General features: G+C 38.2%; 11 protein-coding genes across 23 annotated transcripts; 6 read left to right on the forward strand and 5 right to left on the reverse strand.

Moving 5' to 3' along the window:
- Positions 1-5,386: 5,386 nt before the first annotated feature.
- Positions 5,387-32,829, forward strand: LOC105392587 (RYamide receptor). 2 transcript variants are annotated; one of them, XM_048623155.1, is made up of 7 exons: positions 5,387-5,699; positions 14,583-15,274; positions 15,375-15,573; positions 24,059-24,127; positions 24,701-24,859; positions 28,402-28,492; positions 31,621-32,829. In XM_048623155.1, exons 2-7 carry the CDS (start codon positions 14,655-14,657, stop codon positions 31,818-31,820), a joined length of 1,338 nt encoding a protein of 445 aa, XP_048479112.1. In that variant the 5' UTR covers positions 5,387-5,699; positions 14,583-14,654; the 3' UTR covers positions 31,821-32,829. The 2 variants fall into 2 exon arrangements, with proteins under 2 accessions (XP_048479112.1, XP_048479113.1); XM_048623156.1 differs by having other exon boundaries at positions 5,388-5,699; positions 31,624-32,829.
- Positions 32,830-36,592: 3,763 nt separating this feature from the next.
- On the reverse strand, positions 36,593-38,179 carry LOC105392581. The gene is made up of 4 exons (XM_048623097.1): positions 38,045-38,179; positions 37,707-37,963; positions 36,961-37,447; positions 36,593-36,624 (listed from the first exon to the last, which is right to left on the reverse strand). Exons 1-4 carry the CDS (start codon positions 38,157-38,159, stop codon positions 36,593-36,595), a joined length of 891 nt encoding a protein of 296 aa, XP_048479054.1. The 5' UTR covers positions 38,160-38,179.
- LOC105384789 lies at positions 38,028-44,897 on the forward strand. The gene is made up of 8 exons (XM_048623038.1): positions 38,028-38,419; positions 39,092-39,250; positions 39,752-39,848; positions 40,216-40,345; positions 41,391-41,475; positions 41,818-42,028; positions 42,715-42,900; positions 43,052-44,897. The coding sequence occupies exons 1-8, from the start codon at positions 38,315-38,317 to the stop codon at positions 44,881-44,883; spliced, it is 2,805 nt and encodes a 934-aa protein (XP_048478995.1). The 5' UTR covers positions 38,028-38,314; the 3' UTR covers positions 44,884-44,897.
- LOC105392586 lies at positions 44,886-56,957 on the reverse strand. 2 transcript variants are annotated; one of them, XM_048623039.1, is made up of 9 exons: positions 56,203-56,957; positions 55,593-55,745; positions 54,525-54,615; positions 50,788-50,920; positions 49,805-49,895; positions 48,570-48,732; positions 47,814-48,296; positions 45,302-45,772; positions 44,886-45,210 (listed from the first exon to the last, which is right to left on the reverse strand). In XM_048623039.1, the coding sequence occupies exons 2-9, from the start codon at positions 55,602-55,604 to the stop codon at positions 44,912-44,914; spliced, it is 1,743 nt and encodes a 580-aa protein (XP_048478996.1). In that variant the 5' UTR covers positions 55,605-55,745; positions 56,203-56,957; the 3' UTR covers positions 44,886-44,911. The 2 variants fall into 2 exon arrangements, with proteins under 2 accessions (XP_048478996.1, XP_037964532.2); XM_038108604.2 differs by having other exon boundaries at positions 56,192-56,957.
- On the forward strand, positions 56,951-58,431 carry LOC105392579 (ribulose-phosphate 3-epimerase). Its single transcript, XM_038122214.2, has 4 exons — positions 56,951-57,391; positions 57,523-57,630; positions 57,850-58,071; positions 58,188-58,431. The coding sequence occupies exons 1-4, from the start codon at positions 57,155-57,157 to the stop codon at positions 58,290-58,292; spliced, it is 672 nt and encodes a 223-aa protein (XP_037978142.2). The 5' UTR covers positions 56,951-57,154; the 3' UTR covers positions 58,293-58,431.
- Positions 58,422-59,998, reverse strand: LOC105392580 (putative methyltransferase C9orf114). Its single transcript, XM_011564231.3, has 3 exons — positions 59,292-59,998; positions 58,934-59,206; positions 58,422-58,834 (listed from the first exon to the last, which is right to left on the reverse strand). Exons 1-3 carry the CDS (start codon positions 59,843-59,845, stop codon positions 58,444-58,446), a joined length of 1,218 nt encoding a protein of 405 aa, XP_011562533.3. The 5' UTR covers positions 59,846-59,998; the 3' UTR covers positions 58,422-58,443.
- Positions 59,999-60,177: 179 nt separating this feature from the next.
- Positions 60,178-61,867, forward strand: LOC105392578 (bolA-like protein DDB_G0274169). The gene is made up of 3 exons (XM_038122227.2): positions 60,178-60,331; positions 60,433-60,632; positions 61,581-61,867. The coding sequence occupies exons 1-3, from the start codon at positions 60,295-60,297 to the stop codon at positions 61,728-61,730; spliced, it is 387 nt and encodes a 128-aa protein (XP_037978155.2). The 5' UTR covers positions 60,178-60,294; the 3' UTR covers positions 61,731-61,867.
- A 396-nt stretch (positions 61,868-62,263) lies between these two features.
- Positions 62,264-73,698, reverse strand: LOC105392585 (set1/Ash2 histone methyltransferase complex subunit ASH2). 3 transcript variants are annotated; one of them, XM_048623149.1, is made up of 11 exons: positions 73,400-73,698; positions 73,137-73,315; positions 72,876-73,023; positions 72,353-72,549; positions 69,005-69,216; positions 67,943-68,035; positions 67,398-67,575; positions 66,596-66,752; positions 63,567-63,693; positions 62,965-63,219; positions 62,264-62,675 (listed from the first exon to the last, which is right to left on the reverse strand). In XM_048623149.1, the coding sequence occupies exons 1-11, from the start codon at positions 73,549-73,551 to the stop codon at positions 62,571-62,573; spliced, it is 1,803 nt and encodes a 600-aa protein (XP_048479106.1). In that variant the 5' UTR covers positions 73,552-73,698; the 3' UTR covers positions 62,264-62,570. The 3 variants fall into 3 exon arrangements, with proteins under 3 accessions (XP_048479106.1, XP_037978109.2, XP_048479107.1); XM_038122181.2 differs by lacking the exon at positions 66,596-66,752 and adding an exon at positions 65,335-65,491 and having other exon boundaries at positions 73,400-73,697; XM_048623150.1 differs by lacking the exon at positions 67,943-68,035 and having other exon boundaries at positions 73,400-73,696.
- A 209-nt stretch (positions 73,699-73,907) lies between these two features.
- LOC105392576 lies at positions 73,908-75,829 on the forward strand. The gene is made up of 4 exons (XM_048623228.1): positions 73,908-74,179; positions 74,347-74,478; positions 74,630-74,831; positions 75,274-75,829. Exons 1-4 carry the CDS (start codon positions 73,960-73,962, stop codon positions 75,431-75,433), a joined length of 714 nt encoding a protein of 237 aa, XP_048479185.1. The 5' UTR covers positions 73,908-73,959; the 3' UTR covers positions 75,434-75,829.
- Positions 75,830-75,983: 154 nt separating this feature from the next.
- LOC105392577 (2-acylglycerol O-acyltransferase 2-A) lies at positions 75,984-81,940 on the forward strand. 2 transcript variants are annotated; one of them, XM_011564228.3, is made up of 5 exons: positions 75,984-76,711; positions 78,521-78,748; positions 79,211-79,663; positions 80,958-81,157; positions 81,734-81,940. In XM_011564228.3, the coding sequence occupies exons 1-5, from the start codon at positions 76,692-76,694 to the stop codon at positions 81,889-81,891; spliced, it is 1,059 nt and encodes a 352-aa protein (XP_011562530.1). In that variant the 5' UTR covers positions 75,984-76,691; the 3' UTR covers positions 81,892-81,940. The 2 variants fall into 2 exon arrangements, with proteins under 2 accessions (XP_011562530.1, XP_011562529.3); XM_011564227.3 differs by lacking the exon at positions 75,984-76,711 and adding an exon at positions 77,138-77,290.
- Positions 81,941-82,232: 292 nt separating this feature from the next.
- On the reverse strand, positions 82,233-102,188 carry LOC105392584. 8 transcript variants are annotated; one of them, XM_038107712.2, is made up of 28 exons: positions 101,993-102,188; positions 96,842-97,024; positions 95,949-96,089; positions 95,660-95,692; positions 94,205-94,387; positions 93,528-93,671; positions 93,156-93,338; positions 92,882-93,013; positions 92,292-92,606; positions 91,739-92,053; positions 91,324-91,638; positions 91,051-91,239; positions 90,784-90,924; positions 90,369-90,689; positions 90,093-90,275; positions 89,865-89,915; positions 88,764-89,663; positions 86,958-87,089; positions 86,530-86,853; positions 86,256-86,444; positions 86,032-86,169; positions 85,571-85,672; positions 84,843-85,157; positions 84,604-84,760; positions 84,360-84,526; positions 83,903-84,229; positions 83,630-83,809; positions 82,233-83,473 (listed from the first exon to the last, which is right to left on the reverse strand). In XM_038107712.2, exons 1-28 carry the CDS (start codon positions 102,153-102,155, stop codon positions 83,286-83,288), a joined length of 6,111 nt encoding a protein of 2,036 aa, XP_037963640.2. In that variant the 5' UTR covers positions 102,156-102,188; the 3' UTR covers positions 82,233-83,285. The 8 variants fall into 8 exon arrangements, with proteins under 8 accessions (XP_037963640.2, XP_037963645.2, XP_037963653.2 ...); XM_038107717.2 differs by lacking the exon at positions 95,660-95,692; XM_038107725.2 differs by lacking the exon at positions 85,571-85,672.
- Between the last annotated feature and the right edge of the window lie 3,512 nt (positions 102,189-105,700).

The following is a 105,700-nucleotide window of genomic DNA, read 5'->3' on the forward strand; positions in this document are numbered from 1 at the left end:
AACGGCGTATCAGAATTAACTTTCTTAGATTGGTAATCCAACTAAAACGTAAATAATTTAAATATATAATATACTAAATATTTAAAAAAATTGGCGTCATTTGGTGTCGACATTATAATGTTTTTAACACGGTATATAGAAAATAATCATATAATAAATAAAAAATAGTCATATTAACAGAATGATCCTACTTGTTTTTAAAACTCTAAATAGTTTTGTAATGATTAAAATTCCGTCAGACTCTAAAAATGGTATACTTATAAATTTAAAGTTGTGGTTTGATTGCAAATTATAAAAAACATGCCATTGTATGCTTTTATACTGTATTTTAATTTGTCACGTAAGTATTTATACTTTTTTAAGTCCAATAAAGTTTTCATAAATAAAATGTTGAGCACCCCTGGAATCTTGGATGGGGTAAATGCCACTACAAGAAATTAGGCTACGTAGGCGCCATAGCCCCAAAAATTTTTGATCAACTGATTCTCCTTAACTAAGCGACGTATTTAGTTTACAAGCTAATAATTAGCTACGTTAATAGTAATTCTATAAATTATATCTACTTAAACTTGTAAAAACCTCTTCCAAGCACACAAAACTAGTGTAAGAGGCATTAGCCCCACTAGGGGTTATTGCGCCTAAAAATGCCATTTTTTGTAGAAACGTCGTTTACACGTAGAAGATATTAAAAATTCTACAAAATTGCAACAAAATATGAAAGTAGATAAAATTTCCTAATATGTATCACAAGTTATAGCTTAATAGGGCGTATAATCTGTTTGTTATGATCAAATGAATATGAAAGTTAAAGTATTGTGGCGCAATGGCCCCGGTTGACCTTAGTTGTTATGATACATTTCAATCTGGTGGTTTCCAACTACACAACATAATCTGTATTATCCTACCTCACAATAATTTTTAACGGACTCTCTTCCATCCAAAGGTTGTCTGGTAGAAATTTTTGTATAAGCAAGCCTCTCTGTACTGTTTCATTTTTAAGTTTTTGTAATTTTTGTTCTTACTTACCTCTATTATCCCTAAAATCAAGTTTGTGAGTCTATGTCTGTTTTTTTACTCTGTCACGAAACCGATTTTGATATAATTCGATATGAAGGAAGCTGATAACCTGAATTAACACATATGCTGCTTTTTTATCTCGAAATTGCAACGGAAAACTTTTAAGGAAGCGGGACTTGCGGGATAAAGTTAGTCATAATACACAAAATGAGAGAACAAAACCAGTTTTTGAATCATATTTGAAGACAATTGGAACAGAGGTAGAATGGACAAAACGGCTTATTTTGATGCTGGAAACCACTCGTAAATTCCCGGAAAATCTAACTAAAAGTGGCCTGGATCGATTTCTAAATTTCGTTTACCATTGTGATACTGTGAATTTGTATTCCAATCAGCTCCAAAGTTTATGGCTGTAACAGTAAGTGAGTTAAAGAAGTCGGCATTAAAATTTGAAGTATACATTACAATTATTACAAATCCAGTAGAAGACTTTGGGAACATTTAATTGGCCCATAATGAAGACCGAATGGTGGAGTGGTTAGGGAACCTGACTGCTATGCCCAAGTTCCCGGGTACGATCCCGGCGGAGGCATCTGCACGGAAGTGATGTGTGTTAGATGTACCTACATATTTATAAATATCTATTTGTCATACAATGTAATAACAGTACGCACGACACAAACATTCGCCAACGCCGATATGTAACAAGCAGAGCTTCCGTAATTGTCAATCGCAGAGATTAATCAGCAGAACATAGGCAGGTTGTGCTCGTAATATCTGCGATTGACAACACAAAACAATCATCACGGAACAAATCGATTTCGCATGAAGATGACGAGAAAAAATAATATAATTAATAGGAATAGTTTCTAAGTTATAACTACTTACATAAACTTTGAAAACAAGTGACCACCAGACAAAGGCATATTTTTAACCAACCTCTATAATACGAAATTTGCATTTTAGACTAATTACTTAATATTTACGCAGTTTAGTAAATAATCTCACATAATAGTAGAACTTAGTATGCAAGTACCTACCACCTATGCGATTATGTTGGTCGCATCCACAGATCACCCCCAAGGGGGTGATCTGTGGTCGCATCAGAAGGACGGTCACCCATGAACAAAGGGTTGTATTCAAGAAACAGACTAAGTAAATAGCAGGTTTTTGTTCTATTTCTTTATATGTAGGATTAGTACCTATATAAAAAAACGATGCTTATAAAAAAACGGTGACTATTTTTTTTATAAAAAGTACCTAGCGAGCTGTACCTACCACATATAATAATATGGGACCTTTTATAAAAAACCGGCCAAGTGCGAGTCGGGCTCGCGCACAAAGGGTTCCGTAGCAGCAAATAGTTAAATCAACCTATCTCAAAAACTATAAGAGATACTTTGATCAAACCAAAAATCGTTGAAAGAGTTAATTAGCATGCATCACCTCTATTTTTTTTAGAATTTTATACCCCGTAGTTATAAAAATAGAGGGGGGGGGACATACTTTTTACGACTTTGAGAGCTGATATCTCAAAAACCGTTCACTTTAAGAAAAATGTTTTTTAGAAAACTTTATATCATTTTAAAAGACCTTTCCATTGATACCCCACACGGGTATGTACATCGAAAAAAAAAATTCATCCCTCAGTTACATGTATGGGGGGCCCCACCCCCAATTCTTTTTTTTACTATTTAGTGTCATATTTTTGTAGCGGTTCATACAACACATATTCCCATCAAATTTCATCACTGTAGTACTTATAGTTTCCGAGTAAATCGGCTGTGACAGACGGACAGACGGACAGACGGACAGACGGACATGACGAAACTATAAGGGTTCCGTTTTTGCCATTTTGGCTACGGAACCCTAAAAAACGGTGACTATTTTTTTTTTTAAGTACTTAGCGAGCTGTACCACATAGTACATCACTATAATTATGTAACTATAACAAAGAAATCAGTTTAAATTTCCTACTTTAGGTAGGTACCTACTAGAAATAATTACAGAGATAAGAACATGACGAGTTTGAGACTCGGCACCCAGTCTTAGACTGAATGTACAATGCGAGTCTCTGCTGATTGTATCGGGAAGCTGAGATGCACCGGTTACCCACAGATGGAGTGCTTTGGAGCATTGATGAAAGTGCTAGCCGTGCCATAGCGAATAGAGCGACGAACAACGACAGTAAAACTAAAAGCCTCGTATTCACTAGGCGACAAATTGTCGCAGAACCTGTCTAGGCACATGTCGTCTACGTGTCGCCGCGACGTCGCGCTCTGTTCTGCGACGTCGCACGCGACTATACAGCGACATCTACGTGTCGCAGAACAGGTTCCGTGTTTTGGCTCGCGAGACAGAACTTCCTGCGACATCAGTCTAGCGCACAGAGTAGGTACTTTGTGTCTAGCGACCGCTGTTGCAGAGTGTGGACGCGAGCGCAACTTCTAGCATCAACATGCCCGTAGAAAAAACTTATTGACTTCCTCGGGCGACATCTCGGCGGAGACTGCTGGTGTGGACTAGCAACATGTATCACGACATGTTACCAAAATGTTCTGAGAACACGCACCGTAGATGTTCTGTAACAGTCTCAGAACTTGTGCCCTAGTGAATTCGAGGCTAAATGTTCCGTCGGAACATATGGGCTGGCTGTTGCGTATCAACATCCACACTATCTATAGGTACTTCCACACTAATATTTTAAAGAGGAAGTTAAGTACCTACTTTTGTACTAATTTATCTCCTTCGAGGGAGTCTGGAGGAAATTACTCATAGTACGAGTATGTTGTGCATTTCCTGTTGTAACTTCTGTGTTTGTGTGCAATAAAGAATTATCTAATTCTATCTACTCGTATATGAAGTTGAAAAATCAATTTGTTTATAAATAATAGGTCGCCAATTTCCAAAATTCTTTCACCATCCCCATGTTACATTATCCCTGAGTGTTATTTCTATCGGTCCAAGTGCCGAACACCCTGTATACTAGGGACTTGAAACAAACCTTTCATTCGTAGGTAATGTGCTTACGTCACGCGGAAAAACGGAATTACTTTTAACGAAACGAACGCAATTTATGAAAATTCCTCAAGTGTACCAATTTTGGAAAAGAAGCCGTAGAATAATAATTATACAATTGTACAGACATTAGAAGTATACGATCCATCTATTTTTGTACAACATACCTAACTGTTTCAGCCAAAATGACAGACAGATGGATAAACAGACAGCAGACACTTTGTAATAGGTTCCGTTTGGTAGGTAGGTTACACCAACACCAACGTAAAAGTGAAATCGATATTTTTGGATCTACTATTCAACAGAGTCGCAGTGTTATGTAGCATCAACAATAAAATTACGATACACCCCAGCGCAGTATCATTTCAAGACTTATACCTAGATGGATCTAAGAGCTATGAATATCTTATAGATAAATTATATACAAATATACACACTACACACATGTCACCTATCGTTACCAGTAGGGAAGTAATATATACATCTCTTTGGCTGACTGTACACAATGTGTCCATTATGTTTTTTGTGTGCTACGTGGGTAACTAATTATGTGTATTTCTGTGTCCGCCGGCTCCGGGGAGCGCGTGCCAAGTAATATGCGTCCATTTGGAAGACACGTTTGTTGCCATGTTATTATTGACAACGGCTCTGCTAGGAGGTGTTAGATTAGTCGCATTTAAAAAAATTAAATACTAAATAGTTAGGAATTAAATTTACAAGCCTTCTTAGAACAAAATCGCATAATTACCACAGGACCAATAGCAATCTTGTAAAAATTATAATCCGGAAAAAAAATCCTTACTCCTATGTATATGAAACATAAGCTCTAAAGAGCGCATTTTTTATTGATATCATTAAAATAACTTCTCGGGGCTCCGGCTTTCAATGTACAAAACTTTCAAAACAATAAGAAAAACGAAAAGCACTTACACCCCAGCGGCGGCCACCGCAGTATAAACACGATTAAATAAACAAACTTCACAAATCGAAATTACGAGCTTCCGAACTTTTTCAATGTCTGTGAATTCAGTGATGTATGGGTACAGTCAGCCTCAGTACCTACTCTTATGAAAACGCAGTACCTATTATAACTGAAAAACTTAAAAAAAGTAAAACTTTAAATTAAGAACATTTGAATACTTAAGTACTTACCTACAATTTTGAAGTTAGTTTTAAAAACGGCTGTTTTTGGCTGAATTCCTTCGTCTACAATAGACATGATTATCTTGTTTTGTATTCAAACACTATTGAAGAAAAGTTATGATGATACTTATAATTTTTAGACCGCAGGGCAGACACAAAATATGGTTTTCCAAAGTACATGAGCAGATTTTTACTGCTCATGTACAGTCAGCGACAGGTAGCCGGGCACCGCTCGGCACACTGTGCTGCCTGTCCCGCCGCGACTCCGCCCCGGTGCAGACGTCTAGGGCGGCCCGCCCGCCCAAACATCGCGATCAACTCTCGCAACAATTAGTGCACGCGAGCTTACTTCCACTACCGACGGAAATTGGATTGGGTTCGAATGTTGTGCAAGTGACTCCGTGATCGGATGTGCTGTGCTTAGTTCGGCTTGTGTGGTTTGAACGGAACTAGGTACACAGTGGTTAAACTTGTTGCGAAAGATTAAAAGTGATTAAAAGTGCTACGTGGGATATGTAAGCGTAAGTTGTGTTATCAGTATTATTTTCTGGATATAAGTATACTTCACAGCTATTTATGAAGTGATTTTTTATAGAGTCATCAGGAGGGTCATAAAATTTGACATTCTGAACGAGTTTTGTAAAATTTATGACCTTTCGGAAAACTTGAAAAATAATTCAAGTTCATAATTACTAAATAGTGTCATGACCAATTTTATTTCTTATGGATAATCAGTTTTTAAATAGACACATTACACACACTACACAATATACACCTTCCTATATAACAACTTACGAGAAGTTCACAACGGTTGCTTCTGAATTATTTCGTCAAACGGTGAGCGAAAGTGTGTTTGTAAGATTGTATTGAAATCAAACAGCCTTTCAGTAATTATGTTATTAAGACAGCATACTTAGTAAAGCTACTAACAGATGAAGGAGTACCTATACGATGCTGGACAAAAATTAAGCTGCTTTTTGAAACACTTTTAATTTATGATGAATGATTGAACGAGTGCAATCAGTGCGGTGCAAGCGCTACTTTGTCTTTATCATTAGTCCTCAAACACCGTTCACGTCTTTTCACTTCGGTAGGGTTTCGTTATTACTTACAGTATTCATATACAGGGTGGCCCAAACAGTGACGTCCAAAGGAAAATATTTGATTCCTTAGGTCAAGGGGTAGCCAAATCACCCCCATATATGTTCAGCAATTTTTTGTAGTTTAGGAGTTATGATTTTTTTCCTGATTTTCTACGAAAATCGACCTCAGTGGATTTATTATGTTTTATTATTGTTTTGGATAACTTTTTTAAAGTATTTTTTATTTTTGTGTCATCCTCTTAAGTTGTTCTTTTAACCATAAAAGTTTCAGCTTCCTAGCTATAACGTAAGTTAGTTATATTTTTATCAAAAGTTCGATTTTACGATCGAGCTAGACTGTTCTGAATTTTCAACTTGAAATTGAAAATTGAAAAAGATATTCTCATGGTCCCTTATTAATTTGTTGTGTATTGCTATGGGAGGTCGCCATTTTGAAAATTTATTGTGAGTAAATGTGTAAAATAATTATTAAAAATAATAGTAAATACTTTAATTTTCCCTTTAATTTGATATATTTTCTAACTAAAATATATCAAATTAATTAGTCCTTAGTAATGACATTACAGGAATATTTCGACTTTCTGAAACAATTTACTAATTAGGTAATTTCCACCCAGGTACCTTTGAAGGCTTTTTTCTGCAAATAATACCCCATTAAGCAATAGTTTATTTTTTATGCAATTTTGGAACCTTGCGGAGTTTTTAAAATTAATAAGGGACCATGAGAATATTTTTTTCAATTTTTAATTTCAAGTTAAAAATTCAGAGCAGTCTAGCCCGATCGTAAAATTCGAACTTTCGATAAAAAAATAACTAACTTACATTACAGCTAGGAAGCTGAAACTTTTATGGTTAAAAGAACAACTTAAGAGGATGACACTATGTCTATTTATTTACGGAATCGTTAAGGGGGTTCCATAAATTATTTACTATCTATCATCGAGACTACGCAATAATTACTCTACATACATCACGCAACCAATATTTATGTATGAATTTCAATTTAGTTTATTGTTTATTCAATTTCATATCAATTACATTGAGTGAATTTTATCTAGGAATCGTCTATCAATAGTTTTGATCAATAATTTATAAAGTATATATTCTATTATCTTACTTTCATTACTTTTATCTGCAAAGTTAGCATCGAAATTATATAATTTCCGGAGAAAATAAAATGATGAGTATACTTACCATGAATATTTTGCTAGATTGACATTACAAGCCCAATTGCCTACCCTTCCATATTCCACGGTATATTCCCACATACAGGGTGGCTCAGTATATTTTACCCAGACCGCATTATTCTCGGCAAACAATTAACTATGCATAATAATATATATAAATTAATAAATTAACATTTATTAAGTAATAATTTCCTCGCTAAAAGTGAACTCATGAATAAATCTAGTTCTATGCTACTAGCGGTGGTAAAAATACACGAGTGGGAAAGATGAATATTTTGGCAATTACTTAAAATTTCAGCTGGCCCTTGTAATCTTGTGTTTGTATAATTTTTATGATAAATATTAATATTTTTGTATAAATGTTATCATAGTTAACAGTGGGTCCCAGTCAAGTTAGTTTTAATTGACAATACTATCAGACCATCAGGTACTCTATTGTTATTTTGCATACGTAACATTAGTTAGGTACCTACCAACAAAAATATATGTGTACGGTGGCCTGCGCCTAAAAGTATACAGACGGAGTTTTTAAAATAGCGATAACAAGCTCACAGGCTGCTCAAGCACATCCACATAAACACCACTGCTACACACATCACATCACACACAACACGTCCCTGGGTTTATAAAAGATGTAGCTGGTCCCTTCATCAACAGGAATCGCTATTTTAAAAACTCCGCCTGTATACTTTTAGGCGCAGGCTACCGTACCTAAGTACTTAAATTATTTTTAGTATTTTTTTCTGAAATAAAATTTAATAATGTCTGTGTCAAAGGACAAAGGACCGAATTTATCTGTGTTAACGTGGGTATGACCACGTATAACAGAGCAAAACCCATTTGGTTTTTTTGCACCTTTCCGGATTGTGCTCCTGTGTTTTTCAACCTAAATTAGATCCACACGCCACAGCCAAAATCTACACTGGAAAGCTTCATTTTTCTGTAGGTAGGTAGTTACTTTACGTTTTGTGTTAAATAATAAAGTTCTAATTTAACTTTCTATCAGTCTAAATATCATTAAGCCTTTATTCCATTACTTGATGTGTATTCTGTATGGGAGTTTAAGGGATGATTTATATTAGACCGTGCCGTGTCCAGGCCGGGACACTTTTGTATTCATGAAGTTGTACTCGTCCGTGCCTCGTCCGTGCCAAACTTCATACAAAAGTGCCCCGGCCTGGACACGGCCCGGTCTAATATAAATCATCCCTAAAACTCCCAAGATGCTACTAATTTGAATCAATTGGCTAACGTAAAATAGGCTAAGAAATTCAATTTATATGTGGTGTCGAAATAAGTAGGAGTTTTTGGGACATAAATGATTGTCCCACACTACAGTAGTGTGGGACGCCCTCCGGCTAGATGGGGTGACGACTTGCGAAAGGTGGCTGGTTATGATTGGATGCGGAAAGCTAAAGATCACATCCAGTGGCGTGCATTGGGAGAGGCCTACGTCCAGCAGTGGACTGCTATAGGCTGATGATGATAATGATGAAATAATTGTACCTTTTTTCAGGCAAATAATCCAGGTAGTATAGTTTTATTTACGGCATCAAGGTACCGCCGACCGTAGGCTTGAATATAAGTAGGTTTTAAAATTGAACTCGTTAGCATTACGTGATTCTGAGATAAAGGGTCAGGGTCTGGCTGGAGTAGTATTGTCAGACAGACGAACGGACAGTCTTCCGTTTTTACTATCCATACGAATGAGTTTGATTAAAATATGAATGAATTAAATTCCAAGTAGGTCAAATCAAATCAGATGGATTAATTATTGGGGAACATGTTATTTACTCCCTGTATATTGTACGATTCATCAAGTAAAGGGCCGTCCTTCATCATTAGGTGAGTGTAAGTAGGTGGTCCGAAACACCAAAAGACCTTTTCAATATTTGATCGTGCAGAGGAAAAAATATTTTCTGTATTTGTGATTCCTCATTACGTAATTAATTCTATAAGTACCTCATGCAAATTATATTAATGAGCATGTACTTTGGTACAGGTACTTTGTACATAAGTATAATACTTAAGAATACTTTAATTTGAGTAAAAGTGGAAGTATTGAAACTGAAGGGCTCTCTACGCGTCACAGACGACACCTGAAAATAATTCACTAATCAATGCAATTCTCGATCCACCATGCTGCCGCTGTGGTCGGTATATGTTTATTATTATGATCTGTTAAGTATATTCGTGTCATCGTAGAACCCTATAATTTTATCGTAAATACATTGAATAATTATAATATGCTATAACTTGTGAAATTGTAGAGCTCTATAATTTTATCCTCAATATTACATACTTTAACTTTAATATTATTTTATCACTTCTGATAATTTAATTCGGTTTGGAGTTTGGTCTATCCGTTTTGGACGTTGAATATATTGTTATGTTTATGTAGGTACGTAGGTATATCTTTCATAATATATTAGTTTTATACTTATTAAATGCTTTTTAATATAAATATACTTACGTAGAAAAGATTGTACAACATTGACAACAGTAAATACCTATAGATACAGTATGAACTATGAAGTCATGAACACAAGTAAACATGGCCAAGCCCGAAAATACCAATAACTCACAATTACTCGCTTGCGTCACAAGGAATTTAATACGTTCCTATGTACTGGGCCGACTGTCTTGGTACGACTGTAGTGTCAGTGTCTTAAATTTAGGCAGTGCCGGTGGTTTAAAGACTAGCGTATTTTATGGCGCGTATAAAAGCTCGTTTTTTGAAGCGCATGTAGGTACATAGTTTGTATATTTTGGTACAAACTACAAGCTCAACTCATACGAGCGTTGACGCGCTTCTGATAAGGTCGTATAAGCGCGATATAGTGTCACCTTTTTATGAAACGCGCTTGTATGTATAGATGGATCGCCATGTAAGGGCGGACTCTATCTCGATGTATTACGCTATCCCGATTGCACGACAGCTCTCGTCCGTTCGTTTTTCGTCAGTATACAGGGTGTTGCAAAAAGGGTATTCTAAGCCAAAAGGGGGTGACTCAGGGGGTCATTCTGAACAATTTTTGTTCTACGAGGTTTGGAAATTCGCGACAAAAAAATCGTTCTTAATAGCAAAAAGTCACGTAACCAACAAAGTTTCTATGGAAAAAGATTATTTATTTCTCCCTTTTGGCTTAGTATACCCTTTTTGCAACACCCTGTATACTGACGAAAAACGAACGGACGAGAGCTGTCGTGCAATCGGTAGAGTAACCCTCCTCGTACGCGTCGAAAAACACGCTAGTCTGAAACCGCTCGGTGTTACAAAACAAAATAATTCAAGAATTTTTCTTCGTTTTATTTTTAAATCGTAACCATTTTTTGTGGATATCCGCCTACATTGTTAGGCAAATATAAAATATTTTTGATATCGGAAACCAATTAAAAAAACCTTGAGGCTACAACTTGTGAACGTCGTTTTGTCCCCACCACAGATCCTCCACCCTCCTGACCTTTAAAATCAATAGAATAAAGTTACAAATGCTATATTACAGCATAATTTGGCTCTCTTTACTTAATAAATATAACTGAATGAGATAATTAACAGTCATCTCACGGTACTTGGGATGAAGTCACTGACACTTTATTAATATTCTATTTCCGAATACATCATTATCTTAATAATCAAGATCAAATTCCGTTTACAAAACCCATCTTATAAAGATAAAAGGGGCCTAACGAATCATCTTTCAATGTTAGTACCTAATAAAGAGGGATGTGAAAGACTCAAATATTTCATCGTTCTCTGGAGCCGTTATAATTTCTCTCGAGTTTTTTTAACATACTAAGTATAAGAACTAGGAATGAACTTGCACGATCTATGCACCTCTGCCTACCTAGCCAGGGATTACAGTCACTTATCTTATCTTATCATAAGTATGACATTAATTGAAACCTGTTAGTATGACAAGGTTCAAAAGTGTCTAGTGTTTGTCAAATGGTGGTAGAGTACCTAATATTATGAATTAAATATTTTTATGATACGTTGAATTTTACATTTCTAGTAGTTACATTACCAAACCATGTGAAAAAGTCAAGTAGGTAAAAATAATAAAACTCGCGCACTTTCAAGCACTAGTAATAAATCGAAAGGTATTATTATAGACAATCATAAAGTCTCAAATTCAGTATATATTTAGGTGTACTTTGGAAAGAAATTGCTTTTGATATTTTGAAATAAGCTGGTGCGGATGATGATCTACCACTACTGGATATAAATCTCTCGCAAGGACAACACTCTGTCCTCAGGCGCAGCCTTCCTCGTCCAGCCACTACCAGTCTCTACTCTAGTAGTCTCTACCTTTTTTGGCATAAGATTTATTTGCCTAATCTCGTATTGCATAGTAACGTTTGGTCAAAGTCTCGTTACGCCGAAAATCGTATGGCATAAATCTCGTTTAGTAAAAAGTTATTTCGCATAACATTGTTTAGCCTAATAATGGTATGGCCAAATCTTGAATAGCCTAATAATGCTATGGCATAGGTTTTTTAGGTTTATACAAAGTAATAATATTCGTTTGGCTTTAACTTTGACGGAGCGTCTCCCTACATAGCGCAAACTGGTGCCTTGTATTGTTTCCGCTGTTTGGAAAACGCTCCGCTCCGCTTCGCTGCGCTCCGCTTTGGTTTTGATGAACATGTGCACCTAACACGCTCCTCCTCGCTTTGCTCGTCGTCGCACCTATTTTTGGGTTTCGATCTCATGGGGTTTGTAATAATTATATTGGTCGTTAACTTTCGATTTTTTGATCATAAAATATCGTGATTTTCGGGATGTAGGAGAAAAATACCACAATTTGTACATTTACTACATACTTATTATATTATTTATTAAGATAACATAACGAGAAACAAGATTATACATAAGTATAGACAAACATAAATTTGAGCAAACGAAACTTGGGTGTTTAAAGATTGTGCCTAAAGAGTTTTAGACGAAACGAGCCTTATGCCACATAAGTCTTGGCAAAGTGATGGTTCGGCCAAAAAAGTTTAGACCATACGAGTTATGCGAAATGAGTTTTGGTCAATAAAGATTATGCGAGATGAGCGGAACCCCTCTACTATAGGCAATACAGCCGGATTACTAGCCGCAAGCTCGTATTTAGCCTGTTTTTTTGGTTTGGCGTAGGTTACCCGACAAAAAATACAAGATCGTATAAAATGCTTACACTGAGTTGGAGAAAGAAACGTTGTGCTAATACCTTAAATGTATAGCTGCCTTGCTGACAGTACATATACGTAGAGGAAGGGTCAGCGTTACTTATTATCAAGCCGCTTTATTTTCCTTTAATTGAAGAAACTACCCGCGTCACTACTTATTTACTGAGCTCTCGGACTCTGGACTTCATCGCCACACGAGTGTTTACTGTTGATACAATATTTGCGAAATCCATTAAATCCGTAAATTCTTTTGCGAAGTCTATTATGAAGGACAGTTTCTTATTTTATACTTTGAGTATGAACTTATTGTGGTTTGTTACTTGTTGTCAATGGATTTATAAAGTTGTAACAAGTAGGTAGTAGTAGTAAGGATTTATAAAGTTGTAGAGTTGTAAAAGATATTAAGTTGTAACTTTTGTTCTAAGACTTTTGGAAATTCGGATAAAGTATATATGGGGGCACGGCAGTCCCCACCAAGTCCAGCAAAACAGCACGGTGCCAATTTTGTTTACAACTTTGCTTATGTAATAAAAAAATCTTTTCTATGCAGGAAATTTTTTCACGCTTTCTATGGGTAAAAAAAAAGTCGTTCAAACCTCAATTTTTTCACGCTTTTGAATCCATATTTGTTATTATCGTATTTGTCCAGTTCCATTGTTTCCAATCGTCGTCGTGAAATGAATCTATTTTCATGTAAATATGCGGTAAAACTTAATTTGGTCACAATAGAACAATATCATATTTATTTTGTGCAAAATAATATTTTACACACAAAATATTGATTTACTTACTAGGAGTAATTTGATTATTGGTATAAATTTTATTTCAATTGGTGTTCCACTGTAAAAAAATATATTTAAAAGTACCCATAGCTGCTAATACAAAACAGCATTATTGGAAGTTCAATGGTGAAGTTGTCTTGTTTAATTCCGAGACGGGGTTAAATAAGTTCAAGGAAATGAGGTTAAATATTAAATATAAGTTATTAGCCTGAGGTAAACACTAACAATGTGCTATTAAAAGTAAGACTACAAGAAACGTAAAAATGTTGATAAACTAAGTAAGTAATTAGATCGGATAGTGTAGGCCAGATTTCCGCTAATGGTTATATAATATTTTATTTTTTTGTGCATTATTCACAGTAGTCTTTTATAAACTATATAAGAGATTTATATTATACGAGTAATATTACCACGAAAATATGTATGGCTATATTGCAGTTTTTTATTCTCCAAATCTCTGTCTTTACAAAAAATCCCCAATATAAAAAAAAAACTTTTATTTATTTTCATTTTATATCGCCTCTGCCTGTTTAATAAATTAATTAGGTAGTAATTTGTGGTACTTAAATTAGTTCAGTACAACTAGTAAAATGTAACAAAAAAGGTATAATGTAGGTAGTTTATTTAAAATAAAGAGCTAGGCCGTAATTATTCTGAACTATATATTATTATAATGAACGAAGAGTACAGTTATTTTTTACTGCCTAGTTGAAGCTAACTGATCCCTACCCATAAAGATGGCTTGTTTACCAGAACAGCAGATCTTCAGTATCTTTTCAAATGGATTTCGCACCTCGAACCTACACATTCTGAATTACAGACGTTACCGTTAACATAATGTTAACTATATTAGCTTTATAAAATAAACAGTATAAAGTAAACATGAAGGAACTGTACAAACAACTTTTAATCATATTTAGGTAACAGTGTAATAATAAAGTAGTAAGTACATATTACGCATAGGTCGATGCAGCGTGTTTACGTTTTAATTCCGTAGCCCCGCGGCTGTAACTACGCAGACCGGTGGTACCCACACTCTACATGGCTCAGTTTAGCCTTCATAAACTAACGTTTTAACTACCGCACGGGCGGGCGGGGCCTTTCATTATGACTCATTTACATTCTTCAACATACCTAATTATTCAATTTTGTTCCAGATGTGAACTATAATTTTCCCTTGAAGAGCTGCAGCTTCAGCCATGTGAGCGTTCAACACTTCATTCCACATTATGTTGGAGACTGATTATGGCGAATCATACAACGAGTTCGACAGATGGGGCAACTGGTCGCTGGGCAGCACCGAGGCGGCGGCGGCGGCGGCGGCGGCGGGGAACGACTCCGCGGACCGCGAGGCCACGTGCGGCGGCGGCGCGCTGCTGGCGCCCGCGCTGCAGGCCGCCGTGTACTTCCTCTACAGCTCCATCTTCGTGGTGGCGCTGCTCGGCAACGGGCTGGTGTGCCTCGTGGTGGCGGGCTCGCCGCGCATGAAGACCGTCACCAACTACTTCATCGTGAACCTGGCCGTGGGCGACATGCTGATGACGCTGCTGTGCGTGCCCTTCTCCTTCGTGTCCACGCTGCTGCTGCGGCACTGGCCGTTCGGCGGCGCGCTGTGCAAGGCGGTGAACTACTCGCAGGCGGTGTCGGTGCTGGTGAGCGCCTACACGCTGCTGGCCATCTCCGTGGACCGCTACATGGCCATCATGCGGCCGCTGCAGCCGCGCCTGGGCCGCGGCGCCGCCAAGCTGGTGGTGGCGGCGGTGTGGGGCGGCGCGCTCGCCACCGCCGCGCCCATCGCCGCCGTCTCCACGCTGCAGCGCCCCTCCGAGTGGCACCAGTACTGTGAATTGTGAGTACAATCTGTGACAGTAGTAGTCGTCAATACCCGAGAGATTACTTAGTTGGTTGATAGTCCAAGTCCACTAACTAATCATTCGACACATTTGCAGCGACATCTGCATGGAGCAGTGGTCCACGCCCGAGCAGAGCGCGCAGTACACGTGGGCGCTGCTGGGGCTGCAGTTCGCGCTGCCGCTGGGCGCGCTGGTGGGGACCTACTCCCGCATCGCGCTGGCCGTGTGGGACGGCCGGCCGCCGGGGGAGGCGCACTCCGCACGGGACTCCAGGATGCAGCGGTCTAAGAGAAAGGTTCGTGGATAAGCTATGCGGACTGAACCAGTTCGCTTCGTATAAGGGAGTATGCAGAGAAACGCTTTCTGGCGTGAGCTTGGGTGGCTTAATCGCTATTGTCACCCCATAGGTATTGCACGTGTTAGATTTTAAAATGCAATTGAGAAATACCTTTATGTTTTCTAAAAATCATTTAATTATGTATTAATAATATACATGTGCAAAATAGCAATAATCAGATTAATACTAAATTTATTTATAAAGATTGTGTAGTATCATGACATCCGCAGCAACAAGGTACCATGACAGTATAGTTACATCGACAACTGGTATCGTGACATCCGTAATAATAAGGTATCATGACGGTATCATGACATTACCATGACAATGTGTTTAAATTTAATTTATTAATTACAAATAATTGTTTTAAAATAAAGTTTAGAATATAATAATTAATTATAAGAATTATTATCAGGAATGTTAATCCATATCCTAATTTTAACTATAAACAGTAACTGTAGTGTCTCGATACTTCCCTTTTGAATAACTTGTTGTTGTGTAGTAGTGTCATTGCGGTGGGGAATCTGCCTTTAAATAGCTTCGCTGCAAAGCGAAGCGGGTTGATTTTGGAAATGAACTTTGGACGGATCAGATCTCCACTGCAGTGATACATATATTAGTGATGGTGTTGGTGAAAATAATTGTGAAACAATAAAAGATAAGTACTTGTGCCTTTATTTATTAAGTTAGCTTATGTAACCTTGCTCATACTGTTGTAGTGTTGAATAAATGTGAAATAAAATCAGTTATTGTTTTTATGAACTATGATTTCTTTTGTTGACCAAAAATACCTGTCCCTATAGATATTTAGGTGCCCTTATAAATTTAACAGTATATAGCTTCATATATAGAGAATATTTTTACATCAGAAGTGGGATAGCCATATGTCCACTTAGATATTATACTAATATTTAATTATACATTTTTAGGTCCTAACTATGGATGCCGACTTGCTCCAAAGTCTTCTGGGCGCTATAAGAGACGCTGTGACGCCGAAGCCACAATGTGATGATGTGGCGTTGCCTCTGTTTGATCCTGACAAGTCTCAGAATGGCGCTTCATCCTGGTGCAAAAGCGTCGATGATCTGTCTGCAGAATTCAAATGGAGCAGCCTACAGTTGGCTGCAAAAGCAGGTAAGGCCTTACGAGGTTCTGCTTTATCTTGGTTTGAGTCCTGGGAACCCGAAAACGGTCGTACTTGGGAAAATTTCAAGACTGATATCACTTCATTGTACCCGGAAAGGAAAAATTTATCGGAAAAATTAACCAAAGCAGTGCTGTTTACATCAGACTCAAGCGACAGTTATTGTGAATATGCTAGGGAAAAATTAAGATTGTTGAAGAGTACAAGAATTAATTTTACAGAAAATCAATTGATTGAACTTGTTTGCGGTAGCATTACAGATTTTAATGTTAAAACGGCTTCACTAAACGGTAATGCAACAACAACATCTGAATTAATTGCATCACTTTCGTCATGGTCCAAAAATCCTCGCAAGAGACAAATTGAGCAAAATAGGGCTGTTTTCAATAGTAACGACGTACCTGGTCCATCTGATATAAAACGTATAAAATCGGATCGGATTAATGATAACAGACACGGTGATAGAGAAAAACGTTGCCATAATTGCAATAAATTGGGGCATCTTCAAGCGCAGTGTTTCGCTAATAAAAACAAAAGTGCTGAAAACAAGAACATATCAAATGATCAAAGGGCTACTGCTTCTTTAAATACCCCCCATAGCTTGAATAAACCAGTTTGTGCGTACTGCAAGAAGTTAGGCCACCAGATTGAGAACTGTTGGCATAAGCAGTATTATGATACAAAAAAGAATGTAAATTGCATTAATAACGCAGATACATTCTTGACTAATGTATCTATTAATGATATTCCTGTGAAAGCCCTTCTGGATACCGGCGCGAATTGTAGCATCATTAAGAAATCTATCGCACGTCAACTTTCGTGTCACCTTACCACGTGTTCGACACTACTAGACGGGATAGGAAGTGGAAAACTACATGTCTCTTCAAAAATTTTGGTCCCCGTTAGGTTTGAAGATGTATGTCTTGAACTAGAAATGTACGTAGCCAGAGATTGCGATTTTCAATACGATTGCATTATTGGTAGAAATGCAGTACAGTTTCCAGACATTAAAATTGTAACGGATTCATCGGGGAGTAAATTGACCCGAATACCCACATCTGACCAAAACTGTCCCATTGTCTGTGCAGTGGATTTAACGACTACGGTCTCCAATATGTCAATACTTACAGACAAAATATGTCATTTAGATAAAGACCTTCAGAAACAAATTCATGATATTTTTCAAAAATATCCATCTGTCTTACCATCTCCTGACTCCATTAGCACAGTGAAAACTGGAGAATTGGTTATAAAATTAAAAGACAATCATATTGTATACTATAGACCATACCGTTTGGCACCAATTGAGAGAGAGAAGGTAAAAGAAATAATCCAAGAGTTGCTTGATTTAGAAATTATTCGTGAAAGTGATTCTACTTATGCTAGCCCAATACTCTTAGTAAAAAAGAAAGATGGAACGGATAGAATGTGTGTTGATTTTAGAGCCTTAAATAAAATAACAGAAAAAGAAAGATACCCACTCCCTCTCATTGATGACCAAATAGATAAATTAGGAAAAGCGAAGTGCTTTATCTCGATCGATATGAAAAACGGGTTTCACCAAATCCCATGTTCTGCTGATTCCATCAAATATACAGCCTTTATTACACCTGACGGCCATTACGAATTTTTAAAAATGCCCTTTGGTATATGTAATGGTCCCTCGGTATTCCAAAAAGCCATCAATAAAGCCGTTCAGCACTTAAAATTTCTGCTAGTGTACATTGATGACCTTCTGATCCCCTTTTCAACAATAACAGAAGGACTGGATTATCTTGATTCTACCCTCCATGCTTTAAGTAATGCTGGTTTTACGATCAACCTGAAAAAATGTACCTTTTTTGCAAAAAGCATCGAATATTTGGGTACTACTATCTCTGAAGACGGTATTCGACCCAGTGAAAGTAAGGTTTCGGCACTGGTCAATTCCCCAGTCCCTTCTACGGTTAAGCAAGTCCGTCAATTCATGGGCTTGGCCAGTTATTTTCGGAAATATATTCCTGAATTCGCCTCACGTACGGCTTGTATAACAAAACTTACCAAAAAAGACCAAAAATGGTCATGGGGTCAAGAACAAGAGGTAGCCCGGCAGTACGTAATTGACCACTTGGCTTCTAAACCTCTTCTAACTATATTCGATCCCGCATTAGAAACCGAATTGCACACAGATGCAAGTGCAACTGGTTATGGAGCTATATTGATGCAGAGAGTGAACGGTACGAATAGAGTGGTAGCATATTTTAGTCGAAGGACTACAATCCCTGAATCAAAATACCACTCTTATGAGTTAGAGTCCCTGGCCATATACAATGCCTTAAAACATTTTCGTGTGTATCTTTTAGGCATAAAATTCAAAATTATAACGGACTGTAACGCAATTAAATCCACGGTTAATAAGAAAGATCTAACGCCACGTGTAGCGAGATTATGGACTTACCTACAGGACTTTGATTTTGTCGTAGTCTACAAAAAAGGCAAATACGTTGCTCATGTGGATTTTCTTAGCCGTAATGCCGAGGAACCACGTAAAGTTCCTCAAAACACTGTCCCACCTTCAGTTAATGCTGTTAATTTGGTTTCGCAAACCGCATGGCTTGAGTCAGCACAACAAAAAGATTTAGAGACACAAAATTTAATTGATAAGGTTCAGTCCGGTGAAGTAGACTCTAATCAATATATTCTCAAGAATAATCTTTTATATTACAAAAATGGTACGGAGAAACCAAAGTTGTATGTTCCCAAAGGTAGCAGGCTGGGTATTGTTCGTATGTATCACGATGAGAATTGCCATATTGGATTTGAAAAAACAATGTCTAAAGTTTGTGAATCCTTTTGGTTCCCTGGTATGACTAATTTCATTAAAAAGTACATATCCCACTGTTTAGTCTGCATAGAAACTAAAACACACTCTGGTCCAAAACAAGGACTTCTACACCCAATTCCAAAAAATCCAATACCATTTCATACAATACACCTTGACTGTACAGGTCCTTTCTCTTCGTCTTCTGATGGATATAAATATATATTAATTGTGATCGACGGGTTTACTAAGTTCTGCATTTTGAAACCACTAAAAACTCTAAACGGTGCAGAAATGGCTGGTACACTTCGTGACACAATTAGTATGTTTGGAACCCCTACTCTGGTTATTACAGATCGCGGAACAAACTTTAACACAAACCAAATAAAGTCTTTGTTTAGTGAATGGCAAGTCAATCATCACATGATAGCTACAGGTACCCCAAGAAGCAATGGTCAGGTGGAAAGATACGTCCTTACCATCATTAATATGCTAAGTGCAGAATGTCGAAATAAATCAGACTGGCCGAGTGGTCTTTGGAAGGTACAACAATCTATTAATACCACAGTCCAAAAGTCAACAGGTTTTGCTCCCTTACGTCTCTTGATCGGTCGCAATGCAAACATTCCATGTGTACAAGCTCGGTTGAATGATGTTGTTGATGCAAATGATACCGTAGAAAACATTGATATTAGTGTCGACCGAAGCTTAGCTAAACAAAGACTAGATCAAGTTGCTGAAATGTGTAAAAAACGTTTTGATTCAACAAGGCGCGATAATATTGAATACAATATTGGTGATTTGGTGTATGTTAACCAAGATCATAGAAGACATGATAAATTAAGTCCAAAATTTAAAGGCCCATATGAAATAATAAACATATTGGACAATGATCGATATTCCTTGAAAGGTAAAGGAAATTTACGTGATATAATAATTGCTAAAGAAAAGCTAAGAAAATGGTCAGGCGAGTGGGTGGATCAAAACGTTTTAATTGAGAGTGAATTAGATAATAGTTAGAGATGAGAATAAGAGTTAAAACTGAATAATGGTTAATTGATAATGAATAATATAAAATATCATAATATATTAACAGTTAATATTAACGAATAATTGTTAACTGATAAAAACGCTGATTGGTTGTTTGTTATTTTTATTGACTTCAAATAATTAAACTCAGAGGTTATTTAAGGTTATGTATGATGTTATACCTACTGGGTTTTTTGTTTGGTTAATCGCTGTATACGGAAATGTGCATTAATTTTAAATGCGTTTTCAAGTTTGTAGTGGTTCCTTTATAAGAAAGAGTCTTTTTACAGAAATTACTCGTAGCAAGTTTAACACCATTGGCACTTTTCTCGAAATGGGTTTATTTACAGTTTACTGCAATCACTTATCACTAATCCAAGTTTATTTGTACAGTTTATTACTCTAATTTAACTAACTCAATCATTAAACTAACCCTACTTTATACCTATCTACAACTTCCGAAACCGAACTTAAGAAATATTTATTATTGCAATCTACTTTACTTCACGTCAACAACAATAATACTTACGCGACGTGAAAATTATTTTACTTTCGACTTCCGTGTTTAAATTATCATTCAGTGAATTATTAGTGAAAATAAAGTTATGGTTGATGGTTGATGATAAATATCGTTAACAGTAATCCAGCATTCAATGATAATTCGCATCTATTACTATACTCATAAATACCATAACCCTGTGCATTACATCGCTTAAACGTTAATGGAGCATTCAACGATAATTCGCATGTATTACTATACACATAAATACCATAATCCTGTGCATCACTTTGCTTAAACGATAATGAATAACCGTGTCCTTGAATTTGGCCGCCTCGCGCTTTGGCGACCAATTTGTTCTCATCGAAAATCATAGAGGGCGTTGCAAGTCAAATACGGACGGTCGGTAAATTGACGTACTTTTAAAATTATCAATATCAATTTAATGAAAATATGTCAATGTAGTCAATTAATAAATATAATTAATGTAATAAATTAATGAATTAAACCATTAACGATCACCCCTAATAATAGTGATTAATTTGATAGTTTGTGATTAAGCTTGTGATAACCGTGTTAGATATATTGTATATGGTATAATTGATTGTAATATTTTAAAATATGTAAAATATACATTGTTTTAGTGATGATTTAAGATATTATTATGACTTATTTTTACATTATACATTTATATATACACACAATGTATTGGTCACAAATGATTCTGATTTCACAAAGATGAAATTGGGAATCTTGATTTCTAGTTTTGCAAGATGAAACTGAGAATGGTACATCAAATTTATCTTATTCTGATTTCACAAAGATGAAATTGAGAATATTTCATTCTAGTTTCGCAAGATGAAACTGAGAATGGTATTTATTTAAGTAATATGTATATCATATCTATCCTATACCTATATATATTTATTATTTTTCTTATACGCTGATTTTGATTTCACAAAGATGAAACTGAGAATATTCTTTTTTGTTAACACTTTATTTTACTTACATTCTTTTTAAGTGTTTAGACTCACAAAGATGAATCTAAGAATATCATGTATAAATTGTTACTCCTCACGACAAAGAAAAAGATGATAACGAATTATTGTAACAGTTAGAATTAAACAAGTAATAATTATCGACTATTATGATGAATGTAGATCTATTGTTAATACTTCGAGAGCGAAGTAACTATCAGTATGGCCGTGTTAGATTTTAAAGTGCAATTGAGAAATACCTTTATGTTTTCTAAAAATCATTTAATTATGTATTAATAATATACATGTGCAAAATAGCAATAATCAGATTAATACTAAATTTATTTATAAAGATTGTGTAGTATCATGACATCCGCAGCAACAAGGTACCATGACAGTATAGTTACATCGACAACTGGTATCGTGACATCCGTAATAATAAGGTATCATGACGGTATCATGACATTACCATGACAATGTGTTTAAATTTAATTTATTAATTACAAATAATTGTTTTAAAATAAAGTTTAGAATATAATAATTAATTATAAGAATTATTATCAGGAATGTTAATCCATATCCTAATTTTAACTATAAACAGTAACTGTAGTGTCTCGATACTTCCCTTTTGAATAACTTGTTGTTGTGTAGTAGTGTCATTGCGGTGGGGAATCTGCCTTTAAATAGCTTCGCTGCAAAGCGAAGCGGGTTGATTTTGGAAATGAACTTTGGACGGATCAGATCTCCACTGCAGTGATACATATATTAGTGATGGTGTTGGTGAAAATAATTGTAAAACAATAAAAGATAAGTACTTGTGCCTTTATTTATTAAGTTAGCTTATGTAACCTTGCTCATACTGTTGTAGTGTTGAATAAATGTGAAATAAAATCAGTTATTGTTTTTATGAACTATGATTTCTTTTGTTGACCAAAAATACCTGTCCCTATAGATATTTAGGTGCCCTTATAAATTTAACAGTATATAGCTTCATATATAGAGAATATTTTTACACACGCATAATGGCCCACCTTAGAGGCTAAATGCGGAAAATCAGCTCGCCTTGATAGATAGATGCAGAGAAACGCAAAAAACACTCACTAAGCGCCGATCTGTCAGTATCACACTATTGCCTGGGCTTATGAGCGCGGGTGTTTTAATATGTATAGAACAAGCGATTGGCGCTGGTCTGGTAACCACAGCTTTGTTTCTATATGTAAACGGCTGCATCACAATCTAATCCCACTCAGTAGTTTCCCTTGTATTCAAGACCAAGACGGATACCGTGCACATTAGTTTGATGCTGAAACATGAATATTAATTGCCAATCGGAATAATCCATTGATGCGTTATTAATTAAAGTACACAAGGACAAACAGGACAAATAAGCAATAAGCAACATAACAAAAGCACAGTAAACCATTTTCCATTGCAGACATGAATTCAATATTTAAGAAGGTATACTTACTACTTATTTGTGGAAGCTTATTGGAATTCGGACCACGCTTGACAAGATGAGTTCTCGAACATTGAACTCTCAAGTTTCAGATACACGATACACAGGTTCTATAATCGTGATATGCAGTGGATTATGTATGAGTATCGGATATCTTTAGTTTAGTACTTTCAAATTGCTTGCAGTCTACCGAGGGGTAGCTAATACTAGAGTGGTGCAGCGAGTCGAACTAAGTAATGGGTTCTATTGCTTGCAAGTTTCTCTTTGATATAAAAGGGTTAACAATTTTATGACATTGGAGTAATAAAGAACTGAAGAAAGGTCATGCTGAATAAGTACATTCGGTGAATTATAATTTGTAACTCAATGGCTGAATAAACTTTAAATAATGTATTAAATTTGTGACAAATGTTGCCTTAGTTAAATTAAAACATTGACAATTAATGTGATTATACAGCACATCACATATATTTTGTAAAATTATATATATAGGTACGTAGGTATCTACTTTATTTTATACTAACCTTTTTTTTCTCAGATGATAAAAATGATGGTGACCGTCGTAGCAGTCTTCACAGTATGTTGGCTGCCGCTCAATATCTTCATTGTAAGTTCTGCCTTCGTACAGTCCTAAACTTTCAAAAACGACTAACCTTAAGTAATGTTATGTGTTAAGTACCTATTAATAAACTAATTAAGTAAGTACACACACCAGTTTAATAATCAGATATACATGGCTGTTATATTCTGAATAGTGATGCTATCAACGATATTAAATGAAATAATTAGTGATTATTGAGGTAGGTAATACACCAATAAACAGATCGTAACCTAAACACGTGTGCTTAATGAAATGTGCCGTCCTACCGCGGGCTACGGGGAGTTAATATACTCTAGTCTATATTTGCAACAAACTATTCTATTTGCCACTCTATTAATACAATAAGTCTATTAGAACGTTTGCAAATACTTACTACTTAGGTATATCCGTATCGGATGAAATTAAACGCGAAACTTTTCGTTCCGTGATATTTTAAGTTTAGCAAAAGTTCCATGATATTTAAAGAGATCAATTTCACTCTCAGATAAATAGCTTAGCAACGGTTTTGTTCAGGAACTTAACAACAATCGACGGAACGTTGAATATTTGTTTTTGTTAATAGATGTATTTATTGTATAGGTGTTATGGACAGTACACGAGCACGACGACAGCTGGAGCCTGTGGCCCGGTATGCCGTACCTGTGGTTCGCGAGCCACTGGCTGGCCATGTCGCACACCTGCTACAACCCGCTCATCTACTGCTACATGAACCACCGCTACAGGAGAGGATTCAAACAAGTGAGTGACGGTGACAGTGCACGAGCACGACGACAGCTGGAGCCTGTAGCCCGGCATGCCGTACCTGTGGTTCGCGAGCCACTGGCTGGCCATGTCGCACACCTGCTACAACCCGCTCATCTACTGCTACATGAACCACCGCTACAGGAGAGGATTCAAACAAGTGAGTGACGGTGACAGTGCACGAGCACGACGACAGCTGGAGCCTGTAGCCCGGCATGCCGTACCTGTGGTTCGCGAGCCACTGGCTGGCCATGTCGCACACCTGCTACAACCCGCTCATCTACTGCTACATGAACCACCGCTACAGGAGAGGATTCAAACAAGTGAGTGACGGTGACAGTGCACGAGCACGACGACAGCTGGAGCCTGTGGCCCGGCATGCCGTACCTGTGGTTTGCGAGCCACTGGCTGGCCATGTCGCACACCTGCTACAACCCGCTCATCTACTGCTACATGAACCACCGCTACAGGAGAGGATTCAAACAAGTGAGTGACGGTGACAGTGCACGAGCACGACGACAGCTGGAGCCTGTAGCCTGGCATGCCGTACCTGTGGTTCGCGAGCCACTGGCTGGCCATGTCGCACACCTGCTACAACCCGCTCATCTACTGCTACATGAACCACCGCTACAGGAGAGGATTCAAACAAGTGAGTGACGGTGACAGTGCACGAGCACGACGACAGCTGGAGCCTGTGGCCCGGCATGCCGTACCTGTGGTTCGCGAGCCACTGGCTGGCCATGTCGCACACCTGCTACAACCCGCTCATCTACTGCTACATGAACCACCGCTACAGGAGAGGATTCAAACAAGTGAGTGACGGTGACAGTGCACGAGCACGACGACAGCTGGAGCCTGTGGCCCGGCATGCCGTACCTGTGGTTCGCGAGCCACTGGCTGGCCATGTCGCACACCTGCTACAACCCGCTCATCTACTGCTACATGAACCACCGCTACAGGAGAGGATTCAAACAAGTGAGTGACGGTGACAGTGCACGAGCACGACGACAGCTGGAGCCTGTGGCCCGGCATGCCGTACCTGTGGTTCGCGAGCCACTGGCTGGCCATGTCGCACACCTGCTACAACCCGCTCATCTACTGCTACATGAACCACCGCTACAGGAGAGGATTCAAACAAGTGAGTGACGGTGACAGTGCACGAGCACGACGACAGCTGGAGCCTGTGGCCCGGCATGCCGTACCTGTGGTTCGCGAGCCACTGGCTGGCCATGTCGCACACCTGCTACAACCCGCTCATCTACTGCTACATGAACCACCGCTACAGGAGAGGATTCAAACAAGTGAGTGACGGTGACAGTGCACGAGCACGACGGCAGCTGGAGCCTGTGGCCCGGTATGCCGTACCTGTGGTTCGCGAGCCACTGGCTGGCCATGTCGCACACCTGCTACAACCCGCTCATCTACTGCTACATGAACCACCGCTACAGGAGAGGATTCAAACAAGTGAGTGACGGTGACAGTGCACGAGCACGACGACAGCTGGAGCCTGTGGCCCGGCATGCCGTACCTGTGGTTCGCGAGCCACTGGCTGGCCATGTCGCACACCTGCTACAACCCGCTCATCTACTGCTACATGAACCACCGCTACAGGAGAGGATTCAAACAAGTGAGTGACGGTGACAGTGCACGAGCACGACGACAGCTGGAGCCTGTGGCCCGGCATGCCGTACCTGTGGTTCGCGAGCCACTGGCTGGCCATGTCGCACACCTGCTACAACCCGCTCATCTACTGCTACATGAACCACCGCTACAGGAGAGGATTCAAACAAGTGAGTGACGGTGACAGTGCACGAGCACCACGACACTATGATAACACAAGACAATAATCATGATTACTGAAAACCTTCTACCGTCAAAAGGTAAAATATTCCATTAAACTTTCGACTCATACTTAGGTACCTAACTATCTAGGTATGTACCTTCAAACACTTTAATCATTAATCTATGTTAATTACATCCCTTAGCATCAAACATGAATTCAATCTTACCTACGTAGCTTACCTTATGTACATAGTACTAATTTTAAACAGTTTACTGTTTGCGAGAGCAAGGGAGACCTTTTCCGTCCATAAATAAGGGCCTCACTGCACTGCCAATTTACTTAAACTTTATTATTTTATAAATCCCTCTTACTGACTAAAACGCTTTCATCTTAATATAAAAACTTTTTACATAAAGACTAATATTGGCCATTACTCTTACTTTCTGAGGAGGAAATGTTTCATCCTTTTTCCAGCGTGTTTTGATCGCTTGAATATGTAAAGGAAAATGTACAACAATGTGTAAACTGGCATACACATAAGTATTATAATGTATACCGCTTTATAATATAACTTCGTTAAAACTACATCTGTAGGAGAAATTTCTACCCTCGAGTTTGCCTTTATAGTGTACGTTGCTTTTAAGTTGGTTTAGTTATTTTTAGATATTATTTGTACTCCAACCTGTCGGTCGCTCGATACACTCTGTTATAATTACCGCTTTTCGTATCTATAAATATTATTATGACAGAATTAAATTTAGTTAAAATTTGGAGTCGGTTCTTTCCATGCGTCCAAATTTTGCTATTGATCGAGATTGTTCTTATAACAGAATCGACTTTGTTTAAAGCATTGAATAGTCTCCTCGAGCAGACAACTAGACTAGACACGATCCGGCTCAACTTTGATTGCTTCCTCCCCCAAGAGTTTCAGTTTCAGTGCATGACTGTCATCTGGGCCTCTAGTACGGGTTTAGCAATGTATGTAAACGAAAATGTTTTGGTTTTCTTCTGTCATCTGCATACTTTGTCTGTCAAAAGTAGTATCTGTAAAAGAAGACGACCAAATGGCGTAGTGGTTAGTGACCCCGACTACTGAGCCGAAGGTCCCAGGTTCGATTCCCGGCTGGGGCAGATATTTGTTTAAACACAGATATTTGTTCTCAGGTCTTGGATGTGCCCGTAAAATGGCAATAGGCCCGCCCCCTATTACATTGGGACTAACATAAACACTGGCGAAAAGTGGGTGCAGCAATGCACCTCTGCCTATCCCGCAAGGGAGTACATTAGTACAAGGTGTGAGTGTTTACATTTTATATATTATTATATACTAGACGTACTGGGCCACGTACTGCGTAACAACTGTGCAACGATTACAAGATTTCCGAACCTCCGTTGACGTTGCGTATCGTAACTGTCGCTGTCAAAATGTAAGGCCTTGGTCTCCTATTTACGCCGCGGGTCGCGTCTAGCGTCACGCCGTAGGCCGCGTCACGATGCTCACTATAGAAATGTACTGATGCGGTCTCCCTCACACGCCGACGTTGGCGCGTAGACATAATGAGCATTGTGACGCGGCCTACGGCGGTGACACTTGACGTGACCTACGGAGTAAATAGGAGACCCGGGCCTAAGGCAAAGGCAGTCGGCGCTGTTCTTTCTCCATATGTTTGTGTAGTATCGTACAACGCTAGCGTATTGCCACTTTAGCCCGTGATAGACACACATAATGTGAATAACATATAATGTATGTTCTCAGATCCTGTGCAGCCTGGTGTGTGTGAAGCGGGAGAAGGTGGGCTGCCGCTCCTGCCAGCGGTCCAGCGTGTACGACGGAGTGCCCATGTCCGGTATGATATACAATGTTGAGAATAAGGAACCAGAACTTCGTTATAGAAGAGTTCGCCCTTAGCACAACCAGTCGGCTTCTCGTATAGCTGAATAACTAGGTTTTCCCGTGGAAGCGTTTTATTTCCAAACAAAGCGGAAAGTTTTTGAGAATATATAAAATATGACGACCGAATGGCGTAGTGGTTAGTGACCCTGACTACTGAGCCGATGGTCCCGGGTTCGATTCCCGGCTGGGGCAGATATTTGTTTAAACACAGATATTTGTTCTCGGGTCTTGGATGTGCCCGTAAAATGGCAACAGGCCCGCCCCCTATTACATTGGGACTAACATAACACTCTGGCGAAAAGTGGGTGCAGCAATGCACCTCTACCTACCCCGCAAGGGAGTACATTAGTACAAGGCGGGATTGCGTGTTTTTTTTTTATAAAATATGAACCTAGTACCTATGAAGGTATTGCACCGAATAAAATAACAAAAACATATTCTGTTTTAAAAATATTTCACCGTTAGTATGCCTAAAAAAAAAATAACTCCCGGCGAAAACCGAAAAGTATGATGTTTTGTGCATTTGATTGTCTGTAGAATCGGATATCGAATTTAAATGGGATAATAGTAGTTTTATTTGTGCTTTCTACGTTTTTATTTGATTTAAGCACTAAGTATACAGGGTTTTACAACATCCTGTATACGGTAAATTAAATAGTATACATGCACTAGTGAAATAATTTATGTTTGTAATACTTCCAACATTGGCGTTTTACTCAGTTTTAAATGAAAGCCTGTCTTCACTTTTCAAAAGTTTCATTCACTACTTTCTTTGAAAAGATTTTCCAACCAGAGGAGAAAGGTTCTAACTCTAACTTTGCTTAGAGTACCTGTCTTATAAAGGAGTATCATATTTCTACGACACTATTGCCACTATGCCACTCTTGGCGTGCCTGTTTGCTGCATGCTGCAATATTAAACATATTCCCGTTCCTAAACAAGTATTATATACGAGAATATTTTTAAAATTAACTTTATATTAAAATGTATGGCAGTAAAAAAATATTTTAATCTATTTCATAAAATCTTTGTTTAGTAACGGGTGTGTTGGGAAATGCACGTCATGTTCTGAAAGGATTTTGTGCATAAACCTTTTTTTTATTGTGTGTAGGTATTTCATTAAAATCTGAGTGGTAATTCAACTCGAGGGCTTCTTTCCTTATTTTTTTATAATTATGAATACCATAAGTACAATAAATAATAAGTACCTACATTAAGAAAATTCTAAAATATGGCTACCTGGCTCTCTCGAATGGAACTTTCGTAAGCTTGGACCACGCTGGTTTTCTGCTGATTGGTGGGTTCACATTCACATTTATCTTAAGATGTGCTAAGGAAACCTGCACCATTAACTAACGATTATTTTCCTTCGTGTACATTGTACTTGAATTCCAAAGATCTCATTGATCCATGTCAACGCCGGCATTCGAACCCGCATCTCTGGCGTGAGAACCGAGCGCTTACCCGACTGAGCTACCACCGCCCCTCATAACGCTACAGCTAACTAGCTGATAAAAGCAAAAGCAAAAAGAATAAACTTTTCAGGATTTTGTTGGCAAGACCGGGCCCATTAGCAGAATGGCGTCAGAGTTGCGGATACATCGCGCTCATTATTTCATTACTGTAATGTGTTCTCATCGCCTCACCGCGTCCACGCACGCTTTATATTTTTTGGTACTTTACGGTGTCTTGCCGAAAAATATTCGCATCATACTTACACGTTGTAATCAATCACACTTCGCTGACTGTGAATTTCTTCGCTGTGTGTGACTCGGCTCACATTATGCCAAAAGCTGAAAACAAATTGAAAAAAAATAACAAAGTAGTCAAAAATATTACATAAATCTAGTAGTCTCCTACTAGCTATAGATATAATTATTTAAGTATCTCAGGGGTAACTAGGTTGCTTGTTATTCCTGCTAAAAGCTTAGATACGTGTAGATACAAAACTCGGTAAGTATCCTCTTTCGCTAACTCAGCCTGCGGCGAACTGGCCAACGGACAGCCTTACTGAACAAACTACTGGTTTGTAAATCGTTTGATGAAATTCAAATGGTAACAAAGACACATTAAGTCGTTCTTTGATATTTAAACTTAGAAAGAAAGAGCATGGAATTGAGGGACACAAGAAAGTAAATAAATAAAAGTAACGAAAAATAGAGTCTTTTCCATATTGAGTAGTTTATAAGTAGTTATTAATTTGTCAAGCTTTTCCAAAAAATGCTCATTAAAACATATAAAGACTTCCTAGAAGTTGTAAACATTGTTCTTTTTTCCGTCTAAACTTTAGAGAGAGCACCCCTAGCCCAATCAAATAATTACATAAACAAGAACACTATGATAAATAACTGCAATTACGTTTGTAGCACAGTCTAGTGTACTTATAATATATTTATAACAGGGACCTAATGAGGCACATTTGTTTTATCTTGAGTATCGTATAGCTCACTGCCAAGTCATTGCCACTGAGCGTCTCTAAGTAACGACCAACCTTCTAATTAATACGTATACTTAGTCCCAAGATATTATGAACATCTATTACTTACTTGTTATGTGTTATTGCACTTTCTTAATTTCAATAAGTGAATCTGAGCACGTAAACTTAAAGCTATTATTAGAATTCTTACTTAGTAATTATAAATCATATCTACACTTAACGAGACAGTTTAAAAGCGACCGATTAGTAAATTACTTAAATTTAGTTGAAATCACTATGTACCTACCACACAATACCAGCAGTAGGTACCTACCTACCTAGGCATCCATATACAAAGTCAAGAACATCCAAGGATCCAAGTTTCCAAGGAGAAGCAAAATAAAATGATAAGTCTAATAAACAAAAAACGCTACAAATGGCCGTTTCTGGCGGAAATTACCTCATCTTCCACATTCTAGGTACTGGGCATTGAGAGGTAGGTTCAAAAAATTGGAATTAGCATGATGAGGGCGTGCAACGTGGCAGTTTTGGGCACGCTTTCAAACGGATTTTATTATTTTCAATTGGAGGCACTAATGATGAATGGACTTTGAGCTTTTAGTTGCGCTGATATACCCAATATACCCATATTACATTTCCCCCAGCAGAGTTGGTGGGAGTGACGGGCATCGGGCGGCGCGCGACCGTCAGCAGCAGCGTCAGCCGGGCGCGGAGCTGCGCCTGCGCCGGGGGGCGGCGGGCGGGCAGCTCGCACCACGCGCCCCCCCGCGACGCGCTGCTGGCGCCCCCCGCGACCCCCGCGCCCCCGCCGCGCGCGCTCTCCGTGCGATCGCATTTCGACTAGAAGACAGGCTACGAAATACGAAGAATCTCAAAAACGGAATAAGTACCTGTCTACAGCTATAGTTATCGTTTTATCTCATCTATCTAAACCCAATTAGGTCCTATCTATTAATTTGTTCGTGAAGGGGATACCAGACTATACAAAAAGTTACATTACAGCAAATGGATAATGATAAAGAATGTTTTCTTTTTGCCGATTCGACACTTCCACAAGGTTGGAATGAGCAAATTAAATTCGTCTCGATTTCTTGCTCACGTATCGTGGGCCGAGTGGCAAATACTTTGATTTAATCAAAATGTAAATCCCGATTCCCGCCGCCTATCTATGCTAATTCGCCTCTCTGTACAAATACAAATAACTGCTTTTTATTTGATTCAAAGGATTCAATGTTGTGTAAAAATGTGTGTCAAATACTTACTTATTTTATTATAAAGTAATACTTATCATCAAAGTCAAAACGTTTCATAAAAATTATTTTTTATCATACAGTAAAAGAGGCATGATAATGTTCATTGGGTCCTATCAAGTAAGGAATTAACTTTTTATTTGTAATTTTTAGTTTGGTAAGTATTTATTTTTATTATTTAGTTACAAAATTACCTGTATTCTAAAGAAATTCTTATATCAAAGCAAACGCTTTTCATAGCCTTCATAAACCTACTATCCCAGGCTGTGGAAAAACACTGCCGTTTTTATAATTTCACAATTCTACTCTTACTATCAGTGATCATGATTTTTGATATCTACTTACAAATTTAATCACAACTCATGACTAAGCACCTCCTATTTTTATAAGTACTTATTGTAAATGTTGTAAATATTTTACCTACCTGCCTAAGTATTTATTCATGCGAATATGTGAAAGAGATGGTATAGGTACTTATACGAAGTACAAACGACTGTAAGATTGATATGTGATGTTTCTATTCTATGTATTATTACGGTAAGTCTTAAATCGTAAAGGTAGATTATAAGTATTTCAAAAATAAAACGAGAACTATCCATGTTTGCTCGTTATTTTATTTCACGACATTTTATCTCATATTTTCTTTTACCTTTCTTAACGAGTAGGATACACTCCATCTTGTCACTGATGAGTTTAATAAGTAGGTATACGTTTTGATAGTATTGAACGATTTGTAGAACAATATTTAATGGTTTTTCGAAGACAACGTTCTTCTCTACGTTAAGAGAAACACTCTCTAACTGAAAAAAGACAAGAGTAACTCTTTTTGTTAGAGTGCGCTAGAAAATTAAAAACAAATTAAAGCTTCGTTTTAAATTCGGAATTGGATTTTTGCATTGGGTATTTAGGTACTTTGTTTTGTAGATTCACTGTTCGATAAGATGAAATAAAATTAAGCGGGCATCACAATGCCATAGTAGTAAGTCGCACCGTTCAATTAGTGAAAAGTATGGCACTGGAGTAATTCAGGTGCAGCATAATTCTACACTTTTCTTTGCTGAAACTGTTACGGTGTACAAACTTCGCATGCATTTCGAATTCAACCCACAAATCAACAGTCGAATCTTTCTAATCCCAAATGGTTGTACATCCGAAAAAGCTTCTATCATTCATCTCAAACACTGGCATAAGTACTGGCAGCGTCGTATTGGGTTACAGTCTCGTGCAGTGGGCTGGAGTTTCGTGGAGGCTTCATTGTGCTGAAATCCCTGTGTAAATACAGACATGACGCATCCAATATCGGGTACATACTTGATTTTCAACCGACCCGGCGCGACAGTCCAATCGACGTCACTGGAGGGTTACTCTATACTGACGATACGAACTGAGTTATAAGTGGGTTTAACTCTATGGTACCTATATACAAAAGCTCTCTAATCTTTGTAGTAAATCTCTCTCTTTCACAGCTATTACCGAATGTCGCATGTTAAGTTCAAAAGGGTGAGTATTATTAAGCCGGAAGTAGGCCAAGCTACAAATGCCTACTACACGTAATTAACATATATAAATTTACCCTCCGACTTATTAAAATTCACTAGCTAGTTCAAACAAAGTAACGAAGTAAAAAAAATGTTACAAGGCTTTCCGTCTATTATTTTTTTTGGGTAAATCTGCTGTTCTTGGCCTATCAAACGACACATTTATGTACATATGAATAACATAATCGAAAATGACATAGTATTACTTAGGTACTCATTGCACTGATTCCAGCTGTAGACACTACTCGCATACCCTATGAATAGATGCAATGAGTATTTCTGACGCACATACATTGATAATTAGTTAATTATTCATATTTCATGAGATCGGGTAGTGTTATTAATAGGTAGTCATACACTATGATACTCCCAGGTTTCGATGGTTGATGACTGATGATGATGAGTGATGATGTTGTATACGAAATCTAATATTTTTTCGATCAACATTCTATTAGGTATTACTTTCTAGTTTTCTAATTATAAATAATAATCTGTCTACTTTATCTCAAATACGATATTTAATATAAATATCTGGTAGACTTTCATGTTTACTTATAAAATAAATACTTACTTATTTATAAATAATTAAACCTGTCCCGTCAATCTCAGCTCATTTAGTTCAGCGCGATGTTACATTATGAGATAAAAGTTCAATTAAGTTTTCAGCTTTAGCTGTAGGTACTTTATACACGTTTCAGTGTTTAACATAAACCATGTGACAAGCCATTATGGCTTTCAATATCGTACATTTACAGGAACATAGCTGTTTCCGCGAGCTTCACTTCACCTTAAAAAGTTTTGCCGTGGGAATTACGGGATAAAAAATAGCCTATGTTCTTTCTCAGGGTCTAGAACAGATATAAATGAAATTTGGTATACATATGTATACCAAATTTCATAGTAGTTTTGGCGTGAAAGAGTAACAGACAGACACAGTTACTTTCGCATTTATAATATTAGTTAGGATTCCTATATTGTGTTTAACCTAAGGGCAAAATTTACAGCAGACTGGACTGGATATGTGGGATCAAGTCAGATCAAGAATAAGTAGAAATATCAGCAGAATGGCGATAACCGAAACTTCCGTATACTGGATTCTATAGGACAATCAAATGTGTATAGTATACAGATGACCACCAGACTCCAACACCTGCAGTTGAAATTTAACTCTTATGACATAAAGATAAACCCCCTTATTCATAGAGAAGTTACAAAACGTTTTAACTAATAAACTGTTTTGTCCCTCTCCAACAAAGAGCAATTTGTTCTTTGACAGAGAGGGACAAAACAGTGTATTAGTTAAAACGTTTTGTAACTTCTCTATGAATAAGGGGGTAAGTGTTTAGCGTTAGGCTTAGGTGTCCCGCACTGTACGCGCACTGTGCCTGTAAGCTTGCCGATATCGTGGAATACGCAGAATACAGTCAACACAGCAGCATAAATCAGGTATCCCTGTCATTCAGTATTTCACTTCTATATATGCATCCTGAGTATTTGTAGTAGGTACCTGCACGTAATACTCATCATCATCATCATAATCAGCCAATAATCATCCACTGCTGGACATAGGCCTCTCCCAAGGAGCGCCACAACACTCGGTCCTCGGCTTTCCTCATCCAACCACTACCCGCCACCCGCCTAAGGTCGTCAGTCCAGCACGTAATACTCACATAAATAAAATTATTTACTAAAGTATACTTAACTACTTACTTATTAGTAATATAAAAAAATAAGTCTACACATAGTTTTTGCTGAAAGATAAACCAAAGTGGTGCAGAGGAACTATATTTGTTTTAAATATACGTATTATAAATTTACTTATTAAATAATTGCCTGCTGTATAATTCCCCCTCTGCCGCCTTTCAGGAGCAGTGAGCTCAAACCGCGTTCACCGCAGTAACCACTACTATTGTATATAAGTACCTGCTGAAAAAGTACGGTTCAGGCTTCGCGGGATCACTCTAGCTTATGAAAAACTACGCGCATCTCAATATCATTGTATTAAACGTACCGATTGTATGACACCTCTCGTTCGTTTTTTTGCCAAACTAGAATAACTATTGGTAAATAAAAGTAAATAGGTATGTATAAGTAGAAAATATGGTTGAGGCGATAAGTCCGCCTTTGTATATAATTATATACTTGTATTGTTTTTTCTTGTAACTTCTTCTTTAAACTGTGTAATTTGTGTATACATACAATAAAGTGTTTAAATAAATAAATAAATATGTATACTTCAGCAAAAATATGTAGATCTATGTAGCTACCTAGATATTGTACGTACCTACCGATGTACCGATACAGGTTTACTTTAATAAAAAAGGAGAAATTCATGAAATATAGAAATCTATTAACTTAGGTCGAAATCGAAATGAATGTATCATTGTGCAAGTTACTACGGTTATACAGGGTGGTGAATAGAGGGAACGAGATTTTAATTACCGTCGTCGTGTGCCGTCAACGGCAACGCCACCCCACGCTTTAGTAATAAAATATGAAATTTCAAGTTTCCTATATTTTTGAACGAAATCTTAGAAAAAGAGTGATAGTCCGGCAAGGGGTAAGTATGAATTATACCTATCTGTACCTATCTGATAACATAAAATAACACTGACAAATTTTAAGCTAAAAAGTCGATCCATTTACAAACATAGCTCAATATAAGTGCTATGAGTAAACTATCACGAGATAGTCATGGTGTAGTTAGGGTTTATAAAAATCCAAAGGAAGAATGCAAGAATCAATTCAGTTTTTTTTCTCAAATATTGGAAAAGTTAGCAGATAAATATTTTGGTCTCCATTAAAAACTTGTTAGGTATTGTGGCATTTTAGTAAACGCATTGATCGTCACTATCCGGATCTGAACAAAATAAGACTATTTAACATACGGTTTATTAACACAACAGTTTATAAAATAAATTATAGCATAAACATAAAATTATGACCAATGCAATATTCGTTTCATTTCTACTAACTGTATTTGACAATGCTGAACAAAAACACTCGTGCAATACTGACTTGCGGAAATATTTCTTCAAATCTTTTCCCAACGCGTCCAACAAACGGTTTTTATTATTGACAGCGAATACAGTGTCCTTTTTTATGTTAAATTTATTTCCTACATTATCATCATCATCATCATCATCTTTTCCTATTGTTGAATCCTCATAGCTGTTAGTGTCCTTATAAACATAACGAGGATAATCGTTTTCTTTGTCATCATCGTAATCATCCTCATAAAAGACTTCAGACGGCCTCTTATGCTTCTTCTTTTTCTCAGTAACTGAACTATATGACGGCGGTGGTGTCATGGTGAACATGTGGTAAGTAACAGGTACATAATTCATGGGATAAGGCGTGTTATACTGTCCGTAGACATTATAGGGATAGTAGGAGTACATGCCATTGGCCGGGTAAATGAACTTGGGAGAGTCGAGTGAGGGGTTTGACTGGAGCGGCTGGTCTGGACTCGCGAGGAGTGGAGTGATGGGAGGTGTAGATGAAGTGAGAGGTCCTCTGGAACACTCCTGGTGGTCGTGGCTCGTGCACTGGTGGCTGGGGGGCGTGGAGGGAGTCTTCATGCAGCTACAGCGCTTCGGACTCACGCTGCGCTGATCCAGCATCTTAATGCTTGGTTCCGTGTTCAACTTTCTTACATTGACGATTACTTGGCCTTTCTTATTCTGAAAATAGATAGATGAGGTTTATTATGTGTGTAGATATATGTAATACAAAATTTTACCATCCAGCTAACGCGACCACTCATCTCACAATGTAAGATTAATGAGCAGAGTAGATTAACCTGGCAGCCCATGGTAAGGCTGAAATTTTGAGATTCGGGTAAAGTAAATCATTTAATCCCTTCACCCCAACGGTTTAGTCTATTGTAGGTATTTGAGGATACTCTACTTAAGTTATTAATGTATATTAAATGTTAGGTACCATCCCGGCTGGCCACTTCTTTTTAATTTCTAAAGTAGAAGTGTTGAAAATTTTGTTGGAAACAGTTGGCATTAATAAGTTGGTAGTGTTTTTTCGGTTAGAAAGTTCTTTACGAGTAATTGACAACATTTCTTCAAACAGCATTCGGTCGAAAATATTTTGTTTTAAGTTTTTGTGAGGCTTTGTTCTATTGGGGTTCTGCAAAATATCCAAGTAGGGATTTTCAATTCGTACGGTAGTATCTTTTCCTGTAACATCTGAAACACGATTAAATTAAATTAATAATTACATTATTATCCACATGACAAATTAAACTTTATAAAAGGGAAATAATGTACCTTGCGATGATCCTAGCGAGGGTAATTCTGAACTAAGAGGAGTGCTTGTTACAGTCTGCAATATAAAGTTTGGACCTGGACAGTAAAAAATTCCAATAATTAAAATTATAAACATAACAGCTATTGGCAAAAGGGGCCATTTTATAATAGTCACCCATAAATGTACTCTACATTCATCTAGAGTGCCGTGCATTGGGTAAGTACTCGTACATATTTCACAATATTCGTTTTTTTATTATACCAGTTATTGTCAATTTAGTACGCATTATTATGTTTGCAAAATTTCATGTTTTATTTATGTTTTTACCTGGTATTTTATGTTTCCATTCAAATTATTGTGATGTGTGTCCGAAACATGTCCTTTGTAAATATAATGTAAGTGTTCAAAATATTTCAATGTCTTGGTTAAAATTTATTATTATAACTACTTAGATACTTATAAGTATAGCCACATTTAGCCTAAGACGGCGCCCCTTGAGAATTACGAAGTCATTCAATGCTAAAAATTGTAAATTTCATTTTGCATCTCTAGAATGAACAGTTAATAATCATCTGGCCATAATATTACTTCGAAGGGAACAAAATGTTCAGCGAAATGTAGATAACTCGATTGGCAACTACCCTCCGAGATTAAAGGCTTATTAGATTACGCTACGGCACTGATAGGGGCTACCTCGATCAGTGGGGTATATTCAGTTTAACCGAGGTTACCTCCTCGCTTCTTCTTCAAGGCGTCTCGGTGACAAATACTATAGCTTATTATTAAAATGTTAGTTGTCAATCGCTACTGTCCAGAGTGCGTCGGACGCTGTCGGGACGTAGGATGCAGTTAATGCCAACGTCACTCAGGGAGACTTCTTCCGTTCACTCCAACCCCTAACTTTTCGTTGAGTAGGAATAATACATTATAATAATCTGTTTCTGCAAGGTCTAGGCTACGAAAGTCTAAGTTTCAGAGCACTACAGCGGCGACGCTATAATTATACTACACCAAGATGACAGCAGCTGTCCAGTCACCTCTGCAACACTAACCCTCCTTCACCCCAGTCCTCAGGTCCAGGCCCGTCCTGCCGCGGGTACGACGGGGGCGCGCTGCTGACGCGAGCCGAGGTCCGCGCGGTGCTGGAGCGGGTCAACCGGCGGCGCGGGCAGGTGGCGCGGGGCGGGGCTCCGGGACTGCCCACTGCTGCTAATATGAATACTGTCGTGAGTTGTTGATATATTGTACTCGCCATAAATGTTGACTGGAAGAAATCGCGTTGAGGCGATAAGTCCGCCTTTGTGTACATATACTGTAAACTGTAATGATCTGTACCTATCTGTAATGATTTGTATGTTTTTATTTGTATGCACAAAAAATATGCGGTGGTAGAACACGGGTAGCTTTCTTGAACAAAAAAGGATAAAAAGCTTGTCAGCTTCCTTCATAACTTTCATGAATCCGTTTAGCGGTTTTACTTGAAAGAGTAACAAACGTTCTCTCAAACTTTCCCTTTATAATATAAGTAAGTAGGATGTGCTTTTCAGTAGCTTTCACGACAAAACCATTTCTAAATATAATATTGACAATGATAATATTGACAATGACCCTCCCCACAGACAAACCAATATGTACTTGGTTTTGTGGGATGTATTAGGTTAAGCTTATTTGTGAAATAAATATATTTATTCATTCATTCATTCATTCATTCATATTGTGGTCTACAGAGTTGGTCCAAAGAGTTGGCGGTTTTGGCCCAACGTTGGGCGGACCAGTGCGACCCGCACACTCGCCCGGACCGCACCGACGACTGCCGAGATCTACGTAAGATTGACTTTATCTATCTTACGACTAAAATACTGTTTTTGTGTTTTATTCGGGAAACTATGTCACATATAAAAAAACAACTTTGTAAGTAAAGCCACTTCACAATGACTTATTCATTTTTGTCTGCTTTCCGTAGTTAAAATTGTAGAGGCATAATCTGTCTAGCAGTGGATGATAACGGCAGAATGACGACGATGACTAGTTACAAGCCTATATTGTTTTCATTCTCAGAAGGCCTAGCATACGGTTACAACGCGCGGCTTGGAGAGCAAAGACGGCTACAGAAAATATGTCACGTCTTGCGCCCCGTACTAGGCCTTTAGCTTTACAGCTTTTCATTCCTCATTTCTCATTACTTCCGCAGCGGGGCTGAAGGTCGGTCAGAGCGTGGCGTCCGTAGCCGGCGCCTCCGCGGGGCTGCGGGTGGGAGCCCTCGTCGACACCTGGTTCACGCAGGCGCTGGAATACTCTGGAAGTGTCTCCTACTATGACAGGTAAACCGACCGTAATAACACATACATAGAATACACACATGGAAAAAACTTACATAACTTACATACTAACACATAAATGTACAAAATGTCTAGTCTTTATCATGTTGATCCTCATCACCAGCCTTGTTTGTACTTAATTTAGGGATTTCTAGTCCTTTAAAAGACATTCAATGCATAGTGCCAAACAGTCGTTTTTAATTTATACCACAAAAAGGCGAGAGGTTTTTGAAGTTTTAATAAATACGTTTCAATAAAACTAAGCGTTAGATACCTATAAATTTGATGTTTGCAATTCAAAAAAATATACAATGCTCCATTTTATAAAGCTTTCGATATTGATAATTACACAATCGGGCTTTATTCACTAGCGTGTGTGAAAAAACTATTCCGGCTTCTGGCGTTTTAGCACATCATTCGGAACAATTCATTCCACGAAACAATAATAGATAGGTATACTTATCTCCCGAAAATGTGACGAATAAACATTGAAAGGAGCGCTAAAATATTATATTAACATAAGAATGAGCTGTGTTACTCCGTTTTGGAATAAGAACAATACCTTATTAATTTGTTATGGCACCCTGTAGAAAGACAATGTACCCGAAGTCATAAAACATTCAAACATCACAAACATAACTTTCTAGACAGAGGTTGTAATACTTAATCGTAAGTTCCTTCCTTCACAATCATAAGTTTATAAGTGCTAGACCACAATTAATAATTTAACCACTTAATATTGTAGTTAAAACTTAGAAATTTATTAAAAACTAAAAAGGAGATAAGAGTTTAAGTTATTTTAATTCAGCGGTAAATGTTTTCATTTTGGAAAAGCTTAAACTTTCTTATTTTTTGGACAAAATCTCTGAAGACTTTTTTGTGGTAAATTGTCCTTGTAGCAAAGTACTTACACTTTTGAGCGAGCTCGGATAATTTTGATTTATTTTGTGTAATTTCATGTTTGCTATGAAAGCAAAAGCCTAACCAAATAGAAACTTTCTTCATAAGCAAATTAATTATAATAAAATAAAAAAGATGAATATTTTAGTTTCCAGGATCGTCATACGGAATATTTTACTCAACTTATTTGGGCAGACACATATGCAGTTGGCTGCGGCAAAGTCAAGTTTCACGTTAGTATGTTTCACATCTATCTTATCCCCGGTAGTGGTTTATTTTCTAAAGTTTATTTAATGTACAGACCTAAATCGATTTAACTTTGATGTTCGTTATCTGTTCAATCACACTAAAGTGCGTCCTACACGTCAATCAATCTAACGCAGTTCTAGTTAGTCGCTCGGAACTCATTCAAAAAATAATTAAACGTACTGCCTCTATTTACGCAACAGTCAATCAATACTTTGTGATTTCATCGCTGTGATATTTTCACAGAAAACACTTTTAAGATGATGCTAAAAGCAAGCGTAATACCAACTAGATCTACGAGTAATTTTATGTTTTACCTGACCTTGCAGAGCTCAAACGGGAAAAGCGTTATAACAAGATTAGTGTGCAACTTTGCGCCGTCCGGGAACGCTCACGGCAAGCCGGTTTACCTGATCGGCTTCCCGGCCACGCAATGTGCTGAGGGCAGCTCGCCGGACGCCCGGCACCAAGGCCTGTGCTCCCGGCCCGCGGCACCGGAACGGAAACCGTATGGAGCTCCAAAGAGTACGCTGCCAATGTGTGAGTAGCTTTGGCTACCTTGTCTTAATAAATAGCCATACACGCGTACACAGATCTGCCCGATAGATAAAATTGGCGGGTAAAACTGCTCGTGTATGTTACAAAAAGGCGCACCAAAGTTAGCTTTAAGCCGTTGGAAAAGTGATATTGAAAAGGGTTGGAGTTATGAGCCGTTTCCGAGAAATTATTCAAAGTTCATAGTTTTTCCGGTATTATGTTAATCTATACTCCCAACTTTTGGACCCATCCGTGACCCATGAAGTGTCCAAAATCAAATATGTGCCTTTTGACAAATATAAATGTAGAGGAAGCGAAAGAAGTACCTATATCAGGTTTGTGGCACGTGGAAGTCCATAGTCCCTGCCTACCACTCTAGGAGACAGGCGTGAACATACTGAGCATAATAATATGTAGTATGTTATGGCAAATATAAATGATGCTTCCACTGATAATAGAACTTCTATATTTTATAACCACTGCGACATCCTGTTGTTTATATTTTATGGCTGAACCATTAACTTGACAACTTATATTAATTAGATTATTGATTGATGACTAACTTTGAATAACCTTTCCATTACTGTAGAGATCATTTTACCTTTCAATTAAATTTTCTTTCGCGATGTTCATAACCTTTTTTCAGGAATCTCCAGTCATTATTGTTATTTGATATTTCTTTTTTTCAGTTGTACCCATTAAAACAAAGTCAACGACAGTTAGCAGTCTTCTGAGAATTTTGAACTTATACAACAAATCGGATTTGGCAGAAATGGACTCTTCTACGTCCAATATAAAATTGCAGACATCGAAATTTTATCCGAATAACCAGAAAGGCATCGATAAACTGCAAAATATGTTGAACAAAACCAGGAGTAAGTATTAAATTTTTGTTACTTAAGTGGAAAATTGAATATATAAAACAACTTTAAAGTAAATTAATTTTAATGCCTGTCTGTCTATAACCTATGTGTCACAATGTAATTATTTTGATTTTTTGCAAGTATAACCTTTCCATTGTTTCAGTTGGGAACAAATTCCTCCTCCATTCCGATAATGTAAAAAACTTATCTCGCAGACAAATGTACCGCGACCACGAAGATATGAGAGGTCACTCTCACGTGCACCACGACCCCGGGCATGTCCTGGAGGAGCCGTCCACGTCATCAGACAACTTCAAAGGATTTCAGAGAGAGAGAGAAAAATGCTCTCGGAGGCCAGCTGGTGGTGCAAATGCAGAATGTGAAACTAACAGATGTACGAGAACTGATGAAAAAATTTACTGCTGTAGTGAGACTAGTGGGTCATCACCATTGTTTGATCGACTTGCAGCTAACAAGCCTCAGTACGCCAACCAGCAGGACCAGTGTTCGTGTTTCGCGGTACCCCTCGCACCCCCTTTGTGTCCTCCGCCGGCACCACCAAACTGTAATAATTGCCCGTGCGTCGTGCAACATCAATGCAGTACTAGCATACAATGTAAAAATTGTAGAGACAAAAGTTATGAAACGAAACCAAATAAAATGCCTCCAGATTTGCATTACATTGATCTTATCCCAAAAATATCACATTTACGAAACGGAGATGAGTCGTTAGAAAAAGATTTCAAATATACGGATGATTATTTTCTGACTACAAATCCAAATTATCAAAGTACGGAAAATAGCCAGCATACTATCAAGAATATTAATCCACTCAAGATCAAATTGCATAACAATGATCGAACAGAACCTGACCGAGAATACCCCTACGATATGTTATATTTAAATCACCGAAATAATAGAGAAATTGTAGATGAGGTAACAACAAGTAAACCATTTTGGCAGATGGCTGAATATGATAATTATGATAATACAAAACCAGTTCAGCTTAAAGCTTTGAGGTACACTACACTTAGAGATCCAAGGAACAGATATGCTAAAAACACACAAATGATCCGAGCAACAGAACCAATAACCATTGTCCGCACGAACTTGTCTGAAGATAGTCAAAAGCACCCGGCCAGAGAAAAATTGTTATCATTTGACGAATTGATAAACTTAAGAAAGAATACTAGCCCTAAATTACACTTCTTTGCTCGACGGAAAGGTGAAGATACTACGCCTACCACTGCTACTACTACGACACCAACAACAACTATAAGTAAACCGACCTTCCCTCGAATAAAGTACTGCACTCGAAAATTAACCTGTACCTGGACAGTGAATACCAAGGACATAGGAGGAGGGGCCAAGCCGGGCGGGGGCGCGGGCGGGGGCGCGGGGAAGCCACGACACACTGTTCCTGGTTTCGTAGAAGGATGCAGTCGGACATCAACATGCACCCGAGAGTTCATGGACAAAAACATTGGATTCGGTAAAGATTACGATGTACCTAATGACGATGAAGAGGAAGGATCTGGTGATGAAGAATATTGTGAACGAAGATCACTTGACGTTCGAAGACGGGAGTCAGTCAAAAAGAAAAGTGTTTATTCACAAGTCCAAAATGATGATGAAGTTGAATCGACGTCATTCCACTCTACTAATTTAATTGAACCAGATTATACAGCCTTATCTACAGAAACTACGAGTACAAGTGCAAATGATGGTGACTGCTTATGTGACGCATATAATAAAAAATCTAAAAGGAATGCGATGTATCAGAGGCATGAGCGTACCACTGCCCAGAAAATAAATACATATTTGACATATGAAAATATGTATTACTCCGTTCTGGAAAAAATCTTGAACATGTATAAAACAAAGGAAAAATTTAACAAGAACTGTTGGTGTCACAACTCCGTTAATAGTAGTTTTAAAATAACTTATTTATTTTTCGTTGTTGTCATGAATTTTATTTGTACAATAATAATATAATATTTCAAATCAAAGTTGTTTTAATAATTTAAATAAATAGAAAACTAATAACAATTATCAAAAAAGTAGTATCTATATTATTCCCAGCGCAAGCTCTTGATGAACAGTGTTTTTTTTCTTTAAAGTGAAATGTTTTTATATCTGCAGCTAGTTGTTTTAATAATTCCTTATATTGTATTACATAAGATGGAACTGCGCTCGACATTCGTCGCTTTGGATATTGGCGTGTATGTTCAAATTTTAATCTTTCGTGAGTTGATCCTATAATAAATGGTCGAGCATGTTCTCTTCTTCTCCTTTGTGCTACATTATCTTGTAACCGCAAGCCTGAAAAAGTATAAATAGTTAAATCTTGTCATAAAGTACTACCGCTAGTCGCTAAAAGTACTGCCCAGTAAGTATTTACCCATATTTTTACCTTTATTCTCATCAAGAATATGAATGTTGTCATATTTGTAAGGTTCAATTTTATCCGATTTTTCATTGATATCTTCTAAAAATTTCCTTATATTATGCTGACCAGACTTGAATGTAGTACCTTTATTTGATCTTATATCTGATAGAATAAATTGGTGCTTAGTCGATATAGGACTATCGCTAGCGGTTTCTAGGTCAAGTATTTCATCAACAAAATCTCTCGTTGCAGATTGCTTCTTAAAGTTTTCTATTTCCAGGATTACGTCTGTTACGGGTGGCTCTGTATTTTCATTATAGTATTCACTTGTTTCATCAGTTCCATGCTCAGTTATGTCTTCAGGGAAGAAGTAATGACCTGTAAAGCCTTCATTTGTCTTCACTGGGGCAACTTCAGCCTGAATTCTTATTGGACTTATGGGAAGTAAATCTGCTGTTATAGATGTTGTTGAGGCATACTCATTATTATGCTTGTCTAAAATTAAAAAAGTTATTAAATTATGTTGAAGAATTTGAAAAATAGGAAAAAGTCTGTACATATTTAAGATTATTAAGTATCCAATTCTGTAAGAACAGAAGCATTTTTCTTGTATTTTTGTGGCAATAATTATGTAGGTAGGTATGTCATAAGCAAATACATACGACGACATACGTGTATCGTGGTTAAATGACAATGGGCAGATTGGGACCACCCTCCAATAGCATTAAGACTAACATCGTTGGATAGGTCTTGACAATAGGAATAACTTTTGCTATGACAGCTTTGTTGTCACAGTTGTCCGTTCAGAGATATTTGACTTATAAGTTCCGATACTCGTAAGTTCATCTTACTGCTATTGGAGGGTGGTCCATCCACCAATAGCATTAAGACTAACATCGTTGGATAGATCTTGTCAATAGGAATAACTTTTGATATGACAGCTTTGTTGTCACAGTTGTCCGTTCAGAGATATTTGACTTATAAGTTCCGATACTCGTCAGTTCATCTTACTGCTATTGGAGGCTGGACCACCTTCCAATAGCATAAAGACTAACATCGTTGGATAAGTCTTGTCTTTAGGAATAACTTTTGCTAGGACAGCTTTGTTGTCACAGTGGTCCGTTCAGAGATATTTGACTTATAAGTTCGGATACTCGTCAGTTCATCTTACTGCTATTGGAGGCTGGACCACACTCCAATAGCAGTAAGACTAATGTCGTTAGATAGGTCTTGTCAATAGGAATAACTTTTGCTTTGACAGCGTTGTTGTCACAGTTGTCCGTTCAGAGATATATGACTTATAAGTTCCGATACTCGTCAGTTCATCTTACTGCTATTGGAGGATGGACCACCCTCCAATAGCAATAAGACTAACATCGTTGGATAGGTCTTGTCAATAGAAATAACTTTTGCCTTGACAGCTTTGTTGTCACAGTTGTCCGTTCAGAGATATTTGACTTATAAGTTCCGATACTCGTCAGTTCATCTTACTGCTATTGGAGGCTGGACCACCCTCCAATAGCAGTAAGACTAATGTCGTTGGATAGGTCTTGTCAATAGGAATAACTTTTGCTTTGACAGCTTTGTTGTTACAGTTGTCTGTTCAGAGATATTTGACTTATAAGTTCCGATACTCGTCAGTTCATCTTACTGCTGTGAACATGCGAATTTTTATATTTGCATGGCATAAATCTCTGAACGGACAACTGTGACAACAAAGCTGTCAAAGCAAAAGTTATTCCTATTGATAAGACCTATCCAACGACGTTAGTCTAACTGCCATTGGAGGGTGGTCCATCCTCCAATAGCAGTAAGATGAACTGACGAGTATCGGAACTTGTAAGTCATATATCTCTGAACGGACAACTGTGACAACAAAGCTGTCAAAGCAAAAGTTATTCCTATGGACAAGACCTATCCAACGACATTAGTTTTACTGCTATTGGAGGGTGGTCCAGCCTCCAATAGCAGTAAGATGAACTGACGAGTATCGGAACTTATAAGTCAAATATCTCTGAACGGACACTTGTGACAACAAAGCTAATAAAGCAAAAGTTATTCCTATGGACAAGACCTATCCAACGACATTAGTCTTACTGCTATTGGAGGGTGGTCCATCCTCCAATAGCAGTAAGATGAACTGACGAGTATCGGAACTTATAAGTCAAATATCTCTGAACGGACAACTGTGACAACAAAGCTGTTCAAGCAAAAGTTATTCCTATTGACAAGACCTATCCAACGACGTTAGTCTTACTGCTATTGGAGGGTGGTCCATCCACCAATAGCAGTAAGATGAACTGACGAGTATCGGAACTTATAAGTCAAATATCTCTGAACGGACAACTGTGACAACAAAGCTGTCAAAGCAAAAGTTATTCCTATTGACAAGACCTATCCAACGATGTTAGTCTTATTGCTATTGGAGGGTGGTCCCAGCTCCCATATATTTTTGCCCATCCTCTTTTAGGAATGGTATACCTACACATATAGGTATATTAACATAGAGCGATAAATAATAAAATATTAAACACACCTGCATTTCTAAATATAACAGCTTCAACTAATTCTGTTAGTAATGTGGAATTGATAGAGTTGTCTTCGCGTTTTGCAGTTACGGTCGGTGTGTTATTTTTTCTGTACAAACGATTAACAAATGCTACTACTCCTTCATCACTAAAATTAGATTCAGCTACTTCCAAACTCTTTATAAGAGAAAATATATCTTTAAACATTGGATCTGTAGTAAGTTTTTTCTTCAAAATTTCTAGCAACTCGTCTACTGCGGCCTCTTTACAAGAATTTTCTTTAGCAGTCGTTCGTATTGTAACTGGTTGTCTCGAAAATGTGTTAGTATGAGCAAAGTAATTGAATATGGGAAGCACATCATCATTATCTGGCGCAGCAGTATAATTTACTGTATGTGTTGCGAGTTCGGTCGTATTTTCATTCATCAAATCTTTTTTGCTAATTATTTCTTCATCAATTGTTTCGTTTACTGGCACTGTCGTCTTTAGATCTGTAAAAAAATTAATAAATTGTTAAAGTTATATAACTACTTAATCTGTGTAAAAAAATGGCAATCGAACCGAAGTTAGTTTGCCTGCATAGAACAACGTGGACTCGAGTGTTTATACTCAATGTTTGCCAGTTATGTCTTTACTCCCGGTATGACAAAAAAATATGTAGGTAAAGATTCTAAACCTAACAAAATATTGGTCTTAAGTACATTTAAGGACGCGCAAACAGAAGAATGTATAAATAATACTATAGCTACTTCAGAAATACTTGCTTGGACACAGAGCTAAATATTCGTCATCACACTGGCTGCCCCCGGGACACTGTGTGCACGGGTCGCCATCTTTGTACACAGAATCCCCGCGGTGGTTCCCGGCCGGGGCGAAGTTGCACACTAATCTGTGAACTGTCACGTTCTTCAGGCCGCCAGAAACTTGCTGAAATTAGATGAATAAAATTAGCTGTATACGTTGGTGATTATAAGACCAAGTCTAAGGAAATGTAAACGGTATGACGACAAACGTGGCACGGTGACCGTTTAGTATGAGTTGGAAGACTCGAGTGCACATGATTATTTTTATCACGCATTTCCCACGGTAAAAGCTTTTCTGATGAAGCGAAGTTCATCAGAAATCATCGGCAGTTAGCACGTATTATTACCTACATTTAAATATTGTGCGTTCTTAGCTAATTAATAAAGGTTGTATGTGTATTGGTACCGTGTATTGGTACACGAACAAAATGATTACCTGAATTTTCGACTTTAAATAAGATAACTGAAAACTGAAATGATCACGAAAATAAGTAGGTAGGTACCTAATTGACAGATAAAAGTATTTTACAGCAAGTTTAATATCACTCTACTTTTTGTGGTAAGCTTTGATACGTATATTTATATCTACCTGAGCTAAGTTCTCAATATCTACCTAACTAAATACTTATGCTGAAAAAAAGAGGGTAGAGTCAATGACCGAGTATATGTATTTTAATTCGCCTAGACTGCAATGAAAATGTTTCATCTTCTGAGTAGTTATATACTTATGCAGCTGAGTGCGTCCCCAAAGACAAAGTAAGTTTTAGGGAGCTTGAATAAATTATCGCTGTTGTCAGCAAGCTTCCAAACTACTTTAAAACTTTTCTTACGACAGTTTGAGAGCGATATATGGGGTTTTAATCTCTCGTTTGAAACCCTTTATGTTATTTGATATCCACTAAATTCCCTCACGAGCAACGAAAAAATTGCAGCTGCCATTGCCGTTCCATAAGTCACTGGAACTTTTTCATTGCTTGCGAGTGTATTTTGGCACTGATATTCACAAGAGTCAACGGTAAATTGATAGACGGATTTCCCGATCGAATGCAATTAATTATTGAACCAACTAGTTTCCAATAAAAAAATATTAAACTGCATCCAACTGCTCATCGTTCGAATGATGTTCGAAGGAATGGGTGTCGGTAGGGACATCCATCAAGGAATGACTCTGTAGTAGTGTTAAATACCCAACTGACCGTGAACCGCACGGCGCCGCAGCCCACCTCGCGCGAGGCACCCCACGCCAGCTGCGTGAAGTCATCGTACGGCGAGCTCAGTTCTGGAGACCTGTCAACAAGTATAGGTTCATTCAGAGAAACTTGAACTGTCTTAGTGGCTTCCCTGAACTGTCTCTAAAAACACCACCGTATAACGTATAGCAAAAGCCATTGGTAAGCGTGGTTAGATGAGGAAAGCCGAGGCCAGAATGTTTAAGGGCTTGTTCTCAAATAGATACAGACAGACAGAACATAGAGATACAGATAAAACATTATTATCTCATTCACGTCGTAGGTATTTCCGTAGCAGTTCGTAGCCACAAATATTTTGCTACGAACTCCGTCGTAGCAGTTCGTAGCTGCTACGAAATAAACGTAGCAATATTATACGGGCAACCGTCTTAACGGAAGAAATAATTATATTACGGTAAATTGAAAATAATAACGTGTACTATGCGTTAATTGAACCCCCTAGCTATGAACAGGTACACAAATTAAGGTTAATGAATTTGCAACAGGAAATTAGTATTAGGTTCCCTTTTATACTAATTGCCTATTGCCCGATAACTTTGTGTTTGTTTAAATTACCTAAGCTATGTAATATTTAGTAGTATTATAAATAAAATGTATATGATTGCACCAAAACTACCTCAAAATCATTTTCAAACTCACTGTCTGTAGCAGAAATAATACTTACATAGGTTACTTCAAAAACTCATATAATGGCGGATGCCATGTCGACGCAAAGACTTACAACATTTTCCCAGATATATCTCAATTCTATAACACAATTCGCTAACTAGAAGACTGGAACTATAAACATAATAATATACAGGGTGTTGCAAAATAAGTATACTAAGCTGAACGTGTAAAACAAAAGTTGTTCAGAATGACCTCTTGAGTCCTGAGACATCCCTTTTCGGCTTAGTATACAATTTTTGCAACATTTTGTATATACGTACGGTAGATATTTATCTATAATGGTCGCGTTGACGTTGAGTAGTTGCGTGAACCACACGTCGACCAGCGCCACGCCGGTGAGTCCGGGGGCGTCCCCGAATATCGTCGCCACGCTTTGACCCACCGGGGATGTTGCTGAAAAAAAAACATACACATACATACAAACTCATCTAAGAGTAGCGGTCGCCTTCGAGTTCCGCTTCGCCTGAAGTTTTTTCGTGGGAATAGTGAGATAAAAGTATGTAAGTATCCAGTGTGTAATGGCTCCAGACGTTTTATCGTACAAAAGTAAGAAACACAAACATACAAATAAACGTCGTGTTTATCTATATTTATAATAGCGATATCTACTTAATATTAGTAGGATGGCGGTGAAAAAAAGCAAAACCACGTCGCAGTTGTTGCAATGTTCAATACTAACCGTGCAAAATTATAGAGATAAATCACGAACTTAATAAACAAATTTAAGGAATTTAGTACAAGAAGAAAGCTTTATTGCCTAAATCAACCTCTACATGTACAAAAATGTGCACGAAAATCCAATTCAAACTTTCTCCACTTCGGACTCTGTCGATTGCACAAGTTTAGTTCGCGCGAAACACATGTTTGTGAAGTTTTAACGCTTTTTAGTTTTCAAGTGATATTAGTGACGTAGAGTAGTGTGCATAATCGGAAATGAAATATTAACTTCCCGAAAATGGATTGAACCTAAGAAAAAGACGATATAGGTACCTAATATCATTATAACTAGCTGCCTCCGCGAGCTACGCTTTTCTTAAAACTATTTTCCCGTGAAGGAAGTTTACGGTGCTAAGCATAAAGGTTTTTTTTCCTCCATATTGATGAGCAATAAACTTACAATTGACTATACATGTTTCATAGAATACGTTTGTAAAAGTGTTGCCTGGAAATTATAACTTTTTAAAAACTATCCTTGGACTTCAACAAAGATTAAAAATTGGATTCCAATTCCAAGAATTGGTAAATTTGGTCTGCGCGAGGCGTAATTGAGCGATACGAAACAGTTTTCTACTCTTTTATAGAATACTAGCTGACCCGCCACAAGCTTCGCTTCGCCTAAGAATGTTTTCCTATACAAATGTATTTTTCCCGCTAACTCCCGTTCCCGTGGGATCTTTTTAATATCCGGTTGTAACTAAGCTTTATGTTTACTTTATGTTCGCGTTGACACCTCTACGGTACCTAGGTACATAAGCTATCTACGTCCCTTCCAAATTTCAAGTGCCTACGTTTAGCCGTTTATGGCTGTGCGTTGATATGTCAGTCAGTCAGTTTCTCCTTTTATAGGTATTTATAGAATTAGATATATGATTCGTTAAGTCAATAATATACATGATACTTTGATCACGTACGTACGTGCTTCTTCGTATGATTCGCGTATCACAGTTCGCACGTATGTACCATTTACCTACGTTATTATTATTATCAGTGCGATACCTGAAGGCTTCAGGGATGATCACATTACATTACGGATCCAAAACAAAAGCAAAATTTAAGTAGATACCGAGATATGCCTAAAGTTTAATTACCTAATTAAAGTAATGAAACGGTCCTTGTTATTTGTCTCATTAAATTATTTGTGAGACGTAAAGTATGTGGATCGTATTTTTCTTTACAACTTAACACTTTTCATAATAAATGTGAAATGGAATTTCGGACGAATCTCGTTATCCGTGTTTGGTGTTCAGGATGCGGAATGGTTTTCACGGGAAGATTGTGTATCGCAGGCAGGCTATACAATTTGTTCAGTATTTTACCATTTTCTGGATTGTTAATTTTTTTACAGTGGAAAATGGTACTTGTTTAAATATAACTGAAGCGATTTTTTTATAACTGGGTAGGTATTTTAATATTTATAGGTACTATTTTAGTTAAGGTTTAGTCGTAGATCACATTTTATTCTGTTTTATTTAATAAATTTCTTCTCAACTGGGTAGGTACTAATACAATATTAAAAAAATAAGGCCCTATTGAATTAAATTTTGTAGAAATTTTACAATCATTAGGGCCGACTAAACCCATTTCCAAGATTTTTTTACTATACAATAATCGATATTGTTGTCTTTTTCAGTTTTAGATTCCACGATGACTGCTTTGTGAAAATATGTTAGGATAAGTTGCTTTAAAACAAGTGTCCTTCCCGTTTTTACTTATACAGGGGGTGGCAAAAAGGTATACTTACTAAAGGGGTTCTGAAGAAACTCGTACAACAAAATTTGTACCTATTCTTACTTGTAACCAATATGAATAAAATAACCCAGTTGTATTAAGTAGATACAATAAAGTTCCTCTAATGTTTTAAAGTAATATGGAAAATTAGGTTACAACTTTGTAACTTTAATAACTACATAAGTTTGATCATAATCTGGTCAGATCTTTCACTTGTGACCTTGTTGAAGTATTGCGCACAATACACTGCAGAGCTGAACTTTTAACTACACTTAAACCTCTACTACTAGGTACTAACGCCCCATCGCTTGGTCCAAACTTAGATTGGGAGTATGTACAAAACATCCATTCATTCAGTCAGGTACTTGCACCCCGGTCCCCACACAGAATAGAATAGAGTATTCTGCCCTGTGGCCACGCTGTTCTGACTGCCTTTGTTCTATACGTAACGAGGAATTTCTTTTTATTTTGGACATGAATGAGTTTCCGTGTATAGTAGGCAGTACGACCGATTGGACTACGCGGAACCGTCGCACGACTCGTAGGTTTTCACATTCACGTATTATCTTGCTTTTTCATAAAGTACTTACTGGGAAACGTAAATGTCGAAGAGTTATGCGAAAATTTTAATAATATGCTGAGTTTTTATTTTTTATGTAGACTGTGTCCCATTGCTGCGCAAAGCCTTCCGTGATAAACTTTATAAGGTAAGAAAATCATTGCAAAGACTAAGTACTTACTGAGGTCTGATTTGTTTTGAATTGCACTACGCGGATCAAGGGTATGTAAATATATGCTTTACTCTACGAATATTACTTTACTTTTTTATTATACATATGTGTCAGATTGGCGCCTAGATATAGGTAAAAGTATCACAGCCTTCGCTTATAAGATGTAACATTCCTTTCAAGGATGTGTGTCAAATTATAGTGGCTAATAAAAACAAAAATGTCTTCTGCGAGTAGGGTAGACCTTTAACCCCGTTGGAGAGCTGACATAAAGGACTAATCTCGGACTCGTACGACAAAACGACTGATGTTATCAAAAGCAATTTAGAGATGCCATTGCATGACATACGCCATTTATTTAAGTTTATATCTACATATCTACCCACTAAATAATAAACTTTATGTGTAAGTATGACATATGCAAAGTGGTAAAGAAGGAAATTAACAAAATATCCTTGCTTTATATAGGTACATCTCATGATATTTCGTGATAGGTATAATTAAGTATTTGTTGTACCGGCTTCCTTACAATCAAATGAACCCTTTGCTCCAGCTTATACGTTGATTACACCTACCGTTTAGTGTCGAGATGGTATCTAGGCCAATATACTGTCTTGCCACTCTACTGGGTAGAAGTAACCAGGGTATTATCATCTCAGCCATAGGACGTCCACTGCTGAACATGGGCCTCCCCCAATGATTTCCACCTTGTCCGATCGGAGGCGGCCCGCATCCAGTGTATCCCCGCGGACTTGACTATATCGTCCTATATAGACCAGGGTATAAGTACAAAGAAAAATGCCCTAAACAGCTACTCATACCCAGATCGCGACACATGTCGGTGCCACCCGGGGCCCCCGTGCACTGGTCGGCCCATCGCTGCGCCGCCACCGCCAGCTCCTCGCTCCACACCTGCAAACGCAGAGATGTATGGTGAAACACACTTTTCTGACGCACTAAAGAAGAACCGTTTCTCTTGAAGACGGTGGACGGTGGCTAATCTTAACTACACTCGCGACGCGAGCCATGAAAAATTCAATTAAAAATCTACACACCTAACACTAGCCGTAACATCCATCAATAGCGGTCGTTGTGTACTAGTTTTACCTCTTTGATAAGACCTACCTCTACAATGTTAAAGCCTGTGAAATCACAAAATAACTTTATAGTTAATAATAACGGTTAAGATATTACATGTTGTACCAATTTCTTACACCATTTAAGCATAGGAATTAGGAAGCTATGGATAACAGTTTAAATCGGTCGGGCTTAAACAGCCCACGGTGTATATTATGAACCCCACTCTATAAATAACTTAATTAACTAATCTGAGCCCCTATGTATGAGGTTCAGTCGCTAGGTAGGTCTAGCTCCGTCTAGATTTAATTACGACAGAGACGGAGGATATAATTAACTCGCCTTGAAGTCAATCGATCGATGCATAATATTATAGTTAACTACTAAATCTAATTTAGTATAATTTGGTTAAACCATAGATGTGTCATAACTACGTTATACCCGTTATACCTCTATCATGGTGGGTACTAAAACATAAGATGGGATTTGTGTTGGGACACCCTACTATCATTGAGAGAAATCCATAAAGTTTCATATTTATCAGACTTGTTAGTATTCATAGCTACTTTAAATGCATCGATACCATATCGATACACATTTTTGTATGGAGATAGCTACGATGGGTGGAGGAAGAGACCCTTACTTACGAGTGTTAAATTTAGACCCAATTTTGAAAAAATAAAACTACCCTAGAGCCAGTGCCTCTGGGTGTGGATATGTACAACATACCTACAAACTCGTGTCAAACTTATTTCCTTACCTTACCTTTCCTTTTTCGGTAGGTAGGGAGTAAAAAAATAAAGGCTAATCACCAGTTTCATCATATTAGCAGCTGACGGCAGCGAGCGTATTTCTCCAGCAGCTATTTTATTCCTTCGAGCATTTATTTTGTGCAATACTGCAACTTTATCATTCTTGTTAATTAATCTCTTGTAATTTATACAATTTGCTGCTGGGTGCTCCGACTGAAACACAAATGAATTATTGTTGCCTCGCTTATGTTTTAACGATACCGATTCGATACGCCATGCAATAGAACAAATGTTGTTTAAACACTTTGTTGCACTGATGCTATCATATGCATGGCCCGTATGGGGCACTACGGCACTACACTTCTGTATTAAGCAGGTACCTAGGCACAAAGCATTGTGAAACAACATATTTCAATTTCAATAGAATACATGTTCAATAACGCGACGGAATAGATGTAAACAAAAAACCAGGAGTTCCTGAAATTTTGAGGTGGCAACGTAATTCATTTTCTTATGCACGGCACAGCAAAACTGCGGCAAATCTGTACCATAATTCCCGAAGCAGTCGGCCATTTTCGCCCTCTTACTGTTTCTGTTAGGTCCGACTTCAGTACCTTACAGAAATGTTTTAAAGATCATTACATAGTTTAAGTAGGTACCTGATATTTACATAAAGTATGTTGTTTGCTATTGTTACAAATATCTTTGCCACAGTAATTGATCGCTCCTTGAACCGATAACACTGAAATAAAAACAATAATACGGTACCACATCACAAGATAGGCACATAATACGATAACTTTAAAATATATTTGGTACTTCTGATTTGGTATCCTACCTAGTTACTGCAATGTTTATAAGGGTTAATATATACCTAAGTACCTACCTAACTTTAAAAATCTAGTTGGTTGAAATATAGGTTGCTAGTAGCTGTTGGTACTAAAATAGGTACTTGTTATTGACCTTGTGTAATGTATATACCTGTTGTGTGGTAAGTAGTGGAGTGGAGAGTTAATCTACCCTCTGCTTGCAGCTGACTAACTCCTGCATTATGGATACTTATAAACTCCCTTCCTAACTTACTGAGCTTGGATCATTTCCTGCCGCCGGCCGCGGCTGCCACTTGTCCACTGCGCGGTTGTGAGTTCACGCATCTAAGTAGGTAGTTTCACACTGGAGTGCACGAAATTTAAGGAGCCTCTTCGAGTCACCAAGGTTATTAACATACATACAACCAGCGCACCCTCAGCACATCCTCAGCAGTAAGGATTCAATCATTTCCCCAAGATTAAGATATTTTTGTAGACGATGCCGATGCCGAGTTCCGCAAAGTGTTTTAACCAACCTGTTTTATTCCATTAATTCTCAGAAAAAGGACTCATCTTCATTTCAATGTTCGTCATTGTTTCAATGTCAGATGAAAGTGACAGACGTCAAACCAAAACAACTTTTTTCAAGTGTTTTTAAAGTTAATACAACTTTTGATTTGTTTTGTGTTTTGTCCATTTATCCCTCATTCTAAACTATAATTAAGTTAGATTTTGTGTAAACAGTTACTATCGGATTTATCCTGATTAAGCATACCTACTTAATTAAAAACAAATTAACCTCAAACATAAAAAATGAGCCGCCCTTTACGAGCCCTCATTGGACCGTCAATCCTGAACTCTGACCTCTCGAAGCTTTACGAAGAATCTCAGAAACTGCTGGACAACGGCGCGGACTACTTGCATCTGGACGTGATGGACGGTCACTTTGTGCCTAACCTCACTTTCGGTCATCCAGTGGTCAAGTGCCTGCGTTCCAAAATCAAGGAAGCCTTTTTTGAAACTCACATGATGGTTTCTAACCCTGAACAGGTAAATGAAGGCACTACTGTTTGCCTAATAACTGCATATTTATTATCCTTTCACATAATTTTGTTGTTTACCTATATATAGTAGGGATACACACTGGTAACTTATAGTTTCATTTACTTATCTTGTTACAGTGGATAGCTCCGATGGCAGATGCAGGTGTAGATCAGTACACATTCCACATTGAGCCGGTGCCAGACATTGAGAAGGTCTGCAGAAAAATCAAAGAAAGTGGCATGAAGGTTTGTACTGTACTGTAACAATGTTTTGTTTCCTCATAAGAGGTGCGGGCCTATCATAAATACAGGCTACATGTGAGCCTAGTTATGATAGTAGTCGTCAAAACTATTATGTTACGTTGATTTGTTTTTTACTATGAATAAAGATTTACTATGAATAAAGATTTACTTTATTTTATGTCTATTTTCACAATTTACTAACCACTTCATTATTATTTTCAGGTGGGATTAGCTCTAAAACCTGGGACACCATTATCTGATGTAGAAAAGTACATATCAATAGCAGACATGGTTCTTATTATGACAGTGGAGCCAGGGTTTGGAGGGCAGAAGTTTATGGAAAATCAGATGCCTAAAGTACAGTGGCTTAGAGAACATTATCCCTTGCTGAACATTGAGGTGGATGGTGGAGTAGGACCCTCTACTATTGAATGCTGTGCCAAAGTAAGATTTTCGCACATTTAGATATAGACACTATTTTGTTATAGTGAAACTTCTTCACATAGAATTAATCAATGTTTAATTATGTATATGGTTTCATAATTTTATTGTATTTTCAGGCTGGAGCTAACATGATTGTATCGGGCACTGCAGTCATTGGTGCCCAAGATCAGGCTGCCACAATTAAACTTCTAAGGGATACAGTACAAAAATCTATCCAGTGATCAACATCTTATTTCTGGATCTAAGTTACATTCATAAGTACATTCCTAAGCACAACATTGTTATGTAGTTAGTAAGAGAATCAAAGGGCTATTTTTTTATATGGGGTTTACAAATAAAATAAGACAATCTATTCTTAAACTAATGTATATTTTAATCAAATCTGCTTAAATCTACTCCATCACTTGTCACTTTTTGACTTTCAGCTTTTGCTTTGAATATTGAGCTGCTCGGCAGAGAAGCACTTTCCTGGAACACCATGGGTTCATTGTTGGCTTTTAGCTTAGGTCTAAGACCAGACAAAGCTACAAGAATAGCTTCCTCAGTCCGGATTGTTCTGGATCCTTGATTGGGCAGGACGTTCACATACTGGTCAAAGAGTAAACTTGCCTCATCCACTTTCAATTGCTCATCACACTCCAGGGCTGTCTCTATACCATGCAGCCCTCCAAACACTATGAGGGTATGGTTGTATTTCAAGCCTTGGTTAGGTAATTCATCAATGGATTTTCCTCTGTCTGATGTCCCAATAGTCAAATCATATCTGAAAAGAAACAGAAAATGACAAAATAGTAGAGATATTTAGTTAAAGGATATGAGAGTGATAGCAAACATTAAATTATTCATTCAATATGTTGCTTACCCATTTTTGTATGGGCATTGGGAGAAGATCTGGCCAAGACTGTTAGCTATTCTTACAGTATAGCCCCAGTACACCCCAGTCTCAGCCCTGGGTGTGGCCAGACTGACTATTTTCCCCTTTAACTTCTTACTGCCCTCAGCAACTGGGAACAGTTTGACGGTTACTCGAATGCCGGGGTTGAGTAGTTTATCAGTCGACACATCTTGCAGTAGACCCACATTCACCTGGGACCCTCTGCCTGGTTTCACTTTCTTGTTCATTGTAATTCCTTCTCTGAAATTATAACAGTTTTTTGTTATTACTAACCATTGGAAAACAACAATGTACTTAATCTTAAAATAATATGTAATTGTCATACCTGAATCTGAAATCATTTGAAGTTCTCAAATGATGAGGAGCATCCAAAGGGTTCAATAAACCAGCAAATTCTAAGTCTTTGTGCAACGGGAAAAAATGTTTTCTCAAATATTGAGGGCACTCCAGATATTGCAGAATTCTGGCCAGCTGCACACAAGATTTTCGAGCTACTTTGACACCATCAGCATCATCTAATTTTGACTTCTTTGTGTCTATCTTATCTCCGATATCATCGTAAACAATAACCTCATCCACACAGAAGACGCAAGCCGCCCGAGCTATCTGACCTGCCAGGTAGGTTCTGAGCTCAGCTGACTGTGCATTCTCGAGTATAGAACCAGGCACTGCTATACTAACTGTTGATATTTCAGAATACTTCTTCTCTCTATTGACTTCCTCTTTCACTTTCTCCTCCAGTTCCTTTTCTTGAGCTTCTCTTTTAACGCGTTTGATAATCTTTTCTTCATTTCTTTTTCGTTTCAAAGCTTTTCGTTCTTGATTTATATCTCGCCAAGTTTTACCAGCTGGCTTTACGGGTATCGCCGGTTGGGACATTGCAGTTTTGATTACTTCTATGGAAATGTTATACACGGATCAAATTAATAACGTTATAATACAACAATTAAGTCGACAGTAATATTAATAATTTCAATTTTATTTACTACAGGTTACTTTATAACCTCAAAATAATAGTACAACAAACTACAACAATATTAGACATGAGGAAGTGACAGACGTCGGAAAACTCGGAAAGTATTCTGTCAAAATGTATTAAATGCTCTGTGGGTTAGTCTGACCCTACTTACAATAGTTAAGTGAATAGTCAAGTATACACAGGATATAATTTTAGGAAATCATAACATTTTTTTTGACACTGACAAATCATATCAGCTGTTTAATTATTTGAGAAAAATTCAAAAACAAATATTGCCTAAACCTCTGAGCCTGAATCAAATTGTATTCACGTTTTAAATAAAGCAAAGCCAAGTCGATTGAAACTCCTTATGTCTATTAGTGCATTAACCCCGATAATTCGTTTGAGTGAGTAAATAACCTTTTTTTTATTTCTACCATACAACTTTTTTATTTTTACTATTAAACAGAGAGGGTTATTTTTTTATAATAAGTACTTAATTTTTCAGTTAGTAGGGAAGTGAGAAGTTTTTCTTCAATGGCTGGAGTAATTGAAGAAACTATTAGGAAGAAACTTGAAAGTGAACTACAGACATCGCATCTTGATATAATTAATGAGTCGTACATGCACAATGTTCCTAAAGGAGCTGACACCCATTTTAAAGTGGTTGTTGTATCGGATAAATTTGATGGACTTCCTCTAATTAAAGTAAGTTTGCCATCATTATAAACTATAAACATAAACAGTTGAGTCTGCGCTACCACTAAAGTCCAATAGCTGCAGTCACAGAACTATGTATAAGATAATACAAATACATATTTTAGTTCCCTTTTTTACCATAAAACTACAGTGTTGGTGTATGTACCACCATAGCATAATTATGTATAACACATACAAGAAGCAAGTCAATTCACCTCTCTGTCTTATACCTCGTTTACATTCAGCCGAAGTGAGCAGGGAAGTGGGCAGGGAAGGGGGCAGGGAAGTGGACAGGGCAGTGAGTAAACGCGATACTTCTCATGCCGCTGCCATTGCCACTCGCACACACTCCCCTAAATGGCGGTTTTTTGTGCGGAAGTCAAAGGATCGGCAGCGCAAGCGGCAGTGCGTGTTTACATTCAGCTCCGACGCTCAGTACCCGCCGAGCGCCTGGAGGAGGTTCACTTGTACTTAAGTTGATTGTCTAATCGGGGTTTTAATTATTTTTATCAAGAGCTAATTTCTTACGTACTATGGGTACATTCGAGTAGTAGATGTGTCTTTTGTTTCTACTACGGATAGTGATCGTTTAGGTAATTGCAACTACTGAACCGATTTTAATGCATCAGATAATGTTGTGTCGCTCCTTAGTGGTCGTTTCTTTTTTCTGCCTATACATTATTTCTCCCTATATAAAATGAGACTGCGGTCGATGTAATTATTTCGGCGTCTGCCATTGCCGACATTTGAAAGCGAAGTGAGTGGTAGGACAGTATGTAAACACACACTCCTCTCGATCCTGCTGCAGCAATATTTAGGGAATTATTGCCGGCAGCGCGAGGGGCAGCGGCAGGGGCTGAATGTAAATGGGGTATTAGAAAGTTTAAGTTATCATATCTATAACAATAATTTAATAATTCACAACAAATTAACCTTCACTCTTTCTTTTTATTACAGAGACATAGACTGGTCAATGATATTTTAAAAGAGGAGTTGAAAGGTGGTGTGCATGCCTTGTCCATAGTGGCCAAGACCCCCTCGCAATGGCAAGACAGTGATAAAGTTGTTGAGAGCAGCCCAAGCTGCAGAGGTGGATTTGGTAAATAAGTGGAAGGTAGATTAGACCCAAAAAATAGTTAGGATATTGAAATTTATAATTTATCTTGTTAAACTTATTATTGTTACCTCACATGTTTTCTGAAACTTTGTAAATGGAAAGAACTGCACATTAATAAAAACTGTAAACCAAAGTAATGAAATATAGTGATATTATACAAAATTATATTAAAGTCTTTTATCATGTAAGTGGAAACACCAGTTTTTTTATATCATTAAAATTTTACTTGAAATAAATTTATGTATTGTTATCATTGTGATTGTGAATATTATGATAGATCACACAAATGGACAGATGCAATTACAAAGATTTCAAAAGGAAGGATGCGCCTGTCAGAACATTTTCTATAATTAATTCATACTAAATTTAGACAGATTTATGAGATTTTTCTAGAACGGTTGGGCCTGTCCTTACACAATAAGTCAATGGTCAGATCCTATTTGACCCATGCCATTGTGGTGTCATCTCAAAATTCCATCCTAACTATACTCAGCTTTATCAACTGAATGAAACACACAGGACATTATTGTAAAATGTAGTAATTTAATTTTGATAACATTCACAAAATTATATAATAACTCACAATACTTATGATGTTAATGAAGATTATACTTAAAGGTATACAGATTCACAGAGATCTTGTATTGAGAATAAATTATTACAACATCTCTTAGGAATAGTCGATTGATCAATACTGGCTGATAGCATGAGAAACAGAGTTATAGTACTGTCCAACATCACTTATGTTAATAGTAACATTCGTAATGCGTATAGCCAATATGGTACATAAAGTTTTTAACACCATCACTTCAATGGTGTTAGTCACACCATCAGAGATTGAAGTTGTCCAGCCGTAGCTTGCCCTCATTCTCCGTCAAATACAACAGATCGGCCATCGTCTGCTCACAGATGGCTTCTTCTGCCTTTTCCGACATCTGTAACAATGCAAAGTACATATTATTATTACATGTTGTATGTGAAAGACAACACCAAGATTGATTCATAATTTGTCAGAAAGAGGCTATAATACATAGATTGATGAAACATGATTTAATGAATGATTTTTGCCGGAATGGCGTCAGGAGGTCGACAACAGACACGTGTGGAATAAGCATGCGGAGGCATTTGTCCAGCAGTTGGACACAGATACAGCTACATAAAAAAGGTAGATTTTAGTCTATCATTCACTCAAATAGTCCCAAAACATTTCATATCAGTACTTACAGGTCTAAACGTGTAATCTCCCAACGGAGGACACTTGAAGTTCGGTCCGAAGTTGACGCTGACTGTGATGTTCTTGTGCAGCGACACGGACGGGTAGTAGCAGCCCTCGTATATGTCCGCGAAGGCCTCTCCCTGGCACTCCCCGTTCTTGAAGAAGTATATCTTGCTGCCCGGCAGCGGCTTCAGATTGTTCAGAGATTCTTGGATGTTGTCTTTGTCTTCATAGTACAGGTGGCTTTTGAACTTCACCAGCGGCTGTTGACAGAGTAATAATACATTGGGTTTCATGTGATTGGTCATACGTAACGTTAGCGTTACGTACGTAAAACGTGTAAACGTAAAAGCACTCCTGAGTAACCATAGCCAAAAACGAGTGTAAGATGGATTTTTCATAGTAAATTTCTGTTAATAAACTGTCATAAGCACATGATCGGGAACGGTGGTCAGTATGCCTATGTATAAAAGGGCTTTTGCAAAGCAGTGGGACACTAAGGACACAAAACATCCTTGACGATAGCCAATCACCGGAATCGGATCATTACAAAGTGTCGTTTGTGTAAGAATGGATTTAAAATTTAATCGAGTATCTGCATGGCGCTCACCCGGTCCTTGTAAGTGTTGGGCAAGTAGGCGGCGGCGGCGGCGGCGGCGGGCAGCACGATCAGGAAGCCGAGCGTGTCACCCTCGCCGTAGCCCGCGCTGTAGTGCTTGCCGCGCGACTCGTGGAAACTAAGGGGTAATGGAAATTTCAATCAGATTAGTATAACGGGTGTTCAGTTTGCTAGTTTTGCAGTTTGTGGCGATACGAATACAAGGTTTGAGCGCAGTTTGACTAGCCTACTGTGTGCGTATCATGAGTATTGTCGACTTAAGACAACGGTAATTCGATAGGCGGAATTTTTATGTGTTTTATTAGTTTCTAAAGTTACCGACAGGGGCGCCGATCAAGATGACTATCGACTTGAATCTACAATACTCATGAAAGAGTTAGGGGGCATTCATAAAAGAGTTAGGGCGTCGTCTTAGGGATCGAGGCCATGACAAGCGCTCTGGGGCGTACTTGATGCAGAGGATCTCCCTCGCAGTGCAGCGTGGCAATGCTGCCAGCGTCATGGGAACCTTTGGGTCGGGTGCGTCCTGGGGCGGGCTATTTTAACTTTTTAACCGGACGAAGCATGTTTGCTGAATCATTTATGTTTTAATTATAACTTAACATAAGTAAATTCCTTTTTTAATATGTTGGTAAATTTAATATTATAAATTGTAAATCAATAAAGACCTATATTAAAGTATACTCATGATTCGCACATTGGTAAATAAACCACCGTTAGGGACGTAGGTACCGTGTGGATGTCGCAGGCATTTTGTAAGATCTCGCCGTTTACATACGGCGTCGTCAGTTTACAAACGCTCGCTGTTTTGTAATATGCCGAAGGCAAAATGTATATTGCCGTGTCATTTTATAATATGCCACAACATTTCATTCCCAATCCATACGCCGTTTACATAATGCCGCGGCAAATTGAAGAATTTAGTTCTGGTTATTACCACGCGCGGCGCTGTTGATCACAACAACAAAAATGGCGTCAAGTAGCAGTTCTGTGACTCAATAAATACTCAAAACAGTGTAAATATTACGAGTGTAGGAGCATTTTCACCAAATAATTGTGACTTTAAAGTCATTTAATATAGTGTAGGAGCAGTAAAAATGCCGTAGAGAAACGACAAAGTTTTTGAGGTTATCCGCACCTAAAAACTACTACGTTATCCATAGATCCCGGTGTACGGAGGACACAATGCAGGATATTAATTTAGAGCTTCATAAATTGTTTAGTAAAGGGTTTAGCGTTTTCCTAAGTTTAGTGCATTCGGGCACCAGTGTTTGTTTTTATCTGGAAATGCCTAGTTTTATTATTCTGTATAAATGACTACTTTTTTTATCTAAATGTATCATTTTATTAAATATTTAAACTTATGTAGTACCTGCTTAGGTACCTACTTTAGAAAACAAAAGTAAAAAGTCTTACTTGACATCCTGAAATAAAGTCAGATTTTTCCATTTGTTCAAAGTTCAAACTGTGTTTTATCATGGTCACCCTAAAATTGCAATCAACGTCGAAATAAGAACGATTGAACGAGTTATCAATATGCCTTCGGCAAATTACAAAACAGCGCGCGTTTGTAAACTGACGACACCGTTTGTAAACGGCGAGATCTTACAAAATGCCTGCGACATGGACACCGCGAACATTACAAATTAGAAGTTAAGCTCGCTTAACGGAAAGTGTATCACTTCAAAAAACTCCAAAAATGAATCATATCAATTCGCCCCTACAAATCGCTACAAAACCTATAACCACCAGCACCTACCGAGTCCCCTTCCGGCTGCGCCACGAGTAGCCGAACTTGTCGTAGCCGAGCGGCGCCTGCAGGTTGGCGTAGCGCCGGCCCCAGCCCAGCCGCGCCGCCGCGCCCTCGGGCAGCTCCTCCACGCTCGCCTCCCAGTACCAGGCGCCGCGCTGCACTCCTGCTACACGGGGACCTGTACCGCGTCCAAGATAACGAGATAAATGAACTGCTTTCTTGTACCACGAGACACACAACGACAGCTCTGTCGACCAACTGACGCCATGTTGACAACTTCGGTACTAACTGCTTTCCTGTACCACGAAACACACAAGGACAGCTCTGTCGACCAACTGCTTTCCTGTACCACGAGACACACAACGACAGCTCTGTCGACCAACGCCATAACTTCGACAAGGACAGATGTAATAATCTCTCGCTATCTCAATGTCACTGCTTTCCTGTACCACGAAACACACAACGACAGCTCTGTCGACCAACTGACGCCATGTTGACAACTCCGGTACTAACTGCTTTCCTGTACCACGAAACACACAAGGACAGCTCTGTCGACCAACTGCTTTCCTGTACCACGAGACACACAACGACAGCTCTATCGACCAACGCCATAACTTCGACAAGGACAGATGTAATAATCTCTCGCTATCTCAATGTCACTGCTTTCCTGTACCACGAAACACACAACGACAGCTCTGTCGACCAACTGACGCCATGTTGACAACTCCGGTACTAACTGCTTTCCTGTACCACGAAACACACAAGGACAGCTCTGTCGACCAACTGCTTTCCTGTACCACGAGACACACAACGACAGCTCTGTCGACCAACGCCATAACTTCGACAAAGACAGATGTAATAATCTCTCGCTATCTCAATGTCACTGCTTTCCTGTACCACGAAACACACAACGACAGCTCTGTCGACCAACTGACGCCATGTTGACAACTCCGGTACTAACTGCTTTCCTGTACCACGAAACACACAAGGACGGCTCTGTCGACCAACTGCTTTCCTGTACCACGAGACACACAACGACAGCTCTGTCGACCAACGCCATAACTTCGACAAGGACAGATGTAATAATCTCTCGCTATCTCAATGTCACTGCTTTCCTGTACCACGAAACACACAACGACAGCTCTGTCGACCAACTGACGACAGATGTAATAATCTCTCGCTATGGCAATGTAACTCAGTAGCGGTCCGCTTGTTTATATTCTTCATCTCGTTATCTCGGATGGGGTACACCTACATCAGCACTCACCGCGTGCCCTTCCGGCTGCGCCACGAGTAGCCGAACTTGTCGTAGCCGAGCGGCGCCTGCAGGTTGGCGTAGCGCCGGCCCCAGCCCAGCCGCGCCGCCGCGCCCTCGGGCAGCTCCTCCACGCTCGCCTCCCAGTACCACGCGCCTCGCTGCACACCTGGGTAAGAAGGTCAAGCTTAGAAAAGGCAAGCTACAGGCAATAACGTGAAGTGTTTATACAGGTATCCCGTTAGTCAACGGCATGGTGCACATACACTAGGGGAGAGCGGTGGGGGTTAGAGTATAGAAGCGACTGGTAGATGTACAGTATTGATTTAAGGATACGTGTATGTCATGATGAGGGCAGTTGTGCACTTTGTGCAGTAGTGTTATAAGTATCATGATATTTGCAGGAACGTCGCGCCCCGCCCCACTCACACAGTCGCTTGCACGCCGGCTTATCCGGGGTATTTAATGTCTGCGAGTTTGGAAGTGGGTTTTGCTGTCCACATCTGTAATAAACGTAGCGTGTCATCGTACGCGCTTCGGTTCGGAAGACTGACGACGACTTTCAGCTTACAACTATCACATACACGTCGAAAGATTACGGTCGCGAACAAAAGGTGGCGACTGAACTGTAACATTTTATCGTAGCGTAACGTTACGTTACACATAATTTACAGTAGTAGCTGACTACAGGGAGCCGATCCTCTGGCCCGAAAAATTATGTTACGGTGTGGCACGCCGTGAACGTTACGATACGGCCAAATACTCAAGTCAGTCGCTGCATTAACATTACTCGGCTTCTGAACCACGCACTCACCGTGTGTGGCGCGCAGCATGCAGTAGCCGCGGTCGCCGGTGGCGGCCAGCCGGTCCTCGGCCACGCGCAGCTGCGGCGCGCGGTCGTGCAGCGCGAGCAGCACGCCGCCCGGCCGCAGCGCGCGGTACAGCCAGCCCGGGATCGGCTTGCCGGATAGCTCGTTGCTCTCGTCGAACTCCTGTTGAGGGTAAGGGGGTTATACATGCTGCAGTGACGTGGTAAATGGGAACGTCTCGCAAATAAGTCGACGCAACCTAGAGAGCGCAACGTTAATCTATATTACATCTTGTCGTGCGGGATTTTACAGGTGATGTAAAATGTTATTGCAAACCGAAAGGTATCAGAATTATAATGATCGCCCAAATTCCTCAACCATAAACTCGGCAAATAACATCTAAGATTTCTATATAAAGTATGACATCAAAAACTACTCAAATTACAATCTATTTGTATTTATTCTTATATAGTACTACTCGTACATAACTACTCTACATCAATCTCTACAAGTAACTAATCTATCGACCTCACTGTGAATGCAAAGGTACCGGTATATTGTTCTCAAGGACAGTGGCAGCGTGGCGGGTGAAGCGGTGGTGGCGGTAGGAACGGGAGTGGGTTAGTGCGGGCAGGATCGACACCTTGGTAAGATATAGGTAATTATGGAAAATATAGAGGAGGAATTTTATGGGGTGGTAGGGAATGCTGGGTAAATAGGTAGCCAATAAATACAAGACTTTAGTTATCGTTATTTAAGCTGAGCACATAGCTTTTGAAAGGTCAAAGCCAGTGTGTATGCAACTCATCCATCCGTTAGTCTCACCTGAAACGATGGCTGGCTTTTTTTTTTCATTAATGTGATCTCAAAGCGATGACCATCCAATGTTTCACTGTCTTAATTGAGCCGTTTGTTATCCTTCACCAAAATTTTAATGATATTAACATCACTCAGAAGCAACTTCGACAAGGAGGCTGCAAGGCGCATCCAACTGGGTTGGGCTGCATTCGGGAAACTTCGTCACATATTCTCCTCGGCCATTCCTCAGAGCCTGAAGACAAAAGTCTTCAACCAGTGCGTCCTGCCAGTGATGACGTATGGTGCAGAGACGTGGACACTGACGGTAGGACTGGTCCACCGATTTATAGTCGCTCAGCGTGCTATGGAGAGAGCTATGCTTGGGGTTTCTCTGATGGATCGTATCAGAAATGAGGTTATCCGTCAGAGGACTAAGGTTACCGACATAGCTGTCAAAATATGCAAGCTGAAGTGGCAGTGGGCTGGTCATATCTGCCGAAGAACCGATAACCGTTGGGGTAGACGAGTTCTCGAGTGGAGACCACGAACAGGCAAACGCAGCGTGGGATGCCCTCCTGCCCGCTGGACTGACGACCTTAGGCAGGTGGCGGGTAGTGGTTGTATGAGGAAGGCCGAGGACCGATTGTTGTGGCGCTCCTTGGGAGAGGCCTATGTCCAGCAGTGGATAATTATTGGCTGATGATGAACATCACTCATTGTGAGAAACTCTATAGGTACCTAAATGAAATGTAGCCTTTAGAGTTTAGGCTTTCGCAACTGCAGAGAATGGTGGATGACTAAAAACACTCCTCACCTGTCGAAACGGCGCGTGCGGGTCAGGCTCAGCCAAGATGTACCTATACCCGTCCTTATTGAACGGGTGCTCAGTAGGGTACCCGTGGGAGGGCAGCTTCAGCGCATTGAGGTCCGCCGAGCGCCCCTTCTTGCCCTGGGGGGCGCCGGCCTCGGGCCCCACGGCGGGGCGCCGCTTGCCTTGCCGCCCCTTCACGTTGCCGCCTAGTGGTACTAGAGGAAAGAGTTGTACATAGGTGTTTAAAATGTCTGCGTGATTATCATAAGTTGCGTACGTTATAAAATAATAATTAAAAAAATAAAAAACCGACTTAAAAATTATTTTTTTAATTATTATTTTATTTTATAGTTTTTAGTTTATTTGCAATAATTTTCAATCCAAAGTAAGGTGCAAATGATACCAAAAAGTCAATACGAATCATTCAAGCCTAAACACGAAGTAGTTGCTATATACCGTTGAGGAGTTCCCCTGACTGCCTTCCGTTTCCACCATCAGATCAGCTCAAGGTCACCATCATATTTTTTTGTTATAAATTCATACCCTGTTCTTACCCCTTTACCCACCCTTGGGGGTGAGATAAAATTCTGAAAAAAAAATGGGACCACCTGGGAGCTCAACCCAATACAAAAAATAATATTTTTTAAAATCGGTTCTTAAACGGCGGAGTAATCGGTGAACATACATAAAAAAAAAAATATCCCGACGAATTGAGAACCTCCTCCTTTTTTTGAAGTCGGTTAATAAGGGCAATCTACGACATAAAAGGACCCTGAAAGATTATATAAAAAGTTATTGTAGTGGAAGCCGCGTCTCGTCAAACGCACTGAGGCTCAAAAAATCTTTATGGATAAATGCTTTGAAGGATCCCTTGAAGCCGAACAAGGACGCCTATGTACAATAACTGATTAAGATATGACAGATATCAATATCAAATTAACCTTAGCATTACTCTCTTTTTGGCCTTATTTGCTTGCTATTGCAGAGCTATTTAATTCTCGCACAGTCAATCCTGCTGCACAGTAGTAAATATAGGCTTCAAGCCATGCTACGTATATCAGCAATGAACAAATAACGGTGTCTTGTCTAGCGAAGGCTGCGAGCATCGCTTGACACTTTCCGGTTTAGTGAACTCGTATCCACGTAATTTGCATGCCCAGTGGTTAGATTAAACATTTTCCTGTGCCATATTATGTACTGAGTACTCATAATCATAAAGAAGCGGTTTATTTTATGCACGTTATAATCCAGATAAAATATTGAATTACACATAATTTAAAGGTACTTAATTTCCTTTCATATAACGATAATCATTTTTACTTACTGATTGCAAAGTCAATAAATTACCTATCTAATATTTACAGAGTCACAAGTGTGTATCTTTAATATCTTAGTAACCTACCTATATTTTTGTTTGTTTACAAAGATTCGGTCGCTTTCCTTAACAATATAGAGATTGAGCTCCGGTTATTAAGACATTAAATTTGATTATCTATTCGTATTAATACACAAATCTCTACCCATAATTATACATATACGCAAATGGGGTAAGTACCAACAATAGTTTAATGAGAAATAAAATTTTAAAAAACACAAACTAATAAAAAATCTAAGACTAGAGACTTACAGCTCATGACGATCTGTATCAAGAAGCCAGACTAACTCCGGGTGGTAATCAGATAACTTCTATTTACTATGACAAAGTCGTTGGACGAATTTCGGTCGATATGGTGTAGTCAACTACGGAGAGATAAGAATGTCGACGGCTCTTATCGATTCGAACCAAAACTGTGTTATCTGGAAATTCTTGAATTAAATTATAGGTACACGCGACGTTTCTGTCTATAAAATAGTCATAACTGTTGACTGAGCAGCACTTAAAAATAGAGATCTTCCCGTGTGTAGATAGAGCACATTTTCGTTTACACGAACATTCTGAGGAGTTCAGTCTTTCCTATAGCACGTAGGCACACCTAAGTATGAGTTATGGAGGCATCTATTGTATTATGGTTTGTAAACTGCGTACTTAGTACCTACCAATCTATTTATAGAAATGGGTGTGTAGTCGTGTCTCTAAAATCAAAACCTAGGTGGCGTGAATATTATTTAAAACAAACTTTATATAAGTAAGTAAGTACATAACAAAATAAAAACTTATTCCTAAATTAGTAACCAACAACCAACTCACCCGCCATGGAAAGGTCAAGGGTAGCCGAGGTATTGTTGCCGCGGTTGAAACGTAAAATCAATAGTCTAGATATCGCGCGAACATGTTTCACTTATGTGAGACAAACTTATCAAAAGGAAATAATAGTGACACACACAACGCGGCGAGTGTGTGTGAGTGGTCGCGTGTTTACAAACAACCGCACACAATGACGCCACGGCAGCGCGGCTCGGCCTATCACCATCTCTGCAATACTCCATCGCGTCACCTACTCACATTTATTGAGTTTTCAGACTTTGGCGACTATCCAACTTTTCAGTTCTGTTGTGCTGCGCTAAACTAATTAATTTATCGGCAACAATATTCAACCGCGAGGGTTTTCACAAAAATATCGTTCGCTTTAATAGACTGAGAGGATATGAGCCTGTTAGTAAAACAATAGCTATAAAGTACAGTTTCGTTAACTTGTACGTTTGTCAACAACATGCCATACGATGCGAAGCGTGCGACTGGTAAAGAACGCAGCTGATGTCTATTATAAATTATTCAGGCTTTATGAATATTATATGAGGTTGGCCGCCACACGGATTTCTCATGCACCTTCTTACTACAATAGGTACCTACACGTAAAACATCATAGTTTACCGTCGTAAAAACAAAAACATGTTGTAAAAATTACATAGTTAATTAAGATTTAAAGTTAGAAGGATAAATATATTTTTTTAGTTTATAGTTGATAATGTACTGTGGTTATAGACTCCTGTATCACGTTTTTTCTATTTGATCAAATCACCTGTTTTGTGAGAGTTATTTAATTTGTACTTAAAACATAATGTGAAGTTTATTACGTGAGTATTTCTAAATTTACAAGAGGACTTAAAGGTATTAAACCGAGGCAGTAGCTCAGTTGGCTCAGTCAGCTAAGTGCTCGCAGAGATTTGGTACCTACATGTCTCACATACTACATGTAGGTACATGGCAGTACTGCCCTTGTAGGGCTCTTAAAGATAAGGAAACAATCTGAGGTGGAACGTCCAGGTGGGATTATTGATTAGTTTAAAATTCAGTATTATGAGAGTTTATGCTAAATGCAAGCTCAACTAGCGCCTATTTACTATCTTATACATTATGTATATTTTAATAAGTATAAGAGTCTAAATGATAGCCTCATTTTAAGTACTTACTTGTAGCAATCCCCATGTCGGTAACTTTGAGTTGCCCCTGCTTAATCATTGCTTCGTAGTTTGGCTTGATGGCCGTCAAGTCTACGTTGTACAATCCAAACACAGGCCCAAGCAGAGCATCCTCTTCATAAATAAACAGCACCTGAATGTCCTTGATCAGAGCTCGCTGCACAGTCGCATACCAGGATTGGGTCACCCTGAAACAAATGTAACAGTCAAAGATGTGGAAAAGGATAAATTGAATATTTATGTGACAGCTTGTAAGAGTTTAAATAATATTTGAAAATAGAATTTTTACTTTTAAAATGTTTTGTAACCTTCTTTACAAGTAGGTACCGACCAGACTTATGAGAGATAACCAAAAAACATCCATACATACAGACAAATTCAGAAGCTCTTCCGTTTTTAGAAGTTAGTTTAAAATAGTAGTATTGAAGTAAACAGCATACATACAGATAGAAAAATACTTATAAACAAAAAGAATACAGATTGAATAAAACCATTATAAAATGTGTAACAATACCTTCTTGGCATGGTAGTCATTGCCTCCCAGTACTGGTCAATGTATGGAATGATCTCTCTGTCTTTACTGAACAGCAGCTTGTTGCCACCATCCTTTGAACTCTCATGTTGCAAATTTGCTATTGCAGTTAGACACATTTGCGGAAACGCTGAAAATAAGTAATGATTTAATTGGTAATTAGGACAAACATCTTGGTTTCATATTAGCTTACAATAAAACAAAACAAAAGCATTTGCTTTAGAGCTTCAATTATAGTCTTACGTGCTTGATTTTTCTTGAAAGTCTCCAAGCCGGTTGGAGAGCAGTTTTTACATATGAACAAGTAGTTGGTCATAAAAGGAACAAGCTTGCCCAACTGGTATCCAATGCAGGACTCGTGGAACCAACGGTGACATGACGCGCATAACAACTCAACAATGTTGAGATTCCTCTCCTTGCCACTGAAATAAAAGGGTGAAAGACCAAATTAAGTTTATGAATCGTAAAACGATAATACATTCGTTACTTACTAAAGAAAGACGTACCAATAGCAGGACCCTTGCTGGTCACTCGAATTTTTATTGGCTTTATAATTTTTATCAGATAAATCACCACTTTTTAGTGACTCCCCGTGAGTACTTGGATGAGCATCAGACTCATCGCCGCTTTTCACTTCCATTGCAGAGGAGGAAGACATTATAGGTATGCCTTATTTTAGAGCGATATGATTTACATGAAATGTTTATTTATTATATGCACATAATTCATAAATAAAGTGAAAGCATCATTACAAAAATACGAAAAAGCTTCGAAACGCGTTAAATAAAATATAGCGAAGCGAAACACAATGTTGCACTGTCAATTTGACAGTGTCATAGTTAATGTCAGAAGCCATATTCTGTGACGCCAGTGCAGTCTGTACAGTGCACTGTACTTAACCGGTGTATAGCTGACTTCTTCTATATATTATTATCAATTCCACAGATTAATAAGCAATGTCAAAATACTGTCAATATCAAAATACTGACGTTTTCACGTTTTTTGAATTTTGTTACTTGTTTGGTTACCCAAACTTTCGCATTTAAACATCGGTCGAGTTTAAAATATGGATTGTATATCGGCAACAGAGAAGATCACAATCGAAGAACAAACATTCCAAGACAATGTTTTATTGGAGATGATTAAAGAAATTTGTTCAGAGCCGGAGTGTTTGTCATCAAACGTTAGGGAAAAAGTAAACACAATCATCGCTGACTGCGATCTCGCCCAGTACACCGGCTTGCATAAACTAAGTACGGCCGATGAAACAACTTCTACTTTATTTGGTAAGTTTCGGAATAGAGGCATAGTAAACTTACTTATTCGTAAAATGGTCTCATGAAATTCATAAAGAATACCAAGATTACCCACTAACCATAATTTTACTGTTGAAAACCCTAGTTTCATCAGGTATTTACTGGTAGGTTATACATATTTTGCATTGTACTTCCAGGTTTCACGCACAGTGTGGGTACAGAATTAACTTATGATGAGCAAGCTGAGCTGAACCAGGCTCTTATCCAGAGGATACAGGACAAGATTCCTAAACTGACCTCTGAACTGGAACAGCTAACAGAACCTAAAGGTATGGCTCTGTAGTTATACTTAATTACTTATTGTACATATTTATGTAGGTTTTAGTTATCTTTAACTTTAATATTAAAGGACAATGGCAGCCTTCTATGGACCTCTTGTACCACTATGAAAAAGAATGCACATTAACTGCTTCATTCCAGATAGAAAGTCCCGGAAAGAACAAATAAAAGACCTACAAGAGAGCCTGGACGCTAAGTTGAAGATATTGGAGGAACAGGAGAGTGAGAAAGTGGACATCATGATGCAGTGGCTGAACCACCGAGTGCACCACATCATGAAGTATGAGGAGGATTCCACTGAGCTACTGACTGTGAAGACCAAAATTCTAGAAGTTAAATCACAGTTAGTAATCACTTTCATTATGTTCTTATTAGATTATAACTAATAATATGTGTTGTGTTTGTTACTACTATACGTTTATACTTGAAATGAAAGAGAAACTAATTATTTTCATGGTTTGGTTTATCTTTGACTGAATAGTGGTTTAAAAAGGGCAAGCATTAACATTATTCCCAAACCATAGTAGTGCAATCATAAGGAACTTTCCTTTCATTGGTTAGTTCTTTGAATTGTTACATGAACCCAAAGTTTAATTATTAAAAGTTGATAAGTAATAATAAATTATGTAAAACAAAGGTTGTTATCTGAGACCATGAGTCATCATAAAGTTATGATTTGGCATGACTGAGTTATTGTAATAATTCCACTCATATAATCGAAAATAGGAATAAAAATTACACAATGAATAACTGCTACTCATATTCATTTTCATCTCTTGTTACAGCATCCTCCATCTTCAGATACTACAGAACATATTCACGGAGACCAACCAGTCCATCAAAGCGTACCGGGAAGTTCACAAAGATATCTTGGACAGCATCAAGGAATCTGAAGAACAGATCAAGAAGTTCCAAGAAATTGTCGGCAGTGAGGAGCTTGATTGAGAAGTACTGCATCCATGATATTTGTTTATACTTTTTTAATGGAAAAGACTTATACTTGGTCCATATTAGATCAATCATTTCTTTTACAAATAATAAGGGTAAAAGGTTGTTTTGGCTCTGTTAATATGGGGTTCCAGCATTATTGTGAACTTTAAACCATACAGTTTGGGGAAAACTAAGTTACTTAGTAAATATTGTGGTACTAAAAGCTGGAATAAATGCCAGGCAGTAGGCTTCTGCTATTGCATTGGGGCCAATTTCTTCATTTTTTGGTTCCAGTTATAATTTAAATATTATGTATGAATAATGTCTTCAAATGATTAATTAGAATTACACTGTTAAACTGCTCTAACATGCCAAGCTAGTTTATTTATTTTAATAAATGTTTTAAGTTCAGTTTTGCAGTATCTTCCACTATAACATTCTCGAATTACTAACATCACCAGAAGATATACCCCCCTGCTAATAAGGTAAGGATATTTTTCATTCTAATTATGTAATTTATATTTTAATGTCGGTAAATTACTATTTGTAGAAGTCAAGTCGTAACTAACTACACTCAATGTTTTATATCTAATCGACATTTGACCTAAGTAATAAATTATTAGGTTAATACGTAGCAGACGATACTGAACCTACGTCAAGTTGTATTTTATCAGATTTTGGTATCTGTTAAATTAGAATCCGGAAGGTCCTTATAAATAATAATTTATACTGTCTTCCTTTCTACGAAGTTATCGAAACCTATAGTTAACTCCAAATACGATTTATAACAGCTTAACCATTGACACCCGAGTCCCTGTTTATCTATACGCCTATCCATTTAATAGTCCCGTCAGGTTAATTAGTCATATCGTTTTCATACCTACTTCCTAATTGGTTACAATTTATAACAAAAGACGAGTCAACTTTGTCATCACGGTCAAGAGGTCGACAATACGCGAGCAATTCCGCTTCTATGTATAAAACTTCTTGAAACAAACGTATGTTTTATGTCATCCAAGATAAGTTGGCCTGCCCTTCCGCCCGCGTGTTGATAACCGGTTATGGTCAACAGAGGTGTTAGGGGCATTCGTGTTAGATGTGTGGGGTCATTATAAAATTGTAATTTATTTCCGAGAGTAACTGCAAAAAGATGCTGTAGGCAGTCGGTCGTTGAAGGTTCTTCAGCACAGTTGTGTGGATATAATGTGTAGTTTATTTATTTATTAGATGCATTAGTGTTTAGTTACATAAAGGATTTACGGGAAACGCAGTGATGATTATGTTTTTATTCCAGTAAGTAATTTTCTTTTTTTAATTTTAATTTAATTAAGTACCGATTTTGCGGATTATTATTTTTGTTACTACCCTGCAATTGTAATGGGTATGTTGATGTTGTTAAATAAGTAGTTCGGCTTGAAACAATAACTGGGTTTGTAAGTCATCTTGGGTAACTGGTCACCTGCAGGAAATCGAAACTTCCCCTTTCATTGCTATAACGTAGGTACAAACCCTTGTAAGGGTTTGTAGGTACACCTACACATCCTGACTACGATATCCTAACGCTGACGTAAGCCGCACTATCAACCCCTAGCGTTGAATTTAATTAGGATTAGATACCTATTTATGTTTTGATGCGATTATGATTAATAGTTCACCAGGTAACATAATTATACCTGCCTATATAGTTAATAATACCACTATCGATAGCAGTTACTTTGAACGATAAGAAGATTTTTACATCATATCGCGGCGGTCTACCGATTATTGACATTAGTAGTATTAGTGGCCGAGGTAATAAAGTACGTTTATTAGTAAATTTTAACTCTATTCAAGTATGAGTGAATACTGGAAGATTTTAATAAAATATTTCTGGTATGTACCTACCTTCTTATTGCGATATTATTATAATAAAAGTAAATACTTAAGTACCTAATTAATTCATTACTATTCATAATTTGTAGGTGTAAAGTTTGTCAAAATCAAAATTAATGCTAGTACTCAGCAGCCATAGGTATTTATTAAATAAAAAATATACACGCACATAAATCTCATCTCATCTTTTCCATCACCCATTAATTATTTTTCTTGTAACAATATTAATTGGTCGTCTAGTAACTACTTACTAGGTGGTTTGTCTATAAATAGGTACATTAATCGAGAGCGCCCCCGATTTGTGTGTTTGTATGACCTATAAGATTATCAGCAATAACTACAACCTATAAAATCAGCCTTAGTTATTTTATTAACTAGCTGACTAGTTACTTACATTTACATTGGTAAAGGTAGTGGATTAGATGTTATGTCCATGGGCTATGGTACCTAGCGCCTAACCTAGGTACCATACCTACGTACTATTTAGAGACGGTTACACTTTACACTTAAAACATGTAACAGGTCCTTAATTTCATCAAACTTTATATTTTACGTAGGTATTTAAGTTTAACTAGATCAGTCCAATAGCTTTGCTAGATTAGTGAGTACCTACATAATTACTTATTCTTTATCGTTATTACAAAACACTTGTACCTAATTACTCCATCGAAAATTGCTCAACTTATGGTGTTTTTAAACTCCCACCGATAATAATTTATCATCCTTTTCCAGAGTCAGCATATAAGTCATATCTACATATTATTATTTTCATCAAATCTGAGAGCTACCTAATTCCCATCAATTTTAGATTACTTATCTTCCATTCCGCCTCAACTGACTGACTAACACCAAGAAGTAGACAACTGCTACCCTACTATTAATACTCATAAAACACTATACTTACGACGTCGCGTCGCGCGTCGTCGTGCCACTTCTCGCTCTCTCCCATTGAATACCTGCAAGAGGGAAGGAGTCGTTTTGACGACAAGACGTCGTATCGTGTTTATGTCTGCGCACCCTAACATAAAGTGCTTCTATTCTAATGCCTAATTTCACCATAGTCTGTTAGATCATTAACACCTCTGTTACATTATAAGTGTCATCTAAAATAAATTTTCCACATTGAATTCTTGACGGACTTGTCAAAATTCAGCATCTAATCCCTCGTTATAATGTAACAGGGTGTTAATGATCTAACCGAGTATGGTTAAACTAGCACTAACCTTGCAGGTGGGTGTCAGAGGCGCTGGGCATCCGCTGGGCGCCGCGGCACGTGCCGGGCTCCCGGCGCCTCCAAACCCTCGCGGCCGCCGGCTGGATCGGCGTCGTGCTGTTCGGGGAACTAGTCTGCATATTCCTTTACTTCAAGCTGCTGTATTCCTCGCTGTGGTGGCTCGCGCTGCTGTATGCTGTTTGGATGCTCAATGACGTGCAGATCTGTCATAAGGGCGGGAGGAGGTAGGTTGTCTTGATTTTATCGCTCGTGATTGTATATGACATGTACGGTGGCCTGCGCCTAAAAATATACAGGCGGTGTTTTTAAAATAGCGATCCCTGATGATGAAGGGACCAGCTACATCTGTTATAAACCCGGGGACGTGTTGTGTGTGATGTGTGTAGCATGCAGTGGATGTGCTTGAGCAGCATGTGAGCTTGAGATCGTTTTTTTAAAAACTCCGCCTGTATACTTTTAGGCGCAGGCCACCGTACATGTCATATACAATCAGAATTCGTAGCTGATTAATAATCAGTACTTCAGTAGTGAATCACAAAAATTAATCGAACTTTGCTTTGAACCTAACGCTAAATGATACCTACATGTACCTATGTAGTTCCGGTAATAATATCTACAGATTAACATGAATATACCTGGCCTTGTTAATAACAAAAAAATGTCAATAACAAATCTCTCCGCTCCAGGTTCGAGTGGGTCCGCAGCTGGTCGTGGTGGCAGTACTACCGCGACTACTTCCCTCTCAAGCTGGTCAAGTCCGACGACTGCGGGGACCTCGACCCAGAGAAGAACTACTTATTCGCGTGTTTCCCGCACGGCGTCGTCTGCGCCGGGGCTTTTGGGGCCTTCGCTACTAACGCTTTAGGCTTCAGAGAGTTATTCCCTGGGATGAAGAGTTACATGATAACTTTAGGGGGTCACTTCGTGGTGCCGTTCTTCAGGGACTTCATCATGGCGTTGGGGGGCAATGCGGCATCGCGAGAGAGTCTTCTGGAGCTGCTGGACGGACGCCGGCGCCGCGGCTCGTGCGTGGCGCTGATCGTGGGCGGCGCGGCCGAGGCGCTGGACGCTCATCCCGGGGAGTACAAGATACTGATCTCGAGGAGGAAGGGGTTTATTCGCGTCGCTATGAAGGCTGGGTGAGTTATTATTATTATTATTTATATATTAATCATTTCAGTGATACATGACGACCGAATGGCGTAGTGGTTAGTGACCCTGACTACTGAGCCGATGGTCCCGGGTTCGATTCCCGGCTGGGGCAAATTGTTTAAACACAGATATTTGTTCTCGGGTCTTGGATGTGCCCGTAAAATGGCAATAGGCCCGCCCCCTATTACATTGGGACTAACATAACACTCTGGCGAAAAGTGGGTGCAGCAATGCACCTCTGCCTACCCCACAAGGACAAGGCGTGAGTGCGTGTTTTTTTTTTTTTTGATACATGAGGTACTTACAGAAGAATTCCCACAAAACCATGAATAATATACCAAGTGTGTCAACTTGATTGGTTGTGCGGTGACGTTTTAAGATTTAAACGTATACTTACTAAAACCACTAATACTACGTTACGTTTATACCATTAGGTAGTATTAGTGGTTGTATTAAAATCTGGATTAACTCATAGGGTCCTTTTTATCCCCACAAACCCACGGGAAATCTTCTTAAGGCGAAGCGGTTCTTATGGGGAACAGCTACCTCTAATTAAAATGGTTCGGAAGGCCCTTCGGCAATAACAATTTTTCTAAGGAATCGAACCCGGCAACATCATTTAAGTAATTTATTTTAGTGAATGATGACAAATTTATCTCCGTCTAAACAGTTTTTAATCGGTGGAACTGTGTAAAAATAAACATCAGCGACTGCCGATGCCGGGGATGACGTCAGAAATTACTTTTCGTTTATTAGACCAACAACACGTTTTCTTAATTTACATGTTTAGCTAATAATACCCATGACCTGATGCTGTCAAGGAGGTTTAGAACTATTTTTATTACTAGATGCAGAAGATATAGCTTGAGTGTTATGCCATTTGATGGTTAGCCATAAAATTACGCTATCGTTATAGTCCATTGGGATCTATTACCGAATTGATACTCCCACATTTGATAAGCTCTTGTTCTTTCATGGCGATTTTTATTGCCAGTTCCTATCACATTAGCTCCCAGTTCTTGAGAAGATGTTCACCGCTCTTCAGTTATTCGAGTGATTCATTACAACCAGTCATCTATGTATTTAATGTAAATAAACTTTAAATAGTAGGTACTTTATAAAAAAGTCTCTTAAATCTTAAGAGCCTAGGTTTGGTCACCATGGTGAAAGGCTGTCTGCCCAGGGTGGGGCGGCCTTATAGGCTCCTTTCTTATACCGCCATCCATCTTCAAAACTACTCACATCTACCAGGACCTCATGAAACCAAACCACCCATTCCAGCGCGCCGCTCGTACCAGTCTTCTCCTTCGGCGAGCCGGACGTGTTCCGCCCCGTCTACAACCCGGACAATAGCTTCCTGCGCAAGTTCCAGGAGAAGTTCCGTCAAGTCACGGGCATCTCGCCCATCCTGCCGCTCGGACGGGGAATATTCCAGTACAGCTTCGGGTTACTGCCGCTGAGGAAGTCCGTCACTACTGTCGGTAAGTTGTATACCTACTACTAGTGCGAATTAACTGTGCATCTGGCCAGCAAGAATCAGGGGTCAGGGGTCACGCTGGTTACGCCAAAGCTAGTTGATATGGCATCTAAGTTTTTGTCATTCAGATGCACAGTAAATTCGCACGAGTAGTAGGTAGTTACTTCTTCATTGTCATGTTTCTAGCCATTTATGTATATGTCGTAGGATGATTTTATTAATCGATTTTTCGAGAAAATACTAGGTATATTGGCATTGCAAAAACACGGATAATTAGACAATGGTGATTATTTTTATGTAAGGTATCATTAGCGATCGTCAAATGCTGGACATAGGCCTCTCTCAAAGACCTCAAAAATTATCTGTCCTCGACCTACCTCATCCAGCCACTACTTCGTCTTAAATCGGCGGTCCTGCAGACACATTATGTTTGCTTGCGGCCTCCACTTGAGAACTTTAAGATTCTTCAACCGTTATGGACAAATGGGAATTTGAACATTACCTAATTTTTTTCGATGCTGGTATGAGTGGCTACATAATATGATAAAATATGATTAACTGAAATCTTGTGTATTTTCAGTTGGTGCTCCTATGGAGGTGGTGAGGAACGCGGATCCCACTGATGAGGAGGTGAATGCTGTCCACGCAGAGTTCACCAAGAGACTGACGCAGCTGTTCGAAAACGAGAAATCCAAATATCTGAAGAACCACCAAGATATACACCTCATTTTAACATAAGAACACTCAAGTGCGTAAAAGGTAAGAAAGTAAATTCAAGTGATTTTTATTGTTGTATGAATTTTGAAATCAAAGCCAGCAAATAGTGTTTCATAATTAATTTTATAATGTTATAAATATTATTATAATATTACTTAAATATATTTATCGTACTTATTAGTAAGTAGGCCATAAATGTTGATTTATAGACTGATTAAGTTTCGGTATAAAATTGTTAATTAGTAGGGGTAATAATTATTATGTTCATTGAATATTTTTATAATAAATTCATTCACGTTAAATGAAATCATGGAAGAATTTTGTTTCCAACCCTAAAAACATGCAAAGAAATGAAACCAGCATTTCAGTTTTTCAATTTTTATTTATTTTATTAATATTTATGTACATTTTATATACAACTTGAATATGTTTTTCCAACACATGCGCCTGTCGCGCACGTCGAAAAAAACTTAAACGCTCTTGAGCATTTTTCTTAGCTTCCTTTTTATATTCCCTTATCGTTTCATTAGTTGATGGTATCATTATAATTATTCATATTTTAAAACAATAAAAATATTAGCGGGAATGATAATTGGGCAAGTTACTACAACACTAATATTTATTTAAAATCGCAGAGTATGTGTTTCTGCAGTCTAGGTATAACCGCGCTGTTTAGATTTAACTCGTGGCAAAATCCAAGGGAAATAGTAATAAACGCCCACCGTCCAGTATTATTTACCGCAGTACTAAAATCTACCGAAGGAAACACATTGAATTCAAATGGGAAAGTCACGTCAAGTCAGTGAAGACGTAAAATATCGTCGTCGAAAAGCTCATAAAATCAAACGCAAACATAACGAGGATGAAACAAAAGCTATAAATTGCTAACATTAAAGTACAAAATTAAACCGAAGTAAAACGAAAAATCAGGAAGGCAGTAATGTCTAAGATGACTTATTGGTTTCAACACAAGGAGGCATTACAGTCTTAAGGAAGATAAAAGTATAAAAGTTAAAATGCCATGAGTAGAGAATTAATGTGGTCATTTATAGGCTTTATTTCAAAAATCTTATGACCTACCTATTTCTTAAAAAGTCAATCCAGCTGTTTTTTATGTTTTCCCTAACCGTATAGAAGACTTCCATAGAGACTATCAAATAAAGTTTGATCCCAAGAACTTGTTACTAAAAACGTATTGAATTGAAATAACCCCGACGTCAAATAACTTTTATTTAGTTCTACGCGCTTTAAATAATGTCAGCTAGCAGATCACAGCCGGCATTGGCACACATAGAGAGTTGGTCAGCCATCAAAGGGACGGCTGTTGAGTATTACGAGTATTGATTACTGTTACAAAGAATGTCTTATTTGAGTACACCTACAATGAAAGCCATATGATTGGTTCGGATGACTGTTCACGCTTGCTTGGGATGCGGCGCGGGCGCAGGCGGCTGCGGTTTGAAGCACTGCAGTAAGAACGCAGTGTACATGATGAAAGCTATCGACAGCGCTATCAGAGCGTACATGAATATGTTCAGCTCTGGCTGTCTGAATCTGTTCTTCCGAAGCCAGTCTAGGACTTCTTCTTCAGACAGCAAGTCACCTGTAACACAATTAACGTCAGTATGGAGAAAACATAAAAACCTTCCAATGAGAAATAAGGACAAGTGGGTCTGTATATGGAACTCTGGTTGGTCTGTGTTTGTACAAGCTAAATACAGTAATGGGATGGCAATCTCTCTGCTTTAGTGAACCATACCTCTGTATATGCTTGGGAAGCGTTTCCTGAAGTACACGATGGCAGGCAGTTTGGTGACGCCCCATTTGCGAGCGTATCGAGGGTCGTGCATTTTGACGAACGTAATGTCCAAGTTGTCAGTTTCACTATCAATGTTCTCGAGCTTGTCCATAACGGCACGGCTTTCAGGAGATTTTTCATCTGTAAATGAAGTTCATTAGTGAATATACTGTTCTAATTTGCAATTGAATTATAATGCCATTATGATGTAGGTAATACCCTGCAAATACTTACAGAAGTAAACAGCTAAGAATTCGTTCTCCTCCAAAAGTTTGTCCAACATTTTGCGGTTGACCTCCTCAATTTCGTTTTTGATCTCAAAAACATCCTGAGAAGTTAACCAGCCGAGGACTCTGTCCACTTGGTACAAATCTCCATCGTACAGCATCGGCACTTGCTTACGGAAGTAGACAAGAGACGGTATATTAACGACGTTGTATTTAGCGGCAGCTTCTGTGCTTGCTATTTTCACGAAATCAATGCCAAATTGGTCGACCTCACCGTCTATCAGTTCAAGCTCTTCGAGGATCTCTTCGCATTCTGGGCAATCTTCATCATCATCTGAAAAAATACATTATTACTCTCATCTATTAATTAATATACCTACCAAAATAATTGTATAGGTACCTTGACAGTAATCTTTATTTTTTTATCACATGTTAGGTAGTAATGATGTGATTGTGGTACTTACAGAAAAATACAACAAGCAGAGTAGATTCCTGCAGTAGCCTCTCCAACATTCTTTCATTGACTGATTCTATTTCGTCGGCTAGTTCACGGTTGTCGTCATCGATGAGCCATTCCAAAATAGATTCTTCATTTTGCAAATCTCCCTCGAACAGAAGAGGATTTCCATTTCTGAAATAAATTATGAACAGTTTAATCGGTGCCTCTCTCTCCTTTTTATTATTACGTCTGCATTAAAACTTTCTTACCTGAAATATACCATTGCTGGGAATGTTTTTATCGAATAGCGTTTAGCCAACTGTGGGTCTTGGATCTTGACCATGTGTATGCCGTATACGTCACATTCGTCGTCTATCTTTTCGAGACCCTCCAGTATAGCATCGCAAATGTGGCAGTTAAGTTTGTCTGAAATCATTATTTCATGTCAACGCCAGTACGTTTTAAATTATTAGTTTGATGTAACATTGGTATTATAGTCGATACTTACAAAAGTAAACAGCTAAATACTGCGTTTCCTCTACCATGTGTTCCAACATGACTCGCGTTATGAGTTCGATACGATCCTCGGTTTTCTGCGTAATCAGCCACTGCAAAACTTCCTCTTCTTCGGCTAGAGATCCTTCATATACATTCGGAATATTGCTCTCAAAGTACACAAGAACTGGGAAATCGGTAACACCGTAGTTTTCGGCAATTGCATAGTCTTGCGTTTTTACGAATTTGATTTCATGCCTGTCGCAATCATCATCAATGTTCTCTAGTTCCTCGAGGATCCCAGCGCATTGTTCACAATCCGGGGCATCTGAAAAATCGACGTCTTTTGCCAATTAAGCTGTTTTGACAGTTAGACACATTCGTGTGCTCTCCAAGGCTCTACTGGTTTGTGTGATAGGTTTTGTAGCTACAGGTCAAACTATATTGGCTTGTGCTTCCAATTTTTCAGTTACATCTACTTAGCTATGGATAAAGGTGTCGTACTGTAGTTTGCCACCTATAGCCCATAAAACATGTAAAAAAGTCGGCAAAAGGGAAATGTCCGGAATCTATAAAAGGGATGGATGAAGAATCAAACTATCCATGCCACATGCTTTAAACGAGGTGACAGTTACGGTACAGGGGGAGAGTAAAAATCTCACAGACAGGGAATTTCAGGGGAACTAAATGTTGGAAAATAAAATGCAAAAAGTCGGTGCAGTGCAGAAGTGATAGCAGTACCATCCTGTTCCTGAGCCTCCTCTTCGTCAACCGTGCTCGCTTTCTTTTTCATCGCCTTTCGCATTGCTTTCGAATTGCAAATGTCACACAACGTTTTGTTCCCTAACGAAAATTAAAACAATAATGTGGTTTAATAACCAGGCATGATAAGCATTAAAATTATGTGTTTACATTCATATGTTTGGCAGCCTCCAGTGTTTTTTTTTATTAAATTAAATATGATAGGCATTTAAATTTACAGCAGAAAGCTTAAGTAAAATATGTTGTACCATAGAAATAATGCAGTCCTTCCAACTTAACAATCAAAAGTTCTAGTTATATAAACTTTTCCATTTTAAAATGACTGCGCTATTTATATGGTATCGGTTGCTTGGCCTCTCTTTAGTGTATCAGTGATGTTGTGGCAAATATCTTTGCAGTTAGTTGTGTAAATTGCGTAATAATATAATTTATATCCTTACAAAAGTAGACAGCTAAGGATCCAGATTCCTCAATCAGATCTTTCAAAGCTTGTCCTTCAAGTTCTTCTATGACGTCGCCGGCTGGATTCTTCTGCGTTAGCAGCCAGCTCAGCAGTTGCTGCTCGTCATATAAATCTCCTGTAATAATAAAAAAGTATATTATTTAAATGATTATTCCAGATATTTAACCTTTAATTGAGTATTTATATAAACGACACACGTACCAGCATAGATAACTGGATCTTTAGATCCCATCTTGAAGAAAAGAACAGCAGGCAGTGCAAAGACACCATATTCCTTGGCCATCGCCCTGTCGTCAATCTTGACGAAATTGATGCCAGCTCCATCCGCGTCGTCATCTATGTGTTCGATCTCAGCCAGTACTCTGGGACACTGTTTGCAGTCATTACTGTCTAAAACATGTAAGATGTGCAAGTCGATTGAAATTATAATGAAACATAAATACCCTGATAATGCATAACCGAACGGCAAACTCACAAAAGAATACAGCTGTATAGTCCGACGTCTGTCGTATCTTCTGGAACATCTTTCTGTTGACTCTCTCAATGTGATCTGTTAGCTCCATATTTTCGGGGTTGGTCAGCCAGTCGAGGATTTCTTCTTCGTCATCAATATCCCCGTCGTAGTTGATGTATTTCCCTTTCCTGAAGTATGTGATACCTGGCGGGTTCCTGTAGCCGTATTTCTTGGCCATGAGGCGGTCGCTGCACTTGGCTATCTTTATGCCGTACTCGGCGGCCTCATCGTCAATTAGCTCCACGTGCCTAAGTATTCTCGGACTCTCTGGATCATCTTCTTTGACTGAAACATATTTATATATTTTATTTCTCTTTACTAACACTTTTATTCAACAATATTAGACATGTATAACAATTACTATGTTTGAATGTGTAGTAGGTACTTACAAAATATAATAGCTAAGAATTCTTTCGTCTCAATGTACTTGAATAATGTTTCCCTATCGATCTCCTCTATACTTTCATCTTCCTTCTGTTTTACCATCCATTCTAGGACTTCCGATTCGTCCAATAGGTTACCTAAAATGGTCATAAATACATCAACACTGAAAACAATATATTACAACATTAAGAAATCCACATCCATTTTATTCAAATAACTCACCAATTTACATCCAGTAAATGGCATGCTCGGATTCTACAGCAATACCATGCTGACATCATTCGCGTGAGAAATTAATAATGAGAGATTCATAGAAAATGTATTTATTATTTAACAAAAATATTGATACAGCGCCAACTCAACAATTTCCCGTAATCAATTAAAATAAGCATCCATTCAAAATTTCGGTCAAACAATTAACTTACAGTCCGATTATCAAAATGACACCCAACGCCAGCACTGCTCTTTGCGTTTTAAAGATTTCAGTATAAAAATAAACTGGCATTGTATTCGTGAAAGTTGATACAAAACAATAACAACTATGGTTTAATATTTAATAAATCTATAAGTCAAAAATAGTTTAAGTATTACAAATTAATGAGAATCATGAAGACTAGAACTCTATATATGATCATGAAATCCTATAAAAGTATTCCAAGATGACATGGCAAATAACAATTATTAAAAAATGCCTTGTGTTGTTACAATTCCTCTCATTTCAATATAATCTAAATATTGGAATCAATTTATAACCAACAAAATGATTTATACATCTTCTTAAGTCACTACTATCCCAATACTTAGTCTTTTCAATGTTTTTGATATAATGACGTGCAAAGCACAATTATTTTGATGAAAAGGGTCAATCTAAAGACTGTTTCGGCATTTTGGAAATGGCAGTGATATCGCGTTAGGTACATAGCACAAGTCGGTATTTGTAAATAGGTAACATCCCTATGGCGAAACAGTCCGTTTGCAACATGTAAATACAACATTCAACCCTGTTAAGTGTTCACAGGAACCAAGGGGACACGAGGTTATACAAAAGCTAGCAATGTTAATAGAAAATCATGTAGTTAGAGAAGTATTAGAATGAAATCACGAAGAAAGGATCTAGTGAGATGATAACATTCGTGTCCGCTTGAAGCCCCGTGCACTGATCTTATATAGACTTGCAAAAATCTCGTTGAGCATGTTGAAAAATTGAAATTGTTGCAAGTACAATTTTACATTAAGTTTTACCACCACCAATCATTTTCAATCCCGAATAAACCTTTTTTTCCTTTGGCGCCCTTTTCCGGTTTAGCAAGAGCCTTGTTTTTGCCCTTAGGGGTTGGCTTCTCGGGCTGGCTCTTCAGTTTTGGCGTCTCCTTGACTGGTTTCTTGGGCGGCGCCTTGCTCGGCGTAGCCTTGGCCACTTTGGTTGGACTTTGTACTTTAGTGGGACAGCACTGGTAGGGTTCATAAGTCATTTTTGGGACGGCCGGTTTCGTCCCCATTCCAATGTAGAAACAGCGGTCGCCTGCAGTCAGTAAAAATGTTGTTTTACAACCCGTATGTATAAAAGGAAATAACAGGAGTTAACTGGATATTAATGTTGTGCATTAAATGCGAAATTAATAATCTAAATGGAATGTTAGTAAAGAGAAACAATTTAAGTGTTTTTAACTAGCAAGCGTTCGCGAATGACTGCAGGCGACAGCCGGAGTGTGGTGGGGCTTCCATGCGGACTCCATTCGACCATGCAGATGTGTGACTGGGGTTCCGTGCTCCGATGCAGGTTCATGTCGAGGGGTCCAACTCACATTTACCTGTGAACATTCTCTTAATTCGACCAAAAAAACTATCATCATCATCATCGTCGTCATCATCATCATCATCATCGTCGTCGTCGTCATCATCATCGTCCTCATCGTCATCGTTATCTCGACTCTTCTTTGAGCTTTTACCTGACTTTTTTGGAACTCTTTTCTTTCCCTTTTTTACTTTTTCATCCTCGCTGTCCTCATCATTATTGTCATCATCATCATCATTGTCGTCATCGTCATCATCATCATCATCGTCGTCGTTTTCATCGTCATCGTCATCATCCTCATCGTCTTCATTGTCATCGTCGTCATCGTCATCGTCGTCATCGTCGTCATCATTGTCATCGTCATCATTGTCATTGTCATCGTCATCATCGTCATTGTCATCGTCCTTTTTTGTCTGTGGTTTTTTTTCAGCTTTCGGTTTTATGGTGGTTGGAAACCTTACTTTTAAGTTTCCCATTTTTTTCCAAGTTTTTTTTAGTGCTGGTGTATTATCTGTCTCGTCATCATCATCATCGTCGTCATTGTCATCATCATCATCATCGTCCTCGTCATCATCGTCATCGTCCTCATCATCATCATCATCATCGTCTTCATCTTCATCATCGTCTTCATCATCATCGTCATCGTCGTCATCATCATCGTCATCATCATCGTCATCATCGTCGTCGTCGTCATTGTCATTGTCATCGTCTATGTCATTTTGTTTTCGGCGGCCTTCTTGGCGTTTTGTATTCTTATCTCCGGGGAATCTTACTTTTAATGTACCCATTGTTTTCCATTCAGGTTTATTATCAGTTTTCAGTTTACCTTTAAGATTCCCTGAGGATTTTTTATCAACATCTGCACTGGTCTTTGTTTTAGAAAAAGCTTTGTTTTTTTGTCGAGGACTATCTTCACCTGCAGGCATTAGTAACTGTCATGCAAAATGACATAGCTCAAACATTCAGCATTTAAGGCGTAAATAAAGTAATAATAATTAATATCTTTAAGAATGATGTCATGCATAGAATATTTCAATATAAATTTTCTTAATACATAATATAATTTTATCTTAAATTAAATAAATTATTTTCTTTTAAAATGGATGTGGATTCTTACTTTTTTGTTCTACAAGCCACTGAAGAACCTTTTTTTCTTTCATTAAGTCACCTATAAAAATGATAAATATGTTAACATTTATTTATATTATGACGGAAAATTTAAAAACTATTCCCACCGTTGGACTTACATACAATTACAGTTGAGTGTTGGAAGGTTGGTACTGTTAATAATAGAATTACTATACACATGTAAGTTTATAATAATATAATAAAATTTAACACTTACCGTCGTACATAATCGGAACACCGGTCTCATAGTATACCAAGGCGGGGAAGCTGAAAATACCAATATCCGAGGCCAATTTAGCGTCCTTCGACTTAACAAACTGGATGCCCTGTTTGTCTGTGTCGTCATCGATGGTCTCCAACTCCTGCAGTACTTCATCGCAAGTGTCACAGTCATCAGTGTCTGTAAAGATACATAATTAATTATTAAATCTTAAAGGCATAACTATCATATTCATGACCTAAAATATATCGTAGCAAGAACTAAATTACTTACAGAAGAAAACAGCAAGGTGCTCCACGTCAGTAATAAGGTCTTTCAAAGTCTTTCTGTCCACATTCTCAATAACATCAGGTTGAGTATCAAGGAGTTCTAACACCCATTTCAAAATGGCCTCTTCGTACATAAGGTCACCCTCGTAGATAGTCCTGAACTTGTGCCTGTAGAAAGCAAGGGCTGGCAGTTCCGGTAGATCGTACTCTTTCTCAACGCCTTCGTCCGATGTCTTGACAAAATCAATGTCCTTCTCTTCACATTCATCGTCAATGTTTTCCAACTCACTTAATATTTTTTGAGATTTCTTGTCACCTTCCTGATCTGAAACGTTAGATTGATGAATTAGATTAAGATACAACTAAACTTCTTTAAAATGTATTATGCCACTTCGTGTATTGCTTTTTACGATACTTACAGAAGAATACAACAACGTGATCGTTTTCCTCTAGGATTTTTTCCAACATCTTTGAGTTCACTTCCTCAATTTTACCGGGAATTTCTAGAGTATCTTCATCTGTCAACCATGATAACACCTCATCTTCATCTTCGATATCACCTGAAATGAAAATCAAATGAGTTGAGTATAATATAGAATTATTAAAATTTTAGAAATAATATTGATGAACCAAGAACTACCTAAATTCTATATAATATTTACATACATACGCATATATATAAATACCTTTGTAAACCAGCGGATCCTTGTTCCTGAAGAAAACTAGAGTTGGGAAGGTCTTGATTCCGTATTTCTTGGCCAGAACCAAATCTTCGGTTGTAACAAAAATTATACCGGTCTCATCAAGTTCATCATCTATGTTTTCCAGTTCATCTAAAATATTATCACACTCTTCACCCTCCTCACATTTGCCACCTAAAAAGAAAAAGTACAAATTTAAAAAAAAAATGGTTATCGAATAATACTCAAACTCAAGACATGTTAGTAAGCTTCACTTACTGAAGTAAACGACGACGTATTCATGTTCATCAATGAGGTCTGTCAGAATTTCATCAGTAACCTCTTCAATAGTAGCACTGTTCTTCTGTTCAATTAGCCAATTGAGTACTTCATCTTCATTCATCAGATCTCCTTCGTAAATGGCTGGGATGTTTTCTTCGAAATACACCAAGGTCGGAAGATGGTCAATACCGAATTCCTTCGCTTCTTCCTCATTGTCCATTCGAACAATAACGATGCCCTCCTTTTCTAGTTCATCATCAATATTTTCGAGCTCATTTAGAATTCTGATGTCTTGTTTATCCTCTTTGTCATCTGTTAACATAAATTACAATTTTATAATTAAAGAGATCGTAAAAAAATATGTACTAATACTATTATTATATAGTACAAAGAAAAAAATATAGATACTCACAGAATATAACAGCCAAATAAGGAGTAGTCTCAATCAATTTATCCATCATTTCATCCGTAACCTCTGGGATTTCACTGTGCCTTTTTTGGTGAAGCAACCAGCCAAGGAGGTCGTCTTCCTTCATAAGATCACCTTCATAAATGTGGGGAATACCCTTTTCGAAAAGGACCATAGTTGGAATGGTCTCAATGCCGTATTCCTTCGCTTCTTTGTCATCGTCAATCTTCACAAAAGCGATGTCATTTTGATCACATTCATCATCAATGTTCTCAAGTTCAGCCAAGACCTTCTGACTTTTTTTCTGGTCCTTGTCGTCTGTAAGAAATATGAAGAACTGTATTTCATTTTTATGTCAGTTCTCGGTAGGATAGTGAGTTATTCAATATTGTTAGGAGTTCGATAGCCAAATCGCAGCTGTAGTAAATTTGGACGGCGAGGTAATTTAAAAACCTGGCATAGGTTCAAACATCGCTGTCGAGGCCAATGTCAAGCCAAACAAATTATTGAAGACGGGTGCTGCTAGTATACACAATATACAATGAAAATTACTTACAGAAAAGAACAGCAACGTAGTGCATTTTTTCTATGATGAGATCCAGCATTTCGTCTGTGATATCCTCTATTTCATCGCTCTCTGTTTGGTAGTGGAGCCATTCAAGTACTTTCTCTTCCTCTTCAAGGTTTCCTTCATAGTATGTGGGGATACCCTTTTCGAAGTATAATAGTGTGGGAATCTTTTCAATGCCATATTCCGCTGCTTCATCGTTGTTATCAATCTTCACAAACGCAATGCCTAGTTGGTCACATTCATCGTCAATGTTTTCCAATTCATTCAGTACTTTCTGTGACTTGCGATCGTTGTTGTCATCTGTAATAGAAACAAAATTTAGTGAATAGTCGTATTACTACTCTGGACGGAATATTACTACTGTTACCACTGTAATCTACAAATACGCCGTTAGATGTTATTTGCACTGCTAGCAGCTAACAAGTGTACCTACCTATACAGTTAATGCGCAGGTTTTATACAAACAACTTAATTGTCGAATTTCTGAAGTGGCGTAGAATCGAACTTCGTATGTTTTCTTCAATAAAATCAGCGTTTTGTACATATATTAACAATTTTGATTATTATTTACTCACAAAATAGTACTGCGACAGTTTTGCCATCCTTGATCAGACGGTCCAACATTTCATCAGTTACATCTTCAATTTCATCCTTTTCCAGTTGTCCAACAAGCCATTCCAAGATTTCTTCCTCATTTTCCAGATCGCCTGTAAATGCAATGATATCAGAATATGCCTTTTAGTTCAAACTAAAAATAAATTGTATTACGGTCCGCTAATACGAAAGAATTTGTTTCATAACTTTAAGATTGTTTCAAAGGCGCAAAAAGAGAAAAGTCTTAATTTTTACCGTCGTAAACATTAGGGATCTGTTTCTCGTAGTAGACAATGGCAGGAACGCTTTCAATGCCGAAAGCCTCAGTCGCCTTCTCATCATCAATCTTGACAAACTGGATTCCATGACGGTCACAGTCGTCGTCGATCTTCTCCAACTCGGCCAGAACAGTCATTGAGTCTTCGTCGTCATTGTTGTCTGTTTAAAAATAACACTTTTTTAATAACGAGCTATCGATTTTAAGAATTTTGATACCATAGTTGGCACTGATTTAAGAATGAAAGTTATTAGTGTCGGCTTTCGCGTTATGACCTTATGAATCACCTTTTTTTAATAATATAAAACTGTGCAATTAATAAGTGAGTTAATGATAAAATGTTAACTTACAGAACAGGACGACAAGGTTATCGACGTTTCCGATGAGGGTGTTGAGAGTTTTAGCCGTGACGTCTTCTATGACATCTTCCTCGTCCCCAGTCGACTTGTTGGCGATCAGCCATTCCAGCACGTCCTCTTCTTTACTCAGTTCGCCTACACAAACAAACTACACAGTAAAGCTTAATTTACAAATGGTAACCGACACCGTTTATGTAGGTTTATGAGCTTGTCCACCCAGTTTTGGGTTACTTGATACAAATGGCTAAACACTCCCGAGAAATGAAATCTATTTTTAATTCGGCCAGTGACTCGAATACCATTCCATACTTACATTTATCGACAGTAAATCTAAATATACTTTCTACAGATCTACAGATGCTATTGCCATGATCTGAAATAGCATTACAGTCATGTTTAGAGTGTTGTAATAAATATTGCTTTAGAAAAGTATTCAAGGTTTGAATCCGCGAAAACAATGAGTATTTTCTACGACCGAGCAAAGCTCAGAGAGCCCAGGTACCATAAATTAAGACTTACAACGTTTGCCAATTAACTGTGTACTGGCAGGAATTCTGTATCACTGCACTAGACGCTCCAATAGAGGAACGCCTTGAGCAGGTATGACTAAATGTTGAGGTGGATTTTGATACTCACTACGTCATTTGACAAAAAACTGATTCACAAACCTTCGTAGATGATAGGTATTTCGTGCCTGTAGTACACGAGTCTTGGCAGCTCTCCAAGACTGTACTCCTCGGCCAGCTCCTCATCGTGGATCTTGACGAAGCCGATGCCGAGCTGGTCGGCTTCATCATCAATGTTCTCCAACTCTTGCAGGGCTTTCGCACATCTCTTACACTCAGGCTTGTCTGGAACATTTGAACACACCGGTGAGAATACATCCTCGCCTATAGACCACAGTTTAGTTTGCGTGTTTAATATCTGTGTTGTTTGTGCTTCATGCCTCTTGAATGCGTTTGAAGCGGTGCAGTTAAGCGGAGTCTGTGTGTGTTGAGTGAGTAAAGCTAAACATAGCTTAAAGTAATAGGTGTGAAGTGTCGTGCATGAAGTCAGTGTAAGGGATAGCGTTAAGTATGTTTGTTTATCGTGTTTTTCAAGTTTCATACGGGTATTTGTAGGTACGAGTAGCCAGGTACTACGACATGTGGGATCTATGGGTGACTAAGTAGACAAAAGGGCACCTATGCAGGTGGTTCAGAAACAAACGATGAATAAAAAACTAAACTACTCGACAAAACTTTCTTAGTTTAATGACATGTCGTTAGAGTGAACGTTCATAAATTCAAAGTCGTCAAAATCAAATGTATAATAATGAGTTTATCAGTAAATCGCAATGGAACTGGGGCTAATAAAGTTATTTTAGCTAATAGAATGTCATAAACATTCAAATGAATACATGCGTTTGCGCATACGATAACTTCCAAGATTGTATTTGGGTCAAGGTCATCGGTTTAAATGTTGAGTCTGGCCAGCGAGGCCGGTAGTAATTTGCGGAGATTATCTAAATGCAGACGTTAATCGCGATTTCATTGTTATTTTTTTCTTGTATAGAACGTTTCTGTCGTGGACGTTGTCGTGACAGCTCGGGCCGTCAATCCATGTGAGCTAGCGGCCGGGCCGCAAATAGCTCAGCTGAAATAGCTCGCACACCGCCAGATAATACTAACGGGATTTTGATTCTATCCTTCACATTACCAGACAAATGACTGACCGATTGTTACCACACGCGCCTAACTCTACCACCCCGCGCTCTGAATCCAACTGTCTGTGTTACAATTTTGACAAATTACAAGAATATTGATTGAAATTGGTCTTTCCAATGAGTCACGCCGCATCGCTATGCTGCATCAGTGCCAAATATTTAATTATCTGTATTTATCACGAATCTCCATTTAAATTATTTTGTTGCGATACAGAATAGTATGCATTCTGACATATGGTTCCTATTCTATCGTTAGTTATTTTTATCCTGACCCGAGAGAGTTTTGTAATAGCCAATATATTATTCGAGAAGCACATCTGAAACATAAAATTAAACAAATTCTATTCTACGAAGCAGAGAAATGTTATAGCGAAACCGACATAAAGGGAGCATGCCGCCTGCTGTAGGGCTTACTTACTGTTCGAAGGGCCGCAAGTTTTGTGATCAGGACCTATGGTAAGAAACACAGTCAAAACACACGCCACAGTGAATACATCTCCGCCTAGGTTAAGATGATGGCTGAGTAACAAATGGTAAGAGAGAAGATTGAATACAAAATACTTGACTAAAGATAGTTTTCTACATAAAAGAATTTATACAAGATGACCACAAGTGGGTCTGATGTTAGTTGAAAGATGACTTTAATTTTTACCACAGTTGATAGCTCGAAGTCTGGAAGCCGCAAGCGGTAATGGCTGTATACTTACAGAATAGAACAGCAACGTAATCGGTGTCCTCAATGATCTTTGCAAGGATCTTTTGGTTTACTTCTTCTATTCTATCAGGTAGGTCCATTGCCTCTAAACTCGTCAAGAAATCCAGGACGCTCTCTTCGTCCATGAGATCTCCTGCAAAGAAAAATTGCTAATGTTTTGTAAACAGTAAATAAACAGTTGGTTCCATAATAACTAGCATTATCCTCACCCTTTTTATCTGCCCATTTTTTCCACTAAAACACAAAGTAGGTATTTAGACAATAGAAAGTTTTTCTAATCTTCGTCTGCCTAGCCAAGTTGCATTTTACTTTGCACACTTTGCAGCCTCCGTTACATGTTCCTTCTGTCTAGTTATAGCCTACCTACTAGGAGTTCACATAATATAGCTCTTGAACTACATCATCTTCTTCTTCTTCCTTGCCTTATCCTTATTTAGGGTCGGCTTTGTTGGTCATGTCACGCCATTTTACCCTATCCTCTGTCATATCCTCATTCACTCCACACTCTCTCATATTTTCTTGAACTACATCATCTTCGATCACCAAATCTTGTTTAGGAACATCAAATGTTACATACCTCCATGACTTTTTCATAATTTACTAGTACTACTGCCATTCTCATTCGGAAGCAATACTTATAATGTCCCGAATCCCGCTACTAGATAGGCATCTAGTTACGTAGTATTTTTTATAAATTTTCAAAAAACGGACTGAGCTTCGGCCACTAACCCGTACTAGGCCAGCGTGGTGGACTAGGCCTAAAACCCTTGCTTAATTAAAAGGAGACCTGTGCCCCAGCAGTAAGGACGTGATGGGTTGGATAGTAACTGACCTTCCCGTGCCCCACCCAGCATAGGATACATGATGGGTTGCATAATAACTGACCTTCGTAAATAATCGGTTCCTTCTCACGGAAGTACGTGAGGGCGGGGAATTTCGTGATGCCATACTGCTTCGCCAGCCGCTTGTCGTTGATCTTCACGAAGTCTACGCCGAAGGTGTCCGTGTCGTCGTCTATCTTCTCCAGCTCTTCCAACACCTTGTCACATGTCACGCAACTTCGGGCATCTGCAATAAGCGTGGAAGCGTTAACACTCGTGAAAGCTCAGTGAAGGGTCATCGGAGTTTATCAGTGGGGTTACCACCACCGAACATTATCAATTAACAATCCTTGAACAGCTTTTCAAATCTGACTTAACATACCAGGATCTGATAGATGTTTAAATGCGACGTTTTGTTAAATGCTAATGGTGGTACGGCGGCGGCAGGCCCATGAGGGACTTTTAACTAATATCGACCTATCTATTGTTGCCTTGCTTTGACGGTAGGTATAGTTAAAAAGGTCATAAGTTCAACCTTAATTAGTCTCTTTAAATCTTTTACTGAGTTCATCGCCATGCGTGGCTTATATTTTATATTAGACAAACAAGCAAAGATTTAATATTTTCTATTTAAGACACCGTGGAATGTAGCGGTATAAGCAAAAAATGCAATTTAATTTTTGTGAAACAAGAATTTTGGTTGATTGCGAAAATGGCATAAATTGTGAAAATCCTAAATGAGTTTTGATGATCGGTTACCCTGCCAAGGAAAGTAGCCACGTATAAAATCCTACCTAATGGTGCTGTTGATAAATTAAAAATAAAGTTTCTGGTCTGCGGAAGGAAATAATAATATTTTTCATATTAAGAATTCATAAACTTCTATTATTTTGTTTCCATCCCCCCTACACAGCTTTTTAGCCTCTTTATGCCCTGATATTTAGTTGGCAGTCCCGACTGTTTACTGTGCACGCACGTCCCCATTGTTATAGTGCAAGGCTAATGTGAGGTGCACTTAAAATTTTGAATTCTTGCAATGAAAATTATTTGTTATGTTGCATTTTCTATGGAATCTTTGCCAACAAAACGTTGTTGAAAGGTAGCTAATTACTGTCGCGACAGTAAATGCAAATACCTACTTAAATATAACTGGAAAGTAAGGGTTTATTATGCTTACAGGCTGGAGGATCTGTGTTTGCAAAATACAGGACTTAGGTATAAAACTATAAAAGCCTTCCATAAACCCATGGATACAACTGGTATAGTTCACAAATTTTACAAAGCGATAGCTATTAGAGATTAGAGACTTCCTCATAACAACCATAACAAGAAACGTCGTTAGGAAGACTTTCGTTATTCTACTAGAGCGGGCCACATGGCATGAATGTAACTGTAACTGCGCACTCAAGTACCACCAAGTTTGATTTAGTTCACATCGACGCTACGAAGAAAAGGTAAGGTATTTAAATATGTTGGTAGGATAACTATAACCGAGACCTCTCGACACTCTTAGTCAGTGGAAAGCTCTCAGCCCATTAGGTACAACAATAGAAACTGCGACCGTGGACCTAAAATTCATTCAACTGCATATGAAGCCAAAGAAAATGAAATGAATTCAGAATAGTTTATTATAAAACTGAGCCGACTTGCTCAATAATTGGCGAAGAATTGATGCTGGTGATTTCGAGAATATTGGCATTTTTACTGGGAAATTGTTACATTGAAAGCTGGGTAAAAAGTATTTATAATTATTCATAACTACTAACTAGAGGTGGCAGTTATAACACACAGCAACTTATATATCACATTATATTTATATAATTTCATAATGATTATTAAAATAAAAGACATACTGTTATAAATATAATTATTTTCCGTAAAAACTTTTTTTTCGTGACAGCGCCATCTTACGGCGTTCTTATCAAATTATAGTTTATCAAATCTAATTAGTTGCTAAAATCGTCAAGAGATGTCACTAGATTGGCCAACCAATCGAATATTGAAATTAGTATCTGTTTACTTGTATTAGAGCCTATTTTGCTTAATGCTATTTTTCATTATGAATATAATTTCAATGAGTATCATTATATTGATTGTCTTTACAACAGATTATTGTTTCGGTATATCGTCGCGCGTAAATTATAACTTACTCGGCACATTGTTCAGAGTTAAATGTGTTTAAAAACAGTGTGTTTAGTGCATAACTTTATTGTTTAGTTCTTCGTGTTAACTAATATTTGTCATATTCTATCATAATTCATAAATATCATTATAATTTTAATATAAACATTACAAAGAAAAAACGTAAATTAAACATCGATATTAATGCAATAGAATAAAATAAGTATTATGTAAAACTACACATACACTCATGCTGTGTCAATTAAAATTCTACCTCATAAGTATCGTACATTTAAACTAGACAAGTTATATCATATTTTCTAATTTTACGTTGTAGTTTGAAAATATATTTATAATGATGATAACATATTGTTCATTATACATCTGTTCAAAAACAGCAGCTTAAGATATACTGTTATCACAACAACAGTTTAAGATAACGAATATAAAATTATAATATAACGTATAATTCATTATTAAGATTTAGCCGTTATAACCACCTCTACTACTAACTGTAGCCGAGATTGTTATTATTTGTTAATACTTATGTACCTAACTACGTTTTCCATTTTTTATACTGAGTTTGTAGAATTAGTAGTGGTACCTATAGGCACACTAGACAAAACATTGGGATAGGCTGGAGTCTTAAGTCTTAATGAACCTCTGTCTGCCGCTGCCGCAAGGGTGTGTAGGTTTCTTAGTACCTACATTAGTATAAAGTGTAAGCGTTAGTTTATAAATTATACCATTAGGTACTATTTTATGTACCTACTAACGTGCACTTATAATGTTATAGGAGCTAACTACATAGTTACCATTACCTACTTTTGCAGTTTTATTTTTTGTTAGGGTTCCGTAGCCAAAATGGCAAAAACGGAACCCTTATAGTTTCGTCATGTCCGTCTGTCCGTCTGTCCGTCTGTCCGTCTGTCCGTCTGTCCGTCTGTCACAGCCGATTTACTCGGAAACTATAAGTACTACAGTGATGAAATTTGATGGGAATATGTGTTGTATGAACCGCTACAAAAATATGACACTAAATAGTAAAAAAAAGAATTGGGGGTGGGGCCCCCCATACATGTAACTGAGGGATGAAATTTTTTTTTTCGATGTACATACCCGTGTGGGGTATCAATGGAAAGGTCTTTTAAAATGATATAAAGTTTTCTAAAAAACATTTTTCTTAAAGTGAACGGTTTTTGAGATATCAGCTCTCAAAGTCGTAAAAAGTATGTCCCCCCCCCCTCTATTTTTATAACTACGGGGTATAAAATTCTAAAAAAAATAGAGGTGATGCATACTAATTAACTCTTTCAACGATTTTTGGTTTGATCAAAGTATCTCTTATAGTTTTTGAGATAGGTTGATTTAACTGTAATTTGCTACGGAACCCTTTGTGCGCGAGCCCGACTCGCACTTGGCCGGTTTTTTATTTACAAACCTACTTTAGTGAGGCTGTCTGCCATATCCATATTGTTTCTTTATGCGGGAGCTGTATAGCTTTGTTTCATAAGAAATAACTGAAATATATTTTAGTTATTTATAAGTGATGCGATGAGAATATCTCGTCATTAGGTAGGGTTTTAGCTGTAGCCTTAATTTCATGTTATGATTATGAAGTTATGACTTATACGATTATTAAAAGTTTGATCTTAAATATCTAAGTGCAGAATTTGGCTATTTATACTTAGAGGATATAAAGGGAAATAATATGTCGGGGTGAGACATAGATAGCTACAGCATAAGTAGCATAACTCTTAGATTCCACGGAGTTTAAAAAATGCGACCAATTCATTAATCAACACGTTGGTATCTAAATTGATAAGATACGCAGTGTTGGAAGAAATCCAAAAAGAACAGGCGTACATGAAACACTTTTTATAATCTTATCGCTTTTCCTATTCTCTGGCAACTGGTGGAAAATAACAGCTTAAGTATTTTTGCCCAATTAATTCTACACGTGTCAAGGATAATAGGCGCAAGCGCATATTTTTTATCAATTTCTAATTAAATCAATAAACTGTTATTTAATTTTCATTTCGAACAAAATTTGTAGTGACTACAAATTGGTAGATTTAAAAGCTTCCTGTCATCAGCATCAGTTCTGTAGTCTAGGTACCTAGCTCTCTACATATCTATGGATGAGTTAGGGTATTAGTACAGTAGGTACCGAGGTATGTTTGTTTACATATTTTTGTTTATATGACGCAAAAAATCATTTGTTTATATCATTAAAATATGTTTGTAGACATGAACCAGCGTCCAGCTGTTCTACGGCTTCCAACGTACGCGAGCGGCCCCCGTGAGGCACCGGCCTCAGTGTTCGCCAAACGCACTCGGCACAAGGCTTCGACAGTGATTTATTGAAGTTATCGTGTCTAGACTCAGCCCCTGCATCATTCAAATGGGTGCAAGATGTGTCTATTTCTATGCGTCAGAAGATAACTAATGAATCAGTTAACTGATCGATCTCCGGCGTCGTGTCACGCTCGGTGAACGAATAAGCTGTATTTTGAGAATGCTTCAGTCGGTTACATATACAAATTACGTGACTGAAAAGTCAAATGAAAATGTTTCACACAAAAATGTCTATTTTGGCTGTACACGTGTTAGGAACACAGATATTGGGTGAGCTGAAAGCGTAGGCGCCTGGCAACCTTGGCAGAGCAACCATCGGGGAAACAGTGGAAATGAGACTCGCCGCCATTTTAGGGCGCGCCGGCAGCCGCAGCGGTGGGCGGCTGGGTTAAGTTTTATTGTCTCCGCAGCCCGCTATTGCATAACTACATGCCGAGCCCAGGCGCAGGCGAGCGCCGCGTCGTCACCACAGTATCATGCGTGGCTACAGACGAGCGTCCTCCGCGCCCGGCCGATCCGTCTTCCACGGGGTGGCTCGATCGAAGATCATTAACTCGGCGATAACCCATTTGGACGGGCGCCGTCGCAGACGTTTCGACACGACGACGCTCGCCCCCGCCTGGCCGCCGGCCAGCCGATCCGATGCGAGTTTTGAAAGTTTCATGTAAAATTAACACACGAGGGAGGCGCGCTCCCGTCGGCGGGCGGCGGGCGAGTGCGCCGGCCCGGCACTTACACCAGAACACCGCAACGAAATCCTTGTCGGCTAGCACTCGCTCCAACTGTTTGGCGGTGACCTCCTCGATCTGCGGCTCGACACGCGCGCCGGATTTTTTCGCGTCGGCGCCGGCGACGGCGAGCAGCAGTAGGGCCGCGAGGGCCACCAGCGTCCGAGCCATCGCGAGTGCACGCGCGCTACTGCCGCCTCGCCGCCCGCCCGGCGCGCGCGCCGCCCGCCCGCCCGCGCCGCCCGCCCGCGCCGCGCATGCGCACCGCCCGCCCCATCCTCCCGGCCTCCTCGCATTGTCTTCTGCTTTATACATAGCATATAGTATAGGTTGCACTCTATACCTACCTACGTTAATGTTGCAGGATGGTCAATACATATCCATCCCATAGTTAAACTCCAGACCTGAATGAACACCTATTCGTTAACAAATATAAGTTAGTTATTAGATATTATTTTAGTGTAAGTATATGTAGGTATATGCACTCACGACTGTAATCCCCGAAGGGGTAGTCAGAGGTGGCTCACAAGCGAGCCACCCACCTTTCGCAGCACATTTGTACTCATGTGATAGGTTGCGAACCATATTGCCGTTTATATTATTTTATATAATTTTAATCGTCTACAATAAAATATCGACGAAGCAAATACTAATGTAATCACTTACAAATCGTACGAGCATGTAGGGAGAGAAGTATTCAAATCTCGGCTTATCATCCATACAATAGGCTCAAAATGTAAAGGCAAGTATTTAAAACTTTATGCTCGGTTCGAATTATTCATAAGATTACTTATGAATAATTCGAACTCATGATTTCGAATTCATGAGCTATTAGCTACACGACTCACGAGTATTAACAAAGTAGGGGAGACCGGGGACAAAAGTAACAGCGGGTTTTCCGCGCCCGTGCCGCGGTTCAAGTTTGTGTTAGTGAGCATTTCGTGATTTTACACACCCAAAGTAACTTTTTTGGTGTTTATTCATTTAGTGTTTACGTAGAATTAAGATGCCAAGAACCATATGACTATTTGTTCATTGATTCATTATAAGATTATCTGTAGCATGTCATAAATTGTTTTCGAATAACACGTGCTGTTTTAAAGTTATGTCGCCTGATGTTTCAAAAATGGGGATGGGTACAAAAGTAACAGCTCGCGGCAGGACAAAAGTAACGTATTACTTACGTAAGATGGCCATGTCACAATATATATTTTAATTTTTTGTTGTTTTGATCAGATATTTGTGTCATAATATTGTATATTATGGCACAAATAAAACAACTTCTTATCAGTTAGTCAGTTTAAATGATGGATCTCATTTACAGTTTATATTAAGAAGTTTTTATTAGTTTTGTCAATAAGTAAGTCATAAGTTTTTTTGAGTTTCGATAGTTTTTTAAGAAGTTTTCTTAACTAAATAATTTGATTGATTTTTTTGTTCTTTCTTTTGAATCGTATTTATAACATTGGGCAGAATTTATGGGTTGTTACTTTCGACCCATGCCTTGTTACTTTCGTCCTGACCATGGGGTCGAAAGTAACGATTTCCCTTTTTTTTTGAGGCTTTACAAATGCTAAAATTCGAGATGAATTAAATAAAGTAATAATGGATATTTGTAGACAATATACGAAAGTTTTATGTGACTATATTGATTTTACCGTAAATGTTATTAATAACGAGAAATCAGACAGAAGCTACAAACTGTTACTTTTGTCCCCGGTCTCCCCTACTCTGTGAGCTACACCCAGGGCCTACCTATCGTCATCATCATCAGTCCGTATAGTTGTCACTCCAAAGAGTACCACAACCACAGAGTACATTATATAATTTGACCACACCACAACTCTCTCATCCACGTCAGTCCAGTGGTCTTCATTCGAGAACTCGTTTGCCCCATCCGGTCATCGGTTCTTCGGCATATTTATGTGATCTTCCTTCTAGGACCGACTCCCGTTGTTAAATAGTACTCTTTGTTAGGACCTACCTGCTGGTCGATCCTAATATAAAGGCTGTTAAAGAAATGGTGTACAGTAAGCGGAAATGGAATGAATACGGTAGTTATTCTGAAGAACTTTTTAAATTTATGGGTTCATTGTTTTTAGTAAGTATACATATTATAATATACTACTTTGTACCTACTTACAAATAAACCTATTTCTTATTTTGGTGACCGGTTACTACTTTTGCAACAACAACAACCTGTCATGCATAGGAGAGGTTTCTTTACGTAAGTAATAAAAATGTCGTAACTAAGTAGGAGATCAAAAGTAGGTAGTTCAGACTGAACCCCTGAAGCCCCCTTTACTATAACTGCAAATTGCAGAAGCCGTGTGAATTCCGACAACTTACCTATTTTAAAAATATTGTAAATACTGTACTTAAGTAGGTATGTTATATGTAATATGACTAAGGTTTACTCTCAGCTCAAGCTTGCTTACCTTAAGGGCCTAAGACCCGTGCCCCAGTAGTGGGGACGTGATGGGGTGATGAAGATTATTTTATACGTAGTAGATTAAGATCTTCGATGTCGAAGTGATAAGTTGCGAGTCTCTATGGTTAGGATATACATCTCAGATATACATATACATAATGAGTATGAGGGGCCCATTATCAAAGACTACAATATGGTCATACAACAGTATACCACATGACCATAATAAATATTGTAGACTTCGAATATGACGACTCAATCTATAGTCGTTTGCAATAGAATCCAACAATCATGTAAACAAACCAAATTGTCACGATTACTCCGTAATCACATACATTTGACGATCAATTATGAACATAGTCTGATTTCAACGAACGCACCATTGTTTTCACATTATCTTCAACACGATTTAACTTGTATTTATAAGTTAAATTTGTTAAAATTTGCAACGTAAAAATTTCGAAGTATTTGACAAGCTGTCATCTTAGTTTTTTACTCATCGAACTCTATAAGTCATTGAAAAGTTAGTGTTGTTCGTAATCTGAAGGTATCTTTTAATTTTAATTTAATAAATTATTTTAATTTAATATTATTTGAATACAATAAAAAATAATTTTCAAGAGCTTAATATAATTAACCAAAACGAAAAAAGGAAGAGGAAGAAATGAAAAAGCTCGACGGCATTTTAGACACGGCAAGCGATGACACAGTGGTTCCATTTATAATTACGGTCACCGGCGACACTTCTGATAGTGATGATGAAGAAGACGAAGATTTAAATTTGTTTTAATAAACACTTTTTTATATATAATCAGTTTTATTTTATAGTCTATAGCTTATATATTTAATCTAATTAGAACACTATGACATCACTATGGGCATAAACAATACGCTGTCAATGTCAGTCCGCCATATTTGTTTACATGATTGTTGGATTCTATTGCAAACGACTATACCTTTTATTGTGAATTCCAGAATGGATGTTTACCCTAACGCTCCTTGGTGGATTTCTCTAAAATAATTATTCGAAATACATGACCACAGATTGTTGTTGTTGCAGATAGATATTTTAAAAAAGCCGCTTAAACACCGATTTCATTTTGATTGATCAATTATTGATGTGAAGTTCTTACAAAGCAACCCCGATTATTGGTTAAATATCACATTTTTTTTCATAGTTTAAACAGTGTTGCCACTTTTCCTTATGAAGAACTGGCTAAGCCTGAGTGGAAACTGACTAGTTATTTAGAAATGAGGCTCAAGTTGCCAACAATGGCTAGACTAT

Source organism: Plutella xylostella, chromosome 9, assembly GCF_932276165.1.
Source record: "Plutella xylostella chromosome 9, ilPluXylo3.1, whole genome shotgun sequence".
In the NCBI taxonomy this organism is placed as follows: Eukaryota; Metazoa; Arthropoda; class Insecta; order Lepidoptera; family Plutellidae; genus Plutella; species Plutella xylostella.

Coding starts and splice junctions, on each gene's coding strand:
- LOC105392587 (XM_048623155.1), top strand. CDS start 14,655: ATGTTGGAGACTGATTATGGCGAATCATACAACGAGTTCGACAGATGG. Junction 24,128..24,700: donor TGCCGCTCAATATCTTCATT/GTAAGTTCTGCC, acceptor TTTATTGTATAG/GTGTTATGGACAGTACACGA. Junction 24,860..28,401: donor ACAGGAGAGGATTCAAACAA/GTGAGTGACGGT, acceptor GTATGTTCTCAG/ATCCTGTGCAGCCTGGTGTG.
- LOC105392581 (XM_048623097.1), bottom strand. CDS start 38,159: ATGTTTATAATTTTAATTATTGGAATTTTTTACTGTCCAGGTCCAAAC. Junction 37,448..37,706: donor AGAAGTGGCCAGCCGGGATG/GTACCTAACATT, acceptor ATCTATTTTCAG/AATAAGAAAGGCCAAGTAAT. Junction 36,625..36,960: donor CAAAGAAAACGATTATCCTC/GTTATGTTTATA, acceptor TATTTTGTTCAG/ATCCGGATAGTGACGATCAA.
- LOC105384789 (XM_048623038.1), top strand. CDS start 38,315: ATGTTTGCAAAATTTCATGTTTTATTTATGTTTTTACCTGGTATTTTA. Junction 42,029..42,714: donor AAAGAGTACGCTGCCAATGT/GTGAGTAGCTTT, acceptor TCTTTTTTTCAG/TTGTACCCATTAAAACAAAG. Junction 42,901..43,051: donor TATGTTGAACAAAACCAGGA/GTAAGTATTAAA, acceptor CCATTGTTTCAG/TTGGGAACAAATTCCTCCTC.
- LOC105392586 (XM_038108604.2), bottom strand. CDS start 56,305: ATGTGGTACCGTATTATTGTTTTTATTTCAGTGTTATCGGTTCAAGGA. Junction 54,616..55,592: donor CTGCTAATATGATGAAACTG/GTGATTAGCCTT, acceptor CTGCGTTTGCAG/GTGTGGAGCGAGGAGCTGGC. Junction 49,896..50,787: donor ATTATAGATAAATATCTACC/GTACGTATATAC, acceptor ACTTGTTGACAG/GTCTCCAGAACTGAGCTCGC.
- LOC105392579 (XM_038122214.2), top strand. CDS start 57,155: ATGAGCCGCCCTTTACGAGCCCTCATTGGACCGTCAATCCTGAACTCT. Junction 57,392..57,522: donor TGGTTTCTAACCCTGAACAG/GTAAATGAAGGC, acceptor ATCTTGTTACAG/TGGATAGCTCCGATGGCAGA. Junction 57,631..57,849: donor TCAAAGAAAGTGGCATGAAG/GTTTGTACTGTA, acceptor TATTATTTTCAG/GTGGGATTAGCTCTAAAACC.
- LOC105392580 (XM_011564231.3), bottom strand. CDS start 59,845: ATGTCCCAACCGGCGATACCCGTAAAGCCAGCTGGTAAAACTTGGCGA. Junction 59,207..59,291: donor TCAAATGATTTCAGATTCAG/GTATGACAATTA, acceptor TTATAATTTCAG/AGAAGGAATTACAATGAACA. Junction 58,835..58,933: donor CAATGCCCATACAAAAATGG/GTAAGCAACATA, acceptor GTTTCTTTTCAG/ATATGATTTGACTATTGGGA.
- LOC105392578 (XM_038122227.2), top strand. CDS start 60,295: ATGTCTATTAGTGCATTAACCCCGATAATTCGTTTGA. Junction 60,332..60,432: donor AACCCCGATAATTCGTTTGA/GTGAGTAAATAA, acceptor TTAATTTTTCAG/TTAGTAGGGAAGTGAGAAGT. Junction 60,633..61,580: donor ATGGACTTCCTCTAATTAAA/GTAAGTTTGCCA, acceptor TTTTTATTACAG/AGACATAGACTGGTCAATGA.
- LOC105392585 (XM_048623149.1), bottom strand. CDS start 73,551: ATGTCTTCCTCCTCTGCAATGGAAGTGAAAAGCGGCGATGAGTCTGAT. Junction 72,550..72,875: donor ATGACTACCATGCCAAGAAG/GTATTGTTACAC, acceptor CATTTGTTTCAG/GGTGACCCAATCCTGGTATG. Junction 66,753..67,397: donor CATGCTGCGCGCCACACACG/GTGAGTGCGTGG, acceptor CTTCTTACCCAG/GTGTGCAGCGAGGCGCGTGG.
- LOC105392576 (XM_048623228.1), top strand. CDS start 73,960: ATGGATTGTATATCGGCAACAGAGAAGATCACAATCGAAGAACAAACA. Junction 74,180..74,346: donor AACAACTTCTACTTTATTTG/GTAAGTTTCGGA, acceptor TTGTACTTCCAG/GTTTCACGCACAGTGTGGGT. Junction 74,832..75,273: donor ATTCTAGAAGTTAAATCACA/GTTAGTAATCAC, acceptor CTCTTGTTACAG/CATCCTCCATCTTCAGATAC.
- LOC105392577 (XM_011564227.3), top strand. CDS start 77,253: ATGAGTGAATACTGGAAGATTTTAATAAAATATTTCTG. Junction 77,291..78,520: donor ATTTTAATAAAATATTTCTG/GTATGTACCTAC, acceptor CTAACCTTGCAG/GTGGGTGTCAGAGGCGCTGG. Junction 78,749..79,210: donor TGTCATAAGGGCGGGAGGAG/GTAGGTTGTCTT, acceptor TCTCCGCTCCAG/GTTCGAGTGGGTCCGCAGCT.
- LOC105392584 (XM_038107712.2), bottom strand. CDS start 102,155: ATGGCTCGGACGCTGGTGGCCCTCGCGGCCCTACTGCTGCTCGCCGTC. Junction 93,339..93,527: donor TAACCTTGTCGTCCTGTTCT/GTAAGTTAACAT, acceptor ATTTTTAAACAG/ACAACAATGACGACGAAGAC. Junction 86,445..86,529: donor CTATACAGCTGTATTCTTTT/GTGAGTTTGCCG, acceptor TACATGTTTTAG/ACAGTAATGACTGCAAACAG.